The sequence below is a fragment of the Perognathus longimembris genome, chromosome 11 (assembly GCF_023159225.1).
Source record: "Perognathus longimembris pacificus isolate PPM17 chromosome 11, ASM2315922v1, whole genome shotgun sequence".
In the NCBI taxonomy this organism is placed as follows: domain Eukaryota; kingdom Metazoa; phylum Chordata; class Mammalia; order Rodentia; family Heteromyidae; genus Perognathus; species Perognathus longimembris.
In genome coordinates, this window is record NC_063171.1 from 3948944 (window position 1) to 4093122 (window position 144179).

At 39.8% G+C, this 144179-nt stretch overlaps 2 protein-coding genes and 1 pseudogene across 3 annotated transcripts; 2 read left to right on the top strand and 1 right to left on the bottom strand.

Annotated features, from left to right (window-relative positions):
* Nucleotides 1-11467: 11467 nt before the first annotated feature.
* Slc27a6 (solute carrier family 27 member 6) lies at nucleotides 11468-69238 on the bottom strand. 2 transcript variants are annotated; one of them, XM_048356796.1, is made up of 10 exons: nucleotides 68743-69238; nucleotides 47182-47385; nucleotides 43280-43438; nucleotides 41903-42027; nucleotides 29357-29551; nucleotides 20082-20172; nucleotides 17422-17620; nucleotides 16416-16513; nucleotides 15113-15243; nucleotides 11468-12359 (listed from the first exon to the last, which is right to left on the bottom strand). In XM_048356796.1, the coding sequence occupies exons 1-10, from the start codon at nucleotides 69221-69223 to the stop codon at nucleotides 12183-12185; spliced, it is 1860 nt and encodes a 619-aa protein (XP_048212753.1). In that variant the 5' UTR covers nucleotides 69224-69238; the 3' UTR covers nucleotides 11468-12182. The 2 variants fall into 2 exon arrangements, with proteins under 2 accessions (XP_048212753.1, XP_048212754.1); XM_048356797.1 differs by lacking the exon at nucleotides 11468-12359 and adding an exon at nucleotides 14532-14603 and having other exon boundaries at nucleotides 68743-69235.
* On the top strand, nucleotides 61850-62378 carry LOC125359203 (annotated as a pseudogene).
* Nucleotides 69239-77495: 8257 nt separating the features above from the next.
* LOC125359789 (histone H2A.V-like) lies at nucleotides 77496-77844 on the top strand. The gene has a single exon (XM_048357675.1). It carries the CDS (start codon nucleotides 77496-77498, stop codon nucleotides 77766-77768), a length of 273 nt encoding a protein of 90 aa, XP_048213632.1. The 3' UTR covers nucleotides 77769-77844.
* Nucleotides 77845-144179: the final 66335 nt, after the last annotated feature.

The window sequence follows — 144179 nt, forward strand, 5'->3', positions numbered from 1 at the left end:
AGTTGGAATTCAACTGTTGTTTTTTCTCATGACTAGACTAGACTTGGGCTCTCTGTGGGCTGTTGCCCTTTTAGACCAGTAAATAAAGTACTTTAAAAAAGTATTTTGGGACTGGAATCCTGCTTAGTAATCATGAAGCCCCAAGTTCAAGACTAGTAACTCCAGAAAGAGCATTTGAAACTTATATTATTATTTTGCTTTCTGCTTTGCTCCTATGTAGAATATTTTTCCAATTTCTATATAATGTTGACTCATTTTAATATTTTGACCTAAATGTCATCATGTTTTCACATAGCACAAAATTAGTGTAATAATATCAAACAATAGTATCAATACTTCCTTCTGGGCTGTAGATAAGCAATGAAATTAAGAGAACAGTCATTCAGGTGTTTTGATCTAATAAAAAATTGAACATTCACTGACTTATAAGGGTCATCTTTCATCATTGACTCATGCCCAAACTAATGAGCACATGAATTTCTGTGGTAATACCAAAAATTAAACTGCCCTTCTGTTTGCTAAATGCAGCCTGAGAAGAATTCATTCACCACATTATTGCTTTTCTGCCTTTTATGTATCATCTTCAATATTTGGAAATTGTTTTCATGGAACTATTATATCTGATACACATACTGCAGCTTGTAATATATGGAACATTTGCTTTAATATTCCATTATGCCATTGATTATATATAGTGCTTGTGTATGTAGAAAATGGTATTGTTTTTGGTCTCAGTCATGTTTGCTCATGACAGTAATGGCAATTATTGCTCGGGAGGCAGTGGAAGGAGCAAAATTATCGAGACTCTTTTAAAAAACACATAGTAGGGCTGGGGATATGGCCTAGTGGCAAGAGTGCCTGCCTCGTATACATGAGGCCCTGGGTTCGATTCCCCAGCACCACATATACAGAAAATGGCCAGAAGTGGCACTGTGGCTCAAGTGGCAGAGTGCTAGCCTTGAGCAAAAAGAAGCCAGGGACAGTGCTGAGTCCAAGCCCCAGGACTGGCCAAAAAAAACCCCAAAAAACAAAAAAACACATAGTAAAAACAAAAGGAATGTGTGTGTGTGTGTGTGTGTGTGTGTGTGTGTGTATCTCAAAGTGGTGGAGCACTTGGGTAGCCCCAATCCCATAAAAACAAGGGGAAGAAGAGAAAGAAGGAAGAAGAAAGGAAAAGAAGAAGAGAGGAGAGGAGAAAGGGAAGAGGAAATGGAGAGGAAGAGAAGAGGGGGAGATAGAGGGAGGAAAGGAGGGGAGCAACGCAGAACAGGGCACGGTGTGGAGAAGGCACAGCCTAAGACAGTGAGTTACCTGGTTAGTTGCAATCCCAAAGTGGCCATACTGTGGCAGTGTAACCCCCACTTGACTGCCCTCCTCTCAGGGGCCTCATGTTTTCCCCATCATACATACTAAGACCCATGAACTCACATGGCTTCTTGTATTCCAGCATGAATTCATAAACATAGAAAGGGGCCAAAATATCAATCCTAAGAAATCTATCACAAAAGAAGAATCTCAGTGAACAGTGCCCCTGAGTTTCTGTCTGTAGAGATTCATTTATATAATTTTTTTGTGGATGTTAGGAATTTTGTTGCACTCTAGGGAATTTAAATTTTAGTGCTAATCAAAATCATTTTGATGTAGAGACTGAAACACTTAAGTTCAAATAACTTTGGCCTTATTTTTTCCTCTAATTTCCCTGGACATTAGGTTTAAATCCTTGAGAATAGGCAGAACATATTTGCAGATTCCTTCCCATGAAAATGCCTCCAAAACAGTCATTTCATTGTTTGGCTCCCAAGATTCTGAACAGTGAGCCCCTGAAGTGGCTTTCATTCACAGTCACTCCGTCACTCTAGGCTCAGTGCCTTTCTCAGGAATGTCTGTCCCAAAATTGAAGTCAGGCGAACCACTATTTCTGAAATATTCTCAATAACTTCTTATAATATCACTTCTTATCTAAGGTGAAAGAAATTATTCTTTAGGTGGAAGCCCCTTTCTTCCTCAAACTTTCTAAATCCTCCTAAAGGTCTGATTCAGTTTTTCTTGTTTTCAGTTAAAGTTGGGAACCCCTCAATCCTTTTCTGACTCCTTTTTGTCCTGCTAAGCTGTATCTTGGTAGGAAATTCATATTCCTGGTAGGAATTCTTACATTCTCCTTGCTCTTATGACACTCTCTCCCCACACTATCTAAAGAAGCATTTAGGGAGGTCAAAGTTTCTTCTTCCTGCTTTCATTCTCTGAAGAATTTGATAATAACCCCCTTTTTGACTGGAGAAGAAACTAAGCCTCCATGAGCGAGAACTGTGCAACACTTGGGCAATTACATACTGTATGCTTTTCTTCTTGTGTCTGACTTATTTTGCTTCACATGATGACCTCTACTTACACTCATTATCTGGAAAATTATATGATGTTCTTTTCTAGGATTTTAAAAGCAGTACATTCCATACTTGTGAATACTGCTGACTTGTTTATCAGGTGACCCAAAAGGTTTCTGATTTTGTGTGGAGCCTAGAGCAAGAGATGGCTGGAAATATGAGCAGCCATGACACCTACACTGTCTGTAGCATGTCTTGTGGACCAAGCATTTTTTTAACAATATATATGGGAGAGTTATCCAAATTAGTATATACAGAATGGCTTATGTCTTATTGAGGTCTTCAATGCACGAATCATAGTTTATTGAGGCAACCCCTATTAGTGGATTCTTGGATCACTTCCAATATTGTGCTAGTAAAAGCAATCAAACTCAAACTAATGATTTGTTATATATTGCTTCCTGTATAAATCTATATGTATCTGTTGAATAAACCCTTACAACTGAAGTTACTATTAGAAGAAAGTTCAGCAATTATATAATGTTGATAGAAATGGATAAACTAATTTCTATGTGATAATTTTGTGTCTCCTTTAGCTAAGAGCGTCCCATTTTCTTCCCCAACTCTTGTGAATTTTTTGAATTATTGCCAATATGACAAATTGGTAGGGAACTGGACTTTATGAATAAGATATGATTTTTTTCTACACAATGGGGGATTCTTTTTTGAGGGCAACACTGGGGATTGAGCGCAGGGCTCCACAGGTGCACTCAACCAGTTGAATGATGGACCAAGGCCTCTTGCTTTTAGTCTGGCTTTCAGATCAAGTCTCATGATTTGCCTGGAGTGGCCTGGGATTGTGATCCTACTACTTCTGACTCCTGAGCTTCTGTGAACATAGGTGTGTGTCACCATGCCTTGTCTGAAAGGGTTCTTTTCATTCAACTTTTTTCACACTTTGTGCCTATCTTCTACTATGTTACTTATCTTTTCCTTGACAACACCTAAGAGATTTTTGTTGAAAAATGTATCTATTATCTGTGATATGAATTACTTCTATTTCTCTTAAGAGTCCTGAATAATCCAACGTAATTTTGATCTTAAATTTGTTAAGGTTAGTTTTGTAATATGACCTGTAATCTGTCCTGGAGAATAGTTCATGCACACTTGAAAAACATCTGGATTCTGTAGGTGTGCAGAAGTTGTGCCTATGTCTCTGAAATCTGTTTCTGTGATGTTGTTCAAGTCTTCTGCTTCTGTTTTGATTTTTCTGACTGCATGTTCTATACATTGTTGAAAGTGGGATATTGAAGTATCCTATAATTATATGACTGTACATTTCCCCTATCAGGTCTGTCTGTAAATGTAGATACCCTGAGGTTAAGTGCTCTGATATTTATACATGTCATACTTTTCTGCTGAAGTTTTTTTTTTGTTATTGTCATAGGACTTGAACTCAGGACCTGTCTGTGAGCTTTTGTGCTCAAGGCTAGTGCTCTATTATTTCTCCATTTCTGGGTTTTAGGTGGTAAATTAGAGATAAGAGTCTCACAGACTTTTCTGCCTGGGCTGGCTTTGAACCATGGTCCTCAGAGCTCAGCCTCCTGCTAGGATTATAGGCATGGGTGACCAATGCCTAGCTTGTTGAAGTAATTAAAAAATATTACATGACTTTTTTCATTTATAGAGATAGTTGTCATGAAGTCCATTTTATCTCATCTTATTACATATACATATATAAGTAGATTAGTTATGTCTTATGGTAACTATACAGATGAAATATGTACATATTTAAAATATATAAATAAAACAAAATTAATAGATTACATATATTGCTTGGATTTATAATGTCCTTTAGTTACCTCTGCTCTTTTCATTCTTTTGGTTTTTTTGTCCAAATTACTTTCCATGACTTGAATTTGAGCTTGTGGTTCTTTTTTTTTTCTACTAAATCTACTCTGCTGTTGACATACTCTACAAAATTGTACAGTTTGGTTATTATGTTCTTTAGCTGTATGATTTCTCTTTGGCATCTTTTAATATAATCTCATTTTGTTTATCCATTGCTTTTTGAACCATGACTGTTAATTGTGTATTGTATAATCACATATCTCCATTTCTACCAGGCTGGCTTATGGAGCTTTGTCTTGTTTTTCTATTTGGAATATATTTGTGTGGCAGTTTCCTAAACTTTCTCTGTTAGATAAACCAATAACTTCTCACATTCTTCAGACTTCCCTCTTTGAAAACTGAGCCTCCTCAATTAGCCTCGTCAAAGATTCTTCAATCTTTGTGCTCCTCCATACTGTTAGAGGTTTTATTTGGTAACGGCATTCAGGCAGGAGAGAGAACTTTATTTCCCCAAACTGCCTGCCCCACCACGCAAGGTCAAAAGGGTCTGGCCAGGGTTTATCTAGCGAAAGTGTGGCCAGGTTGGGGGAAGGTGTGACAACGCCTCTTGCGGATCTGACCTCAGAGAAGGGGGAGGTAACTGTCTCCAGGTGTGCCAGGTACCTAGGTAACACAGGTACTGGGCAGAGACTTAGTCCAGAGGAGGGAGGAGACTGGGGGGGGGGGGGGTCTTCCCAGATCGACCTTCCACACACCACCGTCTTCATCCTTCATAGGCCACAGGATCTAGAGTAGGCTCAGTCTCAGCAGAGCCCTGAGACATGAAAGATCCCTCAGGTAGCAGCAGCTGACAACGCTGAGTGCTGCATTGTGGTCTAATTTCTTTTCTTCTCAGAGAGAGGCTGGGAATTGGAATTTATTGTCTACTTTCCTGGTATTGAGTTATATTGGCACTAAACATCTAGAATCCCTGGTGAATAGTTAATTCCAGCTGTACATATTTAAACCATGCTTTGTCCTCTGTCCCTGCAAGGGGACAAAATTCCAGGCTTCCTGTGTTAGGATAACAAACGAAATTCTCTGCTAGAACTGGAAAAGTTGTCACACTAAATGTGTGGTTTAATCCCTTTCAGGGAGAAGCTGGAGGCTTGGCAGAGCGAAGAAGCCAAACCATGCTCTCAGGGGATACCAAATCTCTGACTCACTAGCTCCTAGATGTAGACCATTTTCTCAGTTGTCAGGCTGTGAGTCTCTAAAGTTGTTCCTGATGAATTGTTCTGTATATAGCTTGTATTTGGCATGTTGGATAGGAGAATAAGCCTGAGCCTTCTGCCCCACCATGTTTCTGATGCTCAGTAACAGTTCCTAAGATCAGGAAAGAATATCATTCCAGAAAGAAAAAAAAAAATATATATATATATATATATATACACACATATATGTATGTGATGAGAATGCTTTTAATAAAGTTTTCATTCATTCCTTGGCAAGAAGAATACAGAGTGAATACATATACACATATTACACTCTTATTTTTATAGTGTATACTATGTTACTGTGCTATATACTTTATATGTTTATATCTTTATGTGCATGTGTATTAGATGTAATATATATGACATAATATATGTACCATATATAATAGATACAGATAGAGATAGATACACACAAACACACACATATATATAGTTTTGGATACTATGAAAATAATGGCAATGTTCCAACTTGAAAAGTTGTGTATTCTTAAGTATGAGGAGGTTATCAGATCAATGTAGTGAGTAGGATGAAAATGGAATTGAAACTGTGATAAACTGATTGTAGAGGAAAACTAAGACAGTTGAGTGTAAATTGGCATTGGTAAAATGAATTTGGGAGAGAAGAAAGTTGAGCCTTTTGATGAACTCTTAAAGAGAAGGAAGTGGAGGCACAGGAGGTGAGGGGTGGGAGTAAAGGAAGATAAGAGGGCCTCATAGGAGGAGAAAGAATAGCAAGAATCATAAGGAATAAGAATCATGCCATCTCCTGAAGACATATAGGGTATGTGACAATTACCATTTCTTTAGTGGAGCAAAAGGAAAGTGGAAAGAACCAGATTTCCTTGTGGTAAATGAATGGAAGGCCAGTGAAATTCATAGAGCATTTGGTGGACTTATGTTGTTTTGAACTCCAAGACTTTCCTAGAAAAATTGGAAAGCAAGGAAAAATAGAGGATAAAAATAAATAGGATATAATTTCCAAAGTTCCCAGATCCTCAGAGTTTTTTTTCTGTTGTTGTTATTGTTAATTCTGGTACTGGAGCTTGAACTCAGGGCTTGGCACTCTTGCTTGTTCATGACTGGTTAATGATCTACTACTTGAGCCATGCTTACCAAAAAAAATGGTATTTTATTTATTCATTGTAGTAGTAGTGGTAGTGGTACTGGAGATTGAATTTAAGGCCTCATGCTTGTTAAGCAGGTACTCTGCCACTTGAGCAACACTTCCTCCCTCCCCACCCCCCCCGCCCCCGCCCAGTACACAAGCTGTTAACCCAAAGGATATTTGGGTGTTGGAGTTACTCCACTACTAGTGCTTGAACTCAGTCTTGCTCTCTCATTTGGCTTTGTTGACTATGGCTGGTGCTCTACCACTTGAGCAGTACTTCAGTCTAATGTAAAATCTGGAATTGAAGTCTTTAAAATTTATTATTATTTTACCCATTCTGGGGATTGAACTCTCTGGCTCAAGCTCTTGATAAGGTTGCTTGTTCAGGGCTGGTACTTTTCCATTTGAGCCATGTCTCCAGACTAGATTTTGTTTGTTTTTTGTTTTTCTATACACAATGCCTCATGCTTGAGTGCTCTGCAAAAGGATCCAAGTTCCAGCCATTTGGTTTACATTGTCTTTGGAACTGGGTCAACTTTGCTGAGACCTCAGACTTTCAAGTCTGCCAAGCAGCTAAGATGACAAGCATGAACATGCCCTAGTTCCAGAAATCTGCATTTTAGTCTTTGCACAAAGAATTATAATGCCCTCTAGCTTTGCAAATCCATTTTGTTGTTGTTGTTGGACATAGGGGACTTCATGCAGTGATTTGATGGAAGAGAAAAAGGCATTCCTGTGAATAAAGTCAGATGCCTTAACTAAGAAAACTATTCAAATTTTCAGCCCTTTCATCGCATTCTTGAAATGTGACATAATACCTAGATGGTCATCACATGGCTGTGCTTCTAGCTCTAAAAGGGTCAGAATTAAAAGTTCACGTAGTTATATTAAATTAAGAATCATTGTTCTGAATAAGAAAAGCTCAGCAAGAACGTTCATAAAATAAACTTCATTGACATTGTTAGTATTGTATGTTACTTTGGTTTTGAATTTACTGACATTATCCTGAGCTTATTTGTATGAAAGTTAGAGTTCCGGCATTAAATGCTCTCATCAGTAAAGGAGCCATAGATAGGACAAGCGCCTCCAGGAATATCTTGAAGGTCATTCCAACCTGGCTTTTGTTCTACATTAAAATTTGTACATAGAATTTGCTAAAATTTCTAGGAAACTAGGAAGGATGGTGTTTTTCTTCAAGAAGTTTACACTGATGCATTTTACTTTTTAATGGTCTTAATGCGTTGTATCAAAAAGTGATAGAATCTACAAGGAATTCAAAAAATATCAAGAGGGCTGGGGATATAGCCTAGTGGCAAGAGTGCCTGCCTCGGATACACGAGGCCCTAGGTTCAATTCCCCAGCACCACATATACAGAAAACGGCCAGAAGCGGCGCTGTGGCTCAAGTGGCAGAGTGCTAGCCTTGAGCAGGAAGAAGCCAGGGACAGTGCTCAGGCCCTGAGTCCAAGGCCCAGGACTGGCCAAAAAAAAAAACAAAAACAAAAACAAAAAATATCAAGAGAGATAATGACAACCTAAAATTTATTTCTATTGTGAAATGATTGTGCTTCTTAAATTACTTCTATTATCTGGCTCAACTTCACACCTTTGTCTTATGATTTCCCTGAAGAAGGCCGTATACTTCACTTTTCTTTTCTTTTTTCTTATTTATTGTCAAAGTGATGTACAGAGAGGTTACAGTTTCATATGTTAGGCATTGGATACATTTCTTGTACTGTTTGTTACCTCCTCCCTCATTTCCCCCCCCTTCCCTCTCCCTCCATGAGTTGTTCAGTTGGTTTACACCAAACAGTTTTGCAAGTATTGCTTTTGTAGTCGTTTGTCTTTTTATCCTGTGTCTCTTGATTTTGGTATTCCCTTTCACTCAAGTGAAATGAACTCCATGTTATGGAAATGAGTGATATATCACTGTTGTAATTACTTTCAACATGCCATGTGAAACCGTAGCTTCTATTGTTGATGATCCTCTTGTATCCCCTTCCTGTGGTTGTACCTGCACTATCACTGTATCTTATCTGAGTACATTGGAAACTGTATATACTGGTATTAGAACTAGGAAAGTGAAAGGGAATACTTCACTTTTCTAATTGTAAAAGCATAAATGAACAGTAAATACAAACAATTTAGAAGGTTTAGAATAAAAAATATAAATTTACCCATTTCTGTATAAATATATTTTCCAGTTAAGTATTATCTTATTCAAATTGGTTAAAATTGTCCTTCCAAAAAGTCTTATTTCTCAATGTATTTTTTAAAAAAAAAATTTTGGTAGTACTGTGGCTTTATCCCAGTGCCTTATGCTTGTCTAGGCTGAGGCTCTAGCACTTAAGCCATGCCTCCAACCCAGCTTTTTTCTAGTTATTTTAGAGATGGGTTGTAGCCATCCTCCTTTGTAAAAAATTATTTTTTAGAATTATTTTGTGGGCTGGGGATATGGCCTAGTGGCAAGAGAGCTTGTCTCCCATACTTGAAGCCCTAGGTTCGATTCCCCAGCACCACGTATATGGAAAACGGCCAGAAGGGGTGCTGTGGCTCAAGTGGCAGAGTGCTAGCCTTGAGCAAAAAGAAGCCAGGGACAGTGCTCAGTCCCTGAGTCCAAGGCCCAGGACTGGCAAAAAAAAAAAAATTATTTTGAATAGTTGTACAAAAGAGTTGCTATTTAGTAAAGCAGTTTATGAATACAATATATTGATCAATCCCTTTCAACATTCTTACCCATCCCTCCCCTACAATCTTTTAGAACATACATTGGATTCTTGTCTACATGTCACCCTCTTCTTTTCATCTGTTTACCCTTTTCCCCTTGACCCCAATCCACCCCTATTGAGTGTCTGCTTCCTGGTGTTTTATTTTGCTGAACTTTGGTTTGGGATTTCAAAGGGATTACACTAGTTGAGATCTTTGAATCTATCATATTTCTGTTAATACATATGTATACACTTTTAAACCACTCAGCATATTTACTTATGCATTTGTAAGCTAAATCTACCTTCCACACAGAAGGGGAAACATGCATTTTCTTTGTCCCTCTAGGCCTGACTTCCTTCATTTAGCATATTTTTTCCAAGTCTTTTCATTACTTTACAAATGGTACAAAATTATTCTAAAGAATGATTAAAATTCCATTGTGTATATATACTACATTTTATTTATTTATTCATCCACTGAAGGACATCTGGTCTGATTCCATACCTTGGCTATAGTGAATAGTGTTGCAATGAATATGGTTGGGCTGGTGGCTTTGCTATATCCTGTTTTATAATCTTTTAGGTAAATGCTAGGAGTGGAATTGCTGGGTCATAGGATAGTTCTATGGTAATTTTGGGGGTTTTTTGGTGCTGGTCCTGGGCTTGAACTCAGGGCCTGGGTGCTGTCTTTGAGCTTTTTTGCTCAAGACTGGTGCTCTGCCACTTGAGCCACAGCTCTCCTTCAGGCTTTTTTTCTCCCTTTGGTAGTTTAGTGGAGCTAAGACAATCAGAGACTTTCCTGCCTGGGCTGGCTTTGAGCCATGATCCTCAAATCTCTGCCTCTTGAGTAGCCAGGATTACAGGTATGAGCTACCAGTGTCTGGGTCTATGTTTACTATTTTGAGGAACCTCCCCACTGCTTTCAAGAGTGGTTAAGCAAATGTACCCACCAACAGTGTATTAGGGTTCCCTTTTGACCACATCCCCATGAGCATGTTATTATTTGTTTACTTGATAACGGTCATTTTAATTGTGGTGAGGTGGAATCTCAGTGTTGTTTTGAGTTGCATTTCCTTTATGGCCATATGTCTATTGGCCATTTTTACTTCTTCTTCTGAGAAGACTCTTTAGCTCATTAGCCCATTTATTAGTTGGGTTTTTGGTTTTATGAGGGCTTAATTTTTTAAAGTTCTCTGTACATTCTGGATATTAGGCCATTGTCTGATGTGTAGCTGGCAGAACTCTCTATTTTGTAGGCTTTTTGTCTTATTGGGATTCCTAGCAAGAGTGATAAGACAAGTGAAAAACATAAAGGGGATCCAAATAGGGATGGAAGACATAAACTTATCTACAAAAATTGTAGATGACATGAGCCTGTACTTAAAGGATCCTATAGACTCCCCTTCCAAACTACTAGAGATAATTAAAAACTTTGTTATGGTAGCAGGGTATAAGACCAACCCACAAAAATCAATAGCTGTCTGTACCCCACCCTCTTAAAGGTTCCATTACTTCAACACTGCTAAACTGGGGACCAAGCTTCCTGTGCATGAGCCTTTGTTGGTACATTCACACTAGAGCCAAACCTTTCATCACCTTATTAGAAGATTCAACTTTGTGGTTCTAGCTTAAAACAAAACAAAATAATAATAATAATAATAATTTTAAAAATCCAAGCCCAGAGTCTGATGATTCCAATTAAGGTAAGTACAGCTATGAACATTTTATTGCTCTTTCTTTCTTTTTCTTTTTTTTTTTTTTTTTTTGGCCAGTCCTGGGGCTTGGACTCAGGGCCTGAGCACTGTCCCTGGCTTCTTTTTGCTCAAGGCTAGCACTCTGCCACTTGAGCCATAGCGCCACTTCTGGCCATTTTCTGTATATGTGGTGCTTGGGGAATTGAACCTAGGGCCTCATGTATACGAGGCAAGCACTCTTGCCACTAGGCCATATCCCCAGCCCTACTGCTCTTTCTTATAACAAATTTTCCAAGTAACTTCTCTTTGCCTTTGATCTTGGTGATCATACCAGAGGTGTTTTGTCTATTTTAGTTTTGATTTTATTCCATATACATATATATATATAAATTTTCAAATGCCATGGGCTTAACAGGTTATTTATTCTGTTGTCAGATTTTTAAGAGAAAGGAGATGTATGAGGGCAAGCATTTACTCTACCAGCTTCATTTGTTTACAATTAACATCAAAATGAAGACACAAATGCCATATTAATGAAGACAATTTTATGGAAGCAGCACATATAAAAACAACATATGTGAGTAAAACTGAATCATTCATTGAAAACTAGAAACTTTACAAATTACAAAGTATTTTAAAGCAACTATTCGAACTGTTAACTGTTTATGCATTATTTAAAATCCTTAACACAAAGGCAGATATTTAGTTATGAACTAAACCTTCAAGTAGGAGAAAAGAGCAATCATCCAAAGTTCATATCAATTACAGCAAATTAAAGCTTTACTACATTATGAAATACTCTTGCATATTAAAGAAATAGAACCCATAACTAATAATGCTTCCCTTTACTCGTTTTATAGTAAAGAATCATACTTGGTTCCCAGTTTATGGTGGCTGGAACTACAAATTTTAAATTTTACTTGTCTGTAAGCATTCAGTAAAATGTCTGCTTTCAATTGTGATTATCTCGCCTTCAAGGGATATACAGTATGGTGTTTTACTGGAGTGCTGGCCAGTCAAAATACAGTAGCTCCCAGCCAGCTACATGATCTTGAGGGCTAACACGCAATACTTCACGGTGTACTGGTTGCTAAGATGTGACGTTTGCTAGGCAAGGTATATTGAGATTTTTTGACATGACATTTTGAGTTTATGGTTGGTTTATTGAGATGAAACTAACTGTAAATGAAGGAGAGTCTGTCTTCCCTTCCTAGAATAGCCTGTAAAAATCTCTACCTTCAAGTCTTACAGTTTTATCTCCCCCAGCACTATCTGATCATAAAGTTCTTTGGTCAATGGAACATATGATTTTTTCAAGTTATCCATAAAGTAAAGTGGTTCAGAAATTTTCAGTGGATCAAATCCTTCTTCTACCAGCTGAAACTTCGGTAGTTTGAAAGTTCCTGTTGTCTCCATTTGTTTCTACAAAGCAATCATCAGGATGAGTGGAATTATTTATTACCCACAATACTTAATACACATAAATAAAATATTTAATACTATAGTCATGTTACAATAAAATTATAGAATACATATTTAATTTTAACATTTCTGTCTAATATTCTTTGTATATACTTTAACTTTAGCATTAGACGAGATCAGGTGCGTTCAGGGTGGTATGGCCATAGACGACTTTAACATTAGAAACTTTAAAAGACCTTATAAAATATTTAAACTTTGATTTATATCTAAACTTTATTTAAAAATTAACTCATTAAACATAAAATTATGAATATAATCAACAAATAGATTAAAAGCACATTTGAAATACATATCCTAATACTAGTAGAAGTTAAAAGTTATATAAGACAACTTTCCCAAGAAGAATGAAAGGGGAAAGTCAGCTTTATTCCAACTGTTTTGCTTCCTGTGACATTTTACAAATTTTGTAGGTTACTGGAAAAAGAGCCCTTAACAATCTGTGCTAGATTTTTATTAAAATAGCTGTTTCACTCATTTAGTCAGAAGTAATTTTCACTTTGTATTTTCAAGTCATATATTACTACAATTCATTTATAAATAAATATTTTGACTTCTGACTATCAGGTTTAAGTGTCAGGCTTTGTGTTAACTATAGAAAATGCTGCAATAAACATAATAATAGTAATAAACAGTAATTTATAGATATTTAATGATACTAAAACATTTTAAAAACTTTTACAAAGTGGCTCCAGTTTTCTGGAACAATCCAATGTCAAGATATATCTTCTGAATGAGGGAGGAGGTAACAAACAGTACAAGAAATGTACCCAAGGCATAACATATGAAACTGTAACCTCTCTGTACATCACTTTGACAATAAATAAGAAAAGAAAAAAAGATATATCTCCTTCTTAATGAAGATAGATTTTAAGTTACCCTACACAAAAGACCCTTACAAAATATGGCTGGCTCTCTCAACTTTCCATCCTATCTGAGTTTACTGTTTTAAGGGGTGGAGTGGGGGAAGGATGTTACTATGGTTACAGAAGGACATGAATAACATCCTTAGGGAGCGGGAATTCTTCATGTCTGCTGGAGTCATGGACACATAAAGCCACACAGAAGATAAAAATGTATGAAAAGCATATACAAATAACATGTGCATGCACATGTAAACTAGTACAAATTTTCAGAGACTAGATCATGTTGATTTCTTGGTGATAAGATGTGCTTTGGAGTAAACTGGGTAGAAGATTTGTAGGCTCTCTCTCTCTCTCTCTCTCTCTGTGTGTGTGTGTTTGTGTGTGTGTGTGTGTGTGTGTGTGTGTGTGTGTGTGTGTGTGCTCTCTACCACATGGGCTACTGCTTCACTTTTGGCCTTTTGGTAGTTAATTGGAGATAAGAGTCTCACAGACTTACCTGCCAGACTGGCTTTGAACCATCAGCCTTCTGAGTAGCTAGGATTACAGGCATGAGACACTGGTTTCTGGCTCTAAATATTAATTTTATGTATTTATTTACTTACTTATTTTTGTGCCAGTCCTGGGGCTTGCAGTCAGGGCCTGGGCACTGTCCCAGAGCTTCTTTTGCTCAAGGCTAGTACTCTAAAACTTGAGCCAGAGTTCCACTTCCTGCTTTTTGTTTTTACTTTATTGGAGACAAGACTCTTCCATGCCCAGGCTGGCTTTGAACCATGATCCTCAGATCTCAGCTTCCTGAGTAGCTAGGATGACAGGCATGTGCCACTGCTACTTGGTTATATATTAATTCTTAAAAGTAGATGAAAATCCACAACTATCTCAAAAATTCAAATAAAATATAATACTTTTGCTTTATATTTACTTGCTATTAGTATTTCAGAGGATAGTTGTGAAAATAATCTAAGATAGCATATGAAAATTCTTAAAAGTAAAATATAAAAAGGCAATATATACTTCTATCCAATTAGATAGTGTGACTTGGCCATAAAGGTTGCTTCACAAAGGCCTTCAAATGAACAAGGCACAGTCTTTTCCCCTTTGTGGATCTACTCATGATAAAAAGCAATTGTATCCAGAAAAAGAAGTCCTTTTGATTGGGTGTTAACAATTTGTGTTAATGTTGGGAAATTATATTTGATATCCAGTATTAAATAAAAGAATGATTAAATAAAAAATGAAGAAGTTAAATTACCTAGCAACTGAGTAAATTCTTTTTCTTTTTACTCTATAGAGTCTTCATTCTCAAAGTAAGGATCTCAGAATTCTCCAAAATATAAAGCAAAGGTAAAAGAAAATGATGACAATTAAAAGCAGTATTCCTTAAAGCCAAATGCCTCAGGTTCTGCACACTTCCTGTCAGCTCTCTGATGTCTGCATGGTAGAATCTAATTCTATGTGAACAGGGCCAAGTGTCTTCAGATGACACATGTCTGTGTAAAAGCAAGATGCATCTTTGGAAGGTGTGGTTTGCCTCATCACCTTCACTGGGACCACCGCTTTCCTGTGGTTCTAACTGCCAGGAAGAGAGCCATTCTGTAGGCAGGACAAAGACAAATGTCCTAGTGTTTCATCATGGTGTCTGACTTACTTAGGCTTCAAATGTGGTACCAATTAGCATGAACTCTACCTCTGTATATTTTCTTGTTACTTTTACATTTCCTTATATAAGTAAAATGGACATATTATCCTAAGGATACAAAATTTGTTTTCTAGTAAACCATCTTCTGGTTTTCTTATCTTAAATTTAGTAATACATTAAGTTGGAAAATTTACCTTAATTCTTAAAAATCTTGGACATGCATATGGTGGGAGAGATGTCACAACCTGTTCATAAATTTGTTCTAAATCTAGAGACTTATTTGGTTTTAAAACAATGGAAGCCATTCCTGTTTTTCCTTCATAACCTGGAAAAAAGTTTAAGCAAAATCATTTTTAATATGTATCAGATGAATATTTAAAAACTATTACTTACCATCACAAATATATTAATTAAACTTATTGCAACGGTAATATTTCTAAGGAGAATATGACTTGCTTCTTAGGAAGAAGACAATAATCAGAAAAGACATAGTCTGTCCATAATTTGATTCTATTACTACCAACATAAGTGCTAAGAAAGAAAACATTTGAAACAAACTATATTCCTGTGTAATATACATTTACATACATTTTCCGTATTAGTGAAAAATAAAAAGGACATATTTCTTGTTCCTAGTTAAAAAAAACCTAGAAACTGGTGTTTCCATAATTAAGTACTGCTTATTGTGACATTTATAGATCTTAATCTAGAAGGAATGTTCTGGAGCCTTTATCTAATACCTAGTGGCTAATTACTAAATATTCTAGCCTTTGATCTTTTATATCCTACACACACGCACACACACAAACACACACACAGCCTACACATTGGTCTTTTTTTTTCTCTGCCATTTGCACTATCATGAAATTATCATCATACACATATTCATAAAGGGGGCATAAAGTCTTTTAAGTAATTAAAATAACAGGGGCTGGGGATATGGCCTAGTGGCAAGAGTGCTTGCCTTGTATACATGAGGCCCTGAGTTTGATTCCCCAGCACCATATATACAGAAAATGGCCAGAAGTGGCACTGTGGCTCAAGCGGCAGAGTGCTAGCCTTGAGCAAAAAGAAGCCAGGGACAGTGCTCAGGCCCTGAGTTCAAGGCCCAGGACTGGCCAAAAAAAAAAGTAATTAAAATAACAATATCAAATACAAGCTACTGTTATTAAGTACTTGAACTGCAACAAGTTCCTCTTCAATATTATGTATAAACCCGGGGTATCACAGGAAAGATAACTGGCTATTGAAAAGCTTCTACTATTCTCAGTGAGTCACTAACCAGCTCTCTGTAGACTCTGCTTGCACATACAGTCATGCATTAATATTTAGTGGGTTTTTTTTTCCTGTGCGTGATGTCTGTTAGTTGGATAAAAGGCATTTCTTGCCAAGAAAAGACTAGGATGTTTGTTTTAATACATTTAATTAGCAAAATACATTAAAAAAAAACCCCACTGCACTTCACATTTGGTTTCTGAGAATCCCTCAAAGTCATACCTGCTACAGCTACACCATACACATTAGCTTCCTGTATGAAATCCAGCATTCCAATAGTGTCAGCAACCTCTGTGCTTGCAACATTTTCTCCTTTCCACCTAACGAAAATACAAGTTAAAGCATCCTTATCTGAAAAACCAGTGATCCACTTTTAGCTTTAGTGCCTTGGATTCAGCTCTGTGAAAGCACCTATTGTCCAAAAATCACTAGTTATTATAAACAAAAGACATCTTTATATTTTGATAGCAATTTTGATAGCAACTCAATAAAATATGCATCAAATTTTGTTAAAATAACTGTAAATCTTACAAGTATAAATTACTGACAAATGTATCTTAATTCATCATAACAATGACACTCTTTTTTTAAACCCTTTAAATTGAAAAATAAAAAAAATAGTTTAAGACTTTCTTTATCTCTGGTTCTTGAGAGACTATATGTCCCTGGAATAGAGAGAAAAGGCTAGGTGTGTGCCCTGCATATTCACACTGGGCTGCTCTGTTTTCTATGGGTACTGACTACTAATGCAAAATAATTTACTACACCTAAATTAATCTTAGGAAACAGAAAAGAAGATAAAGTGATATTTTTTCGGATTCAATTTTATCATTATGTAACAAAAGCTTATATTTGGCTAAACTACCAATTATACCTCATTGCTATATCCGTGTGTGTGTGTGTGTGTGTGTGTGTGTGTGTGTGTGTGTGTATAGAAGGTTTAAGTGGTATGGTTAACTTTGGTTACGTATGAACTCCTTTTAATATACATAAAAAAGAGCTCACAGATTTGGACTAAAGTGGCTCATTATAATAATGACAAAATTGAATATCAAAATTCAACTTATAGTTCTGTCTAGAAACAAGAGAATCTATTTTTAAATAAGGAGGCATTGTGGAGACGAAGGCCAGCTGTATCCTGGCAGTAATGAGCTGGGAGTCTGATATTTCCATAGGTGGGTGGATCACCATTATTAAATATGCAGGGCACCCAATAGGGAGCTCACACCTGAAAGTGTCTCCAGTCCGGTCCCAGAAGTAAAGGAAATTGTCCTGATCTTGGACCATCAAGTCTCCTGTGTTAAAGTAAACATCCCCCTTCCTGAAAACATCAAAAATCAGTTTGTTTTTTGTGTGTTTGTAAGAACCAGCATAGCCAAAGAAGGGATTCTTTGTATTCACAAGAGAAATAAGAAGTCCTGGTTCACCTGCAAGAGAAAAGAACATTATTTTTGGTCATCTGATCACAATTGTTGTTACACACGACATGCACAGATCTCAATTATCTCCTGTGAGCATAACCTATGTGGCCATCGAATTTCTATTGTATTTTAAGTCACTAACTCTTTGTACCTACATCTGATCTATCCTTTCACAGATGAGCTCCAACAAAGGAGCTGCTTTAGAAAAAAAAAACAAAACAATCAAAAGGAATTGTCCAAGGGAAAGGTATATTAAATTTTGTTTACACTTAGATTAATGACTATTTTTAGATTCAATAATTATTTTAATAAAATGATATGAGTGATACTCATTGAACATTTTCCACTTTGCAAGTGTCATCTTGTTTGCCTTTTGCAGAAATATTCTGAAGCTGGTAGTATAATTATGTTTCACAATAAAAGAACTAAGGTCCAGAAGAGTGAAGGTCATTGCCAAAAATGTGTGAAAGAGATAGGCCTGGAATTTAAACTCAACTCTATAATTTTGTGGAAAGTTTTTGTAAAACACTATCTCTGATCTGATTAATATGTTGCTAGAAATTTAAGGAAATAGTTTGTTCCCTTGAAATGTGATTCTGGAAATCCTTGACAAATAAGAGATGAAAGGGTGAATGGATGAGAGGTTGAACAGCTTTCCCATCCTATCATACTTAAATAGGTCTACTTATACTTAGGTACATTAATTGAAATGATTTTTCCAACAAAACATAATGAATCAAGATTTTTCTTTGAAATATGCAGGGTAAAGATTATTTCTAAGAGAAGACAAGAAGATAATTGATAGAGAGTTAAGAAGTAGGCATATTAAATAGTAGTATCTTGTTAAATCTTGGTAGTCTGAAAATACTCTGCAGTTTGCTTTTCTTAAATTTGCATTGAGGTGGGATTTCATTTCAGTTATGATATTGTGATCTTTGGGATACTGATGTTGCCTTGTGGAAGTTTAGAACCTGTGGTTGGGGCTCATCATTTAAATTGAAATTTTGAGGAAGCTTTTTAATGTTAAGCATTTGGTTTATTTTAAAGATGGGTGAAGAACATATTTAAATAAAGCAAATGTTCTAAGTTAAAAAGAAAACTATAATGGAGAGTCCCATTGTTGTGTGGAAATCAAGGCTGTTGTTTCTTTGCTTTGCTTGCTGTAAAGAGATGCAGCATGTGCACGGCCTTTGAAGTGGAGAAGAATCTTTTATCTGCCAAGAACCGCTGGGCATTTGTTATATCACTGGAAAGGAATACACAATTATCACAATAGACAGTTGACCTCCAGCAGCTGATGGGATATGTATGTCTGTTCTGTCTGAATGAATGGTTCGTAGACCTTGCACAATCTGCAGGCAACATTTCCCACCACGCTGGGAGTTCATTCTAACCAGCCACTGAAAATTTGTTGTCATGTTAACACTTTGTTTTCCTCAGATTCCTTCTGAACTTTCTGGCTTCTAAGGGCCCACAAGCCTCTGGCCAAAAGACATACCAAAAAAAAGCCTTGGTTTACTCATTCTCAAAGTCACAGTCCTTCACTAACACTGGCCTATCATTGTTATCATTATCTTCATCTCATTATCATAATCAACCCCATCCTCCTCCTCCTCTTCTTCCTCCTCCTCCTCCTCTTCCTCCTCATCATATTTACTGAGCACTTTCTAGGTATCAGCCAGTATTCTGAGGGCTTCAATTCACATATATTTTCCATCTAATCTTCAGCACAAACATGTAAGAAAGGCCTCATTTTACAGGTAAATAAAATGAAAAAAAATGCAATTTTCTCAATGTCACATGGCTGTCAAATGTAGGAGTGGTTATTTACATAGGTCCATCTGACTTCAGAGCCTCATCATCACCACTTATATTACCAGTCTACATTTCCAATGTTTTAGAAGCTTACAAGACACGTTCTACTGGTCTCAAAATTTATATTCTCTGTTTTTCTTCCTTAGGATACAGGTATCAGATTCTTCTCCAAAGACTAATTACTGCAAAAAATGCATAAATGAGCCATGTTCATATCAGATATAAATAGGAAATATTATCATTGTGAAAACATATGCCTTGACTTAAAGTATACTGAAAAAATACATTGAACAGTTCTTTACGAAAATTCCTAAGGAGTAAAGTAGGTTTTTGGGATCAACTACTTTTTAAGAAACTGTGTGATTGCATAATAAACACAGCTCTGAAATTCAAGTTCCAATATCAGCAGTTACTATAATTGTAAGACAACACTTGGGTTTTAAGTTCTGTGGAAGCTCCTCAGAAAATGCTCTGTTCTTGGATACTGTCTATGAAGTTAAATGAGAGAAATGTAATTAATTGAGAGCTGCTGTTATCAGCAGAATTAAAATCCCAATAACTCTAATTACATATTAAAGCTACTTATTTTTTCTTTTCTGAACCCAGTAACTTTGACAGTTGGCCTAAGGAGATAGCTAAATGTTTGTCTTACCTATTTTCACAGGGTCACACCAGTTCTGTTCATTTCTCAGAGGTTCATCTTTCTGAAAATCGTACTTTATCAAGTCAAAAGGGAACAAAAGCTGCAGAGGTAAGATTAAACAAACAAGATAAGAAGCATTCAATTATTTGTGCAATGACATCTACTTACTGGTAGGTTTTATGCTCAAATGAAATAAGTAATTAGAATATGGCGTCATTAAAATAATCAACTGTTATATAAATGTAGTGAATTTGATCTGATTTACATTCATGCAGATAAAAATCACAGTTAAATTGCTTCATGAAATTAATTCAAGCAATATTTAAAAATTAATTTTCAGTATTTCCAAATTAACTTTTGCATTGTAAATACGTAACACACACCAGAAAATAGGCCATTTTATCCCTTCAGAATTAAAGGTTACTAGTGTTAACTGTAATGTTAGACCACTGAGTAAGAGACTTCCTGAAGTTTTCATTTTGCATGACTGAAAATCTTCATTAACCAACAAAAAAGTTACTTTGCTGATGAAAAGTCGAATAAGTATATGAAGACCATAAAAGAGTGTACTAGTGAGTAGCACTCCTTTGCTTCCAGCTCCATCCTTCCTTCCTTCCTTCTTTCTTTTTTCTTCTTCCTTCCTTTCTTTTTTTTTTTTTTCTCTTAAGGCTGGTCCCTACCACTTGAGCCCCACCTTCAGATCTGCCTCTTTGTAGGTTAATTGGAGAAAAGAGTCTCTCTGATTTATGTGCGCAGGCTGGCTTTGAATAGCTGTGCCCAGATCTCAGCCTCTTACATACCTAGGATTACAGGTGTGAGCCATTGGTGCCTAGCATGTTCATTTCCTTTGTGCTGCCATTCACCTTAGCCAACATTACTCAATCTTTATCACAAATAAGTGACATGAAAGTATAAAAGCAACCTATCATTCAATTATATACATATTCTCATAACTATAGATAAGAACTCTATTTCTGTAATCATTTAAAACTCCATTGATAAAGAAAACTCTTTATTCAATATATTTAATTTTTTAAATGTTTTTTCTTTTATGTTTTGTTTTTGTGATACCAAGAAACTAAACCCAGAGACTTGTACAAGCTAGTAAAACACACTACCACTAAGCTACATTCCAAGCCCTAGGTAAAGAAAGTTATAATGGAGCCAGAATATGTACCATGTAAATATCAGAATTTTTGTTCTTATTTTCTTAGAATGCCTAAAAACTAAGGTTACATTTGGATATTTCCTTTGCTTTTCACATTAGTGTGCTGAAACTAACATCTAGTAGAACTTCTATAGGCCACTATGATGTGAAATGACAAATTCATATGAGAATCCTTATCATATTAAAAACCAAGCTGATGAGATTTTTTATTTTTTATTATTATTATTATTATTTTATTTTATTTTTTTTTTTGCCAGTCCTGGGCCTTGGACTCAGGGCCTGAGCACTGTCCCTGGCTTCTCCTTGCTCAAGGCTAGCACTCTGCCACTTGAGCCACAGCGCCACTTCTGGTCATTTTCTATATATGTGGTGCTGGGGAATCGAACCCTGGGCTTCAGATATACGAGGCAAGCATTCTTGCCACTAGGCCATATTCCCAGCCCCCCAAGCTGATGAGTTTTTAAACTCCAGGTATTTTTGTTGCTCTGCTATATCTGCAGTGACTACTTCACTATGTTGGGCTGACACACAAGCCCCTACATTCTAACCTGGAGAAATTGGTTGCATCTAACCAACATATATATATATATATATATGCATATATACATATATATACACACCACACACATATATGTATACACACATATATATACATAAATTATGAGATTTTATCAAACATGAGTAATCTTACTAAACTGATTTAGAAAATATGAAATGATAAAATGAGGTGAGAAAAAATAGATAAGGAAGATAAATGAGAGAAAGATGAGGGACAGAATAAGAGAAATGAATAAAGAAATGGAAAAAGGTGAATGTGAATAGTATCAAAGATTAAACACTAACGTCCTTGGCTTTTAATCTTAGAAAAATCATCATGTAGCATCATTCTCAATTCACTATTTGTGTTAACATCTAACTTATAGCAACAAATATCAATTGAGCATTTAACTGTATTCTAAATATGTTGCTCAGAGTTTAAGAGTTATATTTAAGCCTTTACAATTAATTTAAGCACTATGTAAGGTAGGAACAAAGCCTTGCTCATGACTCCTTTTTATCTCCTTTTAAAAGCATGCTTCAGGTTGAAACATTTCCCAGCAGCTAATGATACAGGCCTGTTATTTGTTTAAGGTTAATTTGGCAAGGATGGACTAGTGGGATCCATTACACACTCAATTACTGTTCAATGTGTATGTCATCAGATGCGCTAGACATGGTGGTCCAGAAATTGGAAAAAGTGTGTAACTTAGATGAAATAAACACAGTACAGTTTCTAGAAATAACTTGGATCAGTTAAAAGTACAGGGATTCTTTCTACATTCAAGAGGTCTTCATGATATTATCAATGGCTGTGTTATAAGAACACAAGTAAAAACAGTTACCATGTGTTCACATAACACAAGTTCAAGTGTACTTCCAGCACACATCTCCCAGGGGCTCAGTCACAAACATCTCCACAGATAGACTCCCTAGGGTGATGCAGCCCATACATGTGTGGCTGTGTGCAATGGCCCCTCCCCAATGTGCCTTTGCACACTCAAATTCATGAATTGATAGATTGGCAAAGGGACCCAAAAGTCATTCCCTCAAGGAATATGTGAGGAAACTGTGAACCTAAAGAAAAGTAACTCATCAAGGTTACAAAGTCAGAGTTGATACTAGAAACCAGGATATCAATCCTTGTGTGGTGGCAAATTTAACTTTGCTGAGAAGATGTCACTCACACCTTTCACCTGCATGTTCTGAGAACAATGTCTAAGCAAGTCTTTACAATGTCATGTTTTAAAAGGACTGTATTTATTGGTCTAAAGTACTAAGGGCAATTGTAGGTAAACGATGGGATCTAGAGTGGGGTTTCTTACCACCCAAACAATGTGATTCAGGCAGGGACCATCCAGCTTCAGTTCCTTAGAAGAAGAAAACGGATGTAGGTCATGTGGGCAGTGGCAGTTCTTACTGTACAAGAGATCACATCGGCACACTCTGCCCACTTGGTATTTTCCTGGATTCTGCCCTATTTATATCTTCCCTGACTCATTTTAATTTGTATAATTTAGCTGTGATCATCTGTAAGCATGAGTGTTGTGATTTTTTCAGTAAGGGCTTGGAGTCCTTGTTGCAAATCATGAAACCTTAGTGACTCCTGAAATTGCAAGTGATGCCAGAGGTAACAGTGATCCTTTGCAGAATGTTTCCTAAGTTTGCAGCTTGCTACCTTTCTTCTTTTTTCTTTAGCTTGCTGTCTTTCTTAATGCCTAAAAGACACTCACTTTTAAGATGATTAATAAAAAGAAGCTTATGAAAAAGTTAACCCTAGCTACTTGGGGAGCAGGGTGAAGATCAGGGAACAGAGATTTGAGGCTAGCATCATCAAAAAAGGTTACGACTTCATCTCAATTAATGGCTGGACATGGTGATGTTCATCAGACATCCTCAGCTACACTAGGACACACAAATAGGAGGATTACAGCCCAGATTGGACCAAACAAAGAATAAGACACTGCTTTTAATAAACAAGGCAGAAAGTAGCATGGTGTAGGGCTTGAGTAGTAGAAAATCCTAGCAAGCCCAAGGCTCTGAGTTCAGTCCCCAGTATCACTGCCTCCCAATACGCATGCACACACACGCACAAACACACACAAAGAATTAAGAAAATGGGTCAATTTAATCTAATATTTGATCTTTATGATGTCTCTATGAGTTTTTAAATCTTACAATTATTTTGTATTCCCAAGTTTTATATTTCCATTCCATTTATAGATATAACTTGGACCTGTGCAAATCTACTATGTTTAAATGTATTCAAAACTGACAATAAAACCTTTAACTGAAGGTGATTCAATTTTTTCTTTTTGGTCTTGGGACTTGAACTCTGGGCCTGGGTACTGTTCCTGATTCAGCTCAAAGTTAGCACTCTACCATTTTAGCCACAACACCACTTCCAGTTTTCTGGTGGTAAATGGAAATAAGAGTCTCACAGACTTTCCTGCCTCGGCTGGCTTTGAACCATAGTGCTCAGACTTCAGCCTCCTAAGTAGCTAGGATTACAGTTGTGCCTCCAGCACAGGACTAATTCCATCTTTGTAAATTCTATTTTCTCTTCAGGTTGACCAGAACTTTAATTTTAGTGAATATTTTACGAGAAATATTGCATTCCTATAAATTTGTGGCTAATTATGTTTTCTAATTTTTGAAAATATTTTGAGACAGTCTCTTTGTTTCCTTTATGTTTGAACAACTTAGCTAGAACTAAACTCCTTAGGTGAAGACATTCTTTTCAGTTTTTGTCTGAAATTGTGAGCATTTTATATCTCTAGAGATATCTGAGCTATGTCTCACACTTAACTATGCAACACTTTGCACAGTATAAAGAATAAAACCTTTGTGCTTTATACTTTAACTTGTTCTGATTCTTAAATGTTTTGTTCAGTGATTTTCATCAGTGTATACTTCTCTGATGATCATTCTGTACCATGTTTCTTTCCCTGGAACATAATCCTCTCATTTGCCAATGACTGAAGGATTTAGCAAAGTTTTCTTCTATTCTGCTTTACAAAAATTATTTTTCTTCTTGATCTTTTTTTTTCTTTTACAGGAATACAAATTAAGTACATGCAAGATCACTGTGTCTACATTTAACGATCTGTTTTCTTTTACATTATTGTTGTGTGTGCGAGAGATTGTATTTGAAACAATGTGAATGTGTGCTGTTGTATGTGACTCTTTAGCTCATCTGTTTTTTTGTGTACTTCAATGTGATGCTCACTTCTATAGTATTTTATTTTCCTTTCATTTTTTGTTGACCTGAGAATGTTTACATTTAATTTCTTTTATAGATTTATGATTTCCTTGAAAATTTTTTTATCTTTCGCACTTTCATTTTAAAGATAAACATGTTATAAGATTTAAAGGCTAGAAAAGTATTTTTTCCCAAACATTTTTTTTTTTTTTTTTGGCCAGTCCTGGGCCTTGGACTCAGGGCCTGAGCACTGTCCCTGGCTTCTTCCCGCTCAAGGCTAGCACTCTGCCACTTGAGCCACAGCGCCGCTTCTGGCCGTTTTCTGTATATGTGGTGCTGGGGAATTGAACCTAAGGCCTCGTGTATCCGAGGCAGGCACTCTTGCCACTAGGCCATAACCCCAGCCCCCAAACATTTCTTAATCATTCTGAGTTACTTACTATTTTGGTGTGCATTTGTGTTTTTCAGTTACCTTTTATGTAGATTCATTTTTCTCCATTAACATGGATTTCATACTTACCACCTAATTATTTTTTTTTCCAGTTGAAAATATTTTGGGAGGGCTGGGAATATGGCCTAGAGTGCTTACCTCACATACATGCCGCCTGGGGTTCAGTTACCCAGCACCACATATATAGAAAATGGCCAGAAGTGGTGCTGTGGCTCAAGTGGCAGAGTGCTAGCCTTGAGCAAAAAGAAGCCAGGACAGTGCTCAGGCCCTGAGGCCAAGGCCCAGGACTGGTCAAAAAAAAAAAAAGAAAATATCTTGGGAAAGGAGAAGTGTGTCTGTGACATTTACTTAAGTTTGTCTATCATATATGCTATCACCAAATTTCTTGTATTGATTGTCTTCCGGGCATGTATAGAATATTATCCCTCAAGCTGTATGCATTTAACAATAACAAATAAAAAATGTATTTGTGCCAAGGAACCCTCCTTGGCTGCCTAGCCACTGTCCTTCAGTAAGAAAATTCTCTATTTTGGAGGCTGATCTCCCTATGAACTAGTAAGCACTATCCTCATTCAGTTTACTTTTTTGTTTTTCATCTGAGATTAGGACTCAATTTGGTATCTGATGCTTTAGGTTTATTTGGCAGGCACCATACCACCTCAGCCACCCCTCTATCCCCAAGTTTAAATTTTTTGATACCTGTATTTATCACATTTCCTTACTGAATTATAAAACAGTCACTAGGGCTAAATTTGCCCGACATGTAATAAATCAACATGTGAGTGAAAAAAATAAAAGACAGACACGAATCCAGATAGGATGAAGGACAATTCTTTTTATTTTTAATTTCTGAATTGGGAACTAAAATGAGTTGAAAAATAGAAGTTTCCCAAATTGGAGATAATCATGACATTTCATATTATTGACATGAGTACAGTCTGACTGGTGGAACTTAAAACACTAGAACCTTATAGTCTAGTTAAGTCAGTAATAGAAACTGCAAGTCATCTGTATTATACAGATGGCCAAGAGAGGTAGGTAGACCAGATGGCCAAGAGAGGTAGGTAGACCATTTTCTGGAATTCATTTTAATAAACATTATTTGATATGATTGGAGGCCCACAGGCCTTTGTGTTGCTCCACTGAGCACACCATCCTTATGTCTCCAGTGTGTGAGTGTCTAGGCACTGTGCCTTTGTGTTTCTCCCCTGCACATACCCTCCTTTGGTCTCCAGTGTATGAGTGTCTAGTCCTCAGATGCTTTTTGGATGTCACTGTGGAATGATCCAGTTTCACAAAGGAGGCTTAGGAACACTAAACTTAGAATGCAAATTTAACTGCAGTTGGTGTAAAAGTTAATCATAACAACACTTACTTCTTGTTCAGGTCACATATGCATTTCTTGCCTTCAGCTAGACTTTCAACATTCAAAAAATGCATTATAAAAATAGTGTGCCCCACCGTTGGGTTAGATTTAAAACATTGATGAGACTGATGCCAGTTTTGATGGGAAACTTGACTGAAAAGATGAGCAAGTGCAGCATGAGCAGCATCTGTTTGTCAGCTACTTGCAGATACTGCAAAGTGATCCCCAGACTAGAAAGCCAAGCACCATGCGTATTGCTCCCAGTCATTCTTTGATGTGAGGCAGTTCATGAGGGGATGCAAGTAATGCATACACACAGAGGTTGCACAATGGCATTCTTACAGGATTTTTTTAAGACAACAATGGCTTGAGTTAGGAGCTTGACAATCTTCTAAGCATGTGTTTTACCACTAAGGAAATAAAGTGGAGGAGAGAAATGATTAACTGTTAAAGTCTTTCTTCACATACGTTCACTTATGCCAGGCCACCAGCCTGTCAACTTCTGTTCTTCCACTATGTGTGTCAGTCAATTTGGGAGTTAGAAAGTGAGCTGCAAGGTTCTTTTCTCCCTGTCTAGTCTCTGGAATGTTAAATGTAGAATTCTTTACACTTTGAATATCTGGCACATTTACCAGGGAAGCAAGACCCAGTACAAACAGCAAGATCTGGACTACAAATTCATTTTATTGTGATGAGATCATTCTTGAGTCAACACATTAAGTTATATTTTTTTCTAGAAAATTGTAAAATTCATTTAATAAAGTGTCGAATTTACTTATAGAGACTCCTTCAAGGTAGCCTATTATTGTCTTAAACATGAAGACAATAGCTGGGGAGAAGGGCTACCAGACTTCCCTCCACCCAGCATTAAAAACCTAGCTCTATATTTTAAAAAGTCATATTTGCATTTCTTTTGACATTCTTCAATTACTTTTTTCTGTTTCATTGATTTCTGCTCTTTTTCATTTCATTCCTTTTTGTTTTATTTGATTTTTCTTGTGCCTTATAACTAACAGTATAGATATTAGCACAATTCAGCTAATTTTTAGCTATTTTATCTAGGTCCATGAGTTTTTAATGCAATATTTTCGATATGAATTTTCTTTGACTCAGAAATTTAGAAATATTTTATTTTCAAGTGCATAGATTATCTGCTTGTCTTTTGAAAATTTATTTTCAACCTAAAGAACTAGTTAGATGGCTGGGAATATGGCCCAGTGGTAAAGTGCTTACCTTGTATTCATAAAGCCCTGGGTTTGAGTCCTCAGCACCACATATGTATAGAAAAAGCTAGAAGTAGTGCTGTGGCTCAAGTGGTAGAGTACTAGACTTAAAAGAAGCCAGGGACAATGCTCAGGCCCTGAGTTCAAGCCCCAGGACTGGCAAAAAACTAAAAACAAAAACAAAACAAAGAACTAGCTACAGAATGTATTCATAAGTAATCAATTCTTTGATGGCTGAGAATCCTTTAAGTGGTCCAGGACTTTTGTACTTGAAAAGAATGAGTATTCTTTGTTGTGTGTATTGTCCTAGTATAGGCCAAATATTCTCTGTCATTTTTGGTTAACTTTGCTTTATACATCTTGAAAGTTTATTTTCACCATTACTCTAAAACGTATTATGCTGTGTATAAACTGGACTTTGGCAATTATTTTGTTCAAGGCAGTTGAAGACATTTGCCTACAGTCTTTGGTATTTTCATTGTTGCTATAAAGCAACTGGCTGTCCATATTTTACGCCTAAAAAGGTGCCTTATTCATCTGCCTTTAAGATTTTAGTGCTATCTTGGTATAATTTCTAAATAAATCATTTACTAGAAGCCTACACATATGTTTCAAATGGTGTAAATGGCAAGAGCTAAGAATTAGTGAAAGAAAATAACCAAGGAAAATAGAAAGGGTTGCATTAGTATATGTTGGGACTTATGTTCATTATTTACACATTATATCAGTGAACTTGAACAGTGAACAAAATTAAGTATCTTTATCCCTCTTTTTTTAGCAGAAAAACATGGGAGATGATGAGCCTGAGAAACCTATAGCACCATCAAGTACTTCCAGATGCTATTGTTTACCCCAGATTGTAAGCCAGCACAATGGCTCCTGGTATTGAGGAGGTTGAAATCATGACAATAGAGCCTTAAGGTCAGCCCTGGCAAAAAATTCACAAGACCCCATCCCAACAGAAAAAGCTTCATGTGGTGGTATGTAGCTGTCATCACAGGTGTTCAAGAAACACAAATAAAAGAATTGGGGTGCAGGCTAGCCTGAGTAAAAAGGGAGACCTTATCTCAAAAACAGCCAGAACACCAAGGGCTGGAGTTGTGACACATGCAGCAGAGAACCTGCCTAAGAAGGCATGAAGCCTTGAGTTCAAATCCAAATCCCACCAACCAACCAAAGATATGTACTTATACACAGATATATGCATACATATACGGGTACATACATACGTAAAAGTTGTAGCCATATTTATTGTAATTTATAAGCACAAATTTCAGAGTTAGGAAAGAGAATTAGCAGTCATTAGCACATCACCTTTAATAAAATAATACACTTACTTTGTGAAAAATGTTTGTTCTTCCCACAGCTCCAATCTTCCCAGTGTAATTTATGAAAGAAATGTTTCCTTCAGTAGCTCCATAAAGTTCACACATTTTGATATCCCCAAATCTGTTCATGAATTCTCTCCAGACATCACCCCGTATACCGTTCCCAACTGCCAATCGGACTTTATGATCCTTTTCTCCTTCTCTCTGTGGGAAGAAAAGATTTTACTTGCCAACAATTCCAAATCCCAATTGTTTTCGCTCATTATTATTTACATAGGAAAAGATCCTGAAAGTTGCATAGAAGCTACATACATGAATTAGTGGGAGAGAAATAAAAAACCCAGTTTATATACAAGTGAATCTAATAGGTTGTGAGATTAACAATGGCCAAGATTAATAAAGCCTCTATTTGTACATCTAGAAAAGGTATTTTTAAATTCTAGATTATTGATGATCTTTTTGTTTGGCAGATACCAGAGACAGAAGAAAGTATATTTCAAGGGATAATAAATATTCATTTTGTGATGCTATAAAATATGTTTATTCCTCCTGTTTGATCATTTATTAGAAATAAAAAATTTAAAAATATGTTGACAACTATAATCTTAGCTACTCAGGAGGCTAGACTTGAGGATTGTGATTTGAAGCCAGCCAAGACAGAAAAGGTTATGAGACCTTTATCTTCAATTAGCCATCAAAAAGCCAGAAGCAGAGCTGTGGCTCAAATGATAGAGCACCAGCCTTGAGTGAAAAATATAAGGTGCAGTGCCCAGACCTCTGTACCAGCATGTGTGTGTGCATGCACACACACACACACACACACACACACACACACACACACACATTGAAAATGATGTTGACTCCTTCTCTGGTTGTCAGTTTATCCATCAGAGAAAAAGTATCTATCTCAAGTATATAGAGCCATTTACCATGAATTCCCAAAACTCACCTTAAAGTGAACAATAAAATTGAAGACACAGGGGGCTGGGGATATAGCCTAGTGGCAAGAGTGCCTGCCTCGGATACACGAGGCCCTAGGTTCGATTCCCCAGCACCACATATACAGAAAACGGCCAGAAGCGGCGCTGTGGCTCAAGTGGCAGAGTGCTAGCCTTGAGCGGGAAGAAGCCAGGGACAGTGCTCAGGCCCTGAGTCCAAGGCCCAGGACTGGCCAAAAAAAAAAAAAAATTGAAGACACAGAATTGACATGATATTTAACTTGAAAATATGTAACATTTATATGGAAATATTTTAGAATGTGTAATATGTTCAGGGTTTACTTTATAGTTCATATTTTCAAATCAAATGGGTTGTAAATTCAATTAAATATTTAACTGGATTTGTAGCAAATTTAAAAGGCACTTTATTGGGTGACAGGAATATTGGACTGGCTAAAATTACAGTAGAAATCACTGTGGTCTCAGTATGTTTATGGTTTTCTATGTGCTCCTGAAATCATCATCAAAAGCAATAAATATAATCAAAAGTAATAATAAATTAGCAATGGCAATGAAAGAGAAATCAGTGTCCCTGTACTTGCAATTGGGACATTGGTGACAAATTCCACTACCAGCTAGGCTGGTTTTGTTTCTGGGGGGGTGCTGGTCCTGGGGCTTGAACTCAGGTCCTGATGCTATCCTTGAGCCTTTCTGCTCAAGGCTAGGGCTCTACTACTTGAGCCAGAGCTTTATTTGTGGCTTTTTGGTGGAGAGAAGAGCCTCTCAGACTTTCCTGTTGGGGCTGGCTTTAAACTATAGTGCTCAGATCTCCATCTCCTGAGTAGCTAGGATTATAGGCATGAGCCTCTGGCTCTCTCCATCCAGGTTTACAGCAGCACATTCTGAAATATATTTTTAAAGGATTAAAAATAGAAAGGAAATATGTAAAAGGAAAGTTTCAAATACATGTAATAATAGTCCTACAGAACAACAAGAGAGTGGAAAAGTAATACATGAAGAAATTTTAGGCTAGGCATGATAATACATGGTTATAATTCTAGCTAAATCATGGCCATCTTAGGGATAAATGAGATACCCCCATCTCATCAAATGAGCCAAACACATGGTCATTATGTATTTTTAGCTACAATGAGACTTAGATAAGAGGACTGTGGTCTGAGGTGGCCCAAGGCAAAAAGCAAGACCGTATCTGTGTAAGGCTTTTAGGAGGTGTATATCAGGCAGCAGACAGACAGTTTTGTAGTCAGAAGGCCCTGAGTTCAAACTCCAATATTGCTAAAAGAGAAAGAAAATTCAACTGAGTATTTTCTAAAGCAGCAAGCTATTGTAATGCCCAGATTTCAAAGCCCCCAAAGACAACCATCAGAGTCCAGAGTCAAAGCCAAACTGCAAGGGTTGTTTATTGCAAGTTCGAACCCGGACCTCTGCACACTCGTTGCCAGTGACGCTGAGAAACCCAGGGCACAATTCCAGCACAGCTTTTATAGATGGGTACAGGGTAGTTGGGGAAGACCCTTGGTTACAAGTACATGATTGGTTGACATTTGCCCTAGTTTACTGGTCACCTCAGGATTGGCCTGGATCTCCGGGCCGAATTATGGCACCAGACGGCCTTAACCTTGGGGTACAGATCCGGGTGGGCCTCCAGGAGTGGTCACATAGCCACATTCCTGGAGCCAGATGGTTCCTATCTCTTGTGCCCAGATCCGGGCTGGGGTCTGAAAACGAACACTTTTTTATGTCCAACCTTGATTGAGCTTCAGGCGCGGAGGATTAATCACGTCTTGGCGCCAGATGGTCGTTATCTCCAGTGCCCAGATTCGGATAGTACAGAGTTCACAGAGGGGTGTGGGGGGCGTGTGGTTACAGAGTAGCTATAGAAGACTGCTGGTATTTTTCCACTTTCCCATGGGTTAGCAAGCAAAGGTACAGAAGCAAAATAGCTGTTGGGGGCATAATGATTATAATTTTATTTTTACGCTCCTCACTATGGATTAAAAAATCTAAAACTGTCACAGAGGATACGTCTTGACATTTTCTGGTAAGAATCATGAGAAGAAAAAAATATAAAAATAAGAAAAAAGGGGAGAACTTCAGGAACAGTGAAAAGACACATCATCCCGACAGGGAGCACATGGGCATTTATGAGTGACCTTCAAACAATGACTAAGAACACTTAAGTGGGATAATACCTTTAAGATTTTTTTTAATTTTTTTTTTTTTTTTTGGCCATCCGTGGGCCTTGGACTCAGGGCCTGAGCACTGTCCCTGGCTTCTTTTTGCTCAAGGCTAGCACTTTGCCACTTGAGCCACAGCGCCACTTCTAGCCATTTTCTATATATGTGGTGCTGGGGAATTGAACCCAGGGCTTCATGTATACGAGGCAAGCAATCTTGCCACTAGGCCATATCCCCAGAAGATCTTAAGAGATAATTAACTTCAACCTAGCATTTATACCACATGAGCATATTACTCAAAAGTAAAAGCAAAGCCAGGTGCTGGTGGCTCTTGCCTGTAATCCTAGCTACTCAAGAGGCTCAGATTTGCGGATCACAGTTAAAAGCCAGCACAGGTAGGAAACTCCATGAGACTCTTATCTACAACTGATTGCCAAAAACTGGAATTGGAGCTATGGCTCAAGTGGTAGAATGCTAGCCTCAAGCAAACAAGTTCAGGGACAGTATCTAGGCCCTGAGTTCAAGCCCCAGGACCAGTGCACGCATACACACACACACACACACACACACACACACACACACAGTAAAATCAAAAGATATTCCTATTGCTTTCACACTATATTTTAAGTGCAATCTTTATAATAAACATCTATACCTATACAAACAAATTACAATTACAGTTGTTTGTAGACGTGGAAGTCTTCCAATGTAGACAAATGGCAAGTTCCTAGTTTCTCAACAGAAAGACTAGGGTTGAACACACCAAGGAGTCTTAATTGAGCAAGATTTATTTGAAATGGAGTAAGTTTTAAAAAAATCAATTTTTTTAGTGCAAAAGTCTCTTGTATTCCCTTCCTATGGTTGTACCCCTGCTACCACTGTATCTCATCTGAGTACCCTGGATACTGTTTATATGGGTATTAGAACTAGGGAAAGGAAAGGGAATATCAAAATTGAGAGACAAAGGATAAAAAGAGAAACCATTCCAAAAGCAATACTTTCAAAACCATCTGGTGTAAACCAACTGCACAACTCTTGGGGGGAGAGAGGAATGGGGAACGGGGAGGGGGGAAATAAGAGAGGAGGTAACAAGTTGAACAAGAAATATAGTCACTGCCTTACATATGAATCTGTAACCCCTCTGTAATAAACCTTGACAAAAAAGAAAAAAGTTGAAAAAATATTTCTAGGGCTGGGAATATGGCCTAGTGGCAAGAGTGCTTGCCTCGTATACATGAAGCCCCTGGGTTGGTTCCTCAGCACCACATATATAGAAAATGGCCAGAAGGGGCACTGTGGCTCAAGTGGCAGAGTGCTACAGCCTTGAGCAAAAAGAAGCCAGGGACAGTGCTCAGGCCCTGAGTCCAAGGCCCAGGACTGGCAAAAAAAAAAATAAATAAATAAAAATTTAAAAAAAAATATATATTTATTTCTAGACAAATGAAAATGAAAACTTAGGATTTTGGTAGAATGGTACCAGAAGAAATACCAATGAGTACTCTTTATCACCAAGCAAAAATAACATAATATAATATAATATAGGAGCAAACAAACTGAAAAGCAGGAAGGAATGAAGGGGGTCAGAAAATGCAATGGGTCATTATATATGAATGGCAATTGATTCTTTAAATTAAAATACATGTGTGCCTATATATAGTTTCATATATAGTCTGATTCAGGAATATTATAAGCAAATAAGATGTATTAAAATTGTCTATTACACATAAACAATAGTTTGATAGCCACGGGCATATTTACATAATATATGCATGAATATAAAACATGTGCATAGGTGTGAATAAATTTAATTAGAATTATATAGAATAATGAATATGATCATTAATTTTAATCAATTATATGATTAATACAATCATCATGAGGTTACCTTTTCAATGTTTCTGTAGCAAATAGCCCTGGATGCTAAAGATTACTGAATAATGTTATTCATAACTTTCAGTAATTATACCAGTAATCTGTAAAATTGTGTGATATCAATCACCATTTTTTATCCTTTCGGAATTGCTTATATATGGATTCTCTGTCATCTTTCAAAGAAAGATTTTAGCAATTATCTGAGTATTTTGTGCTCCTTCCAATCTAAGTCAACTTGATGATGTTTTAAATATTTAGGCTTTTAGTTCCATTTTTAGGGCTTCTATTTTATTTTATTTTTTAGTACAAATAAAGAGTTTTACTATTAAACCATTAGTAGAAGGAAGAGGATTGGAGTGCTACCTAACCTTTCTTTTCCTTCCCTCTTTTTTTCAATTCAGAATCATCAGAAATAATTTTATTTATTTATTTTTAGTTGTCATTATAAAGGTGATGTAAAGAGGGGTTTACATAAGTCAGGTAAAGAGAACTTTTCTTTCTGGACAATGTCACCCTTCCCCCACTAGGCTTTATTTCTTCTTTTTCTTTTTTCTTTTTTTTTTTTCCTGAGGCTTAGACTCAGGGCCTGAGCACTGTCCCTGGCTTCCTTTTTGCTCAAGGCTAGCACTCTACCACTTAAGCCACAGCTCCACTTCTGGCCTTTTCTGTTTATGTGGTGCTGAGGAATTGAACCCAGGGCTTCATGCATGCAAGTGATCACTCTATTGCTAAGCCATACTCCCAGCTCCCAACCCCCACAACTAGATTTTCTATTTTCAAGTCTTTGAATAAATGTAGATAAAATTAATTTAAATAAATTAATAAATGAATTAAATAAAGTTAATTCATTAGATTTAAACTCACTACACATGAGACAAAACAAAATAAGTTAATGTTTGGATCATTATTATTATTGCTGCTTATGGAATAGAAAGTATATTTTAAATCATAAATTAAACTATTAACAAGAACAGAGAATAATATTTAATTATGGAGTGCTGAATATACTTAAAAGTAAAATTAAAAGGAATACTTTTTTTTTTTTTTTTGGCCAGTCCTGGGCCTTGGACTCAGGGCCTGAGCACTGTCCCTGGCTTCTTCCCGCTCAAGGCTAGCACTCTGCCACTTGAGCCACAGCGCCGCTTCTGGCCATTTTCTGTATATGTGGTGCTGGGGAATCGAACCTAGGGCCTCGTGTATCCGAGGCAGGCACTCTTGCCACTAGGCTATATCCCCAGCCCCTAAAAGGAATACTTTTAACTATTAAGACAAAATGTAATCAGAATATATAATAAAATGGCAAACATTCACCATCTTAGAAATGAAAGTCAATTAAATTTGCAAAGTACATCATACTTTCTTACTACAGTGATAATTTGAAGGAAAACTCAGTCTTTGTTGAGAAGGTAGCCAGCTCAGTCACTCCCATAGGAGATAAATTAGAGTGCATATATTAAATAGGTAATAAAGTCAGGAAGTTACTTATAACTCTGGTTTCTTCTAGGAAATTATCCCACAGGAAATGTAAAGATCTGTAGACAAGCTATTACCTCTGTATTGTTTATAATGGTGTGTTGGGGACAACTGCGCCTTTAAGAGGGCACAGCTGGCTTTAGCCCATCCCCTCTCCTTCCACCTTTAACAGGAAGAGAAGCCCCCACCCCTGGAGGCATGTCTGATGGGGACCTAGCCTTGGGGGGGCTGGGTCTCCGCCCATAAAGGAAGTCCCGTGACATCACCTGAGGAACAGTCCTTGTGGCCAACCAGTGGCCCCTCTCCTGTGCCCGCCTTTGGGGGTATATCTGTTGGCTCCTCATTTGAATAAACCAGAATGCCCCTGAGGCTTTCTCCAGGGACCCACGCGTCCATGTCTTCCTTGGCGGGTTTGGGTCACCCTGCGACCACACGCTATCCGAGGCTACTTGTGGCCATCGCTCCCACCTGAGAGTGATAAAGGACCGCACAGGAAGGAGCGGACAAGCCCAGCACTCCCAAGCGGAGGGGAAGTAAAGCAAGCCTGGCAATGGTGGATAATTGAAACTGTGACAATCCAAAAATGGAGAATGAGAAAATAAATTGTAGTATGGTTGCATGAGAATCATATAATCATAGAAAATTGTGTTTGAAGAATAACTATCAATAATTGAGAACAATGTTGAGAATATACTACTAAAATATATTTGCATTAGTTATGATTGTAATTTGCAATCTGTATATCCAGATATTTAAAATAGTGATAATATTAGTATAGTGGGGGTGTAAATTTTTTCATTTTTTTACCTTTTTCTGTATTATACAATTTTTCCATGGTGTAAGTGTCTTTCAGCACCAAGACATACTCACTTTCTCTTCACACACACAATAAATAATGAGTCAGTTCATCTTTGTTCATACTCCTCAAGAATAATGTGGGTTTTCTTTTAAAGGACAAGAGATTAAAGCTATCTAGAGAGTTAGAGAAGCACATTTGACATCTGTGGAAAAAGTCTTGATCCTAGACTTAATAATTCAACTTTTCTATTTCAATTGAGTCGTTAGGATGATTGCCTTAGCTAATCATCTTATATAACAATAGCATAAACAAATGCAATTTTATAGAATTTGTTCAGAAACTATCTTTACAGTGGTTTGTGACAACACATTTCACACATACTGATACTTGCTAAAACTCATCCCTGATCTGAAAAGCATCCAAGAGTTGTGGTGTAAAATATTGCTCTCTCTTCAGACAAAATAAATCTTAAGGGTTTTTTTCTTTTCTTTTTCTTCTTTTTTTACACTGGTTCTGGGCTTGAAGTCAGGAAGTGGGCACTGTCCTTGTGCCTTTTGTCTTAAGGCTAGTGCTCTACCACTGGAGCTACACTTCCAACTTTTTTTTTAACTGTATTTTTTTGTCATTTCTTTTTTGGTACTGGGGATTGAACCCAGGACGTTGCACTTGCTAGGCAAGCACTTTGCCACTGAGCTACATCCCAGGCCCCCCCCCTTTTTTTTTTGATAGATGGAGACAAATGTCTCATGGACTTTTCTGCCTGGACTGGCTTTGAACCACAATCCTCAGAGCTCAGCCTCCTGATTAGCCAGGATTACAGGTTCTTACTTTCTTTGAAGTGCTGTGGTTTTATACAGAAAAATATTAGTAGAAAATCCAAGGCTAATTCCATGCCAGGTAAACAATATCCAACATGCCCGGAGGAGGAGGGGAAGGCAGGAAAGAGGTCAGAACTGCGCTGGTTGCATTAAGTGGTAGAAAAGCATCCTCTATTTTAGAAAGAGCTGCTTTGATCAAATGAGCTCTCCTCATTTGCAGAGGAGCCGCTTTGAGATAGGGAGCTAAGCTCACCACAGCCCCACTGGCACTACAGCCTGGACAGCTGCTTTGCCCTTGTTTATAAACAAACAAAAGTAGCCATGTCTATTTATTTGAAAACAGTCTATGGCAGTTTTGGAGACACTCAGGCAGAATTAAGTAGTAGTGAGACACTCACTATAACCCAAAAGAGCCAACAATATTTATTAACCTGGGGCTGAGCTCTGTCCTACATTATCAATAAAGCCTACATAATGAAAAGCTCTTAGTAGGAACACTAGTTAGGTAACTTCTGGTTAATTGTCTCATCGACTGATTGCAGAAAAAAGGGCAGCCAGTGCCACAGCCCATTGGAACGTTTTCAAACATGCAGGTGACCATGACAAAGATTTCCCCCGATGAGCTGGGAGCACCAGAGACCCAACTCCCTCCATACAATGCTACAGAGCATTGATTTGTCCAAACCCCCTAGTTGCCCATGGTCCTCCTAGGAATTCCAACACTCTGGCCATGACTTCCATTGCTCCTCCTTCATATGCTCACACTTCAGCATCACAGAAGATTCCCAACTCACAGGTCATTATTTCAGTCAAGAATCCCCTGACTTCCATGGGCTGGGGGTATGGCCTAGTGGCAAGAGTGCCTGCCTCATATACATGAGGCCCTGGGTTCGATTCCCCAGCACCACATATACAGAAAATGGCCAGAAGGGGCGCTGTGGCTCAAGTAGCAGAATGCTAGCCTTGAGCAAAAAGAAGCCAGGGACAGCGCTCAGGCCCTGAGTCCAAGCCCCAGGACTGGCCAAAAAAAAAAAAAAAAAAGAATCCCCTGACTTCCAGTTGATTGCCAGTGGCCCATCACTTATCCCCCTGTACCGTTTTGTTTTCCAGTACTCATCACCATCCAGAGCTACTGCTTGCCAGTCTCTTTTCTCTCCCCATGCCTACATCTTCTTTCATAGAGTGTAAGTTCCATGAGAAGCATGTCCTGATTTGTCTTATGTGTCCCATACCCCCAAACCTACCACACTGAAGGAACAAATACATGACTGGGTGACACATGTTATCCAGTCCCTAGATAGAATCTGTCAGATCTGAGCCCACTGGGAAGAAACCAGTACATAAAATAGGATCTGCAGCAGGACTCCCACAGAGGCTGTGAGGTCCAGAGTCCCACCTCTTCTCTTTTCGCTTGTCTGTAATAAAGGCCACATCAATTGTGAGAAAATATAACTAGGTCCAATCAAGAAATTGCATGGTGGTATTTTAGTAATAAGTTATCTGTAGCTATAATATCTCCCCAAAATTGGTGTGAGATAAACTCAAAGAGATACAAAACATGTTGCATTTCATAAAAATTTTCAAAGGGAAGCAGTGTAAGTAATAATAGCCTATATGATAAACTATTAATAGCTTTATTTTGTGAAGTGAAAGTCCAAACAGATATAAGAAAATACTATCTCCCAATGAGATAAAAGAAGACTCAAAAGAAGGATTTTAAAGATTAATACAGCCAGAAAACCATACTGTTTTGCCAATAATGTAAACAGAGACTGTTAATGAATGTTGATAGTCTGTGAAGTTATAAGTAAAATTAAATAATGGTTTCCTCAATTTAAGAAAAAAGAAAACCTATCTTCAACTACTAAAAAAGTAGAAATAGGGGATCACAGTCTGGGCAAAGCATGAAAGTCTACTTGTAAAACAGACTTAGGAAAAGAAATTAGCACAAGGGCTGTCAACATGGCTCAAGGGGTAAAGTATCTACTTTGCAAGGGAAAGGCCCTAAATGGAATCCCCAGTGTTGCCAACAAACAAAGGCGAACAAGCTTAGGCTTTCTCTGTTCAAATAAAATACAATTGAGAAGCCCAAGCAAATTGGGTCTCATTCCCAATATTTGGAAGGGTGAGCTGGGATATTGTCTTGCTTGTCCCCTATTCTCTGTTTCATAAAGACTTTTCAGGAGACTTCATGGGCTTCCTGCTTTCCTTGGATCACAGGCAAAAGGCCACTATTGATTAAAGCACCCCATACTGAAAAATAACTGCCAATGTCCATATTCCCATATGGTAAGCAGAATTCTAAACTGCTCCAACTACTTTGAGGAACAAACTTCAAATGCATTGTAAAAATATCTATTACCAACTGATTGTTTCCTTTCACTTCTGAGACCCTCTATTGGTCATACTGCATGGAGATTGACCATATTATTATTAAGTTGGCAAAAATACCTGAATAAATAATCAAGCAAGAGCTTGTGATACTGTTAAAGGTTAAGGGCTATATGAGACGGTCAGGTAGCACCTACGGTGTCTTGTGCTATTATGGAACCTCATTAAAAGTGTCTTTAATCTTAGAAGAGGACACTAACTTTGTAAATTAACTTAGTCCATATAATTCATTACCAAAGAACACACTGGAATCTAGAACAGAAAAATATATGAGGTTGTATTATTTGAATTGTTTGTTCTACGATATTCTTCAGTTAAGAATCTCCAAGTCTCCTTGAGAGGAAATGTTCAACACAGAAAGCCTTTCTGAAAAGCATCATGAAGGTGCTGGAAATGATAGTCATTTGTAACACCCCTGACAAAAAATGAGTAGGCACGGCTTCTACCAAAAGGAGGAAATGAGGAAGTAGGAAGTTTCCTTGTGGTAGACCTCAATCTCAAAGTGTATAAAAGCAGCCTGGTTGTGGCGGCTTACTCCTGTAATCTCAAATACTTGGGAAGTACAGATTAGGAGTACACTGGCTCCAGACCAACGGTATCAAAAGGTTCAGGAAACCACATCATAATGAACCCAGCCCAGTTTGGGTGTGTGAGCCTGCCATACCAGCTATATCAGAAGCATGAGTAGGAAAAACTAGTCACCATCCATGGCCAGCTCCTCAGCAAAAGCAAGTCCTTGCCAGTACCAGTGCCTCATACCTGTAATCCTAGATACACAGGAGGCTGAGATCTGAGGACTGAAGTTCACAGCCACCCTGAGCAGGGAAGGCTGAGAATCTTATCTCTAACCACCAAAGAGCCAGTAGGGGACTACTGGTTCAAGTGGCAGAGCAGAAAAGCTCAGGGGCAGGGCTAGGCTCCAAGTTCAACCTCTAGGTCTGGCACAGGGAAAAAAAAAGCAAGACTTTATTTGAAAAATAACTAAAGCAAAGGAGACAATAGCTCAATGGTAGAGTGCCTGCCCAGCAAGCTTTAGGCCCTGAGTTCAGACCTTAATGCTGCCAAGGGAAGATGAATAAAAGCACTCTGCAAATGAGATTCTCCAGTTTTCCTTCTGTGCTATCAAAAATTTTCAGTGAAGCTTTATTTAAATGCTTCCAACCTAGGCTCAGTTGTGGTGTGGATAAGCAGTAGAAGAATTACCTGCCTACATTTTAACAAAAGACAAGATGTGGTAGTCAATCCTCAAGCCCCTAGCAGGTATGAGGCAGCAAAGGGGAAGAGGAAGGGTCTAGTGGAAGGGCCCGGGAAGAGGACAGGGAGGGAGGGCTGCCCCAGACTGGGATGAAGCCTCTGGAAGGCCAACACTGGTGCACAGTATCACGTGGGACCACAGTCTGGACTGCCATTTTTGAAGAGGCTGACATTGATTTGAGCAACTTCTTTGCAACTTCAAGGTTTATAAAACCAGAAAGTGGGGAACAAAAAGCATTCGAGAAGATAAATGAGACCAGAGAAAGGAAAATAGCTGCTAAGGGCAAAAAAGAAAACAAACCAACAAAGATAAACCGCAGGCTGGTGAAATGCTGTGTTTGTCTATTTCTTGGGTTGTGACAATTGATCAAACAAATGCACACATTAGGTGGGAAAGCAAGGATAAATCAAAACTAAATTTCTTCTTAAACTAGAACTAAAAGGTACTTATATAAAAGAAAAATAACCAGTGCCATAAGTTGTCTTAAGAAAGACATTTTAAACTTGCAATAGTTGATTTATGTGAACATAGCATGCAACTGATTTCAAAATAGAAAATCTAATTAGTCTCAAATTGAAGTGGATTGCTCTATCCGGCTAAGATAGGACAAAGTATATTGCCAGCACTTTCCTGGGGACCTAACTCTGTATTTTCTCTGATTGTTTTATAGTTATTTTATCCTGGCATATGAGATATCTTTGTATCTCAGCTAAATTATGTTCTGAAAGGATATGAAACATAAGAAATATATCCTATTTCAAGACTTGTTCTTTCTAAATGGCTTTAGTTCTTGCATAAGCCTCTCTCTTACCTTAGGTTGTTTGCAAAGGTAGCGACAGAGTTCTCCAATATACTGAAACACAGTCACATTGTACTTCCTGCAGTCAGGCCAGAACTGGCTTGCTGAGAACTTCTTCTTCAGCACACAAGTGGCGCCTATGAGAAAAGGCAAAAACAGGAGCCAGGGGAAAACCTCATGGGAAGATTTAAGAGAAAAATCTAAGCCAGGTTGTTCTTGTCTAAACATGTTCCTTCCCTTGCTGAGCTTTTATAATTTATCATCAGCATGTGTTTATACCATGCTGACTTGAAACTAAGTTTGATGATCCAATAACTTTAAAAAATATTTCTGCTGTAAATGCATATTTTCACAGCAAATATACATTTTGTAATACATGGGATGAAAGTAAGACCCAAAATAAGTAGAAGATTTACAAGTATTAGAGAGTCTAGCAGGAGGGGAGAGGCCCAATAGAGAGGGTGGTGAAGCTGAACTGTGGCCAAGATACTTAATATGCATACATGAAAACAACAATGAAGCCTACCAAGATACACTGTTTTTAAGAAGTGGGGAAGGAAAGGGAGAGAGTGATAAAGGGGTGAGGTTGGTGGGATATGTTGTGTTTATGTTTGGAAATGTTATAATGAACCCCCTCCCCGTACAACTAATAGATGCTAATGAAATAGTGAAAATAATATTTAGAAGCACTGATCTGCACCACTGTAATCAAACAGATGAACAGTGTGCAAGTACATTTCCATTTCTGTTGTATTTTATTCATGTTAAAAGTAGTACCTCTAATTCAGCAGGATGGAGAGATGAGGAGGGCAGTGTTAATCCATAGGTGTAAATTACAATTGAATAGACAAGGAAAGCTCTGCTATTTATTGCTCAGTAGAATAAACACAGATGACAATCACATACATTTCAAAAAGGCTGAAAAGGGATTTTTTTTAAACCATAAAGAAGTGCTAAATGTTGTAAGGTATGTTTCACCTAATACAAACATTATATACTGAATATACATTTGCTAAACATCACACCATCTCTCATTTAAATGCATTGCATGAGAAAATTGATTTAAAAAAATTTTAAATGTTGCTTCTCTAAAAATAAAAAAATTAAAAGCAAGGGTGAGTTCCATTTCTTTTTCTTAGAAAGACTGCTTCATCCCTGAATTTCCATGTAAACATAAAGATCATTAGACAATGAATGACCTTATCAATACCTGCTCTGAACAAATGACTAACTCCAAGGATTCAATCTTTTTCACTTTATTATATCAGGATTGCCTCCCTTCTTCAAATACTCACATTCACAAACTACTGGTAGTTCTGAAGTTTGATGAACACAGATTCTAATTATAAATGAATAAAAAAACTTATCAAAAATAAAATAAGAACTTACCCAACTCAACGCACCCACTTATTCCTAGAAGAGACCCTGCACTATGATAGAGTGGCAGGGTTATATAAACGATGTCCTTAGATGTGCAACCAAAAGCCCACAGGCCAGATGAACCCTTTATAGCCTGCAACTGAGTAATCACAGCTGCTTTTGGTAGACCTGGAGGGCAAGAAAAGAAAAGGTTACACACACACACACCACCACCACCACCAACAACAACAACAACAAAAATAAGAATGTGAATCAGAGGTGTACTAAAGAAGTTACATCTCCTCTAGAGATCCTGCAAACTGTTTGACCTTGGCCTAGTATGTCGGCATGATTATGGAGAAATTGAAAGTTGTATGTAAAGAGGAAAAATTATCTTGGGCCACATATGTGCTGTTCTTCCTATTTCCCAATATATACCTTATTCAGATAATTAGCTCTATCCATCCCATACAAGGAAAGAAAGTTTATAGGGTTTCTCTGGTTTCATAATATGTTCTGTGGTCTTCTGTAATCAAAATTTGCAGACTTTTTGGTTGCAGCAGGAAAATATGCTCTGAGTCACAGTTGATGGTGACTTCTAGAAGTTCTTATCAGGAAACTTCAAGTCTACTTTGTTCTGTACCTGTTCTGACATGTCATGGCAGACTTTGTGTTCCATTTCTATTAACCAATTAGATGGCACATGTGAGGCTGGCATTGCCTTGCCTACTCTCCTATGTAAAATTGATCTACTAATACTTTCAAAGTAAGTCTCTGTATTTGTTCCCAATAGCTGGGTTTTGAAAACTTGAAAGAGTTTATTGCCACTCAAACATTGATAGTCTTTCCAAATTTTCTCCTCAAAACCACATTAAAGATATTTAATGACCAACCTTGGCTATTGAGAATGAAATGTCTTTTCACAGTTCATACAGAGGAGCAAATATTTATGCCTTTTTTGCTTCAAAGACAATCCCTGATACAATTCTACCCAATTCCTTACAGTGTCCCTGGGGCTCAGCTCTGAGTAATCTAACTTTTAAAATAATAACTTTTTCCTTGGAGGCTTATCAAGGAAAGAATGCTAGATCTGTCTGCCCCATTAAGGCACCATTAATTAGTTTTTTAGACACATTTTCCTTTCTCATTTGGTACCTTTAAGTGATTAATCATTTCATTAATTTAATATAGACTGTACAAAGTCCTTGTGAGATTTTTTTCTATAAAGGGAGAAATATCTAACAAATGAAAACGATCAAAAGTTGTATGAGTTTAAGATATGAAAAGAATAAAATTAAAGAATAAATCAAACTGCATTTTAGATATTTCACTTAAAATAGTTTTGAAGCACATTAATTCATTACAGATCCCCAAAGCAAAGCAGCACAAAAACTTTGGTATTTGTATAAATACCAAATGCCATTTGATTAAATGGGAATTCTCAAATTTACGTGGTCATAAAGGCTCATTTTCAATTTTTATTTCATTCTTTGAGATTACTTTGAGAAATGCTACTCTGGGTGGTTTCTAGAGTCCTTGGATCTTCTAAACTGTCATGATTTCTTAACATTCAGAACAGAGGGGATAGGGATATGTCCATTATGTTGGGTATTAGGAGAAAGTGGGTGAAGTCAAGAAGAATGACAGTTGTGAGGCAGGGATAGATTTGGGGGCATTTGTGTATAATGTTGGAAAGAAGAAGGAATCCATCAGGAGAGGGGGAAGATGAAATCAAGTTGGATGGTGGTGGCCCCTGGCTCCAGACAGGCACAGCACAGCACAGCAGGAGGGGGTCTTGTTATCTTTCTCCAGGTTAGCAGTGGCTAAATATGTGGCTGCCTTGGCCAGGCTAAGACTCCATTCCTAGAGGTTCCTGAAGCTGTGTCATTAAGTCCTGCTAGCAATGGCACGACTAGCAGCAGCATAGACATGGCTCTCAAAACAAAGAATGTGCTGGAGAAGACTGTGACAAAATTCCACTGTAGAGATGAATGAATATGCTAAGCAGTCCAGCTGCATGATGGTGACATTGAAAGTAAAGGCAGGAGGGAAGAGCTTCTGCCATCACAAAACCAAGAGTAGAAGATAAATATGACACTACAAATAAGTAGCTTCATAGCAAGTTCTATTTAAGAAACAATTTAGTCATGGATTACTTTCGCACTCTTAGTTGTAGGCCTGATGTTTGTCCTCTGGAAAAAAAATTAACTTCTAGAAACATCAGGACAAACAGAGGTTGCATAAAAAAACACCAGAAGGAACAAAAATCTTGTCCTTTTCTTTAAAGATTTAATTTCCCTATTTCTTATCAGAGGAACCCAAATAGCTCACAGGTAAAAGCTGAAAGACATTGATAGTGTCTCAAAAGACATTCTGGGTAAGGAAATCAAGTAGTATGTAAGTTCCACTTAGATAAACACGTTTTCTAGTCACAGTTTTGTTTATGTTTTATTAGCTTCACTTTTTTTTGGTATGCCATTACCAATGTTTGAACTCAGGACCTTGTGCTCTTGTTCAGCTTTTGTTTGTTTGTAACTGGTGGTTTGCCACTTGAGCCATTCCTCTGGTTTCTAGATTCACTTTTAAACATGAACATGAAAGATGTTATTTAGAAAATTCTCCATCATAAAAGATGTACCAATGTACACCAAAATGATGTAAAAGGATATTGAAGAAAACAGACATGATAGAGACAAGAAGTTTTCAGAAAAGTATCATTATTTTGAAAGATGTAAGACACTGAAGTGCTGAGAACATTAAAAATACTTCCCAAAAAGTAATGTGCAGAGTTGCAAGTTAAATTTAATCAAAAGACATATTAAAAGTTTAAGGACTCAGTCTAGGAGATAGTCTTTAAAAATATAGAAGTACTGAAGATGAAATAATGAACAAATCAACAAATGTAACAGACAAAGGAAATAAGCTACAAGAACAAAAACAAAGAAAAAGAGATGCCATTTTTTAAAACTTACTAACTACCTAGAATTGCAAGATATGAGTTTCTACATGAAGAAGGCTTGTAAATTTCTCAGAAAAATAAGACCAGCCCATCAGCAGTCATCCTGATGTGATTAAACTACTGAAGAGTCACCTCTCCAAGACTCAATAAATTCCTCCAGTTCCTTAAAATTGGATTTTACTGCATAGTCAGATCTCATCTGCCACACCCAAAGCTTCCTGATCTTTGGTAGTGGCAAGTCAGTAGATGATGTTTAGTAAGCCTCTACTAAATATCTAGCATGTTACTCATTCTCTTTAGAAATGGGGGAGGGGCATAATGCAGTAACTTAACACACCTACTTAAGGCAGTTGCTTTGAGAAAGCAAAAGAGGATGAATATGATACTTTTCTCTACAATGTCTGAAACTGTTACAATTTTTTCAAATTTGTGCTGTGTAACTTTAATACTAGTAAAGTTAGAAATGTTTTTGCTTTTTAATTCTTGTCCAAGGGCATAAGTCCCTATAGCTTTATATCTACTCCAGCCTGTTCTCTTGGTTGTGAGAATTGAAGACTGTTTTATTGAACTGTTGGGCTCTTGACAAGAGAACTGTAAAGACAAACTGGCTAAGTGTCTTCTGTTGAAAGTTTTCAAAGAATATTATTTAAAAATTTTTATTCTCAGGCTGGGAGCTGGTGGTTCATGCTTGTAACTACTCAGGAGGCTGAGATCTGAGGATTGAAGTTCAACCCAGGCAGGAAAGTGCATAAGGTTCTCATCTCCAATTAACTACCAAAAAATGGGAAATGAAGTTGTAGCTCAAAGTGTTAGTATGCTAGTCTTGAGCAAAAAAGATCAGGGACAGCTCCCTGACTGCACTGCTTCTCTGTGGCCTGAGACCTTCCATCTTGCAAGGATGTGTTCTCAGTTGTTAAATGTGGTAGAAAATATTTTACATTCCTTTTAAGCTTTAAGAGGAATTGGAACATACCTGTTGTTCCAGAGGTAAAAATGTAAAGACAAGTCGACTTGAGGTTTGAGGCCAGGTGGTGGCTGCGTGGCACAGGGCCCTCCGAGGCTCTGCGCAGTTGCTGTTTGAGAGAAACCATGCCATGTGGGACGGAGTCTGCCATGCCCCAGACACGGACCTCCGTGGGGATGCTTGGGAGGATTTCCTCTACCCTTCCCAGCAAGTCTAAGGAGCAAAGAAAAAGAAATCAGTAATCATCACAGCAATTTCTTTTCCTTCCTTCCTTCCTTCCTTCCTTCCTTCCTTCCTTCCTTCCTTCCTTCCTTCCTTCCTTCCTTCCTTCCTTCCTTCCCTCCCTCCTTCCTTCTTTTCTGCCTTTCTGCTTGCTTCTCTTTTCTTTCCTTCTTTCTTTCTCTTTCCTCCTTTTCCCTTCCTTCCTTCCTTCCTTCCTCCCTTCCTCCCTCCCTCCCACCCTCCCTCCCTCCCTCCCTCCCTTCCTTCCTTCCTTCCTCCTTTCTTTTGACAGGGTTTGACTATGTAGCACAGACTAGCTTTAAAGTTGCAATGATCACCCAGGTGCCCGAGACGCCTATCTGTGATGCTAACTAGCTACTTGTGAGGCTAAACCTTCGAGTATCAAAGTTCAAAGCCAGCCTTGGCAGGAAAGTCTGTAAGACTCCATCGTCAGTAAAATGCTGTACTAGAGACATAGCTCAAGTGGTAGCAGTGAAAAAGAAGCTGGAACCGTGCACCCTGAGCCACACTCCGGGTCCAGCTATAAAGGCAAACACCACATGGTTAAGCCTGCCACACACACAGGTGGCCAATGAGTTACAACACTTACAGAGCATGCCAGGTCACACGCAGGTGGCCAATGGAATTACAATCTGCTTCATAGCAACTGTTTGAACCAACCTCTCATTTTAGTTAGACTTGGCACATGGATTTGGCGGGGCTCACATGATGAAGGCAAATACGCCTACTCATGGGAGGGCACAGGTTTAACCTTGAGCATTCCACTACTCAGGTGGTCAAGCAGTTTACACAGTCTTATCACAGCAAAGGGAAACTTCCCTGGATAGGGCGGAGGAGATCTTAGTGAAGATGGAGTCGGCTTCTGCTCTCTTTAACTAATCTGAGATGGAGTCCATCTGACATCCCTCAACAGCCAATGATGGCACTGGCAAGATCTGACCTCCATATTACACCTTCCACCCCACCGAATCCCCCTCAAACAACCTCCATTTATAATCCTGTGCTTTACTCCTGTGATTCAGATCCAGACTCCATATATGGGAGGGAACATGTGATAGTTATCTTTATCTGTCTGAATAATTTTGTTTACCAAAACAACTTCCAGTTCCATCTATGTTCCTTCAAAACAACCTAATTTCATCCTGACCTGTGGCTAAATGATACTCCACTATGTATGTGTACTACATTTTCTACTGAAGAGCCAGACTTTGAAGTCAGGCCCCACTTTACCATGCAAACCCCACTTTACCATGCGAACCTGAGATAAGCAGGCCCTGTGAGCAAACCCAGGACAAGCTTATTAGGGCCCAGCCAGTCAAGAACTCTAACCTCTGGGAATGCTTAACTCTAACTGCCCCCAGAATGCCTTGAACCCTGTGCCTCGAGCCCTGAGCCAATCAGATTTGTACCCATGTCCTAATCTTGCTTGCTTGAACACCTGATTGTTGTAACTTTGTTTTTTGTCTTACTTGAACACCTGATGGCTGTAACTTTGTTTTGTGCCTTTATAATCCCTGTGCAATCGCAGCTCGGGGCTTCCTCCTAACCTCCACTGTGTTGGTGGGTAGGACAAGGCCCAAGTTGCAGCTCGCCTGAATAAAGTCTTGCCTTGCTTTTGCATTTCGGAACATCTGAGTCTTGGTGGCCTTCTTGGTGGTCATTTCGCGACTTGGCGTAACACTACCACTTCAACAATGTCAGTGATACGCCATTATGTATGTGTACAACGTTTGCTTTTGCTACAACAATATCAGCTGAAGGGGCGGCCACCTGATTGATCCCATAGGCTGATTCAGATGGAAATTTGAAGATTCCATTGCACAAGTTATGACTTTTTACAGTTTTTCAATGAAACTGTTATACTGTCCTAGAATTCAAATTGAGGACACTAAAGTAGACATTACTCTCTAAATATAATCTGATAACTGGCTATTCCTTAATGACATTTGAGCACCCCTGTGTATCTCTCTCTCTCTTTCTCTCTTTGCCAGTCCTGGGTCTTGGTTCTGAGCACTGTCCCTGGCTTCTTCTTCTTCTTCTATTTTTTTTTTCTCAAGGCTAGCACTCTACCACTTGAGCCACAGCACCACTTCTGGCTTTTTCTATATATGTGGTGCCAAGGAATCAAATTCAGGGCTTCGTGTATGCAAGGCAAGCACTCTACCACTCGGCCATATTCCCAGCCCACCCCCGCCCCACCTCGCTATGCACTTCTCTTTTGCGATGCACTGGAAAAATTCCTGGATTCCTCCAGAATCACAAGGTGGTCTTATTAAAAATCATTATGGTGTGAAGTTTGGTGAGGCTATACCTTTCTCTTGATATCATTCTAATGAAAGATATAAACATGGGAAAGCAAGGGAGAGAAAGAATGCATTCCAGAAGGAGAGGAAGCAACTCTGAGCACTGGCAAGATGACAGGTGAAGGCGCAGGTGGACTTGCGCGGTGGAGCCTCTGGCTGGGAGACCCAAAGGCTCAGGGAGAATCCAGGTCTTCCAGAGAAAAAGGAAGGAAGAGAAGAAAATCATGGAGAACTGTGTTCTCGCAGCTGGAATAACCCTGGAGATGGAAAAGATCAAAAGTCTGAGTGGAAATTCAGAGTTCAGAAAGTAGTTGCTGCCAAGATAACAAAAGAGCAATAATCGGGGTGTGGCAATGCCATGTTAAGTTACTCTGAGAGGCAGAACCAAAACTCCTTAATTTGGCCACTAATATGGGATAAAAAGCTATCTACTAAGGAGAGGACACTGATGAGAAAGAAGGGAGACAGAAGGTCCCTGGTGAGAAAAGTTTGCATAGTAAGGTTCCTAGTGAAGTGCCAGGCTTTGAAGTCAGGCCCCACTTTACCACGCGAACCCCACTTTACCACGTGAACCTGAGATAAACAGGCCCTGTGAGCAAACCCACAAGCCCATTAGGGCCCAGTCGGTCTAGAACTCTAACCACTGGGAATGCTTAACTCTGACTGCCCCCAGAGTGCCTCGAGCCCTGAGCCAATCAGATTTGTACCTGTGTCCTAATCTTGCTTGCTTGAACACCTGATTGTTGTAACTTTGTTTTTTGCCTTTATAAGCCCTGTGTAATCACAGCTCGAGGCTCCCTCCTAACCTCCACTGTGTCGGTGGGTAGGTCGAGGCCCAAGTTGCAGCTCGCTTGAATAAAGCCTTGCCTTGCTTTTGCATTTCGGAACATCTGAGTCTCAGTGGCCTTCTTTTTTTTTTTTTTTGGCCAGTCCTGGGCCTTGGACTCAGGGCCTGAGCACTGTCCCTGGCTTCTTCCCGCTCAAGGCTAGCACTCTGCCACTTGAGCCACAGCGCCGCTTCTGGCCGTTTTCTGTATATGTGGTGCTGGGGAATCGAACCTAGGGCCTTGTGTATCCGAGGCAGGCACTCTTGCCACTAGGCTATATCACCAGCCCACCTGATTTTAACTTGTACATTCAACATGCCTGTTAATTTTTTCATCCTCCCATAATATGCCATATTTTTCTAAGGGAAAATATGGGACTTCGGGGTGATGTGCTATTCATCTGAAAATTTGTATTAACATACTTGGGGATGCTAAATAATCATTGTAATGTGGAGGTCAGCTCTGGCTAGGGCCATCACTGGCTGTTGAGGGGTGTCAGATTGGCTCCATCTCAGATTAGTTAAAGAAATCAGAAGCTGACTCCATCTTCACTAAGATCTCCCCAACCCTATCCAGGGAAGTTCCCCTTGGCTGTGATAAGATTATGTAACTGCTTGACCACCTGAGTTGTGAAATGTTCAAGGTTAAACCTGTGCCCTCCCATGATTAGGTGTATCTGCCTGCATCACGTGAGCACTGCCAAATCTGTGCACCAATTCTAACTAGAATGATAGGTTGGTTCAAACAAATACTATGAGACAGACTGTAACTCCATTGGCCACCTGCGTGTGACCTGGTGTGCTCTGTAAGTGTTGTAGCCTCATTGGCCACCTGCGTGTGGCAGGCTTGACCATGTGGTATTTGCCTGTATAACCTGACTCTGAATGCGGCCGGGAGCATGTGGTCCCAGCTCCCTAGTCTGGGGTGTGGCCCTGACCAGCCAGCCTGCTTTTTACAGTCGCGGTTTTAGCTCCCGAGTCTGGGCCATGACCCTGGCTGGGTCAGTTTGCTTTTTTACTTCTCCAATAAATCCATCCTTTTATCATCTTTTTGCTTGAGACTGTCTCTGAGCAGTGGACACTTGGAGGGACGCGGAATTCCCCTCTCCCTCGAACCCCATTACATTGTGGTGCATGGGCCAGGAAGAGTCCTTAACCACCTTCTTTGGTGGGGGGGGGGGAGATGGAAGATGCCCCAGTGAAGAAAAAACCTCCAGAGATGTAGTGTTATGCCAAGTCACGAAACCACCACCAAGAAGACCACCCAGACTCAGACATTCCGAAATGCAATAGCAAGGCAAGACTTTATTCAAGCAGGGCGGTGGCCCAGGCCTTGTCCTACCCACCGACACAGCGGAGGTTAGGAGGCAGTTCCGAGCTGCGATTGCACAGAGCTTATAAAGGCCAAAAAACAAAATTACAGCAATCAGGTGTTCAAGCAAGCAAGATTACGGGTACAAATCTGATTGGCTCAGGGTTTGAGGCATTCTAGGGGCGGTTAGAGTTAAGCATTCCCAGGCGGTTAGAGTTCTTGACCAGCTGGGCCCTAATAAGCTTGCCCTGGGTTTGCTCAGACAACAAAACGGGGGCTGCCTGAAAATGGGGTTTACTTTTAACTCTTCATTCCCCCCAGTAGGTGTGTTTCTCTGAGCTTGGTTGACCAATCTGTCTGTTTCTGTGTCTGTTTCTGTTTCTGTCTGTGGGCCTGTCTGTAAAAGTGTGATGGAAAGTACTGTCTTTGTTGTGCCAAGTCGCAAGACCACCACCCAGAAGACCACCGAGACTCAGACATTCTGAAATGCAAAAGCAAGGCAAGGCTTTATTTAGGCGAGCTGCAACTCGGGCCTCGTCCTACCCACCAACACAGTGGAGGTTAGGAGGGAGCCCCGAGCTGTGATTACACAGGGCTTATAAAGGCAAAGAACAAGGTTACAACAATCAGGTGTTCAAGCAAGCAAGATTAGGACACAGGTACAAATCTGATTGGCTCAGGGTTCGATTCTAAAATAGGATTCACGTGCTAAAATGGGGCCTGACTTCAAAGTCTGGCACTTCATCTTGAGTGGGCCTGACTGGGTAGTCCCATCTGTAAAAGTGGGATGGAAAGCACTGAGTGGGCTCATTTGGGTAAATCCTCATAGGGAGGGATGTGTTGGTTGTGAATCTGAAAGGTACATGGTCTGTAGGCCTGAGACAGAGAGAAGCTGGATGCAGCGGAGCTCTCTAAGGCCGGGGAAGTGAAGAGACGCCTTGACCTCCTTCTGAACGTCCTCATAGGGAGAGATGTGTTGGTTGTGATTAAATTTACTCTACAGAAAGACATGAGACATGCGGCCTCTGCTGGCATTGAGTTCCAAACAGCCTCCCCAGGTCCTGTAGGAGCCGCAGGACCAAAGGGGAAAAGAGATAAGCTTCTTTAACCATTTTCTTCCAACTGAAGGTATTTTAAAGATCTGTTAAATGCTCTAGTCAAAATTTGGCTGAGACTAGAGTCAACTGAAGTGCCAGACACGTGAAACTCATTTTAGAATAAAACCCTGAGCCAATCAGATTTTTACCTGTGTCCTAATCTTGCTTGCACACCTGATTGTTGTAACCTTGTTCTTTGCCTTTATAAGCCCTGTGTAATCACAGCTCGGGGCTCCCTCCTAACCTCCGCTGTGTCGGTGGGTAGGACGAGGCCCGAGTTGGCAGCTCATTAAATAAAGCCTTGCCTTGCTTTTGCATTTCGGAGTGTCTGAATCTCGGTGGTCTTTTTGGGGGTGGTCTTGCGACTTGGCACAACATTTGGGGGCTCGTCCGGGATAGCCCCAGAGACCCCGAGACCCCAGACTCCGAAGGTAAGAAAACAGCCCTGTTCATTTGTCTTGTCCTATAATGTGCCTGTTTGTTTGTCTTGCTTTTGCTTATTTCTTGAAGGGGTTGTCGAAGCAGATGCACTTACTTGACAATCCTGGGGAGACTGGGGGACAGGTGGCAGGGAGTGACCTCACCATGCCGCGCTGTCATCTCTGTGTTGTTTGTAAGTCTATTTTTGTGTGTTTCTTTCTTGCGCTGTGCCTGACTGACAAACGGATGATGGGGAACGTTCCTTCCACTCCCCTGGACTTGACTTTAGCTCACTGGAAAGATGTACAGGTGACAGCCCACAATCAGTCAATCAGTGAGAATGTCCGCAAAAAAAAAAAAAGAACTCTAGGGGGATCCCCACCCAGCCTTCTCAAGCAGAAAATTGTTTGGTGCGCTAAAATGTTTTACTAAAACTATCAAGCCCTGGAAAATGAGGCTGGAGAATGCTAAAATCATTTGTTAAAGGTTTTTGTCTTAAAATGTATGGCCGATGCTTATTCTGCGTGCTTTAAGATCTTTTCAAAATGTATGTGTGTGTGCATGTGTGAGAGTGAACATGTTCAAGACTGCAGTATGATGCAAAACTAAGTTTAAGTTTAAAGTCAAAGGGTCATCAAGTTTGGGCATTACCAAATGCTTTAAAGGATTTCTCAGGGTTCTTTAATTAAAAAAAAAAATCAGAGCTAAGTGGCAAATTGGGCCAATGTTTCTCACTAATATTTTAGAAAGCTGAATGGATAAGTATTTCTAATTGTAATTCTTGCATTAAGGAAAAACTCAAAGGTCTTCATGCCATGCAGTAACTGGGACTGAGGAAAAAAAAAAGAGGCTCTTTTGAAACAAGCAGCCCATAGGCAAAGGGCGGCACCTGGTTTCAGAATGCCTGTGAGCTTCAGTTTTCCCAATGCAGGTAAAAGCTAAAGAGTTGTGTTAGTGTTAAAAGAGGCTTTGGAAATCAAGAACACATTTTTAGATAAGAAATTTGGAAGTAAAAATTGTCCTAAATAATTATTGCAAAGTGAGAAAAGGAGAATTATGGCTACCAAAATGTTTAATTGCCATTCCAGCTTCTTTGTAGGTTTTTTTTTGTAATAGTTTCCAGCAGTCCCACAGAGAAGCACAGGTGATTCATACAAGTTTGTCGAGATCGAATACTGATCCTTAATAAGTTCCAGGTAAGAAAGCATGCTTAAAAACTACTTGTGTGGACCACCTTGTTGCTTATAATTGGAGTAAAGTGGCCCCTTATAAGACTCATTGATCTGAATCTGCGGTTTGAAGCCAGCCCGGGTGAAGAAAGGTCCCAGTGAGAGACTTGTTTCTAATCAGCCAGCAGAGTGCTGGGAACGGAGTTGTGTGGAGCTCAAAGTGGTAGGGTGCTAGCCTTTAGCTGGAGAGCTGAGGGACAGCACTCAGGCCCTGAGTCCAAGTCCAGTGGAAAGTCACTCCTCCTGGGACAAAAGTGATGGAGCATCCAGAGGCAGTAAGCCACTGCTTGGATGGCAGAGATGGTGTCAGATCCTAGAGTCACTACTGTTGGCCTTTCAAAAGTTAAAGCCGGGAAGTCCTAGAAGAATAGTTCATAAGCATGCCTTTCCAATGCCCATGTCTGTCTACTGGGCAGGAATTTGCCAGTCATCTGTGGTAGTGGTTAGTAAGGGTAAGTTTGTCAAATGAGAGGATAGATTAAAATCTCACCACCCACCCCCTCATTTACTCAAAGCTCTGACTGGCAGTAAGAATTTTAAGCTGATACATCTGTTTAGGAAAGAAAGCTTGTAGACCTGAGATTGTGTCCTTATTGAGATCTGTTAAAGGCCTGTCAGCTTGCCAATGCCCCCAATCAACAGATTACTAAAGGAGCTCGCCTCTGTCGGAATAGGCCAGGCGTGTATTGGGAAGTAGATTTCACAGAAATTACAAATATTTGCTAGTTTTTGTAGACACCTTTTCAGGATGGGTTGAAGCCTATCCAACAAAGCATGAGACTGCGAATGTAGTGGCTAAGAAGATCCTGAAAGAAATCCTACCCAGGTATTGCTTCCCATCCACCATTGGGTCAGACAATGGGCAGGCTTTTGTCTCAAAAGTAAGTCAGGGAATAGCCGCTGCACTGGGGACGGATTGGAAATTGCATTTTGCTTATAGACCCCAGAGTTCAGGACAGGTAGAGAGAATGAATTGGACTCTAAAAGAGACCTTAACTAAATTGGCCTTAGAGACTGGCGCAGACTGGGTGTCACTCCTTCCTTTTGCTCTGCTTAGAGTAAGAAATTCTCCCTATCAGCTTGGCTTTACTCCTTTTGAAATAATGTACGGGAACCCCCCGCCCATTATCCCTAGCCTTCAGACTGAATTGCTTGCTGATTTGGATAATGCTGAATTTTTGTGTAAACTCGATTATTTGCAGCTCGTGTACAAGAATGTGACCCCAACTTAAGGCATTATATGATTCTGCTTCTGTCCCTACCCCCCATTTGTTCAGACCAGGGGACTGAAATCCTTAGAACCACGGTGGAAGGGACCCTAGACGGCATCGCCACTTGGGTTCATTGCTTCCACACCAGGCCAGCTGACCCCTTTGCCCTGGATGACAACTACCGTGATGGAACATGGGAGGTCTCCAAGCACCCAACTCAGCCGCTTCGCCTTCGCCTCAAGAAAAGAAAGTTAGACTGAATATTGTTATAATTTTCTTTTTGCCTTCTTTCCTTACTACCCTGGCTAGTGTTAATGTTATTTTGGCAGCTCACTCCAAAGTGAGGTGACCCCCTTATTTTAGGTAGTTTTGGGCTTGCTCAGGAATACGGGTATAGCCACCCGACCCTTAGAGCACAGTTGAGAAGTTTATGTATTATTTTGGTGCTTACATTTGGATACTAAACACTATACAGCTAATGGTAAGTCTGTATAGCTGAAAGTGAATTTCCAGTTTGCAGTAATCCTGCAGTCCCTTGGTAAAGTAGACTAAGGTTATAGGTTCCTGGCTAGGTAAGGTCAACGCCCCTGAGTCAGCCTGAAGAAGTTACAGAAGATGGATGATCTTCACCCATCAGCCCCCCTTTAAAACCGAGGGACCAGAGTTGTTTTTGGGAATCTGAGGGCAGGATAAAGTAGAGGCATGCAAAACAGAGGTACAGAGACCATACTTGTAAGAAATTGTGACAAGCCCTTTGGTTACTACATTGGGCCCTACTGGCCCATGCCTTACCTCTATGTCATCCCCTAGACATGCAAGCCATTGAAATGGACAGAATGGAGCCATGATTGGCTCCCAAGGTACCAAAAAGAAAAAGGAGGAAATGAAGTGCCAGACACGTGAAACTCATTTTAGAATCAAACCCTGAGCCAATCAGATTTGTACCTGTGTCCTAATCTTGCTTGCACACCTGATTGTTGTAACATTGTTCTTTGCCTTTATAAGCCCTGTGTAATCACAGCTTGGGGCTCCCTCCTAACCTCCACTGTATCGGTGGGTAGGACGAGGCCCGAGTTGGCAGCTCGTTAAATAAAGCCTTACCTTGCTTTTGCATTTCGGAGTGTCTGAATCTCGGTGGTCTTTTTGGGGGTGGTCTTGCGACTTGGAACAACAAACTACTGGGTGCTCTGAGTCTTAGTCCAGGGAACCCCCTTCCAGCTATCTTCATCAGAAAAGTATTTGGTGTGCTAAAATGTCTTGCTAACACTAGCAATCCCTGGTAAATGAAGCTTGAGAATGTTAAAGTTATTTGTGAAAAGTTCTGTCTTAAGTTTTGGTTGGTCACTGTAGGGGATGGCTATTCCTTTAAGACCTGGGGCGGCTGGTTGCTGGCCCATCCCACCTCCTTCTGGGTTCTGCTGGAAGAGATGCTGTTGTGCCAAGTCGTGAGACGACCACCAAGAAGGCCACGAGACTCAGACATTCCGAAATGCAAAAGCAAGGCAAGGCTTTATTCAAGCAAGCTGCAACTCGGGCTTCGTCCTACCCACCGACACAGTGGAGGTTAGGAGGGAGCCTCGAGCTGTGATTACACAGGGCTTATAAAGGCAAAAATCAAAGTTACAACAATCAGGTGTTCAAGCAAGCAAGATTAGGACACAGGTACAAATCTGATTGGCTCAGGGCTTGAGGCATTCTGGGGGCAGTTAGAGTTAAGCATTCCCAGTGGTTAGAGTTCTTGACCGACTGGGCCCTCATAAGCTTGTCCTGGGTTTGCTCACAGGGCCTGTTTATCTCAGGTTCACGTGGTAAAGTGGGGTTCACGTGGTAAAGTGGGGCTTGACTTCAAAGTCTGGTACTTCAATGCCAAACCAGCCTCTGCCTCTCGGCGGCAAGCACATGTGTTGTGATGGCGCAGGCAGAGCCAAGAGGCCGGACCTCTGCGGGAAGTACCGTGACATCACCGTGATGGACATGCTCATTAGTCTATCGCTAGCACCTGGCCAGTCCCTCCCCTTCGCGCGTCATTACTGCTATAAGACTGTTAGCCCCTCCCCTGAATAAACAGACGCTCTTTAAAGCTTCTCCAAGAATCCACGTGCCCCTGTCTTCCTTGGCAAGTATAGGAAGGGGATAGGGTATTCTCGCAACCACACTGACGGAGGCTGCATGTGGACCTCGCCCTGGCAGTAATTCCTACTGGCCAGAGGATATGCATTGAGGGCGATAGAGGACCACACGGAGGGGCAGATAGGCCCAGAACCTCTACACGGACGGAGGTATAGAGCTTAGCCCGGCAGGTCACTGCAAGAGTAAGATTGGTGTAAATATCTCTTGCCACTGAGAAATGTACTGCAGATATTTATTTTGCATGCTTTAAGATCCTTTGCATATGTATGCATGTTCACGGGTGAGTGTAAACATGTTCAAGATTAAAACATGTTCAAGAAAAAACACGTTCAAGATAGTTTTAATCTTGAACATCAGTATGATGTAAAAATGGGTGAGTTTAAGTTTAAACTCAAAAGTCATGAGTTTGGGCCTTACCAAATGTTTTAAAGGATTAGTGCATTGGTTTTTTAGTTGCTGTTTGTTTTGTTTTGCCAGTCCTGGGGCTTAGACTCAGGGCCTGAGCACTGTCCCTAGCTTTGTTTTAAAGTGGAACTATAGTTAAAAAGATTTCTAAGGGTTCTTTAATTTGCATCTGAAAAGATTTGGTATCTTAATGCTGGAGGCTGTTTGCACTGTCCTCAAGTTATCTGATTTAGTCCGAAGGCATTGGGAATTTAACATTTATTTTTGGCCACTGTTAAAATTTGGGGCTGAATATCAGAAATTTGGATGTATAAGTTTATCACTGTTAAAGAATTGCTTAGGTTTCTCAGTCAGAGATCAAGAGTAAAGGACAGAAAACCTTAGGACAGGCCTGTGTGCCTATCCTCAGGAATGAGGGGTGATCTGGCAAAGGTGCAGCTTGGCCAGTGCACGTGGTAGGACAGGCCCTGGTGGGGAGTCTGCATGGTGGCACAGGCCCTGGAGGGAGTCCATGCATGGTGTGACAGGCCATAGGGGAAGTCCATTCATGGTGGAAGAGGGCAAGCTGGCACCAAGGCAGTTCATCAAGCTCTAAGAAGTCAGATGGGTATAGGCCCATTCTGTAGGACAGGCCAATGGAGGACTTTCTTCATCCTGTCTCTTTTCCTTGCAGATGAACACTGGAAATCTGATGGTAAAAATGAATGAGTTGATTGGTATTTCTAAAACTGCCCCTTGAGAGGTACTAAGAATTGAAAAAGTTTTTTTTTAAAATGGTTAAAAAGTTTACTTATCTGATGTAATTTGGTTTCTGTGCTATTTTGCAATTTGGATGTATTGGGGGGAAAAAAGCAACTATGCGAAGTCTGGATTCTTGTGCTTGTAATTCTGGTGTTTGTAATTCTTGCATTAAGGAAAAAAAATGGCTCTTTTGAAAGCTAAAGTGGACGTGTTAAAGCAGAGGTTAGTAAAAGGCTTTAGAAATCAAGAATGCTTTTCTAGATAAGAAATTTGGAAGTGAAAACAAGCAGCCTGAAGCAATGGGTGGCACTTGGGCTTCAGAGTTCTTCAAATGCCCCTAGGCTTCAGAGTTCAAATGCAAAGCCAAAGTGTGTTTAGAGCAGAAGATTAGTAAAAGACTTTAGAAATCAAAAATGGATTTCTAGATAGGAAATATGGAAATAAAACTTGTCCTAAATGTTTGTTTTAAATTGGATAAAAGAAAAATTATGGCCACCAAAATGATTGTTTGATTACTATTCCAGTTTGTCTATAGGTTTTTTGAAAGTTTCCAACAGGCCCACAGAGAAGGACAGACAACAGATGATTCCTACATGTTTGTCAGATGTAATCTTGGCCCTTAATAAGTTCCAGGTAAGAGCATGCTTAAAAACTACTTCTGTGTGGACCACCTTGTTGCTTCTAATTGGAGTAAAATGGCCTTTTGTAAGACTCATTGATCTGAAATCTTTGGAAGCCAACCAGGGCAGAGAAAGGTCCCTATGAGTCTTCATTTCTAGTTGGCTGTTATGCCCAAGTCACGAGACGACCACCAAGAAGACCACCAAGAGCCAGACATTCTGAAATGCAAAAGCAATGCTTTTTTCAGGCGAGCTGCAGATCAGGCCTCGTCCTACCCACTGACACAGCGGAGGTTAGGAGGAAGGCCCCAAGCTGAAATTTCACAGGGCTTATAAAGGCAAAAAACCACACAGTTACAGCAATCAGGTGTTCAAGCAAGATTAGGATATGGGTACAAATCTGATTGGCTCAGGGCTAGAGACATTCTGGGGCAATTAGAGTTAAGCATTCCCACGTGGTTAGAGTTAAGCTTGGAGTTTCCTGACCAGCTGGAGTTTCCTGACTGGCTGGGCCCTGTAAGCTTGTTCTGCTCCCAGGATAATTGGTGGCCTGGGTTTGCTCACAGGGCCTGCTTATCTCAGGTTATTGTAGTCATTTTCTGGAATTTATGTGAGTCTGAAGTCAGCTATAGTACGAAGTGGGGCCTGACTTCAAAATGACTTCAGTCTGGTTCTTCAGGCCAGCAGAGTGATGGGAACAGAGTTGTGAGCTGTGTTGAGGCTCAAAGTGGCAGAGTGCTAGTCTTGAGCTGGAGAGCTGAGGAACAGCACTCAGACCCTGAGTTCAAGTCCAGCGGCCATAAAAAGTCACTCCTGGGACAAAAATGATGGAGTATCCAGAGGCAGTAAGCCTCTGCTGGGATGGCGAAAATGATGTCAGATCTTAAAGTTACTCGTGTTAGGCCTTTCAAGAGTTAATCAGAGCCGGGAAGTCCTAGAAGAATAGTTTGTAAGCATAACTTTCTAATGCCCATGGTCTGTCTACTGGGCAGGAATTTGCCGGTCATCTGTGATAGTGCGTAATAAAGCTAAGTTTGTCAAATGGGGGGTGGTAATTTAAAAATCCCAACCTCCCAGCATCTGCTCAAAGCCCTAACTGGCAGTGAGAATTCTGAGCTAGCGTATCTGTTCAGGAAAGGAAGTTTGTGGACCTGAGATCTAAGGCCTACAAAGGTAATTTAGGTATTGTTAGGTCATCAGAGACTAGTTTCCCCAGCCAGTCAGAAAAATGTTTTTGCAAACTAGAATGTTAAAAGGCTACACTGCTGTAGCCCAAGAAGTCTGTATAATTGTTAAAAGTTAAATGCAATTTCCAGTTTGGAGTAAAGCTCCTAATGGACATCTGATCCTGCAGCCTGTTGGTAAAGTAGGCTAAGCATATAGGTTCCTGGCTAGGTTAGGTTGACGCCCCTGAGTCAGCCTGAAGAAGTTACAGAAGATGGATGATCTTCACCCATCAGATCCCTTTTAGGATCAAGGGACCAGAGTCGTTTTTGGGAAGATAAGGCAAGATAAACTGGAAAACAGTGCTAACAAGTGCACAAGAGTAGAGATTGCACTTGTAAGAGATGTTTACCAAGCCTTCTATGTTGGCCTAGAAAATCCTAGCCTTGTTGGAAATATCTGATTACTAAAAGTTATTGCCCTGGCAAAATTACCCAAGGGCCATTGATTGCCTAAAGCTGTCTTGAAATTCAGTGCCAGCCTGCAAAAGCCAGTGTACTTAAAAAGCAACCAGGAAAATAATAGATTTCACTAAAGTCAGGCCTTAGGTTAAGCTTCTTTAACCAGTTTATGCAGAAAGTTGCAGGCAACCCAGCAGAAGGTGTGACATTCTATTGGAGCCACTGGGGGACACTGATGCCTGCTGCCACCAGGTCCCCTGCCCATCCCATTTGGGTTAAGATCAAGGACAGCCTAACAGTCATCTAGCTGGAAGAATCTACATCTCCACCCTGAGGACTCCTACTGTGGTAAAAGCAGATGGGATACCATCACACACAGCTGATTCCTGCTGGAAGGCTGCTTTGGATCTGCTGAAACTAAGATTTTGGGGGCACATTTTTCCTGTGGTAACCTTCCCACTCCTTTGAGTTGACTGGGGTTGACTAGCTCTATTAAGAAAATAGGAAATTCCTCTTCCTCGGCGCTACCCACAGAGGTGGCTGCCATCTCTCCCGCTCGGCATCATGGCTGCCCTCAGACCTCTGGTGAAGCCCAAGATCGTCAAAAAGAGGACCAAGAAGTTCATCCGCCACCAGTCAGACCGCTATGTCAAGATTAAGCGGAACTGGCGGAAACCCAGGGGCATCGACAACCGGGTGCGGAGGAGATTCAAGGGCCAGATCTTGATGCCCAACATTGGTTATGGGAGCAACAAGAAAACGAAGCACATGCCGCCCAGTGGCTTCCGGAAGTTCCTGGTCCACAACGTCAAGGAGCTGGAAGTGCTACTCGTGCAACAAGTCTTAACTGTGCCGAGATCGCCCACAACATTTCCTCGAAGAACCAAAAAGCCATCGTGGAATGAGCAGCCCAGCTGGCCATCAGAGTCACCAATCCCAATGCCAGGCTGTGCAGTGAGGAGAACGAATAGATGGCTCACATACACTTTTTATTTGTGCTTAAATAAACCACGGAAACTAAAAAAAAAAAAAAAAAAAAAAAAAGAAAGAAAATAGGAAAGCATGCGTGGCAGGCTAGAGAGTCACTCCCAGGTGATGCCTGGGGTGGGAGGTGTCACATTTTTTAATTAGTAAAACCACTCCTTCTGGGTCGAAGTCTAACCTACCAAGTCTAAGATGAACAAAAAACCAGACAGAAGCTATTTTGTACTCACTGCAAGTATAAATTTTGAAATTCCATGAAAACTATGTAAGGATATCACAGAAATCAAAGCAGGTCAGGTAAGTCTGCAAAAGCCAGTTGTTTTATGTATCTCAAGGAGTATTACTTCCTGTAAGACATAAAGGATCTTTATTTTTCATTTAACCTTTCTTTTTGATCTTTAAAGTGATTTGGAGAAGCACACTGGATTGATTATTAACCAGAACTGTGTGGCAGAGATTGAGTGCAAGTTCATGAAAACTCAGTGCACAGCTGCATACATGGCTGAGTGTGTATAGACATAGGTTTTCATTTCTCATGAAAGGAAATCTAAAATACTTTAAAATTAGTTAAGAAATAAAATACCTTCTGTGGGAACCTGTAAGTGTGGAGCCATGAGGTCTGCCAAAGAGAATAGGAATGCTTTTCTCTTACTCTCAGAAAGCTGAGAGTGGCCTGAGAAAGATCTATTGTTCTTAGCATTGTGAAGACCACAAATTCAGCTTCCAAATTTCCCCAGAACCTTGGAGCCAGGCAGGGCCTATACAACTTGTGTTTATGTGCTGCTCACCTTCACCTCCTGTTTTCAAGAAGTCACCAATCCTAGGATTATTTTTCCCACCCTGGTGTCCATAACTTCAAAGAGACTGCTACCTTGTGTTTGGCACTGCACATACTCTCCCCATTTGGTGATCAATAAAGGACCTATTTACAGGACCTTGAGGGTCTGTTGCTGGTATGAGGCAGCACACCCTCTGGCACCCCAAAACCAGTTCCACGGTCTGATTTCCATTATTGCCTTGCTCCTGGGGGGAACAAGGTTTGCTGCAGTTTGCAACAATCTTCAAATCCAGAGTAAGAGATTTCAGGCTAATACGTAATTTTTAGATATCTGTTTATAACTATCACTTTATATTTGGGGCACTGAGAAAGTAGAGAGAATCAGATAGATATGTGGAAGTAAATCTGAAATCTTGAGGATTCCTAGCATCCAAAGTACTTTTTAACTTTTGGGAGTAGCAGTTCTAATGCTTTGCTATATTGATACCAAGTAAAATAAAGAAATCATATCTCCCTCCTCACAATCAGTTACCAAACTGAGAGGAGGGTGAACAAACAAAATGTTGCAAGTCAACTAAAAAGTTCTCAGGTGTTCATATGGCTCCTTCATCCATTTGTCCAACCACATAGTATATGTTTATTAAATACTGCATTGGTGCTAAGTCCCGAGAACTAATGATGAACCAAACAAATATCCTCAGCTCAAAGAGTTTACTACTTGGTTCTTAGATTGTTCCTAAAAGCTACCTCACAATACCTGTTAGTCAACTAGCTAGGGAATTTTGTGAATTGAGTCATTTTAAGTAACCCCTTGAGCATACTTGATGGCTCAATAATGAATTTTTATTATTTTCTGAGTGCCTATTTTTCACCATTATACTCAACTGGCATTGACAGCCTCCAAAATATTCTGACTACTAAGTACAACAAAACCTTAAACTAAATGCTACTTTTTTTTATTTTTCTGGTTCTGTGAGTTACTAAGCTGTTATCTTCAATAAGTGAATTAGTTTCTTTCCATCAGTTTCCAAAATATGTGTACCTGCCTCTCTAAGCCACTGGGAATGTCTTACATGTAATATGCAGTGACTGAATGGTGACAGCTGGTGTTACTGAAAATCATAATGATGACTGGTGGATTAAGAGAGATCTTTCCTCTGGCTTGGTCCTGAAACAGATACCAGATCCCAACCCCTGAGGGAAGCTTCACCTGTCACAAGGGATATTACATGGCCTTATCTATAAGATCTCTTTAAAATAGTCCTATGTAACTTATGAAATGATATCTTTAAAAAAACGTAAAGTGTTTAAGGTCCGATTTCAAACAAGCTGTGTGCTAGTCTTTCTTACATATGGCACCAAATTAGGATGGAGGAACAATGTTCAAATGAGGTCTCTTATTCAAAGCTCCAGGGTGAACTCGGAAACTTGAGGGGATAGGTGGGGTTGGGAAAGATGACAAAGATGGAAGAAGGGAATTGATCAATATGCATTGTGCTCATAAATTGATATGTTGAACTGAACTTTATAACTACTTAGAGATAGTTTTAAAAAGTGTTTTATTGTTTGTTTGTTTTTGCCAGTCCTGGGGCTTAGACTCAGGGCCTGAGCACTGTCCTGGCTTCTTTTTGCTCAAGGCTAACACTTTACCACTTGAGCCACAATGTCACTCCTGGGCTTTTCTGTTTATGTGGTGCTGAGGAATCAATTCCAGGGCTTGATGCATGCAAGGCAAGCACTCTACCACTGCACCATATTCCCAGCCCAATTTTTAAAAGTTTTGAAAAGCTCCAGTATGTCTTTCTAATTATAACAACAGCTAATTTTATTCTCTAAGGACATACTGGTTCCAAAATATTCTGCCACCCTGCCATTGCCACTGCATTTAATCCTCATAATTACACTGTGGAAATAAATGTTATCACCATTTACAATGTAGTTAAGTAACACTCAAAAATAGATAACCAAATCAGCCAGGAAGAGGCAAGGTACACATGAAATTCAGTTTCTTCAGTCTTACCTGTGTCTAGATCATTTGATTTACCTTTCCATCTCAATAGACTATCTCTGAGTTTAAATGCCAAAATAATTAAACACCAAAGAAGCAACCAATCCAATCAATAAATTGGTGATGGAATTGCACAGATATTTTTCAAATGAAGAGGTACAAATGACCAATAAATGCAGGCAAAAATGTTCAACATCTTCACCATCAGGGAAGAGTGAATCAGAACTACACACTCTATCTCACTCCAGTCAGAATGGCTATCATTTAGGTGAAAAAAACTAGTGGAGAGGGTGGGATGCTGGGGTGGGTGTGAGGGCAAGGCCAGACACAACTTCACCGCAGGGGGGAAGTTAATCAGTGTTAAGTAATGTTAAAAGGAAGACTCTCACATGATCCAGGTATACCACTTCTGAGCATATACCCCAAAGAAATAAAGTCAGTGTACCTTACAGACATCTTCACCCCCATGTTTATTGCAAAACTGCTCAAAATAGTCAAGCTATGGAATCAGCCTAGATGCACATCAGCTGATGGATAGATAAAACAACATATATGTATATACATATATGCACATATATATATACACATACCCATATATACGTCTTCATATGTGCGTATACATAGATATGGAATATGGAGTTTTATTAAACCATAAATGTCATTTATATGAAAATATATGGAACTAGTGATCATGTTATGTGAAGTACATCAGTCTAACAAAGATAAATATTACATGTCATTTTCGGTTTTTTTTTGTCAGTTGTGGGGCTTGAACTCAGGGCCTGGGCACTGTCTCTGAGCTTTTGTGCTCAAGGCTAGCACTCTACCACTTTGAGCCACAGCTCCACTTCTGGTTTTCTGGTAGTTAATTGGAGATATGAGTCTCATTTGTAGTCTTCTCTGCCAGAGCTGTCTTTGAAACATGATCCTCAGATCTCAGCCTTCTGAATAGCTAGGATTACAGATATAAGAAACCAGCACCTCTGGCTCACATATTTTCTTTTATATATGGAAATGAGTGGATAAAGAAGTCATAAAAAGCTGGGTGCCGGTGGCTCACACTTGAAATCCTAGTTGCTCAGGAGGCTGAGATCTGAGGATTGAGGTTAGAAGCCAGCCCAAGCAGGAAAGTCTGTGAGACTCTTATGTCTAACAAACAACTCAGGGAAAAAACAAAACAAACAGAAACAGAAGTGGAGTTGTGGCTCAGTCATAGATCACCAGTCTTGAGCAAAAAGAAGCTCAGTGATAGCACCCAGGACCTGCATAAAAGTGAAAAAAAGGACATAAAAGTAGGACTATCAGGGCATAGAAAGGGAAAGAGGAAAATGTGACATAAAAGAGGTAAATGTATGTGCTGCTTGGAAATACCCTAATAAAAACTTTCCTTTTTATAAGTAATAAACATTGATAAGAATGCAATAAACCAAGAACAATGTAAGTACATGAAATGTATGATCTAGGCTACATGTTACCAACAAAAAATCAAAATAAGATTGCCCCATCCTTGAAATACATATGTAATTTATATCATAGAGATATGCTATAAAAGCATGATTACTACATTGTAAGCTTGATTGCTCCAGCTACCTATTTGCTGACTAACTAGTCTTGGTTTAAAACCCTAGCATTCCAAAATAGTTTTGGTATATTAAAAGAACTAGCTTTGGGTATAGAAACAAAAACAAAGAAACGATTCCATTGGTTTCTGACAAAGGATAGCAAAAGCTAGCACAAGCAAAACTGAAATTGATTTGACCTACTCAAGCAACAATTTAGTCAACAGCAAAGTCTTCAAGCTCCACTTGGAGATGTAACCAGCCCTACAAACTTTAAGAGGAAATTCTTAGGATTTTTTTTAGGTATGCTTCTCACATGGGCTTTAACATCATGGCCATGAAATCTTTTCAGGGATTCAGTAGCCTAGTTTGCTCTCCTATATGGAACTGATGGCTTTGCCAGTTTTAGCCCAATTTGGGGCTTCTGTATTTGCAACAGAAAGTTAGAAATTGAATTAACTTGAACAAGGATGTGAGTAGTAGTAAAGAGTATGCCCATCCCTGAACATTGTAATTTTTCCTGTTGCATTCACACCACAGTGTCAAGATTCTGTATGACTCATGTTTCCCAGAACTAATTACTAATAGAGTGCTGAAATAAACATAATTACTCTCTTTGTAATCTTGAAAGATAGAAGTGAAAACAAACAAATGCACAAACATGCCAAAGGGACAATTCCGGGTTCCTTCATTCTTGGATTCCTAACCATGATGAAATCAGTGCTTCAGGCATGAACCTTTTTCCACTTTATCAGCCTAGTGCTGAAATGAAGGACAACGAGAACGAGAAAGAGTGATAGCCTGAGGGGCTTTTCTTGAACACAGCCTAACTTGATTTTTGGTGTCATCCAAATATTGTATGATAAAGGTTATTTGAAAAATTCTATGTTGTAGATACCATTGAGTATAAATATACATTATTTCCCCATACTTCTCTTAATCTAAGACTCTTTAAGAGAGACTAGTGGGGCTGGGAATATGGGCTAGTAGTAGAGTGCTTTCCTTACATACATGAAGCCCTGGATTTGATTCCTCAGCACACCACATATATAGAAAAAGCCAGAAGTGGTACTGTGGCTCAAGTGGTAGAGTGTTAGCCTTGAGCAAAAAGAAGCCAGGACAGTGCTCAGGCCCTGAGTTCATGCCCCAGGACTGGTGAAAGAGAGAGAAAGAGAGGCACTAGCATATAGTTATTCATCTAAAGTGCTTAAATATTTCATAAAGATTCTTACCCGGATCCTCCCCCTCATACTTTGTTCCCTCTCATTGAAGAATGTCTAGAAACCAGTCAGATTGTACCCAAAGTATAATTTCTCATATTTCAATCCCATTGTGTTGAGCAGCCCATATTGCTAGTGTTTTGGTTAATTAGTCACTAACCCAAAGACTGTTACTCATAGTTCAGTATAAATATATGTAATCAAAGCCATAACACCAAGATATTTTCAAAGGCAAGGATAAAGCTTATTGCAAGAATGAAAAATACCCACGGATGGGAGCAAGAAAAGAGAGAAAGAGAGCCAGAGCCTGCCAGGAATGTGTCCACTGGCTGGCAGACAGGAGCTGAGCTTTCAGGAAGCATAACATAAGGGCCCACACCACATAAGGATAAGAATTTCTGCACTTCAGATTAAAGAATCTGTTTTGCAATCATCCTTGATAATGTTATTCCTAGAAGCAGGAAGTTATTCTGTAATAAAGTCAAGATAACTTTCATACTAAAAACATACTGCTAGAGCTGATACAACTTAGAACTGTCCAAGCTCTGTGACTGAGTTCTGGCACTGAGTGGAGTGGGCCACAAGAAATAAAGGTGCCTCTTTCCAGTGTAGAAATGGGAGCTGCCGTAAGTTTTCTGATTTTTGTTTTAATAGTTGCTAATCTACATAGGAGTGGTTGAAGGAGGTGGAAAGTGTGACACCACTGGCCCTAGAGTTGTAAAATCATTGTGTCCTTAACAAACACCCTTTACCACCCCCCCACCCCCTACTCACACCCAAAGTATTAGATATGAACACTGCAAAGAGAAAGGAGGAGGAGAGGTGGGCGCCTCCACAGAAGCAGAACCCGGCACCCTACCTCCTCCCACCACCAGCGCGGCGGGCTCGCAGGTGCGGATGCAGTGCAGGAAGGAGCGGGCACGAAGGTTGGTGTTAAGGAAGGCCACCACGCAGCCCAGTTTGGCCAGTCCGAACCACACGTGGACGAAGTCGGGCTCGTTGCTCATCAGCAGAGCCACGGTGTCCCCCCTTTTCAGCGAGGAATGGCTCAGAAAGACATTGGCCACTCTGTTACTTCTCCGGTCCACGTCCCGATAGGTGTAGGTGTCGCCCTCGTAGATGATGAAGGGTTTGTGGGGTCGCTTTTGGGCCTGGCTCAGGAACTTATCCAGCACGGTGACCGGCTCCCCTCTCCGTCGGTACGTCTCCAACTTCATTCCCAGGCGGATCGCCTTCAGCAGGAACCAGAAGTCGTCCCAAAAGTAGGGGAACAGCAGCCCCTGCACGACGCGCAGAAAGACCATTCCGGCCCCCAGTCCCGTTAGCCATGGCAGCAGCATGGGTGCCGCGGACAGAGACGGCCCTGTTGCCCAGTCCCCCTAGAATCCTTCCCTTTGGGGCTCAGCTGGACCCCAGTCCGCGCTCCTCAGGATTGGCACCTACAGCGCCCGACAGCCTTTCGGGGAAGATAACCTGCGGAAGAGAGCCTGAGGTTTTCACCCAGGTTAGCCCCTCCCACCCGCCCCGCTCCCTCCCCCCGCCCCCTCCCCCGCCCCGCCCCCCTCCCCGTAATGCTGGGGTGAAGTCTGAGACACCCGGAGCGTGGCTGTGGAGCAGATCTGGGAGTTCCAGCGCAAATCACCAGCGCAGGCACCCGGGGGCTGGAGCTCCTCAGACCAGTTCGGCCCGGCCTGGAGCCCCGCCTGCCTCCCCACCCTCCGCTTCGGCCCCAGCCGGGCTGAAGCTACCTGCGGCCGTCCTGTCCCCGCCTTCGATGGGCTGCCGGCGTCCTGGGCGCCCCCAAGTTCCCTAAGCCAAAGCCACTGCCCCGAGAAGAGTTCCTTTGAGGTCGTCCTCACGCGCGGCGTTGAAGCCTGGAAGGCTGAGAGTTGCTGGGAAAGGAGCTGCTTCCAGCCTGCACCGCTCGTGGTCACTCACGGGCCACGCGCGCGGCGCCCGTCCCGCCCCAGCCTGGAGCCCCGTGCTCACTTGTAACGCAAGCTCTGCCAAGCAAGGCTGTGCCCGCTGCGCCCCGCGGCCTCCAGGCAGCTCCTCCCTCTACCCGCGTCTAGAGCCTCTGGACCCTCGCTACTTTCTTGCAAATCCAGCGGGCGGCGTTGGAACAGCCTGGCCCAGCAGGCTTCCCCCGCGTACGTCCCGCCAATTCTATGCGTGCAGCGCCCCGTTCCCCTCGTGCCCTGGGGACGAGACTCCACTGACTTCAGGCGGGCAGGCGACAGGACTGCCCCGCAGGACAGGGCAGGGTGCGGGAGACATTGCCTGGAAATGGTCAGGACACGAAATGGAAGCGAGTCCCACGATAAGGCTCCTCAGAGGAAAAAAAAGAAAATCGAAAACTAAAACGCTGGAAGCAGCATCAACCAAAATAAAAAGCCAAACTGTTGAGAGACACATGGGGATAGAGAGAATTTATGAATTGAACATACAAAAATAGTCTAAGAAACACAGGAATATTGGGAGTATCTTCATGGGACATGAAAAAAATTGTGTTTTTTAATTTTTTTTTTTTTTTTTTTTGCTAGTCCTGGGCCTTGGACTCAGGGCCTGAGCACTGTCCCTGGCTTCTTCCCGCTCAAGGCTAGCACTCTGCCACTTGAGCCACAGCGCCGCCGCTCTGGCCGTTTTCTGTATATGTGGTGCTGGGGAATCGAACCTAGGGCCTCATGTATCCGAGGCAGGCACTCTTGCCGCTAGACTATATCCCCAGCCCCTTAAAAAATTTTTAAACAAAGTATTTTCAAATTTTCATTAGGTGGAGCCTGGCACTGGTGGCTCAGGCCTGTAAATTCTGGCACCTCAGGAGCGCCCGTTCCAAGCCAGCCCAGGAAGCAAAGTTCATAATTACCTCCTCAATCACCTACCCAAAAGTCAAATGTGGAGCTGAGGCTCCAGGGGTAGAGTGCTAGCTAGCCTTGAGCACAAAAGCTTAGGGATAGCGCTAAGGCCCTGAGTTCAAGCTCTGGCACTGGCCACTGTCTGTCTGTCTGCCTGCCCATCCATCCATCCATCTATCCATCCATCTATCTACACACATACCTACCTACCTACCCACCCTGCGTGTCAATGCTTCTATTTTTGGATCTCTCTATTCTTAGAAAGCCTGGATGTCTTACCCAAAAAGTTTCTAACAATATTGATTTGGGAGTTTAAGTTGATACTAACATCCATATTTCAAAATAAGAAAGTATAAATGTTGCCTATTTTCTATCTTAAAAAATAACATGGGGGCTGGGGATATAGCCTAGTGGCAAGAGTGCCTGCCTCGGATACACGAGGCCCTAGGTTCGATTCCCCAGCACCACATATACAGAAAACGGCCAGAAGCGGCGCTGTGGCTCAAGTGGCAGAGTGCTAGCCTTGAGCGGGAAGAAGCCAGGGATAGTGCTCAGGCCCTGAGTCCAAGGCCCAGGACTGGCCAAAAAAAAAATAAAATAAAATAAAAAATAACATGAAGCTACTCATAAGGCTAAGCTCTGAGAATCCCTGGGTTCAGAGTCAGCCCTGGACGGAAAGCCTGTGAGACCCTTATATCCAACTAGACACACACACAATCAAACGTGGGTGGAAGTGGAGGTGTGCTTTGCCTTGAGCAAAAAAGCAAAGGGCACTGGCCAAGTACAGGCACACAGACAAACAAAAAATAACCCAAGGTTTTTTCTCAGTGCCATCATTTAAAGTTTGTGAACATGTTTCAGAATTCTAAAGGTTTGTGCGCAGAGAAAGCAAGTAAATGAGAAGGATAACTATAAACTTTTATTCAAAGATAACTTTTATTCCACTAAAGATCTGAAGCTGAAACACCATGGAGCATTTAATGACACTCTCATTACAGCGTCATCCCAGCGCTTGGCTTCTAAGTGTGCATGAACGGTTAGTTGTATGGACTGAAACAATGAATTACCTAAAGAGCCTGACTTCCTTTCTTTCCATCAGCTGACTTCTTGTTAATCCAGATTATCTATTCACAGAAAGAACTCAAAGGACAGACCACAGATTATTAACTTGAAGTTACTGTGAAGAGCTCTAAGGTAGCTAATATTCTTTCATGCAGGTGATAAAAAAAATCCTTGTGAATTTTACTCAGAAACTCAGATCTTTCCACTTAATAAATATCTTTTAATTTGAAAGGGGAAAAGTCTCACTATTTAGTATTTTACTTCAAAATTAGTTTACAAATTGAAAACTGTCTTTGAAACAATATTGTTTTCTCTCCTGGCTCTAATCTGACTATCTCTGAGTTACAAAATAGAAAAAAAGGGATCAATTAGTCTTAGACCTTTGGATCTTTAATAAGAGTAAAATATGTCTTCCAATAGAAGAATGGGGGGGATGGAATATTGTCTTACCATCTTTCTGCTTTGTCAAATTAAAAACATTAATCACATATTATAATAATAACTATCTGTCATTGTTTTTTTTCTTTTTTTAAAGTTTTTATTATAAAACTGATGTACAGAGAGGTTACAGTTTCATACGTTAGGCATTGGATACATTTCTTGTACTGTTTGTTACCTTGTCCCTCATACCCCCCTTTCCCCTCTCCCTTACCCTTTCCCCGCCTGAGGTGTTCAGTTCACTTACACCAAACAGTTTTGCTAGTAATGCTTTTGTAGTTGTTTCTCTCTCTCTCTTTTTTTTTTACCCTGTGTCTCTCAATTTTGGTATTCCCTTTCAATTTCCTAGTTCTAATACCCGTATACACGGTTTCCAATATACTCAGATAAGATTACAGAGATAGTGTAGATACAATCACAAGATTACAGAGATAGTGTAGATACAATCACAAGAAGGTGATACAAGAACATCATCAATAGTAGAAGCTACAGATACACATGGGATGTTGAAAGTAGTTACAACTGTGATATAACAATCATTTCCATAAAATGGAGTTCATTTCACTTAGCATCATCTTATGTGATCATAAGGGCTCTTGTGATCCTCTGCTGTGACTTGCCTAAACCTGTGCTAATTATTCCCAATAAGGGAGACCATAGAGTCCATGTTTCTTTGGGTCTGGCTCACTTCACTTAGTATAATTTTTTCCAAGTCCTTCCATTTCCTTACAAATGGGGCAATGTCATTCTTTCTGAGGCATAAAATTCCATTGTGTATATGTACCACATTTTCCTGATCCATTCGTCTACGGAGGGGCATCTGGGTTGGTTCCAGATTCTCGCTGTCATTTTTTTTTTTTTTTTTTTTTTTTGGCCAGTCCTGGGGCTTGGACTCAGGGCCTGAGCACTGTCCCTGGCTTCTTCTTGCTCAAGGCTAGCACTCTGCCACTTGAGCCACAGTGCCACTTCTGGCCATTTTCTGTATATGTGGTGCTGGGGAATCGAACCTAGGGCCTCATGTATATGAGGCAAGCACTCTTGCCACTAGGCCATATCCCCAGCCCCGTGTCATTGTTTTTTAAAGAAGAATTTTCAATGTTACCAAGAAAAGGTAGTACTGTTAAAATAAAGACAGTCTTTTTAAAAATGAATAAAATTAACTGTGAAAAACTTGTTATACTACACTAGTTTTTTTTTAAATCATAGACCCTCTAACACAATCCCAATGCTTGAAATTAATTTTTTAGCAATATTGATATGAATAACAAACATAGTTGCAACCATAAGTATGATGTAGTTTAACTTATCAAGTACATGTTTATGAAGTTTATATTGGTACAAGTAGATTGAAGGCCTGAAATCTCAGCATTGAAGGGGAAATCAGTGAAAATCCTGGGACAGTTAAGAGTACTGTATGCATTCTTGTATCCACCCATGACTGGGTTTTTATTTTGTCTGGAAATTTTGTATTACTTTTAAATACCACTGAAGATAGCTGAGTAAAAAGGAGATATTCTCAGTGACAATAACCAAAATTGCCCATTGAAAGACAGTAATAGTTACAAGTGAATGAATCTATCATTAGCTAAAATAAAAAGAAATGAGTATGTGCAGTTCAGCACCATTGCTAAGCTCTGAAGGATTATAGTAATTCAGTCTGCTTACAAGAAAAGTCTGAGAGATTTCCTTTCATGAATAACCAGCAAAAAGCTGGCTATGTGGTAAAAAGCCAGGAGAGCAATGAGGTCCTGAGCTGAAACCCTGGTATTAGCAAAATTAGAAATAGGTACACACAAATCTTTCTCTTAATCAAATTCAACACACTTCTCAGGTTCATCTTAGGAAATGTAGAAATGTTAGGCTTTTCTAAATAAAAAGCATGTTCTTTGAAAGTATGGAATATTGTGACTGAATCATGCATAGGCTCTTCTCTACTCTTCTTCATTCCTGTTTTGAACTCTCTAACTCACTTCTGGGCCATACTAAACCTCAGTTGCATTGAGGATGAGTTGTTTAATGAGAAAGTCAAAAGTTATATAATCACATGATGGACACTGACCCATGCCCGGGGTTTTTCCACTGTAACCTAAGAATTCCAATTCTGTGCCATCAATCATTTGCCTCCTAAAGTCTAGTGATGAAATTCCAAAGCCATCACTGTTTGGGAAATGTGAGTGAGAAGCAAAAGATTCAGAAAGATCTCAAATGGTGCTGTACAACTACAAAGCATCGGTACTGGTGCGTGCAAAATGCTTAGAAGCTGACTAGCTTGACTTCCTCTAGGATTCTGAAGGGGTGAAAGATGGAGTGGAATACATTAAGAATTTGGATATCTCTAAAAATGGTTGCATACCTAAATTTCCTCTTAAGAATAAAGATGCAGGGGCTGGGAATACAGCCTAGTGGCAAGAGTGCTTGACTAGTATACATGAAGTCCTGGGTTCTATTCCTCAGCACCACATATATAGAAAACAGCCAGAGATGGTGCTGTGGCTCAAGTGGCAGAGTGCTAGCCTTGAGCAAAAAGAAGCCTGGGACAGTGCTCAGGCCCTGAGTCCAAGGCCCAGCACAGGCAAAAAATAAAAAATTAAAAAAAAAATAAGTTGCACAGGCACTATGGAAGTGTTGATCTCTGAATCGACAGGGCAAAATAAATAATATGGGTCATGAAGCCCATAAAAATGCTCTGCTTGAATGATGCAAAGGGTAACATTGATCAAGATTCATTGTACTTATAAACAGACATGTTGAATTGAAACCTCTTTGTACAATTTCAAGAAGGAGGAGGAGGAGGAGATGATTATGATAAAAGAATGCTCTGCTCAGCTCTCCTAAACTCAAATCCTTAATGAACTATTAATACTCTATATCCTCAGCATAGCCATATTTGGGCCATGTCCATACTTCCTTCAGACTGGTCACAACTGTGACATCCTAAAGTAGGCTTCTTACCTAAATAGAGAACCAGGCTTCCTCTGTGGATGGCTTTGGTGGGGGATGGGAAGTGTTCTGTCTGCTAATTGATTTTATCTAAAGGAAAGGTAGCATTTCTCCTCTCCTCATCAGGAGACCATGGTAGTCTTCCAGTTGGAGCAAGGCACTAATGGAGAAGTCAGGCATCTTATTCCTACAGAGGAAAGGGAAAAGGGGTGTTATCTTCCATCACAATTACTCTTCAAGGGCAGAAAAAAAAATATAGCAATGGAAATGCTCAATTCAGGATTAATGTACCTCATGATTCTACTCAGAAATAGAATCCTGGAGTGTTTTTAATTATTGCTTTTAGAATGTGATACCAACTTGAGCTTTGATGAGAAACACACTATTCCTATAATCAAATTTTTACTGGTGTTAATGAATAATCATTGGCCAGATTATAAGTCCATAGAAGGACTGTGAAGTAAAGAACATTAAAGCTGAGGAGTGCTATGAGAGACTCAGGAGCTAGTAACATTACTACATGTCTTAGGCACATCAAACACTTCTTAAGACATAAAAAGTTTATAGCACCAATTAAATGATCCTATAATAACAGTCTTGGAGCAAATCTTAAACCAATGAAATTTAACTATCATTTTTACCACTAATTACAAAATATAATTAGAAACTTATGCCATTGTGGATCTTGTCAAGGAAGTATTTTTACACATGTATTTTATTCATGGTATTTGTAAGCAGCCATCTTATATCCAGATACTTCTGGTTGTGACAGCTTCCTCTTCCTCATGCTGGTAGAATTGACTATCTGGAAAAGGAATTTATGGAAACTTTTATCACTGACAATGTTCAGGGAAGCTTCATTTCTAGTTTATAAGCTGCCTATTTGGAGGTAGGTCATTTGGTCATTAGTTAGATTAATTCAAAGAAACCCTTTGGAAGAAACAGTTTTCTGAATACATTAATTTTCCTATTTCTCACTTAATATATCCTAGTGAGGACAACCTATTGTTGTGTAGAGATCCTGTTCATTTTCCTTATGGTTGTATGGAGTATAGTAGGGCAATATCATAGTTTCTCAGCTTGATCTCTACTGATTTAATTAAGGCTTTTTCCAGCCATTCACTATTACAGATAATATCATAACTAATGAGACTGTACTTGATACATACTTTTATAATTGTAAATTTCCAGATAGTATCCTAAACCTGCTACTGCTGAGTTCAAGAATAAGCTTATCTGTAATTGCTCTGGATAGAGTCATTTCCTCTTTGCCTTGCTTGGCCCACTAGTGGACTTGTCATTAGTTTATGAAAGTATTGGGGAAGTCCAAAATAAATCTCTAATAAGACTACTTCATTGTTACCTGAGATACAGCAATGTTGAATTTAGGTCAATTAATACCCTAAAATGTTCAAATGAAAGGAAGAGCTTTGTGTCTCTTCATTGAAATCAAAAGTTCCAAATGACTAAGTTTAATGTAGAAGCTATATAAAAAAAACAAAAAACTAGCTACTCAGGAGGTGGAAATCTGAGGACATGGAAGGAAGCCAGACAGGATAGCTCATCTCATGTCTAATTAATCTCCAAAAAGCAAAAAGTAGACTCATTATTACCAAGGAGGGGAACCATAGATTCTATGTTTCTTTGGGTCTGACTCACTTCACTTAGCATGATTTTTTCCAAGTCCTTCCATTTCCTTACAAATGGGGCAATAATCATTCTTTCTGGTAGAGGCATAGAATTCCATTGTATATACATACCACATTTTCCTGATCTACTCTTCTATTGAGGGGCATCTGGGTTGGTTCCATATTTTAGCTACGGCAAATTGTGCTGTGATGAACATAGTTGTGCTGGTAGCTTTAGTGTGACCTTGGCTTGTAATCCTTTGAGTAAATGCCCAAAAGTGGGGTTGCTGGGTCATAGGGGAGTTCTATGTTTAGCCTTTTGAGGCACCTCCAGACTGCTTTCCAGAGTGGGTGAACAAGTTTACACTCCAACCAACAGTGTAGTGGAACTGTAGCTCAAGTGGTAGATCATCAGCCTTAAGCGAAAAAGCTAAGGTACAGTGCCCAGACCCTGAATTCAAGCTCCAGTCACAAAAAAACCCCAAACATAAACAAACAAACAAAAAAGCCACAAACAAAAGCTGAGATGTTTTGAAAACTAAACCTCTTACAATAAAAGTTATTCAAGGCCCTGGGCATGAAGCGGTTTTGGCAGTGGTAGCGGCGGCAGTGGCAGCGGCGGCTGCGGCAGCGGCTGTGCAGGGTGGTAGTGGGTGGTCCCGTCTGCGGCCAAACAGTCTGCCAAGACCATGGCTGGAGGCAAAGCTGGAAAGGGCAGTGGGAAGGCCAAGGCTAAAGCCTTATCTCACTCACAAAGAGCTGGACTACAGGTCCTGGAATTGGCAGGAAATGCTTCCAAGGATCTCAAAGTAAAGCATATCACTCCCTGTCACTTACAGCTTGCAATCCGTGGTGACCAAGAGCTGGATTCTCTCATCAAGGCTACCATAGCTGGGGGTGGTGTGATCCCTCACATCCACAAATCTCTAATTGGAAAGAAGGGACAGCAGAAAATTGCTTAGAGGGTTGTTTAGCTCTTTTCCTCCCCATCACTGTACTGTAACTGGGACAGAAAATAACAGTGGAGATGTGTGGAATTTTTTGTTTTGTTTTGTTTTGTTTTTTTGCCAGTCCTGGGCCTTGGACTCAAGGCCTGAGCACTGTCCCTGGCTTCTCTTTGCTCAAGGCTAGCACTCTGCCACTTGAGTCACAGCGCCACTTCTGGCCATTTTCTGTATATGTGGTGCTGGGGAATCGAACCCAGGGCTTCAAGTATACGAGGCAAGCGCTCTTGCCACTAGGCCATATCCCCAGCCCCTGTGTGGAATTTTTTTTAAATAGCTAAAAAGAAAAGCATAGATAATTGCCATAGACACGATAGAAAAAAACATTTGAACATTCTTAGATTCAAAGTTTGGTAAAAGAACCTTTTCAAATCGTGATAGTTGTGTATAGATTGGCCAGGTTTTTTCCATGTGTTTTATACTAAAATGGAATTGATAAACCATTTTTTACAAAACAAATTTGTCTCCAAACTGTTCTGTTCATGATGTATTAGAAATATTTTGCTCAGACTTGAAGTATTTTAAGTCTCAAGTTAGTTCCTCAGAATAATCCTAAAATAGAAATTTAGGAAACTAGCTTTAGCCTGATTGATATCATGTTCAGCTTTGATGCTATTACTTTATAGTAATGTACTATTACTTTATTATATCTCTAAGAATAACTCTGAACTAATGCCATCAATTAGGAGATATCTCTCCATTTAGATTATGGGAAAATGTGCATTTAATACTGAAATGGAAAAGTGGAATTACTGGAATCATTTACTGAGTATTTAGCATATGCCAAACCCTAAGCTAAGTGCTTTGCTGGTCAACAAATATTAATTCCCCTCACTTTATGGATCTGGAGCCAATGTTCATGGAAATCAAATGATCTGTCAAAACCCAGCAGGCCTAGAGGATGGGAAACATCACGGCAAGGATACATGTGAACAGTGTCTTCCAAGGCTGCAAATTTCTCTGCTTTGAGCGTCCCATGGTCTTTTATTGATACAATACTGTTGGGGACTCAGTTTTGGCCTTGGTGGGGGAAGGGCGCCAAGAGTGAGACGCTGACCTTCCCCCAGCCCTGGGACAGTGTAACAGCGAGTCCCTCCCACCTTCCAGTCTCACCCAGAAAAGAAGCCCCCCGCCCCTGGGGGGTGAACATGTGCATGCCACCATGATAGGGTTTTCCAGCCCACAAAGGAAGTTTCATGACATCACCTGATGGGCAGCCGGGCTTAGCCAATGGCCCAAGTCCTTCCCTTTCCCGCCATTACCGCTATATAAACCCCCCTCCCAATTAAATCCTTTGAGACTCATTCAACCATCCAGCTGTCTCCCCGTTATCTTTGTTCTCCGGTTCCTGACACATTATGGGGGGCCGAGGAAGGGATTTCGGCATCCCACTTCAGCTTAGAGCTGTCCGGTAAGGACACGCCTTACTCCTTCTGCTGGTATGAGGGGTAGGGCGGAGCTTCTTCCATAGAATCGGGGTTCAGGCATTTCCCCCGGGAGATGGGGGGGAAAGGGTCCTAGAGACCCCAACATTTGAGCATCTCCTCCGGAGAAGTGAGGAGAAGGGGTCCTCAGAGATCCCAACACAACATGTCTTACATTTAGTCTTTTCAAAAATGGAATATTTCTTAGTCAATTTCTAAGTAACTTACATGTTGATTGCAGTTAATGTAATACTTATTGGTCTATCAGAAAATGCTGTTTTTTTCTTCCTGGAAGGACTATCCGAAAATGGTGTTTTTCTTCCTGGAAGAAGAAACTATTTAAAGAAGAAATGATTTAAAGAAGAAATAGTTGACATTTTGTAGTATAGCAGGATAAAAACAATTTTTAAAAAATATTTTATTATGGAAATATTCACATGTACACAAAAATAAAGAGACATACTACGTGAAACAACATTTATCTATCAAAAAAAAGTTATCCAAGTTGTGAGAGCACAGGAAAAGTTACTGAAGGAAAATCAATGTGCTACTTTAGTCAAGACATGAGTGATGGGAAAAGGAAACAGCCTGATTGGTGACATGGAGAAGATTTGAGTGTTCTAGATAGATCAGTCACACCATTCTCTTAAGTTAAAGCCTAACCCACCACACGGCCACAGCTTTCTGCAACTCTGGGAAGACAGAAAGGTAAGGAATCTGCCAAAGCAGAATTTGAAGCCAGCAGAGGCTATTTGTGAGGTTTAAGGAAAAAAATCTCTCATCATATCTAAAAGTTTAACAAGAATCAGTAGGTAATAAGAAGCCACACTGTTATGTAGTTGTAGCTAAGATGATGGATAAAGAGGATTATACAAAACAACAGATTTATAGCACAGACAAACACTGCTTTATATTGGCAAAGTCCATTAGTGGCCTTGTAGCTTACATGTTCTGGCTACCATGGTAAGGACAAATACAGTTAGTACTTTGAGTTGGAGCTATACTTCCTATTCCCTATAAATAGAGCAAAGCTGGATGACATCTGTTTACAACATGATTCACTACATTTTAATCCTGTTCCGACCTATTTTTCAAAGAAAAAATTCCTTCTCATTGACAATATCTGGTGACTCAAGAGTTCTAAGGTGGAATTAATGTTGATTTATTGCCTACTAAGACATTCATTTTCAGATCATTAGTGGATGAGTAGTTATATATTTCTGGTATTATTATTTAAGAAGTATATTTTGTAGGGTCACAGATCATGAAGGAAAAGTTCATGACTGTAGATACCAATAAATGCATCTATGACTCATGGGAAGAGGCACAAGTATCAACACCACTAGAAGTATAGAAGTGGAGTCTTCAAGATGAACAACAAAAATTTTTTCTTGTAGTGCAACTTACTCCTGGTGGAGACACCATGGGCATGGTGTGAGTGACCACAAAGGTTTAGGGTAGTATGTAAACTCAAATGGTGAAAGCATCAGAGTTTCTGACTTAGAGTTTTAAAGTTTGACTAAAATGCTGTCCGACGGCAGTGAATACTAACCTTTTCCACTTTGTAGAAGGGAAATCCAGAAGGTACAACAAATAGATATTGTCCAACTTTAAATAGTTGTCAGAGTCATCTCAACTGTCTTCATCGATGCTAACGCAATACCCCCCACCAGCAAAATGAGTGTCTCCCTGAAATATCAGAACTTGGTAATAAACCATTTGAATTAAGGAACTACTTTTACAATAATGATACTACATACCTACTAGTTTATGAAATAATGTAAGCATGAATTTCATATATACCGCAAAACCAAAAATTGCAATGTGTCATTTCATTGCAATGTTTGACTTACTGCAATGTTCTGAAATCATGCCTACAGTAGCTCCAAAGAAATCTTGTACAAGTTAGTTATCTACTATAGAAGCTTTGGTTCTGTAATCTAATAAATTATAATTTTTCTGCTTATAGGATATAATTTTATTTTATTGCATATGAAAGTGACTCAAATTCGACATGAATTTTACCTTCTTTTGTTATACTAAATTTCCTATGTTCATAGTATAGCAAATGAGGAAAACTAAAGCAGAAGCTAAACAAACATATCTTATCAGAGGTGAGCAAACCTCAATTTCCAAGCCACACACTTTAAAAGTTTTTGTTCTCTAAACAATACAAGAATGTGTGCCATGATTTGTTGTAGGGGACACACATAAAATTTGACTCGTTGATTCCATGACATCCATGAGATACATAATAAAAAATCAATTTAATACCTAAAGTGTATAACCAAGGAATGGCTGATGATCGCTAATAGGAACAACTGGTTAGCTTGTTATCATTGACTTCTGAACCCAGAGAATGGTTCCAAAAGGCCTAATTTAGCTCATTTCCTATTGGAAATGCCATGAATACAACTATAAATTTGGTAACACATTCTTTTGCCAATGAAAGATATCCAAGAACTGATAGAGAAAGTCTGTTAGCTATTCCATCATATTTATAGATCTCCAAGACATAGAGTCAGGCCAGGGGAAAGGACAGAAAGGATTGAAGTGCATTAGAGATGACAGATAGATGGATAGATGGCAGATAGACAGGTAGCATAATGAAATCCACAAGTACTTACTGTGCAAAGGTGGGAAGGAGGGAAATACATTCCAGGCACAGGCATAGCTCCGTTACTTCCTTCCACTCCAATCACAAATAAAGCTGAGGGTACCTCTGGCATCATACATACCATTTACCCACAGCACTCATGTATTTCAGCCAAAATTGCCTTCCTATAATTTTCTCTATCACTTACTCAGATTGGATTCTTTATTAATCAGATTTTCCCCTCATTCTCAAGTGGACTGAGGACACAGTAAGATGTAAATAGAACTTAGAGAAACTACATGGAAATTCTTACTCTAATAAAGTTAATTTTCCTCCATTTCTCCATGTCAAAGAGCAGAGATGAGGCTCAGGAGACTCGCCTAGGTTTCACTGGCACTGGTGGTGAAGAAGCCAGTCATTGAGGTCCGTTCTTCCTCTCTTCCCTTCCACACACTTCCTTAGTGGGAATGAGTCACTGAAACATGCCTAGAATGAGGGACTCCCATATGATGCAGGACTTGCCAATGAAAGCAAGCAGATCCAGACAGTCAGGAAATCATTTCCAAAGTTAATTTATGACTCTTCTGGAAATAGAGCTCATTTTTTCTTTCATTTTTTATTCTAAATATGCTTAGATTCTGGATTGATTATTTCTAAAGAAGATGGCACATAGAAAATTTATGATAAAACTAACATTATATTAAAATCTTCACAATATTTTCACTAACATTGTACTCTTTGTTACCTTGATTGATTGGGACAGTGATTAAAACTGTTTCTCCTACCCCTAAAATTCACATTTTATCGATTATCAATAATTTCTGAAGGCTGTTAGCATTCAATTCATGATCAAGGAATGAGGATGATGATGATGATGATGATGATGATGATGATGATGATGATGATGATTTTGATGGTCACCAGTACTTGGATTCAAACTCAGGGCTTCACACTTGCTCAGCGGGTGCTATATCACTTGAATCGTGCCTGTACCTGGCATGACAAGAAAGTGTCTTAAAAAAACAAACCAAAAACGCCAAGTCCAGCACTGGTGGCTCACATCTATACTCCTTGCTACTCAGGACGCTGACATCTGAGGATCATGGTTTATAGCTAGTTCAGGGAAGAAAGTGCATGAGACTTTTATCTCCAATAAACTACCCAAATGGAGCTGTAGATCAAGTGGGTAGAGCATTAGCTTTGAGCAAAAGAGCTCAGGGACATCCAGGTCCGGAATTCAAGCCCCAGAACTTGAAAAAGAAAGTTTACACATTTGATAAATGAAATGTCCTGTAAGACATTTTGGAGATTTCTTGAAAATTTTGTTACTTTTTTTTTATGGTTAGTTGGAGTTATCTCAAGAACTGTCCCTCTTGGGTTGCTTCCTAAGTAGCTAGTATTACAGGTGTGAGCAACAGATGCCTGGCTAGTATTGCATATATGTATATCTCATATATTATATATACATATGCTATATTATATAATTATATAACAATATGTAATATAGTATACAATTAATAAATAATATATTATATTACATAAATGTAATATATTATATGATGTATTATATTATATATTAATACATTATATATTATGTGTATATACTACTTTGTCCTAAGAACTAAGTACTAGAGACAAATTTTCCTCCAAAAACAGATTTGAATAATACAGAAAACAGAAAGAATATGTACTAAAGATTATATTATATGTATATAATATATATTACATAATTTATTATTATATCTATTATAATCTATTATAATATATAGTTATTATATTATAAATTATATTATAATATACATACTATATCATATAATATATGTATGTACACATATATGTATATATGTGTATGTATGTGTATATATATATCAGTTGAAGGGCAGCCCAGGTGAAAAGTTTGCAAGATCCCATCTCAACCACTAGCTGTGTGTGGTGGTGTGTGCCTGTCATCCTGGCTGTTGTGAGAAGTATAAAATAGGAGGATGGCAGTCCACCCTAGGGAACTTGTTAGACCATATATCAAGAATAATCAGAGCAAAAAGGACTGGAAGTGGGTTCAAAGTGTAGAGTGCCTGACTAGCACTCTAATTTTGAACTGAGTTCCAGACCCAGTAATGACCATAGCAATGGAAATTGAATCTTTTTATATTTTGTGGTACTAGTGTTTGAACTCTGGGCTTGTGCTTGCAGCACATTTTTATGCTATTTTTTCAAGCTAGGAACTCACTCCCTGACCAAGCCCACATGTGGACTGCAATTCACCTATTTTAGTTCCCTGAAGAAAGGTGTGAGTCACTGATTCTGACAAAACATTTTTTTAAGTACCATTTAGGGAAGTGGCCACAAGTAAAGTTTATATTAAAAGAAATAATATTAAGATGATTTACAATGTATAAAACTCTAGATTTCCTCACAAATTAGAATTATTTGAACTGCTATTTTGCCCTAAGAGCTAAGTACTAGATACAATTTTTCCATCATAAAACTCATTTGAATAACACAGAAAACAGAAAGAATAAGCTTTTAATCATTCCCCTTATCTCTTACTTTAGAAAGATTCTAAATAAAGAAGGTAATTAGTGCATAAAAGAATATGAGAAAATCCTCAGTATAATCTGACATAAAGAACATAAACAATAAAAAAGAAACTACCACAAGACATACAGAGATGTTTTTTTTCAGAAGCTGGCTTTAGGATAAGTGAAAGGAATTTTGTTTATTAAGTAGGACAAATAGAGAGAAGATTATACTCTGCGTCCCAACACACACAATTATTGAGAGACTTATTCAGGAAGATACTCTTAAACCAATGGTACTTTTGAGAAGCTGGAAAGGTAGGTGACTGAAGTTAGAAGCTCCAGGCTAAATTAGCAATAGAAACTCAGCACAGAAACAAGGGCAGACTTAATAATGAATAGCAGACCTCTCCTCCTTGTCCTCCTCTTCCTCCTTCTCCTTCTTCTCTTTCACATCCCCCTCCCTTTTTTCTTTTTGTCCCTTTTTCTCTTAGAAGCTTAGTTCTCTCTCTACTGAGTGACATCCAGTCCTAAACATCACAGCTTTTTCTGTGATCTAAATCATGGGAAATGGTGAATAGATGGATAGCAGAGGATGAGTGTTTCTGTTCTCTCCATAGTCATTTGTTGAAGACAATCCCTGATGCATCAGTTAGGGGTGTGGAACATGGGCAGGTGATTTATTTTGAACTCAGTTTGTACAAATGTTATTAGTTCCCTCATTAAAAGGGATGCTTATTTTGTCTCTTTCTCTGCACCATGACGATTCAAGAATACGGCTACTGAATACTAGAAAAAGGACCCTCACCAGTGTCCAATATTCTGGTGACTTCACTTTGGGATTGCACTCCTCCAGAAATTGGGGAAATAAAATTCTGCTGTTTCATCTCTATGATACATGATATTTTTGTCATCACAGCCTGAACTGACTGAGACTGTAGAACTTTTCAGTAACTTTGATGCAAAAGGAAAAGAAAGAGATTAAAAAATAGTTCCTGGATAACTGTAAGCACACTATAAATACATAAAATATACTAAACATATAAAATATATTATTTAGCACTGAGTTGACCTACTCAAATGATCTCTTTTAAAACTTGTCACCATTTATGAGAAGGAGATATGTGTTATATGGGTCTCATTTAATAGGGAAAGAGGAAACAAGCCATGTTTTTTGTATGTAAATGCAATTTGTAATATAGAAACGGTACTAGCCACAACAACCACAAGGAAAGAGCATGCCAAAAAGCTTCTATAAGTTCTAACCTTGATCAAGAATTTTTTTTCAGTTATCAAATGCATAAAATGGCTCAGAGTTTTCTGTTTTTCATCTCAGCTTGAATTCTGAGGCAATTCTTCTCTGACTCTGTCTCCCTTTTGTGCCAGTAATGACATTGAACTCAGGGCCTCATGCTCTCACTTGGTGTTGTTGCACTCCCACACTTGACCTACACTTCCATTTTTGGCTTTTTGCTAGTTAATTGGGGATAAAGGTCTCAGAGACCTTTCTGCCCAGGCTGCTTTTGAACAGCAGTCCTCAGATCTCAGCCTTCCGAGTAGCTGGGATTACAGGCCTGAGCCATGGGTGCTGGGCAGTTGCTTTTACTCTCAGTTCTAGTAACATGCTCACAGTATTTTCTCTTGAAGTATAAAGTGAACACTGTATTAACTGTCTGTGTGTTTTTACTCAGCAATCCATTATATTGAATATACTAGCCAAGTTGTGCATGATTTTGTAAATTTTTCATGATGAACAGACCTTTTAAGAAAATCTGCACTTCAGGAATTACTACTAATTAAGTAGATTGGTATTTCTTCATAACAAGAGATAGATGAGAACTGTAATGGAGTTATTGGTGTGCACCAAATATATATCTAAAATATGTTCCTGAAATTGAGGAGATCTCTGGTTACCTGAATGTGTCAAAAAAGCAAATTGAATATAATACTTTGTACAGACCTGCCTCCATTATTTCTGTAAAAATGGAGCAAGTTAATAATAATATTCCCCACGTTCTCCAACCCTCTTCAGGGAATATGTCTCATGCTAGCTTGCCAAACAGCCACTCTGCTTCTTATGAGCTCACTCTCTCTCTGTCTCTGTCTCTCTCTCCCTCTTGCTCTCTCTTCTTATGCCTCTGGGTGGTATTGCATCCCACCACCTGAGCAGAGAGTAATTGCCTCAAAATTCAAGCTGAGACAGAAAACAGAAAATTCTGATCCATACCATATACTTGATAACTGAAAAATAAAATGACAACCCATCTTAAAGCATTTCCTGGCACCCCTAAATCCCAGGAACACCTGCCTGAGTACCACCTGTAGTACAAGTAATCGTTAAAGGCAGCCAACATTTGTGGTAAGAAAAATGTCAGCTGGGATTCTGGGATGCAGACTGTGTGATTCCTAGTGTTCCATCTACCTCTTTAAAAATGGAACAAGCTCCACTGGCTTCTGAGGATTCTGTGAGAAGTGTACACGGAAATTCAGTGGGAGTATCAGGGCCTATGCTAAAACCCAGACTGGCTTGTCATAATGTGCTCTGTGCTTCAAAGTTGCTAAGAGAATAGATTTTTAATGTTCTCACCACAAAAGATAAATATGTGATACAATGCATATTGCAATTGACTCATGTCCATTAGCTCAACTTAGCTGTTCTTAGCATGTTTTAAAACTTCATGTGTGTTCCATAAATATAAAGTTTTTCAATAAAAATAAAAAAACTATGTTTTTTTAAAAAAGAACAAAATCTAGTACTAATAAATGATCCTTATTGGTTTAATATTTTAATGTTTGATTGTCCCATTGCCTTGTGATGACTGCTTTATAAACTGATAGATATTCAGAGGCTGACTGTCTACCCAACACCGTTCTCAGTATTAGAGAATTAGCTGTAAATAGTAAGGTAAGAACTTGGTTTTTGTGGATTACATGTCAGTAGTAGAGCAGTAAACTGTAAGTGAACAAAATGCCACATTTGAGCGTGTGTCCAAAACAGTGCACATCTACATACAACAGAGAGACCTGCACATGCATGTTCATAGCAGTGCTGCTCACAACAGCCAAAATATGGACTCATTCCCAAATATGGACTACCTGGAAAATGCACAAAGAAAAAGAAGTATATACGTACAAAGAAGTAGTATTTATCCACAAAAATAGAAAATTTTATATTTTTCCTGGAAATGGACGGAAATAGAGATAATCATGCTAAACAAAATGAACCAGATGAAGAAAGTCAAACAGTTCATATTCTCTCCAATATGCAGAGTCTGGTCCTTAAAAATGAGTGTCAGGAATGTGTAACATGCTCTGTTTGGGGGTGGGTACCTACCAGGAGTTATTCAGTGTTATTTCCAAAAATACTTTTTCATATATAAACATTTTAGCAAATAAATACTAACATATACTTTCATCTATACTCATGATGTTAAGTCTGACCAGTTATGGCAAAAATCAATACCATCTTAAGGTGAGGAAATGTTAAAAGAAGGAAAGGTAAAGTAGAAGAACACTCACAGAAATTTGTTAAAAAGAAGCTCGCATCTGAAAACAGACCTGGAGAAAGGAGTACAGTAAATATTTTCCAAAAAGCTGAGGAAAGGGCTCCTTCTACCTCATGCTATGCATGTATGAAGTGGGAACACTATAGTACATTATGGAATGAACAGGCCCTAGAAATTGTTATTCTGTAGTTCCATTTTTCCCAATTAGCTAGTTTGTGAATTTGTTCTAAATAGAATAATTTATCTGAAGATCATGATTCAAAGCCAGCCTGGGTGAGAAAGGGCAAGAAAGTCCATGAGACTCTTAAGTCCAATTAACCACCAGAAAATTGGAAGTAGAGCTATGGCTCAACGTGGTAGAGCATTAGCCTTGAGCAAAAAAGCTCAGAGACAGCACCCAAGCCCTAAGTTCAAGCCCCATGACTGACAAAAAATAATTTACATATCAGTGACTACAACCATTATAACAGTTTTATATATAGGCCTCCTTGTTGAAATGTCAGGGATGGCTATACCTCTAAGACCTGGGACTGCGTGGCTATTATTCACTCCTACCTTCCCCCCCCCCCCCCCGCCCCCCGGTCGGGAACAGGAAAGTCGGCCCAAACCAGCCCCGCCTCTCGTCTTGGAGCACATGTCTCATAATGGCGCCAGCCTGAGCCCAGGGGGCCGGTCCTGGGGGGACTGTGATCTCCGCCTCTGCAGGAAGTTCCGTGACATCACCGTGATGGACAGTTCATCAGCCAATCGTTAATACCCAGTTAGTCCCTCCTCTTCCTGCCGCCATTACTGTTATATAAACCCCTCCCCTGAATAAAACTTTGGGAAGCTCTTGAAGCTTAATCTGAAATGCCTACGCGTACCTGGCCTCCTTGGTGAGTATGGGGGGGGAGGGCATTCTCACGGCCACACCCTGTCCAGAGCTTACCCGTGGCTCTCGCTCCTGCATTACTTCCTACTGGCCAGAGGCTTGCGTGAGAGCAAAAGGGGAACACATGGAGGGGGCAAATAGGCCCGGGATCTACACGGAAGGAGGTATAGAGTTAGCCCGGCATTGAAATAGTCCTCAGTTTCTCCTCCATTATCACCAAGGTGCAGAGTTCTTCATGGGACAATGATAAGCAAGAGAGTGTACCCATAGCCACACAAAGGCTAAATAAAATTCATGCTGAGAATGAGATTTCTATATTTTTCTTCATAGAATCATTGTAAATCTTGTTTTCAGGCCTAGATAAAGAAAGAAAATGAAACACAAAGTAAAGTGTCTTTGTTTCTGTAGTGTGCTAACCAGTGCATGCCTATGTTCTAATCCCATAAACCTCCAAATGTTATCTATTCAGAAGAATAAGAAACTTTGAAATGAATTTTGAAATATGACAGTTGTCTGAGATACTTAGATAGAAGATGAATTCAATGGAAATTGTTTTCATAAGAGATACACATGATAGGAAGGATGAGATAATGAAGGGCTGATATTCGATGTACATGCAGTATGTAACCAGAGGGGAGGGATAAGGTAGATAAGGATGGGGGAGAATGATGGAAGTGGGGGACATGAATCAAGATACACTGTACTCAGAAACCAATATGTTTTATTTTATTTTTATTTTTTTGCCAGTCCTGTGGCTTGGACTCAGGGCCTGAGCACTGTCCCTGGCTTCTTACTGCTCAAGGCTAGCACTCTGCCACTTGAGCCACAGTGCCACTTCTGGCCGTTTTCTATATATGTGGTACTGGGGAATCGAACCCAGGGCTTCATGTATACAAGGCAAGCACTCTTGCCACTAGGCCATATTCCCAGCCCACCAATATGTTTTATTCAAACTCTTTGTATAACTACTTAAAGACAATAGACAAATGAACAGGAGGGGAGAATGTAGTCATGACATTCAAAGCACATCCTTCAAAATTAGGAAAATTGAAGGAAGGGATAGGTTTGGGAGGGACAGGGGAGAATGTTGAAAGGGATGACATTGCTCTAGATCATTGTACTTAGAATTGCTTTGTGAAATGGCAACTTTGTAAAGGGAAACTCCTTGGTACAACTACTTAAAAATAATTATATATATATTATAATAAAAAAACCAGACACACATGTAATCTCAGCTACTCAAGTAGGGCAAAGATAAACTGACTGACTGATCATAGTTTAAAGACAGCCTGGTAAAAAGTGAAAGACTTTGTCCCAAAAAAGAGTCTGGAAAAGAACTTGAGAGGCAGAAGTGGGAGTATTTCAACTGGAAGCTTACCCAGAGAAAAGACCAGAAACACTCTAAAAAATAAGCTAAAAGAAAAGGATGAGGACATGGCTCAAACGTCAAAGTGCTTGCTAGCAAGTGTAAGGCCTTGAGTCCAATTCCCAATAGCACTAATAAATAAATGAATAAGGGGGTAGGTAGATAGATGGCAGTCAGACAGACAGATAGTTGTAAAGGGAGACACATAGCAGGAAAGGCTGTGATCACCAGCCAGGCACAAAACAAACTCTCCCACAGAGCTTCTGAGAGAAATCCTTTTAACATCTTGATTTTGGATTCTGGCCACCATAATTATTAGAGAACAGCACTCTGGAATGTTGCAGTGCCCTGAGCAATCAATGCAATGCTGTAATCACACAGACACATCTATCCATAATCAATATATGCATTTAATAGCTTCCACCAAGCAAATCTTAACCATTTAAAATGTTCCTCCATGTTTGACAAATATCTCCAGTTGTTCCATGTTTTCCTTGTCACTTTTCCCTAGAGAATATCTCATGAATAATCAGTGTTAAGAGTGCCTTGAGCATTTGTAGTATATTTTCCCTTTGCTTCCAAAAAGCTTCCTTTCCTCCATAGTCTGGAGGATGCATGATTAGACATGATCCAAGAACTGAATTCTAGATATGAACCTGCATTATCACTTATGAAGTTGCTCTGACCTTGTGTCATGTATGAACCACTGGTTTTGTGTTTAGCACCTGCTTATTCAATATCCTTAGATTAGTCACACATCTACATTTTAGTACAATTTAAAAAACAATATTTCCAATAAGGATAGTGACTGCCGAAAAAGAATGAGACAATTCCATTTCTAAACTGTCGGTATGAGCATGCCTAGGCCATGGAGTAAAGTAGGTAAATACCATTTTTCTTCCTTGCTATATCCTTCAGGAGAATTTGTCATCTTACTATCCCAAGTAACCATAAACAAGGACTTCCATGGCTATTGTAGAAATAAAAAGACTATGAAAAGCAAACTCCCAGAGGATGTATTTATAAAAGTAGCTAGGTGTTATGATCTTGGGGCCCTGTACTTGATGACCCTAGGCAGGTTTCTAGAATTCAAGAACTGAGATTTATTCAGGTATTATATTTTCTGCAAAAGTGCAGAGTTAAGGCTCAGATGCTGAAGAGAGGCTCAGCACTTAGTTTTAGAACTAACATTGTCACACTGCTTTGAAAATCACTTGTTAAGGAGTCTAAGATTACACCACAATCTTACAGGTGTGAGTCCCATCACACAGTTGTCCTCTGATTGCAATGGTTGAAGGCTTAAGAGTTTTGTGCTTCCCTGTCTTTCCAGGTGTGCTACATGGTGAGTTGTCTGCAAGCTCCTAACCACTCTCCTATGAGCATGATTCTCACAGAGGTTTGATGCTAATGCAGTAAGTTTAGAAGCAGTGTGAAGCACTTGTTTTAATGAGTTTTAAGACATAGTTTTCAAACTGGAATTTAAATATTTTAGGCATTCCAAGAGCACTTTTTCTTTGAAGATACCCTATTCCATGTTTCCTTTTTTGTCCTTAGGCACAATTGCCTCTATTTACCCATAAGATTTACCCCTCAGTTTTGTGTGTGTATGTGTGTGTGTATGTGTGTGTGTACTTGAGTGCATGTGTGCACATGCATGTGCACATGCACTAGTACAATGGCTTGAACTCAGGGCCTGGAACTTGATGGGCAGCTTGCTAGCTCATGGCTGGTCCTCTATCACTTAAGCCACACATCTTGTCTGACTTTTTGCTGGTTAAGTTGAGGCAAAATTTTTGCTTGGCTTTGAATTGCAATCTTCTGGGTCTCTGCCTCCTCAGCAGGTAGGATCACAGATGTAAGCTACTGGCACTGAGAGCTTATCTCTCAACCGTGTCCTTTGCTATTTGGAAACCACTGTATCAGTTCTTGACTCTTGAAATTTTGATATCTTTTTATCACTGTTCAATGAAATCTCTGGTTTGATCTAGATTTTAGCCTTCTTAGAATATATGTGCATATATTTTAAAAGAGTTGTAATAAAAAGACATATTGTCCCTGTTATAAAATTTCTCAAGGAGGGAAACATGGAGTCATTTGGGTAGCCTCAAACTAATGGGAAATTTGGTTGAAGCTTTGTTTTGACTTTTTCAAAATTAAGGTATTTGTACCTTTATATGTATACTGTGTGAATACATATAAACAAAACGAAATTTGTAAATCTAGGACAAATATACTCAGTAGACTACATACTTAACCTTAGAAGTAGAGTGTAATCCATCCAGGGGAGTTTCTGAGGTCATGGAAGAATGGATTCTGAAATTTAGAAGCTGATGTAATGGTATTGAAGTGCCAGACTTTGAAGTCAGGCCCCACTTTACCACGTGAGTCCCATTTTAGAATCGAACCCTGAGCCAATCAGATTTGTACCTGTGTCCTAATCTTGCTTGCTTGAACAGCTGATTGTTGTAACCTTGTTCTTTGCCTTTATAAGCCCTGTGTAATCACAGCTCGGGGCTTCCTCCTAACCTCCACTGTGTCGGTGGGTAGGACGAGGCCCGAGTTGCAGCTCGCTTAAATAAAGCCTTGCCTTGCTTTTGCATGTCGGAATGTCTGAGTCTCGGTGGCCTTCTTGGTGGTGGTCTCACGACTTGGCACAACATTTGGGGGCTCGTCTGGGATGGCCCCAGAGATCCCCCAAGACCCCAGACTCCGAAGGTAAGAAAATAGCGCTGTTCATTCTGTGTGTCTGTGTCTGTGTGATTTGTAGTTTTGTTTTCTGTTTTGGCCAGCCGCCTGAATCTGAACCTGTAGGTAGTGAAGGACCAGCCAGAGTGGACACGCTCATATGGGCAGTCTTGGAGGACCTCAAGCTCTCCACAGGGGCCTCAGGCTTCCCACTACCACCCTGAACCTGAAGGACTGGACCGGGAGGCCCTTCTAATGGGCACCCATCCAGTCCACTCGATATTCGGGGTTGTCTGGTCCGCTCCTACACAGGAACGGGAGAGAGCCTCAAGACTGTGTGGTCTGCCCCCTCACAGGGGCAGGAGAGACACAGTCGAACCTGTAAGCCGCGGCTCCCTAAGTCTGTCTGTAAGTGTTGTCTGGTCTTTGTGACTGTAATTATTTTTGTGTGTTTCTTTCTCACGCTGCGCCTGACTGACAAACGGATGATGGGGAACATTCCTTCCACTCCCCTGGACTTGACTTTAGCTCACTAGAAAGATGTACAGGTGACAGCCCACAATCAGTCAATCAGTGAGAGTGTCCGCAAAAAAAAAACTCTAGGGGGACCCCCACCCAGCCTTCTTAAGCAGAAAATTGTTTGGTGGGCTAAAATGTTTTACTAAAACTTATCAAGCCCTGGAAAATGAGGCTGGAGAATGCTAAAATCATTTGTTAAAGGTTTTTGTCTTAAAATGTACGGCCAATGCTTATTCAGTGCGCTCTAAGATCTTTTGAAAATGTATGGGTGTGCATGTGTGAGTGTGAACATTTTCAAGACTGTGGTATGATGCAAAACTAAGTTTAAGTTTAAATTCAAATGGTCATCAAGTTTGGGCATTACCAAATGCTTTAAAGGTATTATTGCATTGTTTTAAAGAGGAACTGGAGTTAAAAAAGGATTTCTCAGGGTTCTTTAATTAAAATTAAAAAAAATCAGAGCTAAGTGTCAGAAATTTGGATTTAAAAGGATATATATATATATATTAAACTAATGGGGATAGAAGTAAACTCTCATTAACTCTATGTATGTAGGAAGAAATTGCAAAATGGGCCAATGTTTCTCACTAATATATTGGAAAGCTGAATGGATAAGTATTTCTAATTGTGATTCTTGCATTAAGGAAAAATTCAAAGGTCTTCATGCCATGCAGTAACTGGGACTGAAAAAAAAAAAGAGGCTCTTTTGAAACAAGCAGCCCATAGGCAAAGGGTGGCACCTGGTTTCAGAATGCCTGTGAGCTTCAGTTTTTCCGATGCAGATAAAAGCTAAAATGTTGTTAGTGTTAAAAAGGCTTTGGAAATCAAGAATACATTTCTAGATAAGAAATTTGGAAGTAAAATTGTCCTAAATAATTATTGCAAAGTGAGAAAAGGAGAATTATGGCTACCAAAATGTTTAATTGCCATTCCAGCTTCTTTGTGGGTTTTTTTGTAACCGTTTCCAGCAGGCCCACAGAGAAGCACAGGTGATTCCTACAAGTTTGTCGAGATCTAATACTGACCCTTAATAAGTTCCAGGTAAGAGAGCATGCTTAAAAACTACTTCTGTGTGGACCACCTTGTTGCTTATAATTGGAGTAAAGTGGCCCCTTATAAGACTCATTGATCTGAATCTGCGGTTCGAAGCCAGCCCGGGCAAAGAAAGGTCCCTGTGAGAGACTTGTCTCTAATCAGCCAGCAGAGTGCTGGGAACGGAGTGGTGTGGAACTCAAAATGGTAGGGTGCTAGTCTTGAGCTGGAGAGCTGTGGGACAGTGCTCAGGCCCTGAGTCCAAGTCCAGTGGAAAGTCACTCCTCCTGGGACAAAAGTGATGGAGCATCCAGAGGCAGTAAGCCACTGCTTGGATGGCAGAGATGGTGTCAGATCCTAGAGTCACTCCTGTTTGGCCTTTCAAAAGTTAATCAAAGCCGGGAAGTCCTAGAAGAATAGTTCATAAGCATGCCTTTCCAATGCCCATGTCTGTCTACTGGGCAGGAATTTGCCAGTCATCTGTGATAGTGGTTAGTAAGGGTAAGTTTGTCAAATGAGAGGATAGATTAAAATCTCACCCCCTGCATTTACTCAAAGCTCTGACTGGCAGTGAGAATTTTAAGCTGATACATCTGTTTAGTAAAGAAAGTTTGTAGACCTGAGATTGTGTCCTTATTGAGATCTGTTAAAGGCCTGCAAAGGTATATTGTTAAAAATTGCAAGACCTGTCAGCTTGCCAATGCCCCCAATGAACAGATTACTAAAGGAGCTCACCTCTGTCGGAATAGGCCAGGCGTGTATTGGGAAGTAGATTTCACAGAAATTACAAATATTTGCTAGTTTTTGTAGACACCTTTTCAGGATGGGTGGAAGCCTATCCAACAAAGCATGAGACTGCGAATGTAGTGGCTAAGAAGATCCTGGAAGAAATCCTACCCAGGTATGGCTTCCCATCCACCATTGGGTCAGACAACGGACAGGCTTTCATCTCAAAAGTAAGTCAGCTGCAGCACTGGGGACCGATTGGAAATTGCATTTTGCTTATAGACCCCAGAGTTCAGGACAGGTAGAGAAAATGAATTGGACTGTAAAAGAAACATTAACTAAACTGGCCTTAGAGACTGGCGCAGACTGGGTGTCACTCCTTCCTTTTGCTCTGCTTAGAGTAAGAAATTCTCCCTATCAGCTTGGCTTCACTCCTTTTGAAATAATGTATGGGTACGCTTCACCCATTATCCCTAGCCTTCAGACTGAATTGCTTGCTGATTTGGATGATACTGAATTTTTGTGTAAATTCGATTATTTGCAGCTTGTGCACAAGAATGTGACCCCAACTTAAGGCATTATGATTCTGCTTCTGTCCCTACTCCCCATTTATTAAGACCAGGGGACTGAAATCCTTAGAACCACGGTGGAAGGAACCCTAGATGGCATCACCACTTGGGTTCATTGCTTCCACGCCAGGCCAGCTGACCCCTTTGCCCTGGACGATGACTACCGTGGTGGAACATGGGAGGTCTCCAAGCACCCAACTCAGCCGCTTTGCCTTCGCCTCAAGAAAAGAAAGTTAGACTGAATATTGTTATAATTTTCTTTTTTCCTTCTTTCCTTACTACCCTGGCTAGTGTTAATGTTATTTTGGCAGCTCACTCCAAAGTGAGGTGACCCCCTTATTTTAGGTAGTTTTGGGCTTGCTCAGGAATACGGGTATAGCCACCTGACCATTAGAGCACAGCTGAGAAGTTTATGTATTATTTTGTTGCTTACATTTGGATACTAAACACTATACAGCTAATGGTAAGTCTGTATAACTGAAAATTAATTTTCAGTTTGCAGTAATCCTGCAGTCCCTTGGTAGACTAAGGTTATAGGTTCCTGGCTAGGTAAGGTCAACGCCCCTGAGTCAGCCTGAAGAAGTTACAGAAGATGGATGATCTTCACCCATCAGCCCCCTTTAATACCGAGGGACTAGAGTTGTTTTTGGGAAGATGAGGCAGGATAAACTAGAGGCATGCAAAACAGAGGTACAGAGACTGTACTTGTGAGAAATGGTGACAGGCCCTTTGGTTACTATTTTGGGCCTTATTGGCCCATGCCTTATCTCTATATCATCTCCTAGACATGTAAGCCATTGAAATGGACAGAATAGAGCCATGATTTGCTCCCAAGGTACCAAAAAGAAAAAGGGGGAAATGAAGTGCCAGACTTTGAAGTCAGGCCCCACTCTACCACGTGAACCCCATTTTACGACGTGAGCCCCATTTTAGAACCAAACCCTGAGCCAATCAGATTTGTACCTGTGTCCTAATCTTGCTTGCTTGAACAGCTGATTGTTGTAACCTTGTTCTTTGCCTTTATAAGCCCTGTGTAATCACAGCTCGGGGCTCCCTCCTAACCTCCGCTGTGTTGGTGGGTAGGACGAGGCCCGAGTTGCAGCTCGCTTAAATAAAGCCTTGCCTTGCTTTTGCATTTCGGAATGTCTGAGTCTCGGTGGCCTTCTTGGTGGTGGTCTCACAACTTGGCACAACACTTGTATGAAACTCACAGAAGAGATACAATGAAACTTTAGCTCTGATTTGGTTAATTACCATGTAAAATGACTGAAATTTACCGGAAGCATTAAAATTGGCAGAAAAAAAGGAGGAAGTACTGTTTCTTTCAGACATTTGCAGTTTCATAGAAGTTATTAATATTATTCTTTTTTTGTCATCTTGGGCCTTGAACTCTGGGCCTGGGTGCTGTCCCTGAGCTCTTCAACTCAAGGCTAGTGCTCTACCAGTTTGAGCCACAGCACCACTTCTGGTTTTCTGGTGGTTAATTAGAGATAAGAGTCTTGTGGCCTTTCCTGCCTAGGCTGGCTTTGAACCTCGACCCTCAGATCTCAGCCTCCTGAGTAGCTAGGATCATAGGTGTGAGCCATTGGTGCCCAGCTTCATAAAAGTTATTTAATGTCAACATTTTATATTTATGATTCAATAGATTTTGCAAAGGTGCAAACATACTTTTTCCTTAAAAGTTCCATGCATTCTCTATGGTCTCCCTTATTGGGAATAATTAGTACAGGTTTAGGCAAGTCATAGCAGAGCACCACAAGGCCCAATAGCTATACCCTTATGAACACATAAGATGATGCTAAGTGAAATGAACTCCATGTTATGGAGACAATTGTTATATCACAGTTGTAACTACTTTCAACATCCCATGTGTATCTGTAACTTCTATTATTGATGATGTTCTTGTATCACCTTCCTGTGGTTGTACCTACACTATCTCTGTAATCTTATCTGAGTATACTGGAAACAGTGTATACTGGTATTGGAACTAGGAAATTCAAAGGGAATACCAAAATTGAGAGACACAGGGTAAAAAAAGAGAAACAACTACAAAAGCAATACTTGCAAAACTGTTTGGTGTAAGTGAACTGAACACCTCCGGGGGGGGGGGAAAGGGTAAGGGGGAGGGGGGAGAGGGGTATGAGGGACAAGGTAACAAACAGTACAAGAAATGTATCCAATGCCTAACGTATGAAAGTGTAACCTCTCTGTACATCAGTTTGATAATAAAAATTTGGAAAAAAATGTTCCATGCATTGACTCACTGATAATGATTTTACTTAACTAAGAGTGTATGAGATTTAACAAGACCAGAATAGGTGAACTTAACACTATTAGTCTCCATCCTTGTTTGTTTTTACTTACTTGGTAGTTAAAGTGATAAACTATGGAATATTATGGCACAATTTTAAAGAAGCATTTCATCTGCCTGACAATTTTAAAATGAATTTGTGCCATAGGGGTCAAAAGGCAGCTTGAAATAGTAATCTGGATGGGAGATGACTGGGAGCAAGATGTAGGCTTCCTCTTAAGCATTGTTCTTACAAAGAAATATATTAATATTATAAGGATGAGGTACAGAGGGGTTACAGTTACATGAGTCAAGAGCACATTTCTTTTTGAACAATGTCATCCCTTCTCTTGTTCTCTTTGAGTTTTTCCCTTCCCATCCCACCCACAAGCTGTGTAATTCATGTTCAACATAGTGTCTAGTGAGCACCATTGCTGCATTTGTTCACCCTTTGTCCCTCCACTTCAGGGCTGCCCTTAACCTCCCAATTTCTCCTAATCAAACACAGATAAACAAACAAGACAATACAAAAAGAAAAGAAACAATAACAAAGAAAAACTTGCCAGGTGTTGGTGGCTCACCCAGCCAGTCAGGACACTAAGATCTGAGGATCCCAGTTCAAAGCCAGCTTGGGAACAAAAGCCTCTGAGACTCTTATCTCCAATAACCACCAGAAAACTGGAAGAGGGCTGTGGCTCCAAGGGGTAGAGTGCTAGCCTTGAGCAAAAGAACTCAGAAACAGTGCTCAAGCCCCACAACTGACAAATATGAACAATAACAACAACAAACCCATTGTTTCATTTCCTGGAATTCCTTTCAATTAATATTATTTTGTATGATTACATACACACAGGCATTATGCCTTTGTGTTCCTGACATGATTTGCTCTAGGTCCATCCACTTTGCTGAAAGAACTATGTCCTGCTGATGTTGGATGTTGGATGGCTTCTGACCCCCTTCCTCTGTGGTAAGTGCTTGAATTGAGTGAGAAGACCGAGGAGACAATGGGACCGTGGCAGCAGCTTCGCGAGGCTGAAGTGAAGACCAAAGTGCAGGAGGATGGTTTGGAGGGCTGATCTTGCCTTTCCCTTGACATCACAGAAGAAATTCACAGCAACCACAGCCTGGGAGGGCAGGGAGGGCCTACAAGTGTCACAGCCCTTCAGATCCTCTCAGGGACCTAGCAAACATTTTTACTTCCCCTAGGTGGGTGCAGAGAGGACTGGTTATCACCCGCAGGTGGGAGAGGTACAAATTGTAAACAGTGGTCTATCATGGTCACCATAGAAGGCTGACTTTGAGAAACACCTATGTCTACTCATTGGAGAAAGAGTTTTCTCAGATGGTTAAATTATTGAAAGAAATGAAGTGACCCAGGAGTTGCCAACATGAACTATTAACCCTGGGAATTTCAGTGTTTCTCCCTCCTGCCATCATCCCAGTTCCCTACGCCTAGAATGAGGGGCTTGCAACAGCCTGCCTGCCATTGGTTGCAAAAATTCATGTTTAGAGTTACCTTACTTGGCATGCAACCACACGTGGTTGTCCATACATCTGATCTTCTAACCAAACTTGGTAGTCGAAGGGTTTTCAAAGAAGAGCTGAGTCCCAGGATGGCTCCACATCATAATTAATCTCTTCTGCCTAATAATTCAGTGCCAATTGTCTTTTCCATACTCCTTTACCTCATATTGATGGGGAAGCAAACAGGCTCTGGGCCTATTAACCCTGTGTCAAAGAACAACCTAATTTTTTTCAGTTCTCAGTTTGGCAAGGAAGAGGCAAAAATAAAATAAAGTAAAATAAAAAAATCTGTCTAGGATAGAAAAGCAATAGTGAGAGAAATTTAGTATAACTTTTAAGTTTTAATTAATTTGAACTTTCAGAAAGTTGTGAAGATAATACCAGCTTTCAAGTGTCTAACAGAGTCTTTATACTAGAAAGCTGTCCTTCAATATCATCTTGGAAATCCTATAAACTGATGAACCCAGGAAGCCCCCCAAAAGAAAGCCTGCAAGAAAATTTCTCCTGACAAGGTTCATTTACAATTGTAATCCTATTTTTCAAAACAAATGAGAATAGGTCTGTGGACTTTTATAATCACTATGATTTTGATGCTGGTGACAATTTTTCTAATTATCACCTCTATTATCACATTTATTATTTCTCTCTTAAATTACCATTTTAATTGAACATGAATAGCAAGTTATGCAAATAATGTGTATAATGATCAGGTTTCATGCATATATTATTCAACAAGAAAGCAATGTTAAGCCCAAGGATTTTATAAAATATTCTTATTAAAAATGTGGTATTGATGTTATTGCTATATATCATTATGAGTTCTTTCTAATAAATTAATGAGTAGAGTTGGCGTTTGTTGGTTTATATTTTTAACTTTTCTTGTGTGTGTTGGTCCTGGGGCTTGAACTCAGGGCTGGAGCATTGTCCCTTAGCTTCTTCATTCAGGCTGCTGCTCTACCACTTGAGCCACAGCTCTACTTCCAGCTTTTTTAATTGGAGATAAGAGTCTCACAGACTTCTTTGTCCAGACTGGGTTTGAACTACAATTCTCAGATCTCAGCCTCCTGAGTAGCTAGGATTGCAGGCATGGCCACTGGAGCCATGCAACATTTCTAAATAGCTACAATAAGTAGTGGAGAGCTGTCAACATAGAGCCCCTCTGCTCACCATGCCCGTGACACAGTCCCTGAACAAACACATGTCTAAAGTGTGGCCTGAGCAGCAGCCATAACACACAGGCCTCTGCCATGGACAAGATAGAAGGCGGATGGCCACAGACATCTGTACCTCGACCATGGACCGGACAGAGTATGCATGGCCATAGCCATCCCTGCCTTGACCACAGATGAGACACAGCGAATGGCCATAGCTATCTGCACAGCTGTGTGGCCTGGTAGAGTCAGACAAGGGCATGGAATGAGTTGGACAATCACCTCTTACTTGCAATACTGTTTTTATAATCTTCCTCTTCTCAAATCCATTTTTCATTACTGTACTTACTGTATTACCGCTATCAACATACTATTTCAAGGTCATTCTCTTTCTCAGAAGTGCTCAATTATCTTTCACTGCTTATAGGATAGAATCAAACTTTCCACCCTGATTCTATCAGTCTCTAATCTATACTCATTTCCCAGATATTTATTCAGTATGTGAACTTTCAATACTGCCCCTTGTCCATTCCTAATATGAAGCTGTACTTCATACTCTACATGCTTTCTTTCTTCTCCAACTGTCAATATGTAGCATGAGTTCAATTTCTCTTTAAAATATCTCACTGTTACTTAAGCATGTATATGCCTGAATTCTTATAGCACTTATTTTTATCTGCATTTTGAACATTTAGTTATATATATCTGTGTCCTGCTAATTATTATTTCACAGTTTAATTAGGTTATTTTTGAAGTAAAGACACTTAGATTAATCAGGTTTCTATAATTAAGCATTTAGATGATAATTACTGCTATGTCTGATACCTTACCATTTCCAGTGAGGAAAACATGTGCTTGTATTAGGCTCCTTTAATGTAGTAAATGAGTGAATGTTTAAAGAGAAAGTTTAACTATACTGCTGTAAGTAACCCTTAAGCCAATAAATGTTTGGAGAGTGTATTCAAGTCCACTGGTGTGAGAAAGGGTAATCAAAAAGTCATGTTAGAGCAGGGAGCTGGGGCTCTCACCTGAAATCCTAGCTATTTACTGGAGAGGCTAAGAGCAGAAAGATTGCAACTTGAAACCAACTAGAGTAGAAAAGTCTGAGGGACTAATTAATGAGCAAAAAGCTGGACTGAATGCTTGGTTTAAGAGACAGAGCACTAGCCTCATTCAGAAAAAGCCAAATAAGTGCATAACCCCTGAGTTCAAAACCCCAGTACTGAGAGAAAAATGCTAGGTCATTTGTCTACTTATATAGAAGAAATACACAAGATTACAATAAAAACTGATTCTCATCTGTGATAAGCTCAGGCACCAGATACTAGCCAGGAATGACACAGATACAAGGTGCACAGATACAAGGTTTCTTTAATAGTTCAGTAATGGTTTTGACAAGACTGCTTTTGCAGTGTGCATTGTTTATTGTGTCAACTTTTGGCATTATAGAATATCTAACAGTGGTTGTTATTTGTCCTTGTGTTAGTCTAATAGGCTCCTTTCCTATAGCTTAGCATGCTTCATTACCAGAGTGACCAACACCAGGCCCACTTGGTGCAGGCAGTAAATAATAGGCCTCCTTCCCCCTTACCTTGAGATGACTCTCCATTGGGACAGTTACAATCATAAAAGGTAACAAGAGCCCCTTAAAGTGACCTTCAGTCTGGCCAGCTGCAGGCCCCTTATCTACTGCTTGGGCAGCTGCCATAATCCTGGCCCTCCATGATGAAGTCCCTGACCCATATGTCCACACCATGGTCTCCACCTCCTAGCCCCTCTAGGTTATAACGGTCACTTTAGACAGACAGGTGCTGCTTCTCCTTCTGAGAATTGGCCTTGTCAGTTCCTTTGCTGGCAATAAACCTTTCTTTCTTGTTCTACATGACTGACTGTGTGGTTTTTCTGTTTCAAATGGAGCCTGAAATTCTCTCAACTAACTTAAAAAAAAGTAAGTAGATTTTATGCATCCAGATAAGGGTCTTGGAGGATGACTGTTTACTTGTACATTTATTTTTTTACCATATGAAATTTCTGGAAGGCTATGAGTACTCAGATATTGTTACTAAATTATTTTACTGAAATTTATAATCACAATTTTAAGCATTACCATATCATCACAACAATTAATTTTCTACTACAAATAATACTAAAATAAGCTCTAAATTGACTCTTCCCCCAAATGAAACCTTCCTTCAAAGGATGATTTGACGTTATTGATCATATATTTTTCATTGGCTCAGATAGTAAAGCTGCATTTAGGAATATTTTCATTGCTGTGACATGACTCCTGAGATATATAACTTACAAGTAAGATATATGTTGGCTCAAAGTTTGGAGAATTCTGTTTGTGGTCACTTGGTCTCTGTGCTTTGGCCTGTGGAGACAGTCATGGCTGGGACCCATGTGGAACAAAACTGCTCATGTCACAGTGACTTAGCAGAGAGAGGGCCAAGAAGAAGGGGCCAAAGTCCCCAAATGTCCTTTGAGTGCATGCTTCTAATAACCTACTTCCTCCAATATGCCATGACATTCACCTGCCCCTCAACTTCTAATAGTACCATCAGCTACAGCTGATGACTTAACTATAACAATTATGAAGAGACTCCAATAATATTTTTTAAAATTGCAAACAATTGCCATTATAAAGGTGATGTACAGTGGAGTTACAGTTATATTAGCCAGGTAAAAAGTACATTTCTTTTTGTACAATGTCACCCTTTCTCTTGCTCTCTAAGGATAAGTTTGTTTTTTTTTTGAAGAACAGTGAAACTGATAACATCACTGACCTCCCAGGGACGTGTGTGTGTGTGTGTGTGTGTGTGTGTGTGTGTGTGTGTGTGTGTGTGTGTTTGTGTTGCATTACTGGGGATAGGACCTTATGGCTACAATACAGGCATTCTACCACTTAAGCCTCATATCCAGTGCCCTCTAGCCTTGGCTAGTCTAGCTTCCTCTAGGGCAGGGCTGGGCTGCCATCATCCTGCATGTCCTGAGGGTGATGGGTGTGCCCCACTATACCTACCACTGTGCCTCCTCTATAGCACGAGTAACAGGAGGGCACCATTGTGCCCAGCCACTGGTCAAAATAGACTCTTGCTGATCTTTTCTGTCAAGGCTAGCCTTGAGCAATCATTCTGCACCCCCCCCCCATTTCTACCTCCTTAGTAGATAGGATTAAATATGTATGCTTAAGGGAGACCCTTTGAAGACAAGACAGAATACTTCCTTGGGACTCAAGATGTGACTCAGGAGTAGGACACATGCTTAGCTTGAGAGAGATCCTGTGTCAGGTCCCTAGCAACCCCACTCAAACAATAAACCTACTTTGAATGTATAAGTTCTGGTGTGTTTGTTACAGTCCAATATACAATGATATATTGTTTTTATATTAGATACTTTCAGCTAAAATAGTAACTGAATATCTCCCTCTAAGCACCATGCTAGGGGCAGAAGTGGAAATGAAATCAAACACTGCAAGTAACTCACCTCTAGTCAGAAAAACATATCCAAATGTAAGGACTTCTAGTCAAAATTTATGGGTTCAATCACAGATGGTGTAAGGTTCGTGGCTGATGCAGGTGCCTTGTTTAAATCTCTGCCCAGTACCTAAGTAACTGGCACAACTGGCGGCAGTTACCTCCCCTATCTCCACTGTCACATCCTGGACTGCCCCCTGGTCATGCCTCCCATCTGACCTTGGGAGGGTTCCAGACTCTGAGGTCACATCTGTATCAGGCCGGCCACAACTTCCCTCATCTGGCTACACCTTCTCCCCGCCACCTGGGTCCTGGGGTGATTTGGCCCTTCTGCCACCTGCATCTCCACATTGCATAGCAGGGACAGCAGTTCAGAAATAAACTTTCTCTCTCCTGGTGTTCTCATTCACCAGCTACCTAATTTACCTAATGATGGCAATCTCTAAAGTTTCCTTTGTGACTGTCCGGCTGGTGAAGGAATTAGAACAAGGCAAACCTTCATAATCACAAGTGCTGTTTTCAAAAATGAAACATCATTGGAGTAGCTATCATAGCACAAGGTAGAAAACTAACAAAAGTATACACATGAAACAAGGTGTGGGAAGGCTGGTACAATAGTGCAGACAATATGACTTATCCAATCAGTACTGCTTTATAGTATACTATACATCTGCATACTTTATCCTATACTTTACACTAAAGTACAGTATATTCTTTGGCTTTACCTTGCTACATCCTATGATTTGTTAAAGACACTTAAATATTTTATAAGCTATTTGTACATATGTATCTAAACATAAAAATACATATATAAATATGGGTATCACTATCAATCATGTGTTATATCATTAATTAATAATTTCACTCCTAGGGATAGTCTTTTTTTCCATTTATTTATTTATTTATTTATTTATTTATTTATTTATTTATTTATTGGTGTGTGAACTCAGATCCTTATACTGTTGGTTGGCTTTTGTGCTCAATGCTAGCATTGTACCATGTGAGTCATACTTTTACTTCAAGATTTTGGTGGGTTAATTGGAGATAAGAGTCTCTTGGATTTGTCTTTAAATTGCACTCCTCAGATCTTAGCCTTTTGAGTAGCTAGGAATACAGGTGTCAGCCACTAGCTACTGGCTTTCCCACCAGATGGTTTCATTTTGACTTGTCCATACATGCAAACAATATGCCTTCATCAGACCTCTAGCACTTCCTCATCTCTCCTCCCCTTTTCCCAAACCAGTCTCAGTAAACAGTAATGTTTGATGTAACACATGTGGGGTGGTCTGCAGATGTGTGGGGGTGGGGGTTGGAAGGAAGCATGTGGACTAACTTCTTTTTTTTTTTTTCAAATTTTTATTATCAAACTGATGTACAGAGAGGTTACAGTTTCATACGTTAGGCATTGGATACATTTCTTGTACTGTTTGTTACCTTGTCCCTCATACCCCTCTCCCTCCTCCCCCTTTCCCTTTCCCCCACTGAGGTCTTCAGTTCATTTACACCAAACAGTTTTGCAAGTATTGCTTTTCTAGCTGTTTGTCTTTTTTTACCCTGTGTCTCTCAATTTTGGGATTCCCTTTCAATTTCCTACTTCTAATACCAGTATACACACAGTTTCCAATATACTCAGATAAGATTACAGAGATAGTGTAGGTACAACCACAGGAAGGTGATACAAGAACATCATCAATAATAGAAGCTACAGATACACATGGGACGTTGAAAGTAGTTACAACTGTGATATAACAATCGTTTCCATAACATGGAGTTCATTTCACTTAGCATCATCTTATGTGTTCATAAGGGTATAGCTATTGGGCTCCTGTGATGCTCTGCTATGACTTGCCTAAACCTGTACTAATTATTCCCAATAAGGGAAACCATAGAGTCCATGATTCTTTGGGTCTGGCTCACTTTACTTAGTATAATTTTTTCCAAGTCCTTCCATTTCCTTACAAATGGGGCAATGTCATTCTTTCTCATAGAGGCATAAAATTCCATTGTGTATATGTACCACATTTTCCTGATCCATTTGTCTACTGAGGGGCATCTGGGTTGGTTCCAGATTCTCGCTATGACAAATTGTGCTGCGATGAACATTGTTGTGCTGGTGGCATTACTGTGATTTTGTTTGTGGTCTTTTGGATAGATACAAAAAAGTGGGGCTGCTGGGTCATGGGGGAGTTCTATATTTAGCCTTCTGAGGAATCTCCATACTGCTTGCCAGAGTGGCTGAACCAGTTTACATTCCCACCAACAATGAAGTAGGGTTCCCTTTTGGCCAAATCCCCTCCAACAATTGTTATTGTTAGTTTTCTTGATATATGACATTCTTCCTGGGGTGAGATGGAATCTCAGTGTTGTTTTGATTTGCATTTCTTTTATGGCCAGTGATGTAGAGCATTTTTTCATATGTCTCTTGGCCATTCTCATTTCCTCATCAGAGAAGTCTCTTTGTAAGTCTTTAGCCCACTTGATGAGGGGGCTATTGGTTCTTTGCGGTTTTGTTTTGGAGGAAGGTAATTTTTTTAGTTCTGCATATATTTTAGAGATGAGGCCTTTGTCCATTGAATGGCCAGTAAAGATCTTTCTCCCAGTCTGTGGGCTTTCTGTTTATCTTGTGAGCTATGTCCTTTGCCGTGCAGAAGCTCTGCAGTTTGATGCAGTCCCATTTGTCCAACCTTTCTTTGATTTGTAGCCTTTCTGGGTAATTGTTAAGGAAGTTCCGTCCTGCGCCAAGGAGCCCAAGTGTTTCTCCTACTCCTTCCTTTAGTGTTTTTAGGGTGTCTGTTTTGATTTCAAGGTCTTTAATCCATTTGGAATTGATTTTGGTGCAGGGTGATATATAAGGATCTAGTTTTAGTTTGTTGCATGTGTTGAGCCAGTTTTGCCAGCACCATTTGTTAAAGAGGCTATCTTTCTTCCAAACTATTGTTTTAGCTCCTTTATCAAAGATTAAATAGGCATAGTTCTGTGGGTTCATTTCTGGGTCTTCAATTCTGTTCCATTGGTCTTCAGGCCTGTTCTGGTGCCAATACCAAGCTGTTTTTATTACTATAGCTTTATAATACAGCTTGAAGTTGGGTATTGTAATTCCTCCAGCACTGTTCTTTCTGCTTAGGATTGTTTTTGCTATTCTAGGTCTTTGATTGTTCCATATGAATTTCTGGATTGCTTCCTCTATTTCATTAAAAATGGTGTTGGGATATTAATGGGTATTGCATTGAATTTGTAGATAGCCTTTGGCAATATTGCCATTTTGATTATATTAATCCTCCCAATCCAGGAGCATGGGAGGTTTTTCCATTTCCTTAGTTCTGACGTAATTTCATTTTTCAAGCTTTTAAAATTCTCCTCAAAGAGGTCTTTCACTTCTTTGGTTAAGGTTATTCCTAGGTATTTTATGTTTTGGGGGGCTATTGCAAAAGGAGTTGCTTTCCTGATTTCAGCCTTGGTCTTCAGGTTGTTAGCATAGAGAAAGGCCGTTGATTTTTGAGGGTTTATTTTATATCCTGCAACTTTGCCAAAGTTTTGCATCAGCTCTAGAGTCTATGGGATTCTTTAGGTATAGGATCATGTCATCTGCGAAGAGAGAAAATTTAACTTCATCTTTTCCTATTTGGATCCCCTTTATATTTTCTTCTTGCCTAATTGCTCTGGCTAGGAATTCTAATACTATGTTGAAGAGCAGGGGAGATAGTGGACATCCCTGCCTTGTTCCTGATTTTAAAGGGAATGGCTTTAGTTTTTCACCATTTAGAGTTATGCTTGCTGTTGGTTTGTCATAAACTGCCTTGATTATATTCAGGAATGTTCCCTGGAATCCCAGTTTTTCCAGGGCTTTTAGCATAAATGGGTGCTGGATTTTATCGAACACTTTTTCTGCATCCAGAGATAAAACCATGTGGTTCTTTACCTTGCTCTGGTTGATGTGGTGGATTACATTAATTGACTTGTGTATATTAAACCAACTTTGCATCCCTGGGATGAATCCAGTTTGATCGTGGTGTATGATTTTTTTGATGACCTGTTGAAGTCGATTGGCCAGAATTTTGTTGAGAATTTTGCGTCTATGTTCTGGACTAACTTCTTAAAATAGTCTCCCACAATTTTCCTGGAGAAATGCAGGTCAGGATTTGTCTAGAGTAATTCTTGGATGTTGTATGCTCAGCTTGTACTGGTACACATAACAAGAGTGCAAATTTTCTGGAAAATACCTTACAAAAGAACCTCAGCGGGCTGGGAATATGGCCTAGTGATAGAGAGCTTGCCTCGTATACATGAAGCCCTGGGTTTGATTCCTCAGCACCACATATATAGAAAAATCCAGAAATGGTGCTATGGCTAAAGTGGTAGAGTGCTAGCCTTGAGCAAAAAGAAGCCAGGGACAGTGCTCAGGTCCTGAGTTCAAGTCCCAGGATTGGAAAAAAAAGAACTTCATGCAAGAAAAAGATATTTAATTAGGAAAAAACCCTGGGTTTTTGTTAGTTAATTGGAGACAAGCGAGTCATGGAGTTTTCTGTCCAGGCTGGCTTTAGACCATAATCTTCAGATCTCAGCCTCCTAAGTAGTTAGGATTAAAGGTGTGAGCCAACAGCACTGGGATAACATTCTTTTTTTTTTTCAAAGTCAGAATAGACTTCACTTTTTATTACTGACATCAGTTAAATACATAAGGATAAATAATTTGACATGTCCATATTTGCATATAACATGTCATCATTAGATTCACTTTCTCGCTCATAGAGGCCCCTTCTTTGAATTTCTTTTTTTTTTTTTTTTTTTGGCCAGTCCTGGGCCTTGGACTCAGGGCCTGAGCACTGTCCCTGGCTTCTTTTTGCTCAAGGCTAGCACTCTGCCACCTGAGCCACAGCGCCCCTCTTGGCCGTTTTCCACATATGTGGTGCTGGGGAATCGAACCTAGAGCTTCATGTGTAGGAGGCAAGCGCTCTTGCCACTAGGCCATATTCCCAGCCCTCCTTTGAATTTCTTAACATATAAAAATATTTGTTAACTGCTAATATATTAATGACATTTGAATATTATTAAGATTTTTCTCTATTATTTTGACATGCTTTCTTTTAATTTTTTATTATTATTATAAAGGTTATATACAAGAGGGGTTACTGTTACATAAGTCAGATAAGTACACATTTATTTTTGAACCTTCTTACTTCTTCCCTCGCTCCCTCCCAGTATTTCCCTCCTGTACCCACTTAAAAGTTGTATTTTTCATTTTCAGCATAGTGTTCACTGAATGCCCCTGCTGCATTTGTTTACTCTTTGTCTCTCCATTTCTGTGCCTGTCCTTACTCTCCAAGACAGATAAACAAACAAGACAAAAGGAAAAGACAATAGAAATAGGAACAAAGGAAATCACTTTTCCATTAAAAAAAAAACCCTGGGAAAAATACTTTTTAGTCTTTGATCAAAGCTTGGAATGCTTTGAAAATCATGGCTGTTGTTGAGGAAAAGAGACTAGTTAGCTTCCATATAATCTTAGTTTAAAAATTAAGATAATGGTTGGGAATGTGGCTTAGTTGTAGAGTACTTGCCTAGCATGCATGAAGCCCTGGGTTTGATTCCTCAGTACCACATAAACAGAAAAAGTTGAAAGTGGTGCTGTGGCTCAAGTGGTATTGTGCTAGCCTTGAGCACAGAGAAGCTCAGGGATAATACCCAGGCTTTGAGTTCAATCCCCAGGACTGGCAAAAGCAAACAAAAAATTAAGAAGATAATTGTATTGGTCCATATTTACCTAATTTATTTAGTCATAGTTTCATATGGAAGTCAAAATGAGTAAAATTGATTTTAATTATCTATATACTGAATGAAAACATGAGATCTACAAAGCTTGAAAACCAGCATGGGATTGAGCAGAACAAGAATGAGAACAAGCTTATCACCTCTCCCTGTGTAGTCAGAGCGCTTCCATTGGCCAGCCCTTGCCTGGTTGAAGTCGATATTCGTGCACTTCAGCCTTTGTAGTAATGCAATCAACACAGGTTTATCTACCATGTCTAGGAACTGTTCTAGAAGCAGGAAAGACAATAGGGACAAATTGAACAAACCTTGTCTCCAGTGGAGCTCACATCTTAGTAGAGAAAAATAAAATAATCAACTAGTAATATGTCTACAGTAGAATGACTTATAATAATGTCAATAATAAACCACATTGGGGGAAGCCAAAGGGTACTTCCATCATTGATGTTCACAGAGTACTTAGAGAAGACTCTGTTGAAATGAATTGGAAACAAAAGATAGGCATGGTTCATTTGAGGAAAGGATGTTAACATATGATTTGGGATTACTGTGTTTCCCTGGTGAGTTAGTACATCAGAATAAAAGCCAAATAAATGAAGTGAAAATATTTCTCTCTCTTTGGCCTAAAAGAAATTGAATATGTTACTAGATGGTTTAATTTATAAAAGAAAAAAATTAGATCTGATATCATATGATGAAAAAATCTGTTGCTCTTGAACTTAAGAACATGAAAATCAGCAAAATAAAGGATAGTATAAAGTGCTTACATTCTAGAAGGTAGAAGCTTAGTTTTTGAACCATTCACCTATGCCAAGGGGAAGGACTCAAGAACCATTGCAGTCAATGGGCTCCTTGCTTGTGCTGCCATCTTGTGGCACAGAATAAAAGTGTTATTAAATAATTACCTTTAATGCTAATACTGGTTTCCTCAGCTGACAAAATTTTTGTTCTGGGAGAGAACAGTATGTTTCATAATAGATCCTTAAGATGAAAACCTTTGAATTAAGTTATCAGTGCATTTTATGTTAAGTATTTTAAGTTATCATTGCATTTAGTTGTTTTACAACTAAAAAGATAAACTTATAAAAGCCAAGACTAATGTTTAAAAAAGAATAGCTTTTCAAAATTACTTCACTAAATGTAAGATTTGTGACAACACACTATGTATAAATTCAAAATGGATCTCATTATTCTTTAATCTCCAAGTCAACCTGTTTATACTTTGGTCCTCCTAACCTGTATTTCAATCCTTGATAAATAGCATTCTGTATTTATTAGAATATATTCTGTTATTAGAATATATAATAGACTTGAATATTAGAATCTACAACATATTTGTATAATGGAACACACACATATATGCATATATGCATATTTTAATTCTCCTACACTCCACAACTTTTATACTGTTTAGCTAAAAATGACTTGAGTAGACATATTGCCCTGGTAATTGTTAAGAGAACGGTGGTTGGAAGAATGGTTTTTTTTTTCTTCAAGTTCAGCTACATGAGGAGGTGAATTAATTTGCCCCAAAGAGTCATTTCTCTGTCACCTTGCGAACTGAGAAGGTTGGACCCCCTTTTTCTTGAGAGCTGAAGTGTGTGAGAGGTCGCACTTGTGACTCAAAATCACAGATCAAATCTTCCTCTCTATCTGAGAGAAGCCCATCAGGGGAGGAATGGGGAACCATGTCAAAAGTAAGAATGCTTTGGGCCTATAAAATACTTCCTGGGTCATTTCCTTCAGTGTCATATTGCTTGCTCTTGGTGCCATATAAAATCACCTCATCTTACCTCATTACACTTTCCCCTCCTTACCTTTCAGCAGACAGAGGTCACCCAGCCATGCCAGGTGCCATCACCTTTACCTTACCACAGATTGCTGTTTGGGGGCTGTGGCAGACTTTTCTCTTACATCCCATACAAGCCAACATTTTTGCATTTGAAAAGTATATTATTACAGGGGCTGGGAATGTGGCTAGCGGTAGAGTGCTTGCCTAGCATGCATGAAGCCCTGGGTTCAATTCCTCAGCACCACATAAACAGAAAAGGCTAGAAGTGGTGCTGTGGCTCAAGAGATAAAGTGCTAGCCTTGAGCAAAAAGAAGCCAGGGACAGTGCTCAATCCCCGAGTCCCAAGCTCCAGGACTGCCAAAAAAAACAAAGTCCATTACATTTGCACCTGATTCCAGAAAAATAACCATGTAAAGAAAGCAGAAATACAGAGTGATTCCTTCTAGAGATCCTTCAATGACCCCTAGTGCCCTATACACTATATATACATATATATATACATATATATTAAAATAGATTATTTCAAGAAACAGTATGGACATTGGAGGACTCTAAAAACACAAAGGCAAAATGCTCTGAAATTTTATAGGGAAAGATTATGGAAAAGTCAGCTTGATTTTCTACTGTAGTCTGTACTGTGATTTTGGTCAGAGAGGAATTCAGACAAAACAAGGAACATAGTGAAAGTGATGAAAAGATTTATTAGGAAGGAAAAGTAACAGAGAGAGGAGATTTTTACATGGCTTAGGCATGCCCTGGGAAGATAGCACTTCAGTTCATCTACCATTGGGGTAGGCTTTAATTGAGGAAGAGTTAGAAGTAGAAGCATAGTTTACTCAGTTTAAAAGTCTTGGGTTGCAGGTGTAAACTAGCAGGTCAGAATCCCGGTTCTGGTTTCCAGGTTCTGAAGAAGTGGTTATCACAAGAGGGGAGCAATCTGATGTCCATGAGATATCTCCCACTCCAAGGGACAGCCCGACCATTAGCGGTAATTATCCTCATTGACAGGTGAACCATCTTGCAAGGCTCCGATGTTTCTTAGGGATAGTTCCTGTCTCTTGTCATAAAGATACCATCAATCATTCCCATCTTTCCTGGAGCCCAAGGTGACTGCAAAGTGACTGTGGAGAGAACCACCTAGAATAACGATAGACACAAAATGGAGGCAGAGACGGTGGGCTGTTCTGCTTTTACTTAATTTGTGGCAGCAAAATTAGTTTAAATGTCTGTTGCAAATACATCTTCAATGGACTGAAAATGGGTTGTCTCTCAGCGGAGAACAACAACACTCACTTTTGGGGTTTGAGGACTTACTGAGGATGCCTGGAGAGATTCCTGTCCCTATACCCCATCCACAGGGCTGAAGTTTAACTTTATCTTTGAGACCTTGGGGTCTCATCTTCTGTTTCTTATTCTCTTTGCATTTCTACCCAGCTAATAGCTAGCTGCTACCGATTACACCCCACATCAGGTAAGATTTTTAGGAGTGGTGGCTTATGTCTGCCATCTTACTACTCATGAGAATGAGACCTGGTGGATTGTGGTTTGAAACCAATCTGGGAAGAAAAGTCCATTGGATTCCAACTCCAGTTAACTAGCGAAGAAAAACACAAAGTCAAAACTGGAAGTATGGCTCAAGTAATAAAGAGCCAGTCATGAGCAGAGAAAGCTGAGGGCAAGCACAAGCCTCGGGGCCTGAACTCTGGGATTCACCCACCTGCAACCTATGTCAAATGATACTTGTGCTAAGGATAAACGCCATGAAAATGTGGGATGAAAACTCCATTGTAACATTTTCAGTGAGAGTTTAATCAGAAAGGAGGGCCTATGATCATTTATCAGGTGGGAGGTTCTCAGATATCATAATCATTAGGAATTCCAAAGTACATTGCCCAGCCACATTTTTGTGGGGCTTTTTGGATGTGCCAGTACTGGGGATTGAATGCAGGGCCTCTGCCTTTTCACTTATGTCTGATGGTCTACCACTTGAGCCATACCTCTACTTCTAGCTTTTTTCTGGTTAAAGAAATAAGAATCTCTTAAATTTGGCTTCCTAGTCTGGCTTTAAACTTTGATACTTGGGGCTCAGCCGCCTGGGTCACTAGGATTCTAGGCCTGAGCCAAGGATGCCCAGCTACTCATTCACATTTTGTTAACATTTCCATGGATTCCAATTTTTAAAGATTATGAGATAAATTCATTTTATATTGTTTCTTTTGTGTTCTTTTTTAGTCTCCTTCTTTTCTGGTTTTCATTTTTCCTGTATTTCCTGGGCAACAAAAGAGTTCTCACGATTCTTTATGTGTATTTTGGGGGGACTGTTGCTGCATGGGTGGACCAGTTATTTCTCAATGAAGGTAAGATTGGCTTTCCTGTCACTCATATTTGGGGCCTATTATTTTTTGCATATAGAGATAATTTGTCAAAGTCATAGAATACTTTTCCCTGTGTGTGTTTATGACTTGTGTATGATATATGTGTATGACTTACGTATCATATAGCTTGCATGTGTGCATGTCTATGTAGGTATGATGTGTGTGTGTGTATGTGTGTGCCTATAGTCTTTAGCAGTTCATTTATCTGGGACACACTTTTTCTCAGTACATTGCTCTTTCAGATCTGCAAATCTACCTTCATTCATGCCATATTTTACAAACTGTAACTTTCCCTTCTAAAGAAGACTTAAGAACATAATGTTTTAAAATTAAGGTCTTGACATTAACAATACAGAACATAAAATGTGAAATGGGCTTGGCACCACTGCATGCATCTTAATTTTTTTTGGTCATGGGGTTTGAACTCTTGGCCTGGGCACTGTCCCTGAGCTCTTCAGCTCAAGGCTTGTGTTCTACCACTTGAGCCACAGTGCCACTTCTGGCTTTCTGGTGGTTAATTGGAGACCAGAGTCTCATGGACTTCCCTGCCTAGGCTGGCTTTGAACTGCAATCCTTAGGTCTCAGCCTCCTGAGTAGCTAGGATTACAGGCGTGAGCCACAGGCACCCAACTTAAATTATTTTAATAAGCAGTAATGTTGGGATCATACACAAGCCCGCAAATCCCACAAACAGGCACCAGGTGGCCAGTGCCCGTGAGAACTATCCTTTCCCTCTTCAGTTTTTGGAAGCAGGATTGCCTTGTCAATGAACACTTTGCTCTTCTGGGCATTGATCTTGGGTCTGATTTGTGCCTCACAGCACTGGCACAGCGACAGTGTTCTGCACACAGGTGGTGTCCATAACTACTTGTCTAACTGATCAATAGCTAGAGGATTAATATTATGTTGAAATTGCCCAGATAGGCCAGCATGTTCAGCTGGGAGAAAGAGTGAGCAGTTGGTGCTATTTGGTTAGCAACAAGTAAGTGAGTGTGTGCCCGCATTCTGATATTATCCAGAGCCCTTGTGACCATATGCAGCTGATTAAAAATGTCACCAGTTCTTCAAACTCTGCCACTGAAACTGAGCACAATGGCTTTGTCCCCTGGGTCTGGGCTAAGCTTTGACTGCTATGACCAATAGAGTACTTGAGGAATGACCCTTGCACTAGTTTCAAGTCTAGCCCAAAGAAGACTGAATGTTTCCATTCCAGGAGCCCCAGGACTCCGGGAGAGAAATAGAAGCACCCCAAGGGAGGAGCCTGAGGCTAGTCAGGGAGGAAGAGAGGCGGCCCAAGACAAACCAGAGAAGCTGGCAAGTGACTCTAGTCCATGCTACATGAACAGAACAGAAGAGTACCTACTTGGTCCCTGCCTGATCTCCTGATGCATTTTATTACAAAAAGACTACTTTTTAGTATAATCTCATGTAGAGCAATCAATACATGAAACATTCCTCATCTTGATTTGACTGTAAATGTCTCATTTTTTGCCTGTTATTTAGATCTCCTTTCATGAATGTTCCGATTCTTTGTTTTTCACAAAGTATTGATAATTGTCTGAAAATTAGCCAAAATGAGTTAGGTAGTTTCTCTGATGGCGTCATCTATAAAGTTTGTGAATTTTATGAAAAAGAAAACAGTTTAAACCTAATATAAAGCCCCTGAATTATGCCCTTTTGAATGCTAACAAGTAGTAATAGTTTAAAAAGACTAATGATATAGCAGGTTAGAAAAATAACTAAATTGATATTCTGGAATTGAAACCAACAATAGTGAAATTCGAAGCTAGTGGGTGTTGAAATGAGCAGAGCATAAATAACTAAATGGGAACTGACAAATACAAGAGTCCTCAGAAGACAATGTGTGCTAAGAACCACAAGGAGAAAAATGACGAGGATATAGGATAAAAACATAAAAGATGGGAAAGAAACTGGGGGAGAGAAAGATATTGCACACACACACACACACACGCCCCACATATACATGCACACATATGTACAGAGAGAGGAATGAGGAGGAGGAAGAGAATATGGAAGAAAAAGAAAGGAAGGAAGGAACAAACCAAGGAATGAAGGAAAAAAATGTTTGAAGAATGTCCAAGAATTTTCCAATGGAAGTCCTAGATATATCAACTTTAAGCAATACCTGGAGCAAAATGCTATAAAGTCAATATTTTCAATAAATACTTATTTGCTAACTCTATTTCCTGTTTGATGCTTTCTTTTCAATATTTGTCACAATTTAACATGTTATACATTATATTTATCTGTTGTTCCTAATGTATAAATTATATTATATATGAATAAAAGTAGCTTACTAATTATAAAGTATATGAAGGCAATATTTTTTTCTCTTTTTTCCCTACTGTGTCCCTAACACAAGTAAAAGATTTTTTTCCATAACTAAGAGCAATAAATGTTTTGATGAAAGAATAGTCAAAATAATTTGCTATTTTCTATAAATAAGCCAGTGGAGGGTGACTAATTCATTGATATTCAATGGTATGAAAAACTTGTGGAAGCGATTTTTACATACTGCTGTTAGGGTAAATGAAGAGAGAAAATTTTGTTATATAAGCCATGTCATAAATGTTAGGTGAACAGATACTGAAGTTTGGGATTTGTGAAACAGGCTTCAATGTGTAACTTGAACTCTGTAGATTTGATGGCACTCAGGGACTTCAGCCTCAACAGCTATTTTCTTCATCCTGCTGGGCCTGAAATGTGGAGCAGCCTGGACCATCCTGGGAGAGCTCACTGGGCCTCAAATCCAGACCCTGCTGTTGCTTGAACATTTCCTCTGTAGTACTTTAAGGGTCAAAATAGTGAAATCCAGAATACTTTTTCTTTCTTTTAATTAGTTGTGGGGCTTCAACTCAAGGCCTGGGTGCTGTCCCTGAGTTCTTCAGCTCAAGGCTAGTGCTCTACCACCAAAGCCACAGTGCCACTTCCAGGTTTCTGGTGGTTAATTGATAAGGATCTCAGGGACTTTTCCCACCAGAATGGCTTTGAATCACAATCTTCAGATCTCAGCCTCCTGAGTAGCTAGGATTACAGGCGTAAGCCCCCTGCACCCGGCTCAAAACACATTTATTTCTCTTTTTTTTTTTTTTTTTTTTTTTGTCAGTCCTGGGCCTTGGACTCAGGGCCTGAGCACTGTCCCTGGCTTCTTCCCGCTCAAGGCTAGCACTCTGCCACTTGAGCCACAGCGCTGCTTCTGGCCGTTTTCTGTATATGTGGTGCTGGGGAATCGAACCTAGGGCCTCGTGTATCCGAGGCAGGCACTCTTGCCGCTAGGCTATATCCCCAGCCCCCATTTATTTCTCTTTGCCTCTTTGCAGTTCTCATGTGGGAACTCAGGGCTCTCTGCTTGATAGGCAGGTACTCTACCACTTGAGTCATGCCTACAGACATTCTTTCTTGTACTGGCTGCTTTTCTGACAGGGTCTTTATTATTGCTTTGAGCTTGCCTGGAAACTCCATCTTCCTATTTACATTTGTATTTATAACTTTTCACAATGGCTGAGATGACAGGCACCACCCAATTTTTTCTGTTCAGATGGAGTATCAGGAACTTTCACCAGGGATGGCCTGGAACCACACTTCTCTCAACCTCAGCCTGTGACATAGCTGGAATGATGGGTTTGTGCCACTGTGCCCAACTATTGGTTAAGATGGGGTTATGCAAACCTTTGGCCTGGGCTTTCCTCTACACCAGCCTCCTGATCTCTGCCCTTTGAGCAGCTAGAATTACAAGTACAAGCAAGCAGCACCCAATCACAAAACTCATTCTCCTTACCACTGATTATCTTCCCAAGAACACCATCTTAACCATCCTATTATACAACTATCAGACTATTGAGAGTTATTGATAGTCTTAATCTCCATAATGATTTTCCTAAGGCAACCTATCATCTTTGTTGGTTTTCTTGAAATATATCTGCTTTATTTTTTTAATTTGTTTTGTGTGTCCATGAATGTGTGTGTGTGTGTGCGTGTGTGTGTGTGTGTGTGTGTGTGTGTGTGTGTGTGTGTGTATGCCTGCCCTGGGGCTTGAACTCAGAGTCTGGGTGCTATCCCTGAGCTTTTTTGCTTATGGCTTAAGCTCTACCACTTGAGCCATAACTCCACATCTGACTTTCTGCTGGTTAACTGGAGATAAGAATCTTATAAACTTTCCTGTCTGGGCTGGCTTCAAATTACAGTTCTCAGATCTCAGCCACCTGAGTAGCTAGGATTACAAGCCTGAGCCACCAGCACCTGGCTTCTAAGCAGTCCCTCCCTCCCTCCCTCCCTCCCTTCCTCCCTCCCTCCCTTCCTCCCTTCCTCCCTCCCTCCCTCCCTCCCTCCCTCCCTCCCTTCCTCCCCCCTCTCTCTTTCTTCTTCTTCTCCTCCTCCTCCTCCTCCTCCTCCTTCTTCTTCTTCTTCTCCAAACTTTTTATACAATATAGTTCGCATAAGACCTCTAAGACCTCTACTTAAAATATTTTCACATCAACTTCTCACCCTTCTTTGAAAACTCAGTTTGGTTCCTGCTCATGCCTTGCTCTCCTTGAATACCTCTTCTCTCCTCTTTATACAGGGACTCTGAGGACCAGTCCTCATTTCTTGGACCTTGCTTCCTCTTGCCATTCTGTTACTACTCCCTGCTCTCACTATCACTACATATCACACCTTCTCTCCTTACACATCCAGAAAACTACCTTTGCACACAAACTGCATAGAAATGCCACCATAAAACTAAACTCACATGTACCATGTAGAAACACAACTATTTTGCCTCCAGGGTCACGATCCTCATCTCCATATATATATGTCAGTGTCTTTGTCATGTTCTTCTATAAATCCTATCTTCATTTCTTTATTTTGGCTTCATACATTTTGCCTAAATACAGTGCCCAGTGCAATGTATACTTATTGTATGAACATATTACATAGTTCAATATCAGGTGGATAAGTACCTGATGGGATTGCGCCCTCAGGACTTCCTTTCTGTATCAGTCCCATGTCCCTGGCTCCCTTTTCTCCCCACTGCCCCACTGTGGGAACTCCACACAGGGACCTGCTTACCACAAACGGTTGCCACAGAAAATCACAAGACTGAGTGGCCAGGTGTTCCAGAACCAGCCATAATAATAAAAGTTATACCAATACATGAGCCACCATATGCAAAGAAAGAAGTGACATTATTGCTTGCTCATCTCCACACACTCCTATCTATGACTTGTATGTATCATATTGTTAGAAATAATAAATGTGTGCATCTGTATGTGAAAACATAGAGATAGAATATATGCATATGTGTGTGTATTGGAAGCACATGTAAATTTCACAGGCAGATCTGAAATCTTAATGTATGGTCAGATCATCCAACTCTTTTCTTCTATTTTTGCCCATTGACTGTAAATCCAGCTCCATGAAAACTGTGATGTTGAACTTTGCTCTCCTGTCAACCCCATTGCTTCGGCTCTCCTTTTTCAGCATGCCTCAGACCTCAGGGGGTATGTTAATGATGCACTACAGCCTTCCCCACTGCTTCCAACTGAAGCTCCCAGGAACACCACTTTACTCCTTCCTGTTCCGTGACGATTAAAAGATATTATCAGTTGAGTCATACATATCATAAATTCTTACCCCTCCTGAGGGGTAAGAAAATCACTAATGATACAATTCACTTAACTAAAATAAACTGGTGGATGGGCATTTTTAGTTTAAGAGATTTGTGTTTTTCAAAATCAAATAATGCAGATAGCCTCTAGCAAGTACAAGCAGCCCAGAACTTTCCAAAAATTATTGTTATAGTGCTGATGTACAGAGGGGGTTAAAATTACATAAGTCAGGTAAATAGAACATTTCTTTTTGGACAGTGACATTTTTTCCCTTCTGTCCCTACCCACAAGTAGTACAGTCCTTTTTCAATGTAATGTCTAGTCAATAGATTCTCTATTTTAAATGACTAGTGTTTTTTTTTAATGAGCCAGAACCACATATCCTTATATGCTTAAACATATCCTTTTATTATTATTATATATATTTTTTGCCAGTCCTGGGCCCTGGACTCAGGGAAACCTATCTTTTTAAAAGCTATCCAAAATGTTTTGAAAAAGAATTTCACCTCTACAACTCAACATGGCAGTGCTTGCTAGGGATTTTCCTCCAGCCTTGGCAGCCACTCAGCTCATCTGTGGCATTTAGCTGTGGCTCTCCACCCCCATGACTATGTGGCTCCAGTGCTAAAGTTACAGCTCCTTGTCATCAGAGCCATTTCCCAAGATGGTCTGTTTCCTCTCAAACTTCACGTTTGAGCTTACACTCTAACCAGAGCCAAAGCAGTTCTGAGGAATCACAAATGAACCTACCACCAAGGAGATGTGCAGAAGAGTTTCTGGATTCTAGGTAGTGTTCCGGGATGTTTCTGACTGACATCATAGTCACTGAAGAAAACAAATCGTAAGTATTTAAAGTTAAGAGACTGGTTTTTGAACAACCATGTGTTCCATAAAATCATTTAAGCTTCATGTTGACTTCATGCATCCAACTAAGGAAGGATTTGAGGACCAACCCTCCCCAAACAGCAGCAGCAGCAGCAGCAGCAGCAGCAGCAGCAGCAGCAGCAGCAGCAGCAGAAAAACACCTCTAACTATTTTATATCTGATGATCAGGACAGTCTAGGTGAAAGCCTGAATCACTGGGGTCAGGCACCAACTTTAGGGACTCATTGAGCCAGTGCTCTGGGTGACTTTCACTCAGCAACTTTTTCTTATCAACGTTCTTGGTTAAAGAACCGAATTCGGTGTGTAAGCAATCAGAAAGGGGAAAAGCCTTCACAAAAGCTAATATCTTGATGAAGGTGAACTTCATAGCATTGTTGATAATGATGTCTTCTGCCTCCACTCATCACAGCCCCTTTGACCATGCTCCCCACAATGTGTCTCCATTTGCAGCTCCCTATCCTCCGAATCCCATACCAGGAGAAAGGACTGAATCACCAAGCTTTCCCTCAGCATCTGTAAACAACAGCACATTCTCTTGACTTCCCAAAGCTCTTGCTAATATTTCTAGAATTCATCTGTTTCTTATCATTGTTCCTGGCTGTTCTCTAGTTAGAACCAGCGCTGGCGCTTGGTAGGATATGTTAGGACCCTGTGCATAAACTCTCCATCCACCTATCTTAGGACACGTAACTCCTGCTGCCCTCCCACCTGACCACTTGGCAGTGGTGAGGCAGCACCAGTGCCTTGCACTGCACCCGCACATGCATGTGCACGCACGCACATGCAGGTGCACACATACACACATGCACACATCGACAACATCGATGACCCACTCTTGAGATGGGTCCACCCTGCTTCTTTCGCTCTATTTGGCTTTATTCTCCTCTCCTCAACCTGATTGCTTGTGGTGTCTTCTGGGGATTTCACAGCCGGGCTCCATAACTAGCCTCCTTGACACTTTCCATCACCAGAGGTGTTATGCGTCCTTCCCCTGGCTACTTTCATACAAAAGAAAATGCAAAAGCAAACACCATCACGAACTATCACATTATGATTTTATTATGCTAAACTGCATTTTCCACCAGACTTCATGAATGAGTGGAAACTAACATGCATGCATTTCTGACTGCATGTCCGTGCCTGGGGCAGAGTGATGGTGATGAAGTCAGGGATGCCCCAGCTTCAAGGGCAGCTCTCTGCAAGGCCTCGAAGTGGGCCACGCCCTGGGCCTGCCTGTGCCGCACACTGTGCTACTCCTGACACCACTTCACTCAAGACATGTCCATATGGAGTACATTCCACACTTTTGCAAACTTTTCTTCTCAATTGTACAATCTACAGAAGAATGCAGATAATGGAACTCAATCGGACATGAATACTCAGTCCTCTCTGGAAACAGCCATATCCACCTCTGCTACTGCTTTTCTCTTAGCCCCAAAACTTCCAAGCTGGTATTTGTTCTACAATTATGATGGCTTCAATGCATATGGCTCATTACAGAGCACCACTACTTTTTCTTTATAGGGGTGTTTATACTTATGTCATAATGAAGAAACCTAGCCTGGTGCTGATGGCTTATGCTTGTAATCCTGGCTATTCAGGAGGCTGAGATCTGAGGGTTGTGGTTCAAAGCCAGCCAAAGCACGAAAGTCCATGAGACTCTCTGCTCTAATTGACCACCAAAAAAGCTGGAAGTGGAGCTGTGATTCAAATGGTAAAGCACTAGCCTTGAGAGAAGAAAAGCTTAGGGACACTGCCCAGGCCTTAAGTTCAAGCCTCAGGACTAGGACTGACATTAAGAAAAGTAGACACTCAATGGTATGAAGCAAAGATGAAGCAAATGAGTTAAGAAATCTGAATTATTTTGCCAAAAAGAAGCTATCTACTTCTCTTAAGTCCCCCAATCTGTGCTGAATACAAATACAGTGTAGAAGTAATCAAAGTTGAGTCTTATCACTCCCACAACCCCCAGTACTACCCATGCATGGGCATCCAGCTAGGCAAAGTGCCACCATGCCAGCTTGGGGCGAGCTGAGGAGAATGGGTTGTCCATCACATTTCACACTCACCATTCCTACCAAGTCGTATTAGGTTGCTAGAATAAACCACGTTTTTCTTCATTTGTTGTGTGTTTTTATGACCATTTCAGTAATTTTGAACATGGAAACAAGTTTTAGAAAGAATGTGAACCAAGAGAGCTGCTCACTTTGCCACCAGAAATGGAACTTTCTAGTGCATTGTTCTGCACCAAATAGGCATATTTAGCAGATGATTGGACTGAAATCTAGAGCAAACCAGACTCCTCTCAGAAACTTGGAGGTGGGAAGCTAAGTGCCTATAGCAGTAATTATAAAGGGCCAGTACGCTTGGCATTGAGAGTTTTTAATGTAGATCTGATAAATGGAAGTGAATATTGAGAGATAATGGCCAAGAATTTTCCAGACTAATGGAAAATTCACAAGATATGATGCATCACAAATAAGATAAATAGAATCAAGTTCACAAAAATATAAAACATAATTTAAGCACTGCATTCTATAGATAAGGCAAACTCAAACTTTTCTTAGAAAGATTGACTGCCTAGCATGTAAAGAAACAACTTTTGAAAGCCCAAAAGAAGAAATAGCTTTGAAGTGCTGAAAAAAAATCACATTCTATAACAAAACCTCAAAGAACCAAAATACCTTGCAAAAATGACACAAAAATGAGATATTCCTAAAAGAAAAACAATGAGCAAAATTTCAACTAAAGACTTCAGCTGATAAATATTAAGCGTTCCCAGGAAGTAAGAGCTGAAGTAAAGACAGTAATGATAAGGAAAGGAATTGGTGAATTTGTGGTTATATTTATACAAAAAATGATTGGGCAAAGTATTGAAAGGATAGTTGGTTGAGGAACTAAGTTAAGGGAGACAATCTTCAAAATTAAAGTAGCTTGTTATTGTTCAAAAGGATTAAGATTATTGATTAACTTTTAACTATCTCCATTATCCAGTAAGTGAATAAAAATTCAAGAAAAGCAATAAAATAGAATACTTATTCTAATCCAAGAATACATGATAAAGAATTAGGCATCTTGGTCAATCCAAACAAAATTTAAAAAAATCTTAGCACAAATAATTACAAGACAATATGTTGTAAATCAACTATACAATTTGGGGGCAGGGGGATTGGGGAAAGTGGAAGGTGGAGAAAAATGAGGGAGGAGGCAACAAGTTTGATAAGAAATTACTCATCATCTTACATATGTGACTGTAAACCCTCTGAACATCACCTTGAAAATAAAATTTTTAAAAATGTGTATTTAAACTTAAAAAAAAAATCTTAGTGCCACATGCCTCTGGCCAGAGTCCTTGCTGGAGGCGCAGTGCTGCTGGAAGCAGCTTCTAGCAGGAGAGAAAAAGTGGGTATGCCTGGCTTGTCCTCCTGCCCCTTGGAGAACTTTTGGGCACAGTCTGTGTCTGCATTATTATTAAGGACAGGCGTCCCTCTGGGACCTTAGACCATTCTCAAGGTTGGGAAAAGAAAGCCCCTTTCAAAGAGCAACATTTCCCCATGCAGCAGTTCAAACTCAAGGCCTTGTGCTTGCTAGATAGTGACCCATTACACCCCAAGACCCCCTTTTTGCCATAGTTATTTTTCAGACAGTAGCTCATGCTTTTTTTCCTCCTTTAAGGTTGGCCTTGGACTGCAATCCTTCCCCCAATGAATACTTCCTGGGTAGCTGGGATTATAGTTATCAACCACCATGCTCTATTTGTTGCTTGAGGTGTGAGAGTCTCACTAACTTTTTGCCCAGCTGGCCTCAAACTATCGCCTTCCCAATATCTCCCTCCTAACTAAGATTACAAGCACGAGCCACTGTGCTCAGCTCTGTGAAGAATAGCATTTTTACATGCATTTGACCTGGACTAACATGAACCTGTTCTGTAAAACAGAGCTAATAAAATCTGCTTATTTGTGATGGGTAAAGTACCAAAGAAATCCATTTGTTCATTCATGTAATCTATACAAACAGGAAGAAGGTGAGTATCTCCTTATATTGTCTCCTTATATATATTTGCAAAGCTTAAAAATTAGATCCAATGTGTGTATATATATGTAAACACATATATGGTTATATGCTTATATACACAAATGTATTAATTAAAGAACGGTCTATGCAGGGGAGAATTCCAATAGTGTAACTCCATTGAACAGCTAACTTATAGTCTAACAGAATAAATACCAGGAAGCTAGAGTGTGAGGTGTCATTGGGGGCGTGAGGTCAAAAGAAAGGGGTAGACATATGATGAGAGGAAGGGTGGGAAATGCAGTAATAATGTTCAATATATATAGGTGAAAATGCTAGGGGATGGGTTGAGGTTGGGAGAGATGTGGAAAATGATGATAGGAATGACATTGATCAAGATGCATTGCATTCATAAACTGGCATGTTGAGTTGAAACCCTTCTGTACAACTATTTAAAGATAATGAAATAATAGTAATGATAATAAGAAGAAGAAAGAATAAAAGCTACAGCTTGGAGTCTCTATTGTGGAGTCTTCAACTCCCATATCCTGTAGAGGAGCAGAAAACGTTTCTCTCTTCTGTTTCTTCCTACTTTAACCTTGTTATATGAAAATGATTCCTTGCTGAAACTTTAAAAATCAAACAAACAAAAAACAAGAGGAGATGAGCCTTTTGAGGGCATTCTTTAGGTGGCAAAAAGAGAGACAGAAGTTCCATTAGGCAGTTAAGAAATGGAAGGCTCCAGGATATATTTTGAATGTGTTCCTTGCTTGTAGATTGTTTGTTAGGATGTGGGAAGAGATGGAAGTCAGGGATAATTCAAAAGGTTTTGATATGAGAAACTGGCATTGGCATTTTTTTAGCTTATGACCATCTAAGGATGGATGTGGTAGTGGAGGAAGCAGAAGTGAAGATTTGTAACTTTGATTCCCAAAAGGCAACATTCAGGAAGCAATTAGATATACAAGAATAGAGTTTGGGAACTCAGTGGTTTGGAAAGATAAATATGAGAGTTATGGGTGTAGAAGGAGGATGTAGAATGCCGAAGTGACACACAATTCACAAATCCAGGGAGTTCCGACAAAGAAAAGACTAAGTGCAAGAGCTGAGTCATGAGCTGCTTCAACCATTTAGAGTTGGAAATGAGAAGAAAGTAGCCAGAAAAACAGAGATCAAATATCCAGGAAAGCAGGCGCAAGACCTGGGATATGCAGCATCTTGAAAATCAAGGGAAATGAAGCTCAGGTAATGGAAGGATCCTCCAGGACCAGGGCACAGGAAGAGTTCAATGGCAATGGGGTAAGTTAGGAAAGGGAAATATTCAGACCCTATGCGAAGCCTTCTGAGTGTGTGCACAGTCTACATGTGCTGTCAAGGAGAGCACTGAGCACGTGTGGGATTAAAAGATGGTCTTGATTTCACTTGATCTTCCCTCATCTCTCACTGCACAATGTTAATTGTGTCCATCTGTTGGTGTAGCCATCTTATACCATTGCACGTCCATGCTTAGTGCATGCATATGTGTATGCGCACACACACATGTGCACACATTCACACACAGAGACAGGATTGTGTCTGGGACCTCAGAGGCTGTCCACAGGTGCCTGTGACACATGCCACAGGGAGCTCCTCTTCAGTATCCCAGTGACACACGCCATTACTGCACCAGATACAGCAACAAGCTTGTTGTGTGGTAAGAGTCCTCAAAGCATTAGAAAACAAGCTTCCAGGGAGTGTTCTGGGGATGTAGGGCTTTGACCATGCTAGTAAACTTTCATTCGCTATCACTGGACTGCCTTCCAGCCTTCCAGACCACATCTGACAAGCGAGACGTGATCATATCACTGCAATTAAACATCCCATTGCTATCAATTATTCATAACAGTTTCTTTTTTCATTATGTGCTAGTTATAAAAGGAAATGTTCTCCCCCTTCTTCCCTTCCTCCCTCCCTCCCTCCCTCCCTCCCCCCCTCCCTCCCTCCCTCCCTCCCTCCCTCCCTCCCTCCCTCCCTCCCTTCCTTCCTTCCTTCCTTCCTTCCTTCCTTCCTTCCTTCCTTCCTTCCTTCCTTCCTTCCTTCCTTCCTTCTTCCTTCCTTCCCCCTTTTGTACTCTTCTTATAATATGCTGAGGTTTTAAGTGAATGTTTTGAAAAGATTATGGTCAAAATAGAAAATGTAATTCAGTTAGACATAAGTATGAACACACACCCCATATTCTTCATTCCATCAACCACTAATAGATTCTGTGGTAATCCCATAGCTCAGCAGTCATGAATGGTGCCAATAGAAACACAGGAGGGCAGCTTTTGCTTCTACATACCAATTTTTTCCTTGGGTATATATGCAGTACCAGTATTGCTAGGTTGCATGATCGGATGTGTGTGTGTGTGTGTGTGTGTGTGTGTGTGTGTGTGTATTCTCAAAAATGTTTGTACAGTTCTGGTGATAGTGGTGGGAAATTAATTGGAGGAAACTTGGGTGTTCATCATTTAAACAAAGCAACATAGTTCAACTAGATGGCCTAAGATTGTCAAGAAGACCTACCAAAACAAATTTTGGAAAAACCAGAAACTTATCTTTTTTGGAAGAAGCATGCCTAATTGGTGATTTGTCATAGAGAGAAGTGCATCCTACTTATAATAAAGAATCTGAAAGAGGGTCAGGTGCGGTGACGGTGAGCTATAATCTCAGCTACCAGGAAGGCAGAGACAGGGAGAATGTGTTTCCAGGTAGGCTGGGCAACAAGTTTGGGAGACCCCCCATCTCAATCAACATTCTGGATTTTGCAGGGAGAATCTATCATTCCACCTATGTGTGAAGCACAGATAAGAGAATTGTAGTATGAGGCTTTCTCCAGGCAAAAGTCATGAGACATTAGCCAAAAGCTAACTAAAGCCAAGAAGGATTGGGGGCATAGCTGAAGTAATAGAGCTCAAGCATGGAATACTGAGTTCAAAACCAGTGTGCACCAAAAAAAGAAAAAAAAGAAGAAGGAAGGAAGGAAGGAAGGAAGGAAGGAAGGAAGGAAGGAAGGAAGGAAGGAAGGAAGAAAAAAGAGAAAAAATCTGGGAAAACATATATAAAATCAACCCAAATATAGACAGATTAATTTTTCAGTGAAGGCAAGTCAGCAACATTGTTGAAACTGGGTTGCTTTTCAGCACAGCAGGTAAATTTGGAAGACAAGAGCCATGTTTCCTTGTTGGGATAACATCTCATTGTGTGGATGAGTGAGAACATAAAACACAATGTTCCAGAGTTACAGTGCTTAGAGCAGCCAGTCTGAGTCCCAGCACCAGGATATGTCTACTGTCTTGGTCATTTTAATCAGCCTCTGGTATGTTTTGCTCTAAGCTTTCACCTACTACTCTGTATCTTTCCTCCCCTCACACTGTTCTTAGAGCTCAGTTTGTGTATGTCCCACCCACTCTTAGTTCAAAATCATATTTTATAGTCATTTCTCCCAAGGTTTTTTTATATCCATGACACCACAGTATTGATATGATCTTCTTAATCTCATCTGTGGCTTCTGGCTTGAAAATGACAAGGGACTGGCAGGGCATTCAGTGCCTCAGCTGAGTGGATGGATTGCATACTATTTTAGGCGCTCAGTGTAGAAACAATTATTAGATAATTTGGTTATTTTTCAAAGACATTATCAAGATACTTTATGTGTTTTTAGGCATTGCTTTCTTTCTCTTAGTGGTGTCATGTGTCCTTTAATAAAAAAAGAGACAGCTCTTCAAATGTTGAAATTTGATCAATAAACTTCAATTGTGATTGGATTTTGTTTCTGCTACCTTTAGTTGTACAGATGAATTGAAATCTTTTGCTGTAGCGGGAAATCCACATAACTGGATTTTGCCATGGGAATTGGCAGGTGTATTAGCTAGGTACAGACATGTAGATTGGGTTAGGGAGTACAGTGATTGAAAAATTGGTTTTGGAAAGGCTGAAATGCAACCAGAACATTGTTCACTCAGAACACATTCAAGAAATCCAAGAATGCTTGGTTAACCAATCTTTTACAGCCCAGAAAGCTAATATTTATGAAATTTGGGCTACAACAAATAAGAATGTGACATACAGAGAGCCTAGACACCCATTCATATGAAGTGTAAATGGGGAATGTGGTGGGTTGGGATGCTCAGGACAGAGGGTAAAAGTATGTGGGTATGCAGCAATGAAATCCCCCTGCCTGCACTATATAACTACTACAAGCTTTAAAAAAGGGAAGAAAAGACAGAAACTTTCATTTTGCAGGAGATCAGATGGACTATTAAATGTGGTGTCAAGGACTGGAAATGAATAAAAGGTATGGGAACCAGTAGCAGACAGAACAAATAATGTGTTTATGTGTGGAAGTGTATATACATATAGGTATGCATAGAAAGATAATGAAAGAGAGAGAGAGACAGAGGCTGCAGCCAACTTATTTGAAGAAATTGATTCCTGCCGTTGTAAGGTGCTGACAAGTCCAACCTTTGCAGAGCAGACCGGGACATTAAAGACCTGGGGAGGAGTGTGACAATCCCGCGTTTAAGACATCTAGAGGCAGAATTTCTCTTTCTTTGACATATCTCAGTCTTTTCCTCCTAAGGCCTTTAACTGATTAGATGGAGCTCACACACATATTGTAGGGAATAATTTGTTTTATTTTGTGTAATAACTGAAGTGTTAAATTACAGTAAAAAAAAATCTAGATTTGTGTTTAACCAAATATCTGGGCACCACAGCTTAACCATATTGACATATGAAAACACAATAACCATGATTTTGGTTCCTTTATAGATTCAATCAAAAGCATTCACTGAGCCCCTGCCCTGTGTGTTTCATAGACATTCACAGGATAGCAAGGACTGACTGACTGGGTTCTTGCACCTGAGAGGCTCATGCCCACCTAGGAATACAAAGAAGAAAAAAGTACATTTGGTCATTGAATAAAGCTTTGCTTATGGATGAGAAATTTTGGTAGAAGTCTGAGATGAATAGTATAGCTTGGTATTTGAGAAGTGCTAAGTTTTTCATGTGTATGTAAGAACATGCTGTAGAGTAGAGTAAATCATTATCAAGGTTGGTTAACAAATTCAAATGTCTCAGAATAACCTGAGTTCTTAAAGAATCTTTAGGCTGAGTGGATTTCAAGGACTATGATTTTCATCAGTAAGCTAGCTCTATATCATAATGTAAATATTCAAGCTGGTTATACATGTCTAGGTAGAGCATTATCACTTAACAAAGTTACTGCTAATGTTCTAGGAAGCCCATAAAATGCTTTGTAGGACATTATTCTTATAGTACTAGACAATGGTGAAAGATTATACTTCCATTTGGATCTAATGGACTATCCTACAGAGACTCAAGAACTCATGTCATAGTTGGAATGCCAGTGACTCATGCCTGTAATCCTGGCTACTCAGGAGCCTGAAATCTGAGGGTTGCAGTTTGAAGCTAGCCTGAACAAGAATGTATGCAAGACTCAATCTCCAATTAACTAGCAAAATTCCAGGCTAGAAGCATAATTCAAGTGGTAGAGAACCAGCCACAAGCAGCAAGTTGGGTAAGTTAAAGCTCCAGAATCAAACAAATAAGTAAAGTATCTGGTGACAATCTCAGTTACACATTCTTTCTACTGTCCTTTTTTATGTGGGATGTATCTTAGGGTGCAAGTAGCAGTATTGGCCAGTTTTCCAAAAAGGAGGCAGATGTCCCAAGAACAGAAAGGTTGAACCAGTTTGGCATGCTTTAAAAGACATGTTTCAAGTTCACATTCCTTACACTTTCAGTCTGAGCCCCGAGCTCCGTGATCTCTGCCATTCTGTTCACTGGTGTGGCAAAATTGGAGGCGAAGTGGTTCCCATCTCATCAGGTTATTGTGAATAAATAAAATAACCCAAGTAAGGAACTAGCATAATGCCAGAACCCAGTAAATTCAATTATGTATGTAATATATACAAGCATATGTATATATGTATATGTATATATACTTGTATACTAAAATATGTAAATACAAAGTATGGATATGTATTACGTGTATTCATACAGTTATATCTTAAGTGTATATGAATAGTAAATATATATAAAATATCTTCACTTTTGTACCCCATTGTTCTTTAAAGTATACCTTGGAAAACAATTATAGTGGGGTACTAGATCTTTCTCTCTGAATGAACCCTATTTAAAAACAAAAGTCCTTTGGTCAGGGTGAGAGGATGAATGTGGCCCAAATATTTTAAGTACATGTGTGAACATGAACAATGAAGCTTGCTGAGACTGATTTGGGAAAGGGAGGAAGGGATAAGGGAGAGTGCAAGAAGGGGTGAGTATGATCAAGGCATATTGCATGTATATAAATAAACATTCCCTTGTACAACTAATTGATAGTAATACATCTATTGGTCATTTTAAGTTCTGAACAGGTTTCAACTAAGATGCTGGGATATTGAGTTGCAAACAAAGTTAGCAACACCATGCTTGTGACCAAACTTTTTCCTCTGCCTTCACACCCCTCCCCCCCAACCTGGCTCTTTGTTTACCTAGGATTGCTCCTCTTTCCACACACTTTTGGAGTTCCATCATCAGAGGAGAGAGCTGGGAGGGAAGGGAATTCTGCCATGTGAGTGTAGTTACCACCTACATCACCGCAGCCCATGACTGCACAATGAGATGCACAATGGCACTCACTGTCTCAGACCAAAGCTCATGAAATGACAGGAGCTGTATTGTACATTGTTTTTTTAATCCACTCAAGGTTGGTGCTTTACCACTGCAGCCATACCTCCACTCCAGGATGCTTGGTGGCTAAACGGAGATAAGAGTCATATTACTTTCCAGATTGGGAAGGCTGTGATCCTCAGATCTCAGCCCTTGAGTAGTTAGGATTTCAGACATGAGCGACTAGCATTTTTTTTAAAAAAAACTTTCTTCTCCTCTTTCTCCTCTTCTTCCTCTTCTTTCTCCTCCTCCTTCTTTTCCTTTGAAATAGGATGTTGCTAAGTTTCCCAGGCTGGTCCATTAACCTGAGTCTGATCCTCTTGCTTCAGCCACCTACCATGAATTACAGGCATGAGCCAACACATCTTGCCAAATTTTTTATTTGATACCAGAAAAAGTGCACTTCTCTTTAGAAAAATGGAATCATTCTGAGAAAAGTAGTCTTGCCATTATGTTGCCCCTATGGCAAAGGACAAACTAAGGGAATAAAAGCTCTAAAAAAGATGTTGATCTTAATAATAAAACATAAAATTAAGGGGATATGAATATATTTATATTTTGAATTTATGTAACAAACTACAAAGTTCATAAATACCTACCCTATAAAGTTTCAAAATACCTACCTTGTAGAGCAGTAAGAAAAGCAAAAAGTAATACTACTAACCAAACAAACAGCCCAGTTTGCACATCTCCTTCATAGGTAGCATTTAGTGCTTCACATATATTAGAGGAATCTGACAAATATCAGACACTTCATGAGTAGTAATTCCTCTCTCTCTCTTTCTCTCTCATTCTCCCCTCTCCCCCCCCCCATTCTCCCTGGCTCCTTCCTGCCAGTCTGGAGTCATTACTCATTTGAATAGCTATCATCTGTTTCCTCAGCTCTTCCTTCTAGTTTTCTTCCTAAGCTTTAAAGCAGGAATTTACAAGAGGGAAAAAAACCTCTTAGTTGCTCATTTTAATTTGCAGTCATATGCAAGATCTGGGTGTGCAAAAGGCAGTCACTCATTTACTCTTACTTAGAATTCCTTTGCTTGTTCTGTATTACATTTTCTTAGCTTTAACAAACATTGTGAGAGCACATTAAAAGTATCTCTTCTCTTTTCCAACATCCTCTAACAGCACTAAAACACATGAAAATTACAGAGCAATTTCCTTGTTCCTCCTTAACAAGGCCTGTGCATGTGATTTTCCTGAGGATACCTTGTAGAATGTTCAACTCCCCATTCTTGCCGTCAGAGCTCATATTACATACGCATCATAACCATTTTCCCCCTCACTCCATATGTGATGCTTCTTGTCTCATAAGACACAGAAAATTCCCTTTTCTTTTCTTACTGTTGGCTATTTTGATTTTTAGTCTATCACCAAAAATATCATTCATGTGTTTCAGGGTGGGGCAGGGGAGTTAATGTCTTCTCAATGGAAAGAAATGTAATTCTGGGAATATTTCCTGAGAATTGTTTTTCATGGCATCCTCAGGTCAAGTTGCTCAGTGTTATATAATCTACCCTTACCAGGCCACATTGCTCTTATTGAGCTAAATATAGCTACCTGTGCCCCCAGGAGTCAGGTTATTTATAACCTGTGACCATAACAGCCAGGAGAAGCCATATTGGGATGAGTAAAGTGGCTGTGTCTAATTTGGAGTTTGCTGGAATTCATGAAGAGTGTCCCTCTTAAGCCAAGAGGCGAGAATGTGTGAAGGAAGAGGATGGAGTAGATAGAGGTGGACAGTCCATCTGTATCTCTCCTTCCTTCCTGGACTGGGCTTCCTGGAAAGTGTTTTTGGAGAAATTGGAAGTGCATGTGTCTGGAAACATCTATGGCATATTTACACAAGAGCACTCGTGTGCACTGCTGGCAGGCCTCGAGGCCCATGGTTGTCATCTTCACCACCTGTCTCGGGCTACAGAAATGAATGACGATGGTGTTTCTCATCTAGGAGAGTTCAGCTTTCTCCATAAACACAGCTGTGTTGTGAGTTAAGCAAAATCTGTGAGCATCTGGATTGACTGAAAAATAAACATAAAATGATTATTTGCACCATAGAAGAATTCTGTACTGTATGAAAGAGTCTTCGTGGAATTATTATTATTCTGAATGGTGAAGTCTTTAATGACCCTAAAATATGCTTATGCTTATAAGAATGAGTGGGAAATGTTCTAAGGCCTCACCAATTGCATGCAGGAAGGTACAACATTCACATGCTTTCACCTCTTCTGGGTTTTTTGTTTTTTGTTTTTTGCTTTAGTTATATTTTTATTACCTTTAAGAAGTTGTACAAAAGAGTTACCATTCAACAAATCAGTTGATAAGTACAATGCTTCTTGATTAAAGTCACCCCTTTCATCATTCTCCCCATCTGTCCAACTCAACCTTTCCCTCATTAGTTTCATAGGATATACATTGAGAAGGGTTCTGTTTGTCTTTCTGAGAAAGATTAATTTTAAGTTGTTGTGGTATCATTTAGATATGAATATGGATATAAGTTAATTTCTACCATAAATTGATTCTTCCTCATAGAACATAATTTTTGATTTCAGTGAAATTATTATTTTAGCTGATTAAAATAGTTTTAATTGCTGAAAATAAGCGACCCCATAAGTAGTTTAATTACCATTAATTTAGACATTCATTTAAGATTTGTTTAATAGGAAACACATGACATGTCTTTCCAATATCAGTTGCATGTCAAAGAATAACCCACACTGCATTACAGAATGAAGAAGGGTTAGGAAGAGACAAAATGACTTGAAGCGTCCATGCATCCTCTGCCTTCCATGTGATTACTTCCAAAGGGATCCATGAAGTGGAAGCAGGAGATGCTGGGCTGAGCAGCTGGGAGCATGGGAGAGGATGGGTGACAGTCACATCCTCACTTCCCAGGGGGATGGCTCCCCAGAGGCTGTTAAACAGGGCCTCAGCACAAAGAATGGCCCTTTAAACCTGGAAAGGCATAGCCAGATCAGAAGAGTCAAAACCAAAGCTCATCAAAGCTTGGGAGAGAAAGAAGTGAGAGCTTAGCATGAATGAACTGTTGTTTATTTTCCATAGTAAAGGGTCACCCAAGGTGATTTGATCCAAAATTTTAGTCAGGAGTATCACATAAAGGAAAAGCACCGCATTTAAACTTGCCAGTGGTGGAATTGATCAGAATGGAAACAGAGGGGAAAAACAATCCATTGAGAAGCTGAAATGGGTGAGGAAGGATTGTATGCAGAATATTGCTTTTTAACAACATCTAGCTCTTTACTTTTGGACTTAAACAAAATAAAAAAACCCTATATATCTATTTTTATTCATTTCAACCAAAACGTTGGCACGCACATGCTCACACCAGACTTCTCTGCCAGTGCTCCTGTTATCTTGACATAAAGCGCAAACTGGTTGCCAGGCGCCTGTGGCCGGGCCTGGAGGCCCCGGAGGCTGAGATCCAGAGGCTGCAGGCCAGAAGCAGCCTGGGCAGAAACAAGGTGGCTTTATCTTCAAAATGCCAGAGAGCGCCAGCCTAAGAAGGGGAGGATCCCGAGTTGAAACCCGCAAAGCATGCAAAGATCTGGACACACACTGACTTTCGAAAGGCCAGCTTGCAGCATCTTCCTTTTGTCCAGGCAGATTCCGGCTGCCCAGCTGTGCCCCTCAAGATTCCTGCACGGTTTTTGCTTGGTATTTTTCCATTTGTTTTTCCACTATTTCCTAATGTTGCCCACTGTGCACTGTATCATAAGGGGTGGACCACTCCGGAACACATTTCTCAATGCCAGTGCCTGGGCTTGGAGGCTGGAGCGGGACCAAGGGTGGGAGCGCAGCAGGAAGGCCACCCGTGAGAATGCCCCTCTCATCTCTACTACACGCAGCTTCAGTGGCACTGATGCGCCCACTCCGCTCCAGCTCCCGCTGAGCAGGTGCCCCCGGGTTCAGCTCCCACCTAGAAGTCCCAGTGAAAAAGTCAAGTTCAGGATCAAAGCAACACAATATATATGGCTCAGGGCTGGAGGCCACATCCAGAACAAAGCCGCAAATATGATTCCAAGTAAAGGTGTCGGGCCTCTGAGACCCCTTCTCCTCACTTCTCTGGAGGAGATGCCCAAATGTTGGAGTCTCTAGGACCCCCCTTCCCCCTATCTCCCGGGGGAATGCCTGAACCCCAAAACTATGAAAGAAACTCCGTCCTACCCCTCATACCAGCAGAAGGAGTAAGGCGTGTTCTTACCGGACTGCTCTAAGCTGAAGTGGGATGCCAAAATCCCTTCCTCGGCCCCCTATAATGTTTCAGGAGCCACAGGACAAAGATTTCGGGGAGACAGGTGTTTCATGCTTCTCTCTCTGGGGGGGGGGAGAAGGATTTATTAAGGACAAAGGTGGGAATGGGAAGGACTTGGGCCACTGGCTATGCCGGGCTGCCCATCAGGTGATGTCATGAAATTTCCTTTGTGGGCTGGACAACCCCTATCATGGTGGCATGCATGGTGTTTGCTTCCTCCAGGGGCGGGGTCTTCTCTTCCGGTTGAGGCCGGAAGGTGGGAGGGGCTAGCTTTTCACACTGTCCCAGGGCTAGGGGAAAGGCAGTGTCTGGGGAGCTCTTGTCGCCCTTCCCCCATTAAGGCCAAAACTGAGTCCCCAACACAAAGGAAACTTGGTGCCTTCTCCTGTAATGTAGCTTCTAGAAACTATGAACAGAGGGTTTCATCAGTGGTGGTAGGGAGAGGCAGATGAGAACCTTAACATAGTTCATTCATTTGTTTAAAAAGCAGGTATATTTATGCTGTTGAGCTATTGTTTGGTATTATTAGAGGGACCTGTGGCCAATAACAGCAGATAAAATAATTTGCAATGGGGCATATTTTAAAAACCATTTCTAAGAGAACAAGAGTTCTGTTCTCACTAGCATATATACAGTCTTTGTATTTGTCAGGGGTGATCTACTGAAAAGATCCAAAGTAGAGCGAAAGAAGAGGAGAGTACATGTGACTACACGTTTGTAAGTTTCTGTGTCTTTCCTTCATATTAAGATCTCAGCAAAGCTAAATGGTATCACACTGCATGCTAGACCCTGCTCACAGCTTGGGTTTCTTGCTGATGGTAAATGGGATACAGTTACCATTTGAAACAAATGCCTCACCATTTCCAGTTCTGAAATCCTCAGTGCTAGCACCTCAGAATGTGGCATTCTTTGGAAACAGGCATTGTAACTAGAGCTGGCTAGGTTAAGATGAGGCCACACTGGAGCCAGTGACCCTATAACAACAGGGACATTAGACAGAAACAGATCTAGAAGGGAGAAGATGATCACCTGCCAGTCAGAAGCAGAGACCAGGGGCAAAGCTCACAGTCCCCAGAAGAAAACAACCACACTCCTATCTCAACTTCAGATTTCAAGAATGGTGAACAAGTAGTTCCTGTTTTAATGTGACCTATTAAAAAAAACTTTATTGACGCTCTCTAGCCAATCAATACAGAGGCTAAAGAAGATGTTTGTTTCCCACCTAGATTTAGATAGCATTCTAAGCACAGAGGAAGTTAATGGTAGAGTGCGCTCAAGAAAGACAAGATCACAGTCTGCTGGTCTAGAGGAAGAAAGTACAACATTCTGACCATCTTATTGGAGCAAAAGTCAAGGCGACTGGCCTGTTATACAGATAAGGAACAAAAGAAAAGAGGTAAAGTGACAAGCAGAGACTCATGAGTGGATTGCACTTTTCTCAAGTTTTCAGGGAACAAATGGTTTTATGTGGAATTTAATGAACAGCAGGGTGGGCATGGGAAGTCTGTTTTGTGTGGAGAATGATTTGGACTTAGGTATTACACAGTGTGTGAAATGCAGGGGTCCACACATTTCCCTCCTTTGACCATGCCCATTCATCATCCTTATTCATGTAAGCATTCTTTACCTTCCTCTACTGGCACTACATTTATGATGTGTTACAAAACAAAGACTGACAGCTGGTGTCAGCACCTTACACAGGAGGCTAAGGTCAGAGCACTGAGGTTCAAAGTCAGTACAGATAGGAAAGCATACAAAAGTCTATCTCCAGTTAACCAGCAAAATCCTGGACTAGAAGTGTGATCCAACTATGAAAAAGCAAGCTGAGTGACAGAGCAAGGCCTTGAATTCAAGCATAGTATGTGCACAAAAAGTATATAGCAATATTTCTCAAAATTGTTTAGGGATACAGGAAAAGAGAAAATTTTAATTGCATAATGTTTTTTTTTTAAAAAAAACAACTCACTTAGGATGACCATTAAATGTGTTTCAAATGAAGGGAATCTTTTTCTTTTTAAAAGTTTTTTTTGTGTGTGTGTTTGCCAGTCCTGGGTCTTGAGCTTAAGGCCTGGGCACTATCTCTCAATTATTTTGCTCAAGTCTAGCATTTTACCACTTGAGTCACAGCTCCACTTCTGATCTTTTGATGTTTAGTTGGCGATAAGAGTCCCACAGACTTTCTTACTTGAGCTGGCTGTGAACCATGGTCCTCAGATCTCAGTCTCGCGAGTATCTGGAATTACAGGCATGAGCCACCAATGTCGGCTGAATGATTTCTTTAGCAGAAATATTTTATGTCAGTAATTGAGCTATTTAGCATGTTCTGTTTTAGGTATGAGATATTGTTAGTGTTTGAAATGGCAGACCGTTCTATTTTTTGCTAGTTTCTACAATAGGATTCTATGAAGACACCTGTAAGATTGACATTCAATAGATAATTATACTGTGCACAGCTTGACACTGCAGAATCTTGAACTTAAACATTTATATTACTGAAAAAAGTAAAAAACAAAACAAAACAAAACAAAAAAACATTGTTCTAAAGATGGCAATGATTGTGATAGGAAAGCCATTCCATTCCTTTTCTGTAGTTCTGTCAGATATTCATATGTCCACCAGAGGGCAGTATGTCCAAACTTTTAATTCTGTGTCTACTCAATGGTAAAGCCTAACAAATAGTAGAGGTAAAAGGTTTGGGAAATTCTATTTAATGCTGATTTGACTTGGGATTTTGAAGTAAACATACATAAAGTACTTATAGAGAATGCAAATTTCAAGATAATATTGGCTATATTTTTCCATTGTCATGGCACCCATACATGAGTGACCACACATGTATGTGTGTGACATCAAGCAGAAAATAAAAAGGATATGTCATAAAAATGTTAAAGATTCATTTTATGTGTTGGGATTCATAAACTCCATCTGGTATTAAAATTTTAAACTAGTCTATCTAGTATTTTGTTCATATTCCAGACACAGAGAGAAGGTAAACCAAAGGAAATGAATGCATAGAGAAGGTTCTAGAAAGTAACTCATTGATTGTACAATGATTACCTCTGGACATGAAGGTTTGATGAAAAACTTCCATTTCATTAACTTAATTTGTTTATATTTGAGATTTGCTATAAAAAGAATGACACTGTATTACACATCTTCAATAACAGTATGTATTGTTTAGCACTTTCAATTTTAAAACATGGTTCCTTGATGCTTATAATGAACTCCAGCTCACAGAAACTGATATTGATGTGCTTATTTTAAAGGAAGCAATAGGTGTACAATTACAGCTACTGGATTTAGAAGCAAAAGAGCAAGACTAAAGGAAATGCTAGCACTGAACATTTTTACTCTATTTGTGCAGTTAGATAATTTGGAGATTTTGTATTCTTAAGGGCCTAGGTATCTAGCGAGAGGAAATTTTCACCATCTTCTAGTTCAAAGCAGAAGTTTTTTTCTAACCTAGAATAAAGTTTGTCACTGACACAAAAAACAATTTTGAATAAAAGAATGACGTATTTGTAAGATAACTGAACAAACTTTGACCTTCTTCTCTGAGTAGAAGTTCATGTTCACATAGCTTCCAAGCACTCATTCTAGACTGCCTGCTAAGGCAGAATGTCACTTGAAAAAGTAACTCTTTCAAACCACTTTATTTCATGATGCAAAGTCTTCCATGGGGGTCATGTCCTTGCTTCCTGAGTTTTCCCACTTAGTTATAAATGTTCTTCTCCACTTTAGATTTCCATGCGGGGGGGGGGGTGGGGGTCAGGAAGTAAGCAGATAGGCTAACTGGTCATCTGGCATGACCTGCTTCCCAGAGTTCTTTTCATGGACTCAGGACTGCCCATTCAGAACCATAGGCAGAATGTGCATTAAGCATGGCGTTTGGTCCAAGCACTTTCCTGTTCTAACTGAATCCTTTCATCAGGGAGATGTCTACTTCTATAAGAAGTCTGAGAGAGCAAGTTTCCAAATTTTAAAGTTTCTCTAGCCAAAGACGTTAGCAAGTTTGGAGGATCTAAAAACATTAGCATTAATTACCTGCATAAAAAGAATTAAATATGATATGATTCTTTTTTTATATTTTCATAGTCATTCAACATTAAATTTTCTCTCTACCATCATGTCTCAAATCTTTGATGAGTGGAAGTGGACAAAAGGGAAATCTGTGGCTTGGGAAGTTCTGTTCATTAGATTTGATGGCTCAATAGCAGTGAGCCGATAACAAGTCTAGACTAGATACATTGAAATGATATTATATATTGTAGAATAGTAGGAAGATCTGGAAAATATATTTTCTGAATTCACTTCAGGCTCATGTAAATACCAGGAAAGCAATCTTCGGAATCAATGTAGAACCTAAGACTTGTACAGCATTACCTTCAGCATTGGTCACTTAAATCTTCAAAGTTGTCTGGGATACATTGAGCCAAATGAATACAGACTGCTTCTGCTATCCATTCAACTAACCTGAGCTTAGATTAGCAAGACAATGCCAGGATGAAACAAGTCTGTGAGGGAAAAGAAAAGACCTTGCTTTCTGCCAGGCCTCAAGGTGAGGAATGAAGAATGTGTTGACAGATTGCATCTAGATCATGATCATTTTAGGTTGGCAGGTCCTCGGGTCTCCTCCAATGTCCATTCCCACGAAGATATTTTTTTTAATCACAGCAGTTCTCAACTTATCTGAGACTTGCCAGCTCTCTCTTTCTCTCCATCTCTCTCTCTCTCTCTCTCTCTCTCTCTTTCTCTGTCTCTCTGGATATCTAGATACCTCAATATAGATATAGATATATGAAGTAAATAAAATAGACTCTACTTGCTTCACTAAGAACAGTTTTGTTAGCTTAAATTCCTTCAAGTTCCCTTGTTACCTCTAAAATTCACCTGTTTTCTAAATCTTATCTCCTTCTCAGCAAGACAGCTACCACCACTGTGTGTCCAGGCTTTCAGAATGTAATGCTTCATCTTCTCCCTTGACTTCTTTTTATTAGCATATATTAATTATACTCAATCACTGTGATATTTCACTGTGACCTTTTCACACCTTTCCTTTCATCATCTTCTCTCTATCGTTCTTCTCCTCTTCTCATTTGTCCCCTTCCTAGTTAGTCCCGGGACACTTTTTCTCTCAAGTGTTCAGGATGGAAACACAACACAGGGGTAGAGTGCCTACCCAGGATTCCAGAAAGCCCGAGAACCACAAGGACTTCCATTAAGAACCATAGGCAGAATGTGCATTAAGCATGGCATTTGGTCTGAGCAGTTTCCTGTTCTAACTGAATCCTTTCATTAGGGAGATGTCTACTTCTATAAGCGGTCTGAGAGAGCAAGTTTCCAAATTTTCTCTGGCCAAAGACATTAGAAAGTTTAGAGGATCTAAAAACATTAGCATTAGTTACTTGCATAAAAAAGAATTAAATATGATATGATTCTTTTTTTTATATTTTCATAGTCATTCAACATTATATTTTCTCTCTACCATCATGTCTCAAATCTTTGATGAATGGACAGTCCTTGCTTACTTTAATGTCTCTAAAAAAATCTAGTTTCAATATGTAATCTTTACTCTATCACTTCCTATCTTTTTAGGATACCCCTCCATCGATTTGTATCTTTACCTTAACATTAGATCATCCTCAAAATTATTTCTTCCAAATAAAATGTTCTTTGATAATTTTTGTCTTAAAAGTGGCATCAACAATAACCTTAACCAAAGAAGTGAAAGACCTTTTTGATGAGAATTTAAAAGCTTGAAAAATGAAATTAAGTCAGAACTAAGAAAATGGAAAAACCTCCCATGCTCCTGGATTGGGAGGATTAATATAATCAAAATGGCAATATTGCCAAAGGCTAGCTACAAATTCAATGCAATACCCATTAATATCCCAACACCATTCTTTAATGAAATAGAGGAAGCAATCCAGAAATTCATATGGAACAATAAAAGACCTAGAATAGCAAAAACACTCCTAAGCAGAAAGAACAGTGCTGGAGGAATTACAATACCCAACTTCAAGTTGTATTATAAAGCTATAGTAATAAAAACAGCTTGGTATTGGCACCGGAACAGGCCTGAAGACCAATGGAACAGAATTGAAGACCCAGAAATGAACCCACAGAACTACGCCTACTTAATCTTTGATAAAGGAGCTAAAACAATAGTATGGAAGAAAGATAGCCTCTTTAACAAGTGGTGCTGGCAAAACTGGCTCAACACATGCAACAAACTAAAACTAGATCCTTATATATCACCCTGCACCAAAATCAATTCCAAATGGATTAAAGACCTTGAAATCAAAACAGATACCCTGAAAACACTAAAAGAAGGAGTCGGAGAAACACTTGGGCTCCTTGGTGCAGGACGGAACTTCCTTAACAAAGACCCAGAAAGGCTACAAATCAAAGAAAGGTTGGACAAATGGGACTGCATCAAACTGCAGAGCTTCTGCACGGCAAAGGACATAGCTCGCAAGATAAACAGAAAGCCCACAGACTGGGAGAAGATCTTTACCGGACATTCAACAGACAAAGGCCTCATCTCTAAAATATATGCAGAACTAAAAAAACTACCTTCTTCCAAAACAAAACCGCAAAGAACCAATAGCCCCCTCATCAAGTGGGCTAAAGACCTACAAAGAGACTTCTCTGATGATGAAATGAGAATGGCCAAGAGACATATGAAAAAATGCTGTACATCACTGGCCATAAAAGAAATGCAAATCAAAACAACATTGAGATTCCATCTCACTCCAGCAAGAATGTCATATATCAAGAAAACTAATAATAACAATTGTTGGAGGGGATGTGGCCAAAAGGGAACCCTACTTCATTGTTGGTGGGAATGTAAACTGGTTCAGCCACTCTGGCAAGCAGTATGGAGATTCCTCAGAAGGCTAAATATAGAACTCCCCTATGACCCAGCAGCCCCACTTTTTTGTATCTATCCAAAAGACCACAAACAAAATCACAGTAATGCCACCAGCACAACAATGTTCATCGCAGCACAATTTGTCATAGCGAGAATCTGGAACCAACCCAGATGTCCCTCAGTAGACGAATGGATCAGGAAAATGTGGTACATATACACAATGGAATTTTATGCCTCTATCAGAAAGAATGACATTACCCCATTTGTAAGGAAATGGAAGGACTTGGAAAAAATTATACTAAGTGAAGTGAGCCAGACCCAAAGAAACATGGACTCTATGGTCTCCCTTATTGGGAATAATTAGTACAGGTTTAGGCAATTCATAACAGAGCATCAAAAGGCCCAATAGCTATACCCTTATGAACACATAAGATGATGCTAAGAGAAATGAACTCCATGTTGTGGAAACAATTGTTATATCACAGTTGTAACTACTTTCAACGTCCTATGTTTATCTGTAGCTTTTATTATTGATGATGTTCTTGTATCACCTTCCTGTGGTTGTACTTACACTATCGCTGTAATCTTATCTGAGTATATTGGAAACAGTGTTTATGGGTATTGGAAGTAGGAAATTCAAAGGGAATACCAAATTTGAGAGACACAGGGTAAAAAAAAAAAGAGAAACAACTACAAAAGCAATACATGCAAAAATGTTTGGTGTAAGTGAACTGAACACCTCCGGGGGGGGGGGGGGAGGCGGAAGAGAAAGGGGGGGAGGGAGGGGGGTATGAGGGACAAGGTAACAAAGAGTACAAGAAATGTATCCAATGCCTAACGTATGAAACTGTAACCTCTATGTACATCAGTTTTATAATAAAAACTTAAAAAAAATAAAGGATCTTTGAAAATTGAAAAAAAAAATTGGCATCAACATATAAATATTCTGCTTCTTTAGCAGAATTCTTGGATATGCAGTTTGCATTCTCCTTTTGTTATCTTGACTTTGAATACTGCTATCATTAGCTAGAATCTACTTCTGATTATCTTAGTGTAAAGCGACCTTCACGAATCTTCCAGTGTAGAAATGCAGTGTTCTGTATCAGCTCTCTCCATATACAAAATTTCTGTAGTAGTGTCCAGGCCTGTGGTTTTCCACTGAATCTACTGGCATCACACTTCTGTGGGGCCTCAGCTTTTCTCTTGCTTGATGGCTTTTCTTTTCCTCTTAGTATAGAAGGTCAGTGTTTCCCCAAGTGTATATTCTCTCAGCATCACCTTGAACATCGATTGTCGATTACTTGATTCTATCCTAGATGATTGCCTAGCAAGCATTGCCACTCTGTTGTAAGTTTACAGGCTCCTCAAAATCAACACACCCAGCATGTACACATTGGCTTCCATTCCACTTCTCATTTGCTTATTTTCCCTTACCATAAAACAGCAATCAGCCTGAACAATCAAGGGACTTGCTATCACCTTTGCCTTCCCTTGACCTTGCTCCTTCTTGTCTCTCCTGTCAGTCATAGGTCAAATCCCATATATTAAACTTCCAATGTATTCTTCTTTTCTCTCATGTTTCTCCTGCTTTCTCCCCCCCACAACCAGCAAAACTCATCTTTCTAAAATTTATATCTTATGTCATTTGCCTCTTCTTTTTTTAATAAAAAAGTTAATGTTAAGATCTTTGCATATGTCCATCATCTTCTCCCACCTACTTCACTGTGGAATTTTTCTCTTTGCTTTTGGATGGATGAGCCCTTCCTGCCCAGAAACAAACCTATAGAGTTTATGATAGAGCTTAGAGTTCATGATGGAGTCTTAG

What these genes read in the sequence shown, in the direction of transcription:
- LOC125359789 (XM_048357675.1), top strand. Translation starts at nt 77,496, where the DNA reads ATGGCTGGAGGCAAAGCTGGAAAGGGCAGTGGGAAGGCCAAGGCTAAA.
- Slc27a6 (XM_048356796.1), bottom strand. Translation starts at nt 69,223, where the DNA reads ATGCTGCTGCCATGGCTAACGGGACTGGGGGCCGGAATGGTCTTTCTG. An exon ending in TTTTACCTCTGGAACAACAG is followed by an intron (nt 43,439 to 47,181) that starts GTATGTTCCAAT and finishes CTTGCCCTCCAG; the next exon opens with GTCTACCAAAAGCAGCTGTG. An exon ending in GAACAAACATTTTTCACAAA is followed by an intron (nt 20,173 to 29,356) that starts GTAAGTGTATTA and finishes TTACCTCTGCAG; the next exon opens with CTTTTGTTCCCTTTTGACTT.